Source organism: Thunnus thynnus, chromosome 17 (assembly GCF_963924715.1).
Source record: "Thunnus thynnus chromosome 17, fThuThy2.1, whole genome shotgun sequence".
Taxonomy (NCBI): Eukaryota; Metazoa; Chordata; class Actinopteri; order Scombriformes; family Scombridae; genus Thunnus; species Thunnus thynnus.
In genome coordinates this window covers 27,746,146-27,890,324 of record NC_089533.1, presented here as the reverse complement: position 1 = coordinate 27,890,324, position 144,179 = coordinate 27,746,146, and the positions used below count along the sequence as shown (strand labels likewise).

The window sequence follows — 144,179 nt, the reverse complement described above, 5'->3', positions numbered from 1 at the left end:
ATTTTTTCAAACTTATATAACATGCATTTTGTGATTTACTTTTACACTGATCTTCTGATGTTGGATGTTAAAGATGGTCAAAGTTCCAAAACTTTAGGTGAACAAGTGTAAAATGCTGCCTGTAAGACAAAGCCCAGGGTTTAGCTGCTCTGAAGCTTCTTTTGCAAAGTTACCTTTACTACCTCATCATGATGTTTGCACATGCCCACAAACCGCATTCCGTTCTGTAGCCTTTGTTGCTGAGGTTGTTGCTGAGGTTGTTGCTAAGGTTGTTTCTAAGGTTGTTGCTAAGGTTGTTCGATGTGTTGTTTGCGCTGTTCACTCTAATATTTTGGATCTGATTTCAACGGATGCATCTGAAAAGGTTCCATTCCAAGTAAAAAAGGAGAAAAAGAAATGAAATCCTGCAGCTATTGTTTGTTTACATAGCCTCCAGAGCCGGGGGAAGCTTCTTGAAGCTGGCCAATCAGAACAGAGTGGGCTCATTGGGAGGGGGACCTTAAAGAGACAGGAGCTCAAACTGCCTGAGGGGCTGCATGAAGGCTCAGTATAAGATAAATAAGGAGTTTTTAACTGTAAATCATGCAAAGATATTCCAGTAGAGCCCCAGAATATAAACTAGACCTGGAAATGTGCAGAATATGTATCCTTTAAAATGTATTTTCACCCTATGTATATATGTGTGTGTTTGTGTATAAATTTTATCACTGCTAGCTAGTAATACTAATACAGCTTATTTCAAGTACTTTGTGTGTGAGAGCTTTATTTACATACACTTTACATAACCACACAATAATGTCATCTTCTGTGTATACAGTAAATGTATTACATCAGCCTTTGTTAAACATACACACACGCACACACACACACACACACACACACACACACACACACACACACACACACACACACACACACACGCACACACACACACACATACACACAAAGGCTGAGTAGAGACGCTAAGATGGTCTGCTCAGTGGACAGACTGTTCAAATTGTTTTGTCCACATTGTTTACTCAACTTAGAGGTATATGGGTACAATAAGGACACACCCTCATTAGTGTGTGTGTGTGTGTGTGTGTGTGTGTGTGTGTGTGTGGGTAAGACTTCAACTAACATGCCATTGCAAGATAATGAATGTTTATGATCATGCTGAGTGAATATTCATGAGTATTCAGATGTACAATTAATACATGAGCAAGCAAGAAATTCAAACAGCAGCTGGAAAAATGCCTCATTGAGCAAAACAAAGATACAAACCAAGCAAACACAACACATATCTCACCTCAAACCTAAGATAAAAACAAGATAGCAAAAAACAACAACAACTGGATATTAGCAATTGAAATATACAGGCATTTCAAAGAGACTTTAAACGGAGTTTATGTGGTAGATTAGAGCTAGATCATCAACATTTGCAGTTGACATTTCTGGAATTTAGCTGGAACTTATGTAAGATTGAAAACACGTTGACTTTAATCTTGGGCGATTCAGAGAGTGTGTGAGGGAGGGATGATGGGCTGTGAGGTATGCAGACATAAACACCAGTCGTGCTACATTCCCTGAATAGCAGACATACTCCCTCCACACCTGCTGCTGCTCAGCAACAACAACATACACTCATCTGACGGGTCAGACAGCTCCATCAGCCTGTTGTTCAGACTTACTGCTGGGATGTCTCGGTGTCAAGTGCAAAACTATGGACAAGAAGTGTCAGTGCAGCCTCAGAGAGCCAACTTAAATATTACAAGGTTGGTTTTTACATCAGGTAAACAGTGAACTAACCTGGTTGCTCCATCACCCAACAATCTGAGAGATAAATAGACCTCTTGAAACTACCAAAGATCCTGAATCTGCAACAGTATGGCCTTTTTTCAAGTCAGATTTATTCAAAAAACATATTGTACATCTGACAACTTATCAGAAACAGTGTCAATAGTGTTCTAATTTAAAATGGAATGCAAAAACCAGCCACAGCCCAGTGAGGTATGTGTTCATTCAGGTGATTGACGTATTGATGTTAGTGAATATGTGTCAGTAATATATTGTTCAACCTGCTAGAAACTAAATCTGTGCCAAGTAAATACCTTCTGAGGGTGGCCAGAACATAAGAAGAAAAGTGGGTTGGCTTTGCAAAAATATACTGTACATGTTTTAGTGTGTGTGTGTGTGTGTGTGTGTGTGTGTGTGTGTGTGTGTGTGTGTGTGTGTGTGTGACTTAAGTTCTTTCCAAGGACACACACCAGTTGATTGGGGACGGCTTGTGCAATTGGGGACAAAAGCCGTGTCCCCATTTGGTAAAATGCTGATTTTTGGGTGAGTGGTTATGGTTAGGGTTAGGTTATGGTTAGGGTAAGGGTTAGGTTTAGGTAAGTAGTGGTTAGGGTTAGGGTGTGCCGGGACATTAGACATTTTAGAGGCTTCACTTACCTACCGCAAAGCAGTAACCTGAGCTCTTGCAACAAACATAGCAAACATTTTTAGAATATATTTTTAGCAAATAGTTACATGCTGTGTTTCCATCTGTCCAGCACATCTATGCAGTGTTCCCAGATACCATCAGTAGGTTTTTGTTTTTGTCTCTATACAGGCACAATGGTACCAAACCTGGCAACCTAAACCAGGCTAACACATCCTGACATCTGTACTTACATAACATAGATCTGAGATTGATATGAACTATTCTTTTGTAAAAACGGCAGACAGTGGATGGAGATTATCCAGAATAACAGGGAGTCTGATTCTTGAAACACGTCACTGATGGTTTTTCAAGTGTCATTTTATAAAGTTTTATTGAACCTTTATCTTATCAGGAAAACCTCACTGAGATTGAAAATCTCTTTTGCAAGAGTGTCCTTACCAGCAACATAAAGTTTCAGATAAACAACGTAAAAAGAAGTACAGACAGATCTATCACAACCTCTCATTGGTCAATATAAAATAATAAAATCATGAATAAAATTACAATAAAAGAGAAAATAAAAACACAACCTTAAAACATACTACAATTAGACTAAGAATGTGAATCATTCAAAATCTCTGAGCACACATCCTGACATAGACAGATAGATGAGTTCCTGCAGCAAAGCTTTAAATCCACTCTGACTGTCATTTGAACTCATTTTGCAGAAGATTCCAAATATAGAGAGCAGCAAACCCTCTTCAAACCTCAGATATTGTCAACAAAAAGATGCTCTGTGACTAAAGAGCATAATTGTTTGCAATTATTCTTTTCATAATTGATTCATTCGTTCACCTCCATTGTGTTGCTGTGGAGCCAGAAATCTAAGGTATAGATAGTGTGTCAGGATCACACAAAACCTCCACAAACCACAAAAATATACATGGAGAGGTACCACAAGTAGAAAAAATGTGTTTGTGTTTGTTTGTAACCCTTTAATGAGTTTAAATGATGGCAGTGTAAGTGTTTTGCATTTCTTATTATTAATCTAAATGAAGTAAAATCATGCATCATGTTGGAATTGAGTCTAAGCTGACAGAGTTTAACTACCCTCTGCTTCACCAGCTGCTGACTCACACAGCTTTATACCTGCTTATCCAAAACACTTCAGCTGACACTTACAGTTTTACATTTATCACTGAGCTTATTCATCTGAACGAGACACACTAACACACACGCACAGCACACACACCGAGGTTTTATATGTGTGTTTCATCTCTCCAAGGCTAAAGCCCTTTGTTTTCTTCTGCTCAGTCCATCTGACTCATCTTTTCCCTGAACAACAGACCTGCTGTCTTTACCACCACAGTCCACACACACATGGCACGTGCACACACACACACACACACACGCATGCATGCACACACATGCACTCACGCACATGCACACATACGCAAACACACAACTTCATATAAAGGTACAGATTTAATTCTTAAACAGTTTTTGTCATTACATCATGACTTAGAGGCCTCAACATCTGTTTCCCAGATGAGAAACGTAGACTCTGTGCATGCGTGTGTGTGCGTGAGTGTGTGTGTGACCAGCTTTTTCCAGACAGCTGGTAAACAGAGATGAGGCAGTTCAGTTTTACAAACCGGAACATTTTCAATATGTGTTATGGCTGGGGTCGGCACAAGCCATTCAGTGGTGTAAACCAACATTCAAGGCCTCAAACCACTTCAGTTTTTCAGTTTGCTCCACTGCACACATTGCATTCCTTTATTTTCATATCGTTTTGTTTCATCTTTTACATTTGCCGCTGCACTGTTTACAGAGAAAAAAGGCCTGACTGTTCACTGTCACCATGTCAGTCTGTTGGTTGGTCTGCCACTTTGGTCCAGGCTGAAATATCTCAACTACTGGATGGATTGCCATGAAATCTGGTTCAAACACGTGTGTCCACCTCAGGTTGAAGTGTAATCACTTTGCTGATCCTCTGTCTTTTCATCTAGCCCCAAGATCAGGTCTAAAACATCTTGGCTCCCTGTCTACAAATGTCAAATCCCAGAAACCTGGCTGTAATATTTGACAGTAATCTCTCGTTTGAAAAACAAGTTACATAAGTCAGTCAGTCATGTTTTTATCAACTGAGGAGCATCTCAAAAATCAAGTCCTTACTCTTTCAACCTGATCTTGAGAAGGTCATTCGTGCTTTTACATAATCATGGTTGGATTATTGTAATTCATGTATTCATATATTCAGCATTAAGCCAAAAAATGATCTCACGCCTTCAGCTGGTACAAAACGCTGCTGCACAGCTTTTAACAAATACTAGAAGACAAGATCAAATCACTCCTCTTTTAGCCTCTTTTCACTGGTTACCAGTCAGTTTTAGAATTGATTTTAAGATTTTACTGATTACCTTTAAAGCACTTCATGGCTTAGCACCCAGCTACGTTGCTGATTTATTACTCACTTACAACCCGGAGCACAGCCACTCTCACGGCTAGAGACTGAAGGTGACGAAGGTGCAGTCGGGGCCTCTCAGCTCTGGAACTGCCTGCCTGAAGATGTGAAGCTGCAGAATCAGTGACATCTTTTAAATCACTTCTCAAAACGTATCTTTTTGAAAAGGCCTTCATTTAATTGATACCACACTGTTTAAACATCTTATCTATTTTATTAATGCTGTTGTTTTATTGTTTTTAGTTTTTATTTGGATTATTATTTTTTAAATATTACATGGGGTATTTTATTCTGTTTTATTGTAGTTTAACTGTCTGATTTTACTGCTTAATTGTAGTTGTAATTGTTATTGTAATGTTCTAACCATGTAAAGCACTTTGTAAAGTTTATAAAAAGTAAAGTTTATAATTATCATTTTAAATTAGAATCTGTCCAATACTTTGGTTTATGACCAAATTCCTGCAAAACTAATGACATTCCCATCAGCCTCAGCTGTATTTTGTGTTTCATGCTAACTGGTGAAGGTTAGCATGCTAACAAGCTAAACTAAGATGATGAACATGTTAACATTTTACCTGCTAAATATCAGAATGTTCACCATTGTCACACTACTTTCTCATAACAATCCCATAATGCAATGCTCTTCATTTTATAGACCGGAAAATGACCATTGTGCAACACAAAATGACGATGATCAGAGTGTGTCCAAAATCTGGATTTTCTGCTTACTGCTGAGTAAACTCTTTAGTGTCTGTTGTACAGTGAATGAGTGAATAAGGGAGTGATTTGGCACACAGCACTGGTCTTGTTAAAGGATTGGCTGACCTGGTCAGTAGTTGTTCGAAGTCCTTGTTATGATGTGACAACACATCTGCTTAACCAGCTGTGATCAGCTGCACTGCAGTTGAAAAGGGCTTTTATTCTTGTCTTTATGAGAGGTGATTCATGCTGCATCTTTGCCAGACACGAGCTGTGTCTGGCAAATGTGGACACACTGGCTCTGCTCACTGCTCCTTGTAAGTCTAGACACCTGAGAAAATAGATGACATTTTTTATTTCAATTATTTGCAAAAAGTTGCATTACTGACTTGACTGAGATTCATTCTGGTACTTTCACTGATACTCAGCTTGTAATTCCAACACTGATAAATGCTCCTCAGCCAGCAGCAGCGATGAGGCGGCCGCAAATAGCTTCTCATGGCTCCCTGAAGATTCAGATGAGTTGAGGAGAGGGAAGCTGTTTTCCTGCAGGCAGGCAGCTCCACACATTCAAGCCGACAGCAACTTTCCATACACCAATTAGGTCTCCCTCTCTCCCATCACTCCCTCCATCCTGTCAGTCACTGTACCAATTATAGAATACCAGGAACTGCACATCTCCCTCTTTCCTCCCCATGTATTCTTCTCTCCATCCCACCTTCTCTGTACTGTACATCAGTCTCTCGCCTCTTTCTCTCTCCTCCAAACACTCATGTACTGCAAAAAAACTCAGGAAGACAACAATGAAAACACAATCGGTGAGAAGTGAGAGGATCAGAATTGCAATTACTATGATTATGTATAAGTTATGTCTAAGTTGTTAGTAACTAATAGTAAGTTTCAAACTAGTGATTCACTTAGTTGGTTGCACCATTACAACTTCAGGAATGTTTTAGCTTGTAAAGACCTTTAAATTACTAGTAGCACTTTATTTTACAGGTCCTTTGATTTTATACTAATTTCCTGTTAATTTTCTGAGTAATTTGCAGATATTTAATGGTTTATTTTTGGGACGTTTTACAGAGAGGATGGTGAAATTTGCTACAAATTATAAGAAAAAAATGAAAAAGTGTTAAGTTGGTTTAGTTGGTCATTATAGTTGGGTTCATATATAGAGCAAAAAGTTCTTAATAAATTAGACTCTTTACAAATCTTTAATTGTAATGTCAATATAATGTAAACCCACTTCTATTTATATTCCACTTTTTTGGCTGGACCAGCCACAGACCAGCCCTGGTTGTCTTTAAGTGACTGAGTGAGTGATAAAGTTACACCATCGGTCGGTCCGTCATGTTGGAGTTTCCCCATTGGGAAACTTTCAAAATGAATTGGCACAAGATGATGGAAGCAGAGGACAGCAGCTATGCAGAGTGACTGTGTTTCTGTGTCTCCAGTGTTAAATGCAGTGAAGTCGATTAAACTCCTCTTTAAACAGACGTGTACCATCGTCTCTGTCTCCTCCTCCTCTACCGTCCAGTGTGATTGACTCTCTGGCTCTCTGGTGTTTGGACTTTATAACTGAACTGATACCATGACGCAAGCATTTTATTTCTGTGATGTTTTCACATCACAAACAACTGGGCAGAAATAAGCCTCCTGAATTTGCACCCAAAATGCTGTCAACCATGATCATCGACCAGGAAAGAGGCAGAAAAAAGGCGAATAGAGGGAGAGCGCACAGTTAAAGCATCCCAAATAACAATCACTCCGACAAAACACTCAATGCAGAGTGAAAAACAAGAGACATCTGCAGAGTGAAACACACACACTACCACTGACTATCCCTGTAACACACTGGACACTATTTCACACATTGCCCACACACAGTCATTCCAGTCATATACTCGTTTTTTTTGCACACACATAGTTTTTATCATGTTAATATGCAAGCACATAGTCTACCCTCACTGCACAGAATCATTGTAAATTACTGTCCCTCTCTTTCTTCCACTGTTATGTTTGTGTTTATGTTTATTGTTTGATGTTCATGTTTATTCTGCTAACATCTGGATCAAATTGAATTCCTTTTACTTGCTACTTGGTGAATAAATCTGATTCTGATTCTGGTAACAGTTTGCAATTTAAACTATAATGTTATTTTTGTGAATTCAATGACATAATAATAATTGAACAATGTTTGGAGTGTCAGGTCAGATTTGTACACCATATTTCATACCGCCTCTTTTGCGCTTCACTCTAAACTGCTCATGTATCTGCAAGACATTTTTGTCATTTTTTTCCAGCCAGTTGGAGATTTATGCACATTATTCTCTTGCTTTCTCCTCCTTCTACGTATTTGCATTCTCTCTCCTGACCAACTCATATTAGGGAATAGTAACTCGAGCTCTCATCCTCTCCATCCACCCCTCCCTCCCTGGCTTGTTTTCCATTTTTTCCTAACCCAGCCGGCCTGTTAAATCAATTCTCTGAGAGTGAACACACTTTCCCTCCATCACTGCCTCAGCAGCCAAACCTCATCTTTTTCTCTCTTCCCACGTCTGCGCCACATCTTTTACCATACATAAAAGATTTTGTTAGGTGGATGAACTTTGACAAAGGTTCTGTCTCTATTAACCCTCTCTATTCCTACTGTACATTTGTGGTATTGTACAATGAGTAGATTAGAAAAGTATCTTGGATTCTTTGTTGTTCTGTCCAACTCTGAACCCTTCAAGGCAACCCTCTGTCAATTATCCTGCTTCTATCCTTTAACGTCTGACCATAAACCCAATCCTGATCCACTTCCATACCCTACATTAACACCTTGAAGAGAGGAGGAGGATATGCATTTCTAAATGTAAAAATCATTTGGTATTCTTGCTGCACTGCTGTATCTTCACCCCAAACAGAAGAGGCCGTGCAGTGTCAGTGCAGGGCAGATACAGCTTCTCCTCAGTTGCCTTCTGTTCCAGCCCTGACTGAACCGAACTGACTGCATAACACTCCATCCCTCGCCCCGCTCTCTCCATCCTGGCACTCCGCTCGGCTGTTAGGTAATCATAGCATGCCTGTGTGTTCTCCCCCAGAGGGCAAAGAGATGGGAGGAGGGTAGAGTGATGGAGAGTCCACTTGATCTTTTTAAATAAGTTGATAAAGTACGGATGTGTCTGTCCATTTACATTGAACTTTTATTCTGTGTGACAGAACAACAAATGTCAAATGTAAACGTGATCAGATCCAGCTTTTGGATCTATGGACCAAAGAGCATTCTGATATTTTATGTAAGAAAGAGGCTTTAGACAGGATTGTTATTGTTCTAGTGTGTACTGCCCTAAACTAAGAAGAACTAAGCCATTGATATACTAATATACACAGCCCCGAAGTCCTAATAATAATTAATGCATATATGATTTTTTAATAACCAATCAGGGCTTTAGGGGTTCCATACTAATATGATATGTTGATATAATCTATGCATTTTTATGTTCCAAAAAATGCTCAAAACAGTGTTAAAGAGGGAGCCTGCTGTCAAGGTTCTGTTTTAAAATCATGCAGTATTGTTTTTTCTTCACAATAAACGTTCTCTTTCAGTAAACTAAATCAAGTCAGGGTCTTGTAAACACTGCAATATATATGTATATCCTCCTTCTGTACAAAAATATATTTAAAAGTTTATCTGAAGCTAATATGAAGCTTCAGCATCCAAATAAGTCAAATCAAGTAGATATCTTTCAACGTTACAGTCTTTTTGTTACTATACTTCCACCACAGCTCAACAGGGAAACACTGTCTGAGGAAACACAAAGAGGGAATTTGATGCTAAAAAGACTGTAAATGTGGCGGATATCCACTTGATATGACTAACTCAGACTGCTGAAGACTGTGTGGACACACTGTGGATTTTGGCCTCCATCACTTACATTGAAAGCATTACTGACATTGAAATTTTATTCATGATTTCATTACTTTATATTGACTAATGAGAAGTTGTGATAGATCTGTCTGTTCTTCTTTTTATGTTGTTTGTCTGAAACTTTATGTTGCTGCCTGTCTTGGTCAGAACACTCTCGCAAAAGAGATTTTCAATCTCAGTGAGGTTTTCCTGATAAGATAAAGGTTCAAAAAAACTTTATAAAATGACACTTGAAAAACCATCAGTGACGTGTTTCAAGAATCAGACTCCCTGTTATTCTGGATAATCCCCATCCACTGTCTGCCGTTTTTACAAAAGAATAGTTCATATCAATATCAGATCTATAAGTTAAGTACAAAGTCAGGATGTGTTAGCCTAGCTTAGCATAAAGACTGGAAGCAGGGATCAAGCATCTCTAAAGCTCACTAATTAACATGGTGTATTATTATTATTATTATTATGTACAATCAGATATCCACTTGATATGACTAACTCAGACTGCTGAAGCTTCATAAAAGATTCATATCGATTTTTAAATGCATTGACTGTGTGGACACACTGTGGATTTTGGCCTCCATCACTTACATTGAAGCACATTTGAAGGGGATCGTTTAATAGTCAGTATGAACAGGAGGAATGATTACAGAGAGGAAAACCTCTTTCACTGTTCATATGGACACCTGACTGTTGTTTTAAGACAGGCTTGACTGACTTGTCCTTTAGTGTCTCATTCACTGAAAAATACAGTATCCCCAGGAATGACCTTCATATATGAATGTCAGCATGTCCAGTGCCAACATTCAGTGTTAAAGCAGGATCGAGTTTTTCCTTTTGCAGCAAAACAGACAAGGGCAAGTCGGCGGCATATGACCCAGAACCATTGTGTGTTTCTGTTTATGCATTTATGTCTTAACACCATTTCCCAGGAGAAAGTGGAGAGTTTATCAACTTTCAGTTGGAGCACATTTCTCCAGCAGTTTTGACACAATCACTCCCCAGACCGGCTCTTCCTCTGTCTGTATGGAGCATCCAGTGTTTGACAGGCACCAATAGACAAACCTTTCCTTAACCATAGTGTATTTGTCATAAGCACCATCTTTCTCCAACCTTAACCATACTGAAGTTGCAATGCAACTGATACAGAACAAAATGAGTGAAATCTACATTTCAGTCCAGAGGTAGACAGTGACTGAATATCTTTCACTCACTATCTCTCTTCTCAAAACACCTCAGAGCTATGACCACATCAGTCCAGATGACAACCACTAATTAAATTAATGGAGGTGGTTAGTTAGACATGTAGTGACAGACCAGCTGACTGAGTGTGTGTGTGTGTGTGTGTGTGTGTGTGTGTGTGTGTGTGTGTGTGTGTGTGTTTGTGTTTGTTACCTCATTGAGACCTTTTCAAACACCGACCCTGTCAAGAGCAGTAGCCTTCATGGGGTCCAAAGCCCGGTCCTAATGAGGCAAAACATAATTTCTGAGGTCCTGGCTAAGCTTTGGGTTAGACTGTCCACAATGAATGGAAGTCAATGCAATGTCCTTACAAGGAGAGCTGTGTGTGTGTGTGTGTGGTGGGAGGGCTTGTTTTTGGAGCTCTCAGAAAGAATGAGTCAGCTTATCGACTCTCAAGAGATATTTTGCGTATGAGAGAGAGAGAGAATTTTTTTCCCCAGGAATTTTAAAAATCCCTTTATTAAATTACTAAAGGATACAACAATTCAGCAGAAGTGCATATTAAACCTGACAAATAAACAAAACACAAATCAATAGAAAAACAGTGGTCATGTGTAATTGGTTCCATTTACACAAGTTTGGCTGTTGAATGACAAGAAAAACAAATTCATGCAAAAACACAAAATAGAAATACTAAAGAAAAAACTCTCTCTGACTGAACACAGCACATCCTGCACAACCCAAATGTTCACAAAAAACTTCAGTCTGTAAAACTCAAACTCTACCCTGAACTAAGCTGCCAGAAGCCCAGTCAGCATCAGAACCACATCCTCTGACCCCTCACACGACTTTCTCTTGTTTTCCAAATAGCTAAGTTTGCCGGTTTTAAAATTACATTCATTAGTGTGTGTACAGATTTTTTCTTTGCAGAGTAGTATGGACCACAGATAAAAGACAGAAAGAAAAATGTTCCCCTAAACCCCGAAACCATGACTGTAGTCGGCTGAATAGTCTAACCAATCCGGAACACTGAATTAACAGATGGTATATTGTTTCTGTCTGGCTTCATGTCTGGCCAGGGAGGGTAAGTTTGAAACCGTCATACTGATGTGAAAGGCTGTTTTTTTCCCCAAAATCACCCAACTCTGGTGTCTTTAGAGACAGCAGGATGTCCTCCTCATCTTGCCACTGTCCCACAGCAGGAGAGACAGCCAGGGAAGGAAAGACATACTCATATTCATTGTCTCATTGGTCCTATAAAGTACAGCCTTCAGCAAATGCTCTGAGGGCTTCTGGTAGGGAAGCACAGACTTCCTCCACCAGCCTGAGCAGCAGTCTGTTGGATCTGATGTGAAGCAATTCAGCTAGATGGGTGATGGAGGACTTCATGAGATGATCCAGCTTGACTCAGTCTGGATCTCAGGCTGACATAAGACAGAACCTTAGAGGTGATGAAGCTATTTCCAAACAGGGACTCCTCAAAGAGCCACATCCCTGGTGTCATCACAGCTTCCCGATGGAATGTTAAAACCTGCCACACCTGTAAGACAGACTGGTAAGAAAGTGTCAGACTAGTTACATCCATGGACTGGGGCCGAAGCAGGAACAAGCGTTTAGTGATCACAGCAGAAATACAGGACATATTTTTCTGTTTCTTTAACAACAAAGCCCTGCTTGTCACTATCTCTGTGGTGGAGATGATATTAACATCAAGCCCTGGAGAAAAGAGAATGGCTACACCAGAAGAGAGATGAGTCTATGGCTAACTTTCTCTACTCCTGCTGCCGGGGCCTCCTCTGCTCCTGCTCCTGCCTGAAACAGCTCTTTGTTCCCTGGCCTGACTGTCTGCATGCCCGCTGCATCCCTCTCCTGCCTCAGGCTCAGTCGGCAGGGCCTGGTGACCCAAGTGGAGGCGCCTATCACAGATAGACGCTGTTCAGAGAGACACTGCTCTCTAGTAACTCAACCACAAAATGCTCTACTTTAAGGAAAACAACCACACCTCTGTTCATCCTGGAGGCAAAGGAGAGGTTGGTGTGTTCCACACGGTCTGCCACAGTCAGGAGAACTGCCTCTACCAGGACAGATGGGTCGGGCTGAACCTGAACTCCATGCTTCATAGACAGAGATGATGTCTCAGGGGACGCCATCCCCACCAAGAAACACAGTTCACCGGCTGCCAAACCAATCACCAGACACACACCAAACTACACTAACAACAACCACAAATGACTACAAAACAATCACACAATAAAAATAGTAGGAAAAAAAGAAGAAAAGTATGAGAAAAAATAAGAAACTCTCACCACACTCTCTGCCACCAAAGACCAGCATGCATGGAGAGAGAGAGACATAGAGAGAAAGAGAGAGAGAGTATGCAAAGAGAGACAGAGACAGTGTGTACTGTGAGAGAAGAAAACATGCCTTGTGTGTTAGATAGCACAGAATGTATGTGTGTTTTTGTTCACACAGGGTCACATTAAGATTAGAAGAGGACTAAATGGAGATAATATCCACATAGACTCACTCTGAGTGTAGAAAAGCAAAGATGAAAGTTGACCATAATCAGCAATTACTGTCTGCTGGCAGCAGCCAGTCACAACTTGTAAAATAAAATGCAGATGAAAGTAAGTTTAAACACTCCTTTAAAAATCCAGATATATTTCCACTCATCCTCACCAGCAACACCAACAGCTCTTATGAGCATAATCAAATAAGGCGACCTGTTTGACTCACAAGAATGTCAGTGATGGAAGAAATATTCTAATTCTTTACTTAAGAATAATAAAAATTAAAAAATTAAAAATATTCCATTACAAGTAAAAGTCCTGCATGAAAAATCCTACTTCAGTAAATATAGCATAACATATAACATAAGTATTATGAGCTTGATGTAGTTAAAGTATTGCAGTAAAAGTAGTGGTTTGGTCCCTCTGACTGATATATTATCATATATGACATCATTAGATTATTAATAGTGAAGCATCAGTGTTAGAGCAGCATGTTACTGTTGTAGCTGCTGGATGTGGAGCTACTTTCAACTACTTTATATACAGTTAGCTAGTTCAGTCCAGTGGTTCCCAACCTAGGGGTCGGGCCCCTCCAAAGGGTCACCAGATACATCTGAGAGGTCATGAGATGATTAATGGGAGAGGAAAGAAGAAAAAACAAAGTTCTGATACACAAATATGTTTTCAGTTTTTGGACTTTTCTTCTAATCTTTGATTTCTGGTGAAATATTGGATCATCTGAACATTTATTGAAATGAAAGCATGTGAGAAGTTTAGAGGGAAAAATCACTATTTGGTGGAGCTGTTAACAACTCATAGACATGTGAAATGTGACCCCGACTACACACTGCTTTGTGTAAGACGTCAAAAGCCAAAAAGGTTGGAAACCACTGGTTTTATCTTTAACAATGTGTTGTATTTTAAAAGCTTGTTATATTATCCATTGTGTCAAATCTTCATCTGAAAAGTAACTAAAGCTGTCAAATAAATGTAGTAGAGTAGAAAGTACAATATTTCCCTCTGAAATGTAGTGGAGCGGAAGTATAAAGTAGCATCACATGGAAATACTCAAATAAAGTACAAATACTTCAGAGTTGTACTTAAGTGCAGTACTTGAGTAAATGTACTTAGTTACTTTCCACAACTGAAAAATGTCACCCAGAGTAAAAAGAAGTTTACAATGCAGAGCTTCAGGTCCTGCTGTCAGAAGTCATATTATGACTTGGGTCTCAGGAGTTTTGTTCAGTAAAATTCTAAAAATCATAATATGTATGAAAATCTCAGGTGCAACGTGCTCATGCACTACCTCGACCTCCATCCCCACACTTACTTTCTGCTACTGAACTTTTCGACTGGACATAAACCAAGCAGTACAGATAGTCTGACATTAATGTAAATCCCAGGAATACTGGGTGATTCAGTACAATTCAGAACAAAAGTCCTTTCACACCAAGAGAAACTAAAGGAAATGAGTGAGGAGGAGGAGAATGAGACAAGGGTAGTGCTGTTACAGTCTCCTAGCAGAATTACACCATTATCTCTGAAAGCTCAGCTGAGAGTGCAACACAACTTTTCAAACACATTTATTGGAAACCAATGGAATATAAGTAGAAAAGTATCTATGATAGGCAGGCTTGGACATTTACAGAGAACTGCAATCACAGTTTTTCCTGTAAACTCTGTCACGTCCAAGAACAACTGAACTAATGTGCAACATGATTTAAATGTTGTGATAATGAAATGGCTTACAGAATAAATCACAATCAATTTATCACCTTCTGTGTTACTTACTGTTATGTGAACACTGACATGGTGACTATCACTCGCTCAGTAGAAGATCAGTCAATAAAACACTGATGGGCTGTCGCATTAAAGACAGGTTACAGTGTGTGTTATTAATGAGTCTGCTCAATTGCCATCATGGCCATAAATACTTCTTATCACTCTTGTAATGTATGAATCTGCTATCAGAGACCAAAAGAGCACTGTTCTCCAGTCTTTGTTATGCACTGATGCCTGTGGCATGCTGCTCTATATCCAGACGGGCCTGTTTTCAACACTTACATTCAGCTGGCAGGTGGGTGTGGAACTGCTGGGGCGGATTGGTGGAACACCCTTTCACGTCAGTTCAGCTGCAGGGTTTCTCTCCTCCTGCTGTTGTGACATACTGACTGTGTACAGGCAGAGTGAATGACAATATAGAACAAGATGAACCAGCTGACATTCCAGCTCACTGTTACCTGAGAAACTTGAATGAACTCGACTTTCTATTTCAGGTACATGTGCAGTGATACAGGATGTTTTGAAAAGTGGGTAACTTATTTTCCAAGTTGGGTTCTCAATTGGAAAGTATTTCAGGAATATATAACAAAATGAAACCACAGTGTTGAGATCTCATCCACCTTTGTGTTTATTATTTCTAATCGATCATTCAACCCACTCTGTAGCCTCTTCTCTCCTCTCTAAATTACTGGGGTAACCTTTCAGGCACTGCTAGTGATTTTCACTATTCACACATGCAGCTATATTCAGGAACACCTCCATCTTGTGCCTTTTCACACATGCCGCGGCAATGCTGGAATAGATGGGGCAAGGGACAGTCCAGCAAATGGCGGTAATGCAACACTTCTGGATGCCAACCACCATAAAACTCAACAGAGGAAGAGAGCAAAAACTAGGCAGTCCTGATCAAATATGCATCAATATTATGTTACCACATTACCTATTTCTTGCTTCAAATGTTTCCAGAAACATATTTTAGTGTACAGATGAGCCAAAACCAAGCACCGCCCAACTCATAGTACGTCACCCACACATCAAGTCTTGTGAGTGGTTTGTTCACTCTACGTGAAAGCATCTTTTGTCAGATGGATGTAATCCTTTACGTGCTTGTCCCTGCAATATTATATTATTATATTATTATTATAATATTATATTTCATTCACAACACAGCTGTACCAGCATTTTCCCTGAAATGTTACTAGGTCTTGAGGTGGGAAATTGGCAATACAGAGTGGCCTGAATAGCCATCCCTCCTCCCATTCACACATGACCCCATGCAGGAAATGTTCCTGAACATTTCAGGGATAGACTGCATGTGTGGAGGGAGCTTATATCTCAAGTAAGAGTTAAAGGATAAGTTCACAAAAAACAACAGTCAGGTGTCCATATGTCCAAATGTGTCCATTTTTCTGCAAAAATGCATTTAAAAGTGTATCTGAGGCTCACATGAGGCTTCAGTAGTCATTAGTCATATCAAGTGGATATCTGCCATATTTACAGTCTTTTTAGCATCAGATTCCCTCTTTGTGTTTCCCCGAACAGTGTTCACAGTTTCATATTAGCTTCAGATAAACTTTTAAATACATTTTTGCACAGAGGGGGGACTTATGAAGGGATCTTCTAATGGTGAAGATGTCTTTTTGTGACAAATGTAAGCAAACTGCTTTGTTTTGCCATGATTTTTATTTTAAACTACATTAAAAGCAGCTAGCAGACAGTAGGCTTCTGTTCCTATGTGCAATGTGTGGGTTGTACACTGAGTGAAAGAAGAGGGGCTGCTAACAATCTGGCATTCGCGAGATGCACTGCCACTTAAAAAATCTGACCTGTCATCATCATATGGTGCACTCAAATTTGTCCCAACAGCTTTGCTGACCTGCGTTGTCTGGAAATATGCCAAAAGAAGGCATTCCTGCATGGTGAAAAGATGCAAAGCAACAGCATGAATATCAGCTTTTTACTGAAAAGAATATATATTCGGATGTAACCCCTTTGTAATCCCCAACATTTTCATGAGTAACTGTAATTTAATTATGTATTTATTTTTTCCCAGTAACTGTAACAGATAACAATCACATTTGTTTTGTAATTTAATTACATAACACCATTACATGTAACTAGTTACTCCCCAACACTGCACACTACTGCTCTGTTCATATAAACAGAAAAGTGGCAGAGTTGTTGCATGTGTTTAATCATGTTTAAGTGTATAAAATACACAGGCTAAAGAATGTGTGAATGGCCTTGTCAGATGAGCAGCTATGTATTCTGTGAATTTGTAAGCAGTTCTAACCCTGAAAAGATTGCCTGACGAAGTAGAGAAGAAAGGTTTTCTTCTGATGGTTTAACTCCACAGATTGTGGTAACATTATGTTTTGGATGCACTCACTTCTATTTTGGAAGGCATGTCTCATCTGAAATGGTGCATAAAGCCGGAGCCTCCATTTAACCGGCCAGGCCCGGGTGGACTGCCAGACATAGATACCCATCAAAAACCACACCGCTTTCTACAATTACTGTGCTGCACCGAGAAGGGAAACATGCAGAGGGAGATTAGAAACAGAGAATTAAAAGAGGAGACAGGGAAGCAGCAACTGATCTCTGTATTTGGGTATGAGAGTAATCACATTTAGCATCTGATGTGTCTCTGACTCAAGATCTTTGTCTTAATGTAGGAAAATTGATCAATAGCATGAAATATGCCAATTGATGAAGATGGTTAGAAGGCAGTGCAACTGTTATGTATCTAAACATATATTCTTTGTATGCAAGCTGCTACCTTTAGTAGAAGCAGAAAGGAGAAGTTAGTCACACAGGATGATGAAGAGTGAGTAATAAAAAGTAAAGCAGAGGCAGAGCTGGACATCTGGATGGGTTTGGTCCTAATCCTGTGTGTGGTGAGGCCTGCTGAAAGCTTTACCCGGGTAATTCTAGAGAGAGATGTAGCCTCAACCACAGATAATGGGAGACAGCTTCCCACTGCTGAGTGAACCCTGACTTGTTTGTTGGACTGAAACTGTGTCCACTCCGAGGCCCCTTTCACACATGCACTGCAACCCTGAAATTTTCCGGACATTATCCGGAGGAGGCGTATTTGTGCATTTGTGAATACAAATGTCCAAATCAGTTGGACCAGACATTAAATGGACTTTACTCTCCCAGCTCCCTAGTAAAAACTCTGTGAAATGTCTGATTGAGCCCATGTGTAAATACAGCAGGTCATTTTCCAGAGAATTCATGACAAGCGAGTGGGCGTGTTGATGATGTTTCTATCGTGTGGCTGGTGCTGGATAAACACAGCAGGTCAGCTAAGATGCGTTGTTTAGACTGGGGTCTGAACGCTCTGCTGTGAAGCTAGCGCTAATGGAAGAAAGGACTTCCTGTGATTTCTTATACAACAAAATTTTATTTCTGCTAAAAGCTTAAAAACACCAAATTATAACCGCAGCATACTTTTCACATCATGTCCTGCCTCCTGCACCCCTCGCCTAAACCAAACAGAGTATTTCCAGTAGGTGAGAATGCTTCTGACATGGACAATCTCCTGTCGTGGGCTACATGTGTGTACATGCAGGTACAGAATCTGCAGGGGTAGCACAGCAACATTTCAATCATTCCTGAGCCTTTTTTTTATTCAAGAGAAATAAAATAGAACAATGTAGTGTTTGAACATGCTATCCTACTACTTAGTAGATAAAAATAGCACAACACTGGACACCTTACATGATTGTGAAAGTAGCTACGCTATCCAATTGCTGCTGGGAAATGTAGGTAAACTAGTAATGTGTGTCGCTACATGGACAGCTGCTACTCCCCACCACTGCTTTTTACCTGTGTAAAGAACATGTGTCCACACTTCAGTTAGTTTATTGAAAAAAAAACACACACTAGTACACCTAAAGAGAAGGAATACATTCAATTGAATGATCACAGAGAGGGTTGGAGGCAACAGAAGGTTGTCTTCCTAACTTTACTGCCACACAACCGACTCTGACAGAGCAGGATGTGTCAGTCTCTGTTTTCCTCATCCACACTAAACACGTGGCCACCATTTTTAGACCTACCCATTCTTTAAAAAGCTGGCTTCAGAAAATGTTGGCTTAGTGTGGCTGAATGGCCAACATGGACAGAAAAAGATTTAGCCAATTTAATATGGACATACTCTAAGATGAACTGGTGCAGATTGTTTCCAGACTAACATCTTCAAGTATTTTTGAAGTTTTAAATTCTCCACCCTCATCACATCCAAACACCAAAACAAAAGGAGAGACAGAGTTGATATTTTTAATTGTAGCTGGCTCAGTGTGGACATCAGACATCTGAGAGACAGAGAGTGAGAGAGGAAAATAAAGCAGGGATAGAGACAGATAACCAAGGAAGAAATAAAGTCCTGGATAGACAGATGAAAGGAAAGAGGTGAGAAAAACTGCTTTATTGACAGCAGTGTGGAGGAAAGAGACAGAAAGGTGCCAAGTGGAGGAGACAACAGACGATTAAAGGAAGAGGACCAAAGAGACATAAAAATATCCAGCAGACTGAAGAACACAAGCAGGAGAGCAGACCACCAAAAAAAATTTAAAGATTTCATTACAAGACAGTAATTTAATCAGGGCCAAGTAAATTGAAGTTGACTCTCGCTGGCTAAAGACTTTTCATGTGGAGTGTTTTCCTGTCCATTCTGCTGACTAACTAATCCTGCTACTTACTTATTGCTCTAACAGCTGAGTCGCAGCAGGAGGTAGCCTCCAATCAAGATAATTGGATTGACTGAGTAGTAAGTGGGCACGGGAGGGTTAGACCAGTGATTTAAAGAGCATAGGGGGATGGGACAGACAGGCAGTATGCCACATGACAGCTCCATGCCACGAAATGCCTTCCTAGTAACATGCCTGCTGTGTTCCCACAACCCAGTATCAAAGCAGTTCATGAAATAAATTTAATGTATAGATCCATGTACATAGACACGAATTTTCCATTTTTTTCGTGACACTCAGCACGACTTCCAAACTAATGTATTTCAGTTGAAAGTATGTTTCGTGCCTGCAGCAGGTTTTTTTTCAGTCAGTTCGGACTCAGAACACAGAGCCTGTATTGTTTTTTCCCATTTGGTATTCTTTTTTTTAAACTATAACCATTACTCAACATCTAATCACAAGATTTTATCCTTGTTTTTATTTCTTTATTTTAATTTTATCAGTACAGTCAATGGTCCGTGTCAGTCTGGTGGGCAGACCGGATGACCCGCTGCCGGGAAGCATTTTCCTAACTTTTGATTTCCTGGTGATATCCTCAATATTTATCAACACAAAAACACAAGTGTCCTTGATAACGCAACAATACGACAGGTTAATGTTAAGGCCATCAGTCCTAATTATTTCACTTTCAATTCTGAGGAATCAAGTTTCTTTTGTCAGTTTTTGATAGCGGAAGGCTAAGGAAGAGCATTGTGTTGTGGGTAACTTCGTCCGTTTGACTACTGTTTTGGGTTGTCTGCCGTGGATTGGCTTCATTCCATTTCAAATTGCCATCAGTCAGCTACAACCTGAATTCAAATGTCACTATCTCTCAACCATATGTATGGCCAATGGGAGAATTGTAAGATTAGAAGAGTTCAACAATTCTACATGTCTACTGGAAACTTGCTGAAACAAGAATTAACAAGCACTAGTGCAGTGCCCATTCAAAATGTGCCTGTTATGAACGGGCCTATTTCTCAATACTTAGAGAGAACAGTACCCGTCCCCTAAATGCCTCACATGCAGGCTATCAGTAGATGCTATAATTTACCCATGATCCTTTAATGCCTCACATGCAGAATATCTGGAGACTACAATTTTGAGTTGAGCTAAAGTTGATCGGATGAACTGTAGTGCCCATTCAAAACATGCCTGAGACATCTTGCCCTACGTCTTGAACATACATACAAAGTTCCCATGTGTGAGGAACGGGAATGAATAGAGTTTAACTCTCTGAATTTTTTCAGTTCATTCTCTGTGGTTGTTCTTATCTCTATGGATGTAATCCCATCTCTGACTACGAATGCAGATTGCAATGGCAGAGTGGCACTGTCCGTATTTCCACTTGTTGAATCCATGTGCAGAAGAAAAAGCGGAAGCAATGTTGTTTATGGTATTTTCATACATTTCTGAATGTGCCTGAGACATCAAGCACTAAGTCTTGAAAGTACATGCCAAGTTTCGTTCACAGTGTTAGAGAGTTCAATAGTAGAGTTTAAGTCTCTTTTACAGTCATTAACACTATGGATGTAATCCCACCTCTGACCACAATGTGGGTTGCAATAGCAGAGTGGCGCTGTCCATATTTCCGTTCATGGACTCCAAGGGCAGAAGAAAAAGCAAATCAATATTATTTATGAGGTATTTTTATATATTTCTCAAGGAGCACTCATCCAAACAACTTCACACATTGACACTTCACCTCCTTGTTTCCCCAGCAATCCACCTGCCAGGTATTAAGTATATCAGATGAACAGTTCTCAAGATATGCGAAGGACAAACTCACATACATACAGACAGAGATTCCTTGCTTTACACAGAGAGATAATTAACATGAATTAAGTAAAAATATATCTAATATATATATAATATAAAATATTATCTCATAGATGTATTTATTTGAATTGTGCATGACCTGTGGAACATGTCACAAACATGCTGGAAATGGAGCTTTGATTCTTTCTAACGTCACATTTGTGATTTGAATGTGTCCATCAGATGTCAGATGCATGATAAAAGTTGTCATATTTAGCCTACAAGTGGTCAAATGACTCCTGGAAGAGAGCGAAAGCAGCACCTACAACATATGGCTCTTGGTATAAAGCGGAAGTGGGGATTAGGCTACAGGTTTTAGCATACGGCAAATGGTAGAATTGACTGGTGGGGGTTGGGCAGATACTGAGGGCCTAACCCTCAGTATCTACACCCCTGGGTGGATGGACCATTGATAGAGGTATCAGTGGCTTACATTATTGGCATACCAATGGAGAGTGATATTATAATATCTCTGTGTATTAGTTTACCAAGAGAACTGGTGTCAAGTGAGGAAGGTGACATGCTGATAATGATGATGAAAGTGGATTAAGACTGGACTTCCCAAGGCGAGTTTTAGTCAGTGTATGATTTTGCTAATTTACTGTGTCTCTAGGTGTAAGCTCAACTATGACAAGAAACTAGAGGGATTTGGATTTTAAACAATGGAATATGAGGTGTAAAATGCTGACAGTTGATAAATAAATGCAGGCATATGGGTGGCCTCTTTCTTTGTGTACATATCGGCACCATTAAAGTTTAAGACTGGCGGTGATCTATATTTTTTCTTATTGTCAACAAATGCCATGTAAAGATCAATCCCAATGGTGTGTTAGTCTCTCAAGGCTTTCCAACTCCCCTGTCCTGAAGACCTCACACAATGGAGCTCTATGGCAGGAATAAGATATATCAGGCTTTGATAAACACACAATACTTGTACATAGGTCAATTCATTGTTGGTTTTTGTCTTTACATGGGATTCACTGATAATAAGAAAAATATGAAATATTAACAGACTTATTCTTTAGAGCTTTGTTGTCACCATTCTTGCACAGACACCAGACTTTCTGTCCTGGACTAATTGTGATAGCTGTCAAATGAGGGATAAAGCAACAACGTTGCAGACAGGAAGTTGAGACATTAACATTCACATGCTGATCTAGGATGACTGCTTAGATCACACAATCTGTCAAACTGAGATTGGATCACTAAAATATTTCCCTAACACTTATTTTGAGAGATTTTAGGAATGTGGTCCTTTACTTAACCAAATTTAAGTACTAGGTGCTGCTCTGAAAACTATAAATCTGTTAAATTTGCTACTGCAACTTGACTAGCCACTATGGCAGGTTGAAGGTTTCATGCCCTGCTGATAACGTAAAAATTTTACACCAGTATGGGTGGCCCCAGGTCAGGACAGCATTACAAGAGTAGACTACTGTTAGTCGGAGTATCACAGTAAAGTGAAATAGGGTTAAACAATGGGGGGGTTGGCTACCAGTGTTTGGTATCAGAGAACAGCCCGTACGAGTCATATGGGTGGGGGCTGGGCTGCTGAAGGGGGGCTTTAACATTCCTGTGTGACTGATCTGCACTGCTTGAATTCCAGAGGATCACCATTATAACATTTCACCACTGATAGCAGTGATAAACAACTGATAACTATCACAGAGGAGCACCTTTTGGCAAATAAAGGGGTTGCCAGGTGGTGCAAATGAAGCACATACTGTAGGTATTACTGTTAGATAATGCCATGAAAAATCCATATTTTTAGTTTTCACTGATTTGCCCAAGCATGTAGTAGAAAATGTCTGTCTCTGACTGCAGAACTGCCAACATGTCCAACTTTATCTCTGATCCATTGACATTTTAGGCTAAGTGTTCAGTAGCCTTGGTGTCTTGACCTGATATGGGGTTGCATGATGTGTCTTAAGGGTCACAGTAGGTTTATAAGATGCATATTGTATTATTTGTTGGATACATTTTTACATTAACAAGCCATTACAGCCATGTTAGCGGCTCTGTACGCTAAATGCTAACATCACATTAGCATGTTATCAGTATGCTAGCAGACAGACTGACATTGCCATCCATTAAGTTTGGCTATAAATAAATGCAATTATTTGCTCTTTTAAAGGTTCTTGAAAAAAGAATACAGCGATATACATTACAAAAGTATCAAACTCAAATTTACATGACAACTAAACTCTCAACAATACACATTTAAATTAAATCAACAAACCAGCTCAGACAGTAATTATAGTGTTGCGATGTAACCTGTGAGGTACAGTCCTGACTTACTATGGCATTCTAGTAGTGCAGTATCATACTATTATTGATCTCTATTGTGTGTGTGTGTGTGTGTTTTCGCCTGCCTGTGTGTGTATGTCTGTTTGAAGTCTACCCTGCCCACAGCCCTGCTTTCATTTCTCCTTCAAATATTCATGAAAAGCCAAACCTCTCAGATCTTTGATTCTTGGTATTCTGTGCACCAATAACAAACATTACCATAAACCTCCACACTCAAGTTAGGCACACACACTAGAACAACATGTCTCAATGATTATGCCGACAGATTTGCAGTGCCTTCATTTCCCCATGCACAACACTCAACGTCAGTGAATTGCAAACAAGGATGAAGTGACACACAGAAAGTGTATTAAGGTTGATTACAACTTGGGTTTTGTTTTGTTTTCACCAAGTAATTGCAACACTCTGAGAAAAAAAAAATAGGTTCAGCAGGGCGAGAAACACGAGTTTCAACATTCAGTATTGAGATCATGGATCCCGGAAGGGGGGGGGCTAAAGTGAGACTCAGCAGCCAGATATTTCTCCGCTCTCTGTTTAGGAGTGGCTGAGATTGTCACTACAATGAGAGCAGCTGGTCCACCTTAAGTGAACTGGTCAGGTTAGGCTAACCCACTGTCGCTAACTTCGGGACTAACCCCCTTCACTTTAATCAGCAGGTGCTAAAGAGGACAGCAGAACTTGTCTTGGGTCTTGAGGAGTTGTAGCATTTTTTCACTGACAAATAGCCTAAACTGTACACACACTGCACTGCTATGTTCACAGCTGCTAACTTCATACTCACTGTCACACATGCTCTCTCTCTTTTCTTACCGTCACATCACCTAATGCTGGGCAAACGTGCAGAAATAATATGTTTGTTCTAACCACAGAGAAATGATCAGATTAAGCCTTTATATGGTTGTTAGGCACTAATATTTTCCTATTGAACGGATTATTAAAAGTTTACCCCAGCCCTCTCAACCTGGTTGAAAATTCCTTCCAATCGGGCTGGATTGGGCCAGTCTCCTGGGTGGTTACATGAGGTATTTTTATTCAGATTGGGCTATTATTCTGATTGTTAGAGAAATATTAAGGTACCCCATTCCTGACAGTGAAATCTGATCACTTTTATAACTTTCTGAAACAGTGCAGGTGTGCAGCAGTGGTGTTAACGTAAACTTAAGACAAGGTTTATTGTCAGTTGTTTACTTCTTTTGTGCACAACGGCATTAAAGGATGGGTTCACAAATGACAGTGTGGACACACTGTGGATTTTCACTTACATTGAAAGCACATTTGAAGGGGATCTTTTAAATAGCCAGTATGAACAGGAGGAATGATTACAGCGAGGAAAACCTCTTTCACTGTTCATATGGACACCTGACTGTTGTTTTAAGACACACTTGAAAAATTGCAAACCTTTCCTTTAATCCGTCAAGGGAAGGTTGTTCAAAAATGTGCGAAATTTGTACGATTCATAACATCTAGTCTCTGTATGATGCCTTCAAATGAGGCCATTCAGCACAGGCATTACGACTTTTTCATTTAGACATGTTTGTACAACACAATATATGAACTAGCTCATTTGAACCATATTGAGACCTTTATTGTTAGTGTCTTATGCTATATTTCTTATTTAATGTTTGTGTATAAATTTGCCTCACCTTACTGCTGGGTTGTTAATTTCACTTAGAATTATCCCACAATCACCTCATATTCCACAACCAATGAATCTGGTTGTGGAATATGCAAAAACCAGACTTGTCTCTACCCGCTCCTGACGTCATGAAAACTGAAATATAAGATGCCAGTTGTCTCACACTGGGGAGGTCTCGTCTGCGGGGCACAACCACCTCAAACAGGTCAGTGATATGAGCCTGAGCACTTGATACGATTGTATACCGGGGAGTGAGATGGTAAGAGGGGCCGGCACAGAAAGGAGAAGGGTAATTAAGAGAGGTGTGTGTGGGAGAAAGAATGGGATGACCTACTGATGAAACTGTAGCCTGAGGACACTGACATGAAACCTGTTTGATTCCCACCTGGCAACAAATACAACTACAAAGTATCAGCATGTCTTTACAGCTTCAGTTCCCACAATCATTTTGTCAACACTGTAGACTGAATGTGAAAGCTGGGGGTGGACAAAATAAAGGGCACGCCTCATATTGATACAATAAATACATATGTCAACTTGAAATGAGTGACAGAGAGGTGTTGCTGTATCTCTGTGGTAAAAGGCTGATTGTATTATATATATAATTTGATATGGAAATTTATTTTGGTCTGTCACATAAGCAGTTTGGAATAGGAGAAAAATAGCTAAATATTCATTTGTGGGTATGACTAATTTGTAAAATATTCAAAATATTGATTGCAAATACCTGCTGGACTCTGCACAGACTACTTGTGGATTGAGGATTTTGAAGCCCCAAGCAGACACCTCAGTTCTTATCTAGCAGCTTTACAACTCACTAGACCACAGACTGTATCTCACACAGCTACACGTTTGCCTCCTCTTACAAGAGAACACTGGTGTTATTCTGTATTTTTGAAAAGATTGAGTCATAAGTAAAACATAAAAGGTAGTTCTGTTAAGCTAAATATTCAAGCACTGATTGAATTCAAGCACATCATGTACAATGTACATGATGAGGGGCGCTTGTATCATTTTGTGGCCAATAGCAGACAGTGGCGGGGATAAAATAACACCTTGTAATGCAAACAATGGCCTCAGAGGTGGCTCAACACATACCAGACAAATTCAACAAAAGCCCAACGTTTGAATCTTCACAAATGTGCAGGCAGTTTATTTGCATTATTTTGTTAGCTGTAAACGTGTTGTGTGTAACAACCTGCAGGTATGAATCATGCTCCATCTCTAGTTTCATTTCCAGATGAGCTGAAACTACAACCCTGCTCGCGTGTTCAGAGACGTGTTCTGACTAGTGTTGTCATGATACAAAAATGATGACTTTGATAACATTACCTGCCTAAATATCTCAATACTGATACTGAAATGATACCACAACAAAAACCTAAAACATCAGGAAAAGTAATGGAGTAATATCTTAGACCATGGAACTTAAAAGTCTGTTTTATTATTAATAAAATTGCTGAGCTTCATAGCTATTTATAAATTGATCATTTATAACTGTTGTTGATCTGCATACTTGTGAACACCTGATCTTTAGCAACTTGCAAGTTATGGTTAACGTTACTAGTGTGAATGTTGTGTTTGCATATAGATGTTTGCCACATTGGTAAGTTAGCTAAAAAGCTAAAGCCAAATTAAACAGTTATCATTGCCCTTAATTGCCTCATCAAACTCCAATACTGAAAAAAGTTTGCTTGTCACAAAATAGCTCACACTAGTTTGACTTATATTTGAGGGCATGTGATTATGTTATCTATCACATTTGGTGTTGGCTCTCTTGGTCTGTGTGGGTTTAAAACATCTTTTACAGACGGGCTTGCCCTGACTGTAGGCTATATAAGTGAAATAATGCCAATTTTCGCTCCATGTGTTTATTTTGTCAACAAGCCATGGACGTGGTCGGCCAGAGCACTTGTACTTGCAGCCATTCCTCTCGTTCTGTCACCATGAAAGCTGCAGCGTGCTTATGAGTGAAAAAAAACATGGTCTGCATGCCTACTGCGCCTGCAGGGATTGGAAGCAGAGCGCTGCACACACACATCGATGCAACTCATAGGAAATATAGCTCTTATTAAAACACTGTCATTCTTGAAGTACTGGTACTAATAAAACGGTGTATAGTACTGTTTTTAATGGCTGGATAGTACCATTTTTAACAGTACTATACAACTCATGTTCTCAGCTGTGTAATCAATCACACTTACAGTAATAAACAGGCAGGTTTTCAAAAAAACAAATCCAAAGTTGCTCAATAATTTATTCATTTGTTGACATTTTACAAAACAATATGTACACGATGTAAAAACAATTTCTTGTTTGAACTAACCAGCCAACCAATCCTGAAATACATTGAACTGTGACAACTTTGGTGAAGAGTGAAAAACAATCTTAACTTGCACGGCTGGATACAACAGCCTCAGTCTGTAAACGTCATGTTCGTTCACTTGTGGCACGTCTCAACTGTAGTCCCAATGGCATACCTAACTCAACACTGGGAAACTTCTAACCTAGAATAAGAATATTGATAGTCTTCTTTTGATCAACAAAAGTGTTGTCTTAATATTCCCAAGCAGGAATTTGGGTGAACATCATGCAACGTAAAGATTTATAGTAAAGTGGAACATTTAAAGTTGGTGAAAGGAACAGGAACTATGCTTGAGCTAGGCCTGCCGGGCCTTGGTACAAAATATCCTTCAATGTTGGAGTGAGTGCATCAGTGAGTGTTCATCATATATTGCACAGGTTTTTAATCTGTCTATCCCACTGTCCCCCTGTACTGTCCCACTGGAGCTGTATGTCTCTTTGTTGTGCTCCTTTATGGATGGGAGATGAGGAGAGGGAAGAGTGCTCAGGAGCCAAAACAATCCCAAAGGATGCAGGTCTGTCCGAATGTTCAGAAGATGCAGGAAGCTTTCAACAGTTGGCACAGACTTCAGAGCCAAAGTTAAAACTTGGTTGGAAACGTCCTAACTCGTCTGAAGGCCTGACAGGCTTCCTTCCAAAAGTCAGAAGGGTCAAAAGCATGACCGCTGAGGAGATCCTCAGACTAGTAGTGGTACACAAAGTAACGTCTACCCCCACTACTGCTGCCATCCTCCCCTTCATCTCTTCTTCTTGCTGTGTCGAAGCATCTTCTTCCTCTTCAGGATCATCTCATAGAGTTTCTCCAGGCCGGGCTGCAGGCCCTGGCCATCCAGTGCCGAGCAACTCTGTGTGTGGTGCAGCGTGGATGAGCTGAGCTCATGGAGGGCCAGCACCTTCTCTACCTGAAACACAGGAGCACAAGACAGGAGGTTAGTGACAAATATGGGAAGATATTTTTATTTTTGTACAACCCTGCTGATGGCTGCCAAAATTCAACGGGCCTAATGCAAGAACCACACATACAAACAGATTTGCTTTTAAGAGGCACGTGATTTAAGAAAATCTGTGGCCTTCATCAATTTTCTTGTACTTTTTTTTTCCCTCTTCGGTACTAACAGAATGTACGGGTGGTCCAGACCTGTTGTACAAGTCCTGAACAGATAGTCTCTGCTTTCTTCACAACAGGAAGAGTTTAACGATGATACCAAAATCAACTAAAATAAAATACATATAATAAACTAAATTATAGTATTGGTTTAAGCCATCATGATGTGGGGCACATCTGTGTCTGAGCACAGAGAGCCATGACATCTTAAAAGGTCAGATACACTCCAGAGTAGAAAGGACAGCAGTTCAGATTTGTTTATTATGCTGAACTGTTGGGATGGAGGACGTGTTCATACATGTGCAGTCAGCATGTGTGATGCTCTAATACAGTCACATCTGCACGTTTTCAGAGACGTCTGCATTCAGACACGTGCAGATGACAGTAAAGTATCATCTGATCTTCACCCAGGAGAAATCAAACTCAGTAATGTTCAGGGTCCCGTGCGTGAGAAATGGATGCCAACAGGATACGCAAGTTTTGGTACTAACACTAAAATTGCTTCTTTTCAATATCTTAACTTTTAGAAATATTTTTCTATAAAAGCATGTAATAATTTAACAAAAGAAGCTCTGTCACAAAATATCTTTGCCAAAATAGAATTGTCTGAAATTGGCAAAATTGCATTTTAACCAACTATGTGATCAAAGAATAAGGGGGAGGGGGAAAAGACATTCAATGCCAACTTTATGTATTTAACAGGTTTCAACATTCAAGTGATCGGACATATTTTGGCCAAGAACGTACAGATCAGCAGTGTGTTAGTTTAACTATAATTACCTCTAATGCTGACATGGCTCCATCCAGGTCCTGTTTGTTTGCCAGAACCAGCACAGGTACCCCCTGGTTTTCTGCTGACCGTGTGATCCGGTGGAGCTCGACCTTGGCTTCCTCCATACGCTCCGTCTCGGCTGCGTCCACCACGAACACCAGCCCATCCGTCCTCCTGGTATACGACTTCCAGAGGGGCCTGAGTTTCTCCTGACCACCGACGTCCCACACCTGGAAAGTGGTGGTGTTGGTTTTGGAGTTCCCCATGGGCACTTTAATCCGCTCCATGTTGAAGCCTTTAGTTGGGATGGTCTCAACAAACTCCCGCAGCTTTAGTCTGTAGAGGAGGGAAGTTTTCCCTGCAGAGTCCAAACCAATCACCACGACATGCAGGGACTGGAAGCTTGGGAGAAATGGGGTGTTGGGGGCAATTTCTGTTAACTGGTTCCCCATGTTTGAGTCCTGTTTAGTGGAATAATCCGTCTGAGGATTTATAGGGCTAAATTATTTCCTTTGGCAGGTCTTCTTTTAAACTCCCGCTACTGCTGTTTTCCTGTTGCTGGCAGCGAAAAAAGTACGTGTGGAGGGACAAGGAGGAGTGTGTTTGTCTGGAGAGCAGGTCACACTCCTGGCCTCACTTCAAAGCCTGGTGCAGGAGACCTCCAGCTGCAGTCACTGACGACCTGTAGAGAAAAAAGCAGAGGGGGAGGAAAACATGAGTCAGCTATTTTAACAAGAGCACTGGGCTGTCAGTAATTAGACTGGCCCAGATTTATTAGTGCCGCTCCAATCCACTGTTCCACCATTAAGTGAACAAAATGATAAATCCATCTTAGATTTTCTTACTTTTTAAAATGTTAATGCACTTTATTAGATACAGCTAAAATTGTGCTACTGTATAAAAAGAAGAGGTTAGACATTTAAAAGGCTTTTGTTGTAAACTGCTGGTAAGCTTTTGTCCCGATGCAGACTGCACGGTGAAGGTAGGGGGCATTGTCAGCAACTGTAGTGTTTTCTGTTTCTAGCTTTGTCCTGCACAGAACTGGAAAAACAAGGATCAAAAAGAGCCAGAAATCCTGCAGCGCCTGTGCTGACCCTCGTATTGCTAACATGCTAATTAACGTTAATCCCCGAAACCGCAGAGTCTGTATTAGGTCCTATTTGTAGTGTCCCGCTTTAAAACAGTCACACACAAAAGTTGTTAGGGAATTTGATAATAAAAATATTTTTTTTAAAAAACGTATGCTTTAAATATGTTTGTAATAAACTGCAATATAGCTGCGAAGTTACAATTTAAAAAGCCTATTGACAATTAAGGCTAGTCTGGTATGTCACGAGCGTGTCCGCGCTCCAACAAAGTCAACAGACGGTTGGTTATTTTTGATTTTGCTTTAAGTTTAATAATATATCTCACCTGTCAGCATTTCCGCACTCCTTAAAATAGTCAACATTGTTGCAGTGCAACGAATTTCTGAAAATATCCAAGTTGTACAGTAGAAGTAATCCCGATATATTTGTTTTCCAAGCAGCAGAGCGTCGTGCTGCGAGACTCTCTGGTTATCAGGCGAAGACTGATGCAGAAGAGAAGTAAAGCCGGAGAAAAGCACGCCCAACCCCCCGCTGCTGACGTCACACAGGGAAGGGGGGGATACTGGGAAACATGGCAAACAGAAACGGTCCTTAAATGAAAAGTCCTTTCCAATTACTATCATGTCCCTGTGGGCTCATCATTTTCGTCACACGATGGATCTTTGTGACTCGTGGAATCATTTATATAAACTCTGTTTTGAAGCACAATCAAGATAAAATAATGTTGTGACGTTGTGTGGTAGTAGGCAGTGGTGGAAGTAAGACTATTCACACTCTGAGTAAAACTAGCAATACTACAATGTACAAATACTAAATTTCAAGTAAAAGTGCTGCATTAGAAAATTATCTTAGTGTATACCTTTACTGAGTTTTTATCATTACTGATGCATTTAAGTGTACAGCATTTAGGCTGGTCAACGTGGACTTAATTTTAACTGCTTTATACACTGTTGTGTAGTTAATCTGTAACAATGCATCATATTTTTTAATCTCAGACCTGTCAGTGTTTTATTCTATACATTATTTGATTATTATTATTACTGTGACATTGTATAAGCAGCATTTTACAATCGCAGATGGTAATTTTAACTACTTTATGCTGTTGGACAGTTACGTAGCAATTATCGTATTTCAAAAGCTGATGATCTGTTTTGAATGTAAAATCTTAATCTGCAAAGTACCTGCAAAATATAGCTCTCAAATAAACATAGTATAAATAAAAAGTACAGAACATACCTCTGAAATGTAGTGAAGTAGAAAATAACATTAATGGAAATACCCAAGTCAAGTTAAAGTACCTGAAAATTGTACCGAAATACAGTACATGAGTAAATGTAACATCCTCAGGTTACTGCACCTGATTTGAAAAAGACATAAAACACTGAACTAATACACAGAACTAGATCTACATCAGTGTGACAGATCAGAACACGATCAAGCGGATGGTACAGATGTGCACACAATAACGTAACATAAATTTTGATCATATCAAGATTTTTATCAGATATCTTAGGTGGTAAGAGTAACACAGCCTGTACTCTCTTACCAATGTGTGTGTGTGTGTGTGTAATTTAATTCGGAGCACTCTGACACAAAAGATAGATTTTTTCCAGCATCATCATATGGATTGCAGATCAGAGTCAAAATAGGATTTTCAGTTAATGTCAGTTAAATAGGAATTCATTCAAAACAAATACTCATTTTGGTACCAAAATCCTGCACCCTTTTATTTCACAACCTTAAGAGGAAACTGCAACAGCAGCAGCAGAATAAGTAAAATAAATGATAATGATGCTAAAAGTCAATATTGCTTCTTCACCTCAGAGCAAGTGTTAAAATTAAAAGACATCATAATGACAAACTGAAAAAGTCCCATGTTTTCAGGTCATCATAGGTCAGTACGAGCCATCTATGACATAATGGTTCAGCTGTTGATTTGCATGGTAACAGCCTAACGTAGTTCTTTCCTTGATACCCAGCACTCATTATGATAACGATGTGGGTGTGTGAAAATGTGTTGTGGGGGATGTGTGTGTGTGTATGTGTGTGTGAGACAAGTGATGACCTATTGACTCACTGACTGGAGCCAGGCTGACTGACTGCTCTTCATTTCATGGTGACATCTGACATTTGAGAGGACACAGAAAATAATCACGGCTCACATAATTATACAAACATATATTATTTTTTGGTGCTGTTTAAATCTGCTGTGGAAATTCAAACTAGTATGAGCTACAAAGGTCCTGATTTGAATGGGATGACGCTGCTGTCAGATAATTTGACGTGAAACCGATCAGATTAAATCAGCATCATGGAAGCTTCAGGTAGATGTGCGTGTGCAAAACTTATCAGCTGTGCCAGGTGTGACCAGCAGAAGAAAAGATATGGACACACACACACACACAAACACACAACATCCCTGCTCTTTAAATCTACAGCACTAGTTTGATAAAGTAATCCAAATTCAACTTTATCCATACTTAGAAAATGGACCTTGAGTTAAGATTATAGAGTGAGAAATGTTGCTGCATATCTGTAAACACAGATCATAAATCAAACAAAAATAGAAGTCAGCTGTAGCACCAGATGTAATAAACCATGTAGGTTCAGCATGGAGCCAGGAGATTTTTCAGAACAAGGCCTCAGGCTCTTTAAAACCTGCAGTGCTTTAGACACTCTTCTGTCACCAAGACTGAGACCATCGTCCTTTGTGGGTCCCAGTCCAAAGCTCAAGACACACTGTTGTCTCAGAGAGAAAGGACCTTTAATGTATAACAATCTCCTCTAATTAACTCTGAATAAACCTACTCTCATGGTTCAAATGAAAGGTCACTTAAACACTGAACTAAATGTTCCTGTCTAATGAGGGACCAGCTTTCCCTTCCTCCCTAACCTCATCCAAAAGTGGTGAATTGGCAAAACTGATCCCAGAGCAGTCAGGCATGCAGGTCATCTTTCATCATTGCACAGGGTAGTAGCACACTCTGTTGTCCGCAGAAGGAATGGCAGTGCTGATGGACGCTCAACCACCTGACCAGCCTATATGATTCTTTATTGTTATTATTTTATTATTTATACATTTCTCCACTTTTTGTTCAGATTTGAAAGATTCAAAAGAGATGCTGAGAAGCAGAGCGTGTATAGTCCTATAATAGATCATTGGCTGGAGCATGGCACTAACACTGCAGAGTTCTGTGTAAGATGCAGAGCTGCAGTTTAGTTTAGGATTTCATTAATCCATGTGCTATGTACTTAATATTTCATTAAAGCCTTTTCTATAAACAATGGATTAAATTACTATGTGTACATGTGGTAGAGGTTGATTCTAAAAGTACATGTTTGACCTTAGAGACAGAAATTTAACAAGGGAAAAATTTCAACTCCAGGGAGACATGAGGCACTCAAAGGCGGATTGAAAAGCTGGCTGTCATTAAGCGAGGGAAGACATGATATAGTTTAAATACAGGGCACATAGTTTCAGAAACGATTGTGGGGATATGGGGACAACTGCACACACTTTCAGACAGTCTCCTGGAAGTCATTCATGGTGCTGCACTGGTTTGTACATACGAAAAGTGACAGAAGTAGCTGTGTTTAGAATGAAAAAAGAGAACTTGAAAGAGAAGTTCAAACCCTGCCTACCCTCTCACCGCCACACACCTGACCAATCACTGCGTAAACTGGGCATGATTGATGGATCGTCGTTTTTGGAAAGTTACAGGGGTGAGGGGTTTCGGATGCTGTTTGACCATCCAACAGGCACTTCGGTCGGAGCATACTGACACTTTTCATTTCTGTATGGGTAAGCAAAATAAGAGCAAAGATTCAATCACATAGAGAAACACACACACACACACACACACACAGTGAGGTAGGGCCAATGTTAGTGAGCCACAGGAGGCAGCGAGCAAAGATTTATCCACCCTATCTTTCTGTTTGTCTCTGACAAAAGCAGCCCAGGAGAGCATTATGTTGCCTGGAAACTCCACTTAACAAGGTCAGAGGTAGGAGAGAGGTAAAGAGAGACTGACACTTCAGCCTCCACCAGTCCTCCACAGAGGCTGCTACAGCTTTCCCCTCTCCAGGGCACAAGTCAGGTGAGTAAAAAGTCTTTTTTTGCTTGCTTGTTATTTCTCAGAAATCACTGAGCTGAACTGTGCTGTCTGCGGTAAATTGGACAGACCAATCTGCTTATCCATATTCTATTTCTACAGCAAAGGACTGCATGTTTAATTGCATGCGATGCATCTCACTTACATACATGATACATCACTATACTATACTATATATACTATACTATACACAATGACATACTGTATGTGCATACCAAGAGGAAATGTAGTCCATGCCCTAAGACACAATTCACTTTTTGTATGGATTAAACAATGAGATGTAACATGTTAAAGGATGGGTCCACAGTTTTTCAAGTCTGTCTTAAAACAACAGTCAGGTGCCCAAATGAACATCATTCCTCCTGTTCGTACTGACCATTAGAAGATCCCTTTATAATGCGCTTACAATGTAAGTGATGGAGGACAAAATCCACAGTCCTCCTTCTGTGCAAAAATGTATTTAAAAGTTTATCTGAAGCTAATATGGAGCTTCAGCCATTCAAATGAGTCAAATCAAGTAGATATCTTTCAACGTTACAGTCTTTTTAGTGCCAAAGTCTCTCTTTTTGTTACCATACTTCCACCACAGCTCAACAGGGAAACACTGTCCGAGGAATTTGATGCTAAAAAGACTGTAAATGTGTCAGATATCCACTTGATGTGACTAACTCAGACTGCTGAAGCCTCATATAAGCTTTTAATATTCATTTGGGCACCTGAGTGTTGTTTTAAGACAGACTTGAAAAAATGTAAAACTATCCTTTAATCAGTGAGCTTTAGATGTGCTGGTAGGTGAATTTTGTTACCTTTAAACAGAGTCAGACTTGTTTCCCCCTGTTTCCAGTCTTTATGCTAAACTAAGCTAAACCAAAACCCCCAAATGCTTTCTGCTTCCTGCTACATAACAAGTTTTAGACTATAAGTGTGCCGGTATACTGGTTTTACCATATTGCATGGTGTAACATTACACTAATGGTAAAAACACTGGCAACAATATCCGTTAACATGAACACAGCACCACGCTGCTGTCCTCATTAGCAGTTTTATTTTCTGTAGCCACAGGGAAGCACTCTTCAGTCAGTCAAAAGAAGGCAGAATACTGGGGCGGCACCAACGTTTTTGGAGGATAGCACCTAGCAACAGCAGCTACTTTGCGTATTTTACCAGCATTTGGCTGGAGGCTGGTGCTAATTTTGTGCCCTGACTGTCACAGGATCTGACAACTAATGTACATTCACAAAGAGAGAGAGAGAAATAGAGAGAGAGAGATGGTCATGGTTCGCCACTTCTCAGTCATATACATAATGTTTCAATGTTGCATGTTCATGGTAAAAGTGGTCAATATGTCAAATAATGAGGTAAACGTATGTAGAAGTAATCCCTGTGAGCAAAAAGCACCAGCTTCAGACTGCTCTGACCACTCAGTTTCCAACATTTTTTCTAATTTCAGCCTGAGCCGACGTCGTCTCATGACGGATTTCTTTATATGTCCATCTGCTCCACACACAGCGTCCAAGTTCACTGCTCTGCTTTGCTAACATTATGGCATTTTTCCATTGTTGCCGGGGGTAGTCATGCTGAGCCATGACTAGTAAAGTAAAATAAGTAGTTTACCTGTTGGAGGGGTGCTGGTCGTCTGCAGCTCTTCATCAAACATCATCATCACTGTTGCTGTTTCTGCTTGTACTATTCTTCCCTGCATTATTTCTAACTGATCTGCTGAACAAAGAGCTCCAAATATCTCCATATCTTGTTATTTCAACTGTTTTAGTGTAGCTAACAAAGCTCTGCTAATTCTATGAGGAACATATTTCACTCTCTCATTTAAAGTCATTTAATACATGCTGCCCCTTGGCAGGCTTACGGAAAGTTGGCCAATCAGAACAGAGTGGGCTCATCAGGAAGGGGGCCTTAAAGAGACAGAGGCTAAGACTGCCTGTTAGAGACAGAGGCTGAACTGAGGGGCTGCATAAAGGGCCAGTATAAGATAAATAAGGAGTTATGAACTGTGAATCATGCAAAGCTACTATAGTGGAGTCAGAAATGAAAATACAGAGCTGGAAATTAGTATAATAGGTCCCTTTTAAAGGTATACTCCAACAATTTATTATTACACTTCCATAAAGTTGGGTGACTTGAAAAAGAATGGTCAAAATCGACACAGCACAGGCCAAGATACCCTGAATTTTGGTCCCTGTGTCAAGCTCTAAAAAACAGTGGATCCTACACTTCCCACAAGGCAACACAGAAATATCTTTTCTTAGACCTTCCCTGCCTTGTAATTCCACCTCATTTTTATATATTCTGTATTATCCTTTATGTTACTTACTGTGTGAGAAAACAACAAAATTATTTTAGATCATTCCACACTGCAGACTGACCTGTTAATGTCTCCTCTAGCTGCTGTGCATCAGGATGTCGGCTATGCACTGGGAGGCCAGACGGCGTCAGAGTGTTCTGGACCGCCGGACGGCCAGAGACAAAGATCAGGTAGTCCTTTTCTGTACTGCTTTTATCTGAGAATTATAGTTACTCTGCACAGAAACATTTTACATACAAACATATAGTCCGTTAATAATATATGATGTTCTATCTTAGATAAAACTACCCAACAATTTACAAAGTAGCTAAAATTAGCTTCATCTTGACCAGTTACAACATTAAGATGCTGCTTACACGTTAATGTACCAGTTTTAGTAATCCAATATTATAATATATAATGATACGAGACTGGTTCAGTGTTTTTGTCATTGTCCAACATTGTCCTAACTGTCCAATGATGTCCACTGAATTCCTACAGATTTAGCTTCCATGTTTCCATGTCAAAGCTTTTACATGTTTTGTGTCACTGCTGATGACCTAAAGCCCTAATACCAGATGTGACCATTTTAAACTCTAAATCTAAAAAGAAATTAGCCTGCAAAACTTTCCAATAATACAATATCACCTCAGGCAAATATTTGTATCTATGACTTTTTTTTTTAACAACCAAAGTACAGTACAGTCAAAAGTTTGGACACACTTTCTCATTTGGGAAAGTGTGTCCAAACTTTTGACTGGTACTGTATTTACAGGGTTAATGTATGTAGTTACTGATGTAGAATAAACATTTAAGAAATGACAACAGAACTACGATGGCCAGTTTTTCATCCATATCGACTACACCATGTGTTATGAACTAGCTCTTTTCGAGCATACCCTAGCCCTTAAATAAATGGATAGGGTAGTTACTAGGTATTTATTGACAGCAACAACCTCCAGTCAGTTAAATCAGAATTACTTTGCAGTGCTGTTGCCCTGGTTAAGAGGAACTAACTGGTAAAATTTAGAAGCTGTTAACCTGCTTATGAGAGGCAGGGAGTATGTAATTGACTGAAATATGACCCGGTGGTGACCACTGTCATGAAATGTGACATTACAAAATAAAATGTGACATTATGAATTAAGAAATAGACTTTTGAAATCTAAATGCAATGAAATAAAAGTGATCTCCATTAAAACTCTAAAACTGTAATTTAAAAAAAATTACAATTTAATTATTTTACAAATAATTATTGCATTTATATACTTATATACTACCATGTATTAACTGTGTATGAAAAAATGACCATACTTCTCACTTGATTCATTACCTCAATAAACACTTTCCTAATGAGTTTATGGTCTCAACCGTTTGTTTCATGTCTTCTTCAAATACAGCATGATGTTCACTTTGTAAATTATGGTCCCATTTAAAGTAAAATACACGATAAAGCAGGGTATGCTTTAGGGCGTGGCTACCTTGTGATTGACAAGTCGCTACCACGACAACAATGTTGACTACGTAAGGTAACCATGGCATAACCCCAGATTCACAGAGTATAGGCATAGCTGCTGCTATTTGACAATGTGTTTTCAGTTCATAAAAGTTAATTGAAACATTTTGGTCATCTAAAAAAGTCTTGTTCAGCATTTGGTTGTGATAAAAGACCCTCTATGGAGTCGGCTGTTGAATTTTTCCTGTAAGTACAGTTTGTTTTAATGGTTTTAGGCTGTTTTTCACTAGCGATAATTAGCATTAGCATTAGCATTATCACAGTTAACCAGAGACTGTAAATGTACAGTGCTTACCAAGCTAGCAGCTAGTGCTAGGGTCAGCTCCATCCTTTTGTCCAAATACGGTCACATCTGGCTCCAAAAATCAAACATGGCAACCGTCAAATCCATGATGGCGATGGTCTAATCACTAAACTTGAGGCTTCAGAATGGCAGTCCACAAACCAATGGGTGACGTCACAGTGACTACGTCCATGTTTTTTTTTACTGTCTATAATTTTACACAATTTATTCATATGATTATTTTTTTCATAATTATAGTTAATAATTATTTAATATTGTAGGCTTTAGAGCTCCATATATAGCAACAGTGCAGTGAGGTTAATTTGGGAAAAAAAATGGAACATGCATAGTGGATATAAGTGAATCTTGACATTTTTTCAAAAACAAGATCCATATAGACTGTTTTCCTGATGGTGATCCAACAGTCTGCCTGGTCTACTTTATTATTGAACAACAGTAGGGCTGATTGGAAACTGAGCAGGGACATGCGACACCCCAGGATGGGGTCAAACCTATTTCCTGTGTGAATCTGACAGGTTGTATCCTGTTACATCCAGAGCCAGACATAAAACAAATGATTTTGTCTGTTTTTTGTTTGGATTTTTTCAGTTGGATTTAGTATTTTCCTTGATTTTAGTTAATTAAAAGTCTGTAATTATGTAGAATTGACTAGTTAGTAGAAACATATTCACCCACAGGCAAAATGTCCCATCATCTATAGTTGGGTTTTAAAGGACCAGTGTGTAAGATTTAGTGGCATCCAGTGGTGAGGTTGCAGACTGTAACCCTCTCCCCTCGACCCCCCATTCGTAGTGTGTAGGAGAACCTCAGGTGGCCAACTGGTGCCTTCGTGCCACCACATGCAAGCTGCCACATTAATGTAAAAACACGTTTGGTTTGTCCATTCTGGGCTACAGTAGAAACATGGCATTGCAACATGATGGGCTCCATGGAAGGGGATCTGCTCCCTATATAGATATAAAGGGCTCATTCTAAGCTAACAAAAACACAATGATTCTTATTTTCAGGTGATTATACACTAATGAAAACGTTATTACGAATATAATATTCCTTTTCTGCCAATAGATTCCCTTAAATCCTACACACTGGTCCTTTAAATACACAAATGTCTTGTGGCTATTGTCCTGTTAGCTTCTGAGGTGATGAGAACATAGCAAGGTTATCCAAAGATCATCTGCTCCAGAAGTCCTGCAATCTAAATCTTTACATTGTATTGTATAATACTGCATGTTACCTCAAAAATGACTAAATGAGCTTTTTAAATGAACAATTCAGTCTTTACTTACTGGGAAAGTGCGTACAAAGCCTGCTTAATTCAGATAAGCCCCCCGTTGGATGCTCCAACTTCCTCAAAGTGCTTGATGGATGGTCGACATGCATCGGGACGGTGATGATAGGGGTGAGAAAGTAAGCAGGGAACAGCAGGGAGCATTGAACTTATCTTTCAAGGTCTTTTTTCATTTTTTACACAATACTTATGTCACTTTTTGTGTGTACAAATGAATGCAACACCATTACTGTCTTCCTAAAAATACTCTAAATTTGTAATTTCTTATGTAATGATTCCCCTCCCAAAAACAAATTAGCTAACATGAACACAATGCAAAACTGAATAATCAAGTGAAAACAAAACGCCAATTCAGTCAGACAGTTTTGTTCTTACAAGAAGATCACCTTTCGGATCACCTTAAAATATTTCCAAAAAAACCCCCCAAAAACTGCTCACATCATTATGAAAAGAATTTTGGAATTTTGTTTGCTTTGGAAGTGGTCATGGTAGAGGTGTAATAATGCAATCCAAGGTAGAGATGATTTAGTCTCTATTATCTCATCAGAATGAGGACATTAACCAGTGGGCCTCCCAAAAAGGATGGCATATTCTTTTTACTGTGAGCTTTTCTATTGATTTTGCTGTGTTTGCAGTGTTTATTTCAGTTTACTCCTCTCTTTACAGCTGTTGCAAGGAGGTTCTGAGACCAGCTGCAATGCAACAGAATCTAACACAGCACAAGAGCAAACAGGTATCATTATTTTTAACATGGATACATTCAGAACAAGATTGGATGGTGTACCATCCACCACCATCCATTAAATAATACATTGTACATACTTTTTTTTAGAACAGCTACCTTTGTAAATGAGGCGAGAAGCTGGTTACATATACCCTTTTTCCACTGCAGCAGCTCAACAGAACATGACCTAACATGTATCCATTGTCATGGGTTCTGCTTTTGTGACCACTGTTCTCCACCTGCTTTGGGGACAAGTTCCTGGATCTAAATTTGGACACTGCTCAGGAGTTGATACTAAATGCAAGTTCCAGGTACTTGCAGGGCTTAGCGACAGTGCTGATGGTCACACAGATGTGTGATCACATCACAGCAAGAATGACTACAACACACAGGAACAGGAACTATGAGAGGTACATGAGAAGATTAATAGCTCTCTCATATCTGTACAATAAACATGTACCTGGAGCTAGCTGCCTTTTAGTTTAGCTAAGTGTTATATATTGTAAAACAGTGCATTGTAAAACTGCAAAATATTATTTTTACACTTTTACAATTTTTGTAAAGATTGACAAATGAGATATAACATGTCTAAAGTGAACTCTAGAGGTGTTGGTAGGTGTCTTCATGCTAAGTAAAGCTAAATGGCTGCTGGTGCAGTTACATATTAACTATACAGATGTGGGAGTGGTATCTCAACAATAGTGCTGGGAAAACATTATAAAGCAGAGGCAAGATTATAGAAAACTAAAGGCTAACAATGCACAGAGTGGAGCAAACCAAAAAATCACAGAGATGTCTGATGTGCCAGAAGCTGTTTGAGCCACCAACTAGCAGCGGCCTGGATTCAGTGTAAACGTAAAAGAAAATCATTGACAATAGCAATGCAGTGCTTATGTTACTGTACAGTACAGTAGTTGGTCCTGCGGTTGCCTTTTTAATGACGTATATCTGAAACGTCCCGGTTTGTAAAATACAGTGGAAACACAAGGAGGAATGTTGTATCAAACCTCAAATGGTTCCTTAAAGTCCAGGTTGTGAGAAATTATGCATTAAGCTCTTGCAGTGGAAAAAGGTTTATTGTGTGAGTGCTGTGATAAAGCAGAAGTATTTGTTTCCACAAGAGGTCTAGAGTTTGCTATGTGACAAACATACTGTAAGGAAAATGAATGGAAACCAATGGCTCACTGATAGGTGGAAAAATACATAATGTATTCATGATTTATAGTTAAATAAATCATGAATAAAACTTGCAGGAACACTGTAAACTCATCTGTTGCTATACCTAATTTAAATGATTTATACTTGTTAATTTTCCCACCTCACTTTCAGTTCCCAAACACTCCAACACACTCTCTTAACAAACTGAATCAGACCGGAGGGAGCCAATTTTCTGCCTGAGAAAACAGATGTTTACATTTAACTGCTCATTGAATCATGTACAAACATGACTACTGTACAGCTGTCCACACGCACATGTTTCCCAACCTCTAATCCTGCTGCTCCCACACACACAGACAGAGGACAATGGTGTCATTGTTGGCTCTGTTAAGTGCTTCATGAATATCTCTGTGATCTCTCAAGGTCTTTAACACTTGGAGACACTTGAGTGGCCTCATTAGTGAAGTTGGACACAGGACTCACTATGCTAACACCACATTTGCATACAACCACTGAATGTAAACATAGTGCAGGGAGGGCCGTGTACACACACACACAAACACACATGCACACGCACACACAAGACATAGCCAGAGCTTGCCACCACTTAAAGTGATACAAATGATTAATTCATGACTATACTTAAGTGTTTTTCCACCACTCTGATACACAGTGTGTATGTGGAGTGAAATATTAGCAAATTAAAAATAACAATTGTTCCCAAACTAACAAAAAGTAAAGACAATATAGAAAAGAATGAACTTAAAGGGGCATTCCACCAATTATAATTGTCAAAGTCCATTTACTAGTCACAGGAAGTACTGCTCAACTTGTGAAAACGGTTGTATAAAGCCACAGGTCTCAGGTCTGTGTGAGATTAAAAATGGATCGTTTTGAGGCAGACAGAGTCTGAACTGTGAAGTGCAGGAGAAATGACACATATTGCTGCTTTTCTCCACTGCTGCTTGTTACTTGGTGGAGCATCATACTGCTGCCAGTGTTCTTTCTTTGTTTGGGTCTGTTAGGGTCAACTGCATTTCAGATCAGGTTTAATTGTTCTCTGGTCTATTGAATTGCAGGTTCAGGTAAGTTTTCCATGGGTTTGTTTCAAATGGGGTCCAAATTTTTGGTCTATCTTAACAGTCAGGTGTCCATATGAACAGTGAAAGAGGTTTTCCTTGCTGTAATCATTCCTCCTGGCTTTTAAAAGATCCCCTTCAAATGTGCTTCAATGTAAATGATGGAGGCCAAAATCCACAGTGTGTCCACACAGTCATTTAGTGCAGAAATGCATTTATGTATGCATTTTATATAAATGCTGAAGCTTCATGTTAGCTTCAAATAAACTTTTAAATACATTTTTGCACAGAAGGAGGACTGTGGATTTTGTCCCCCATCACTTCCATTGTAAGTGCATTATGAAGGGATCTTCTAATGGTCAGTATGAACGGGAGGAATGATTACAAGAAAAACCTATTTCAATGTTCATTTGGGCTTCTGGCTGTTGTTCTAAGACAGACTTGAAAAACTGTGAACCTTTAGATCTGCGTTTGGAGATGACAAAATTATAACAGAGGTCCTGCGTTAAAACTCTGAATGTTTTTGATCAGGTGAAATATTATAAACCCACCATCATTTTTCCAGGTTGTACTTAATGTGTTATTCTAACGTGATCTTATAAACACTAATCACACACATATGTACACAAACAGCAGGTAGGTCGTCACGCTCCAGAGTGTTCCCATTAGAAAGAATCCTGCTGAATGATTCATAAAGGGCCACACACACTGCTCCCTCACTGTGTATCTCAGATATCAGTGACCACAGATTTACTGCTTTCCTGGCAGTGGGAACCACCTGGACAGGATTGATGAGAGCAAAGTGAAAGAATATATTCAGATATTAAATCAAATCAAATAAAAGCAACTTTATTGTCTACCTTTGTTGCACCAAAGTAGAAATTCTTCTTCAGCTTGCATGACAATCAACATCAGATATCACATCACACATCACAAAAACAGTAAGTAAGACACATTTTACACTATATTAAAGAAGTAAAGTGCCAGGTACACAAAATTCAAAACAATATTGGGAGGTGTTCATTAATTACTGGTTTAACTGATGTATGTAATGTGGGATGACAGATTTTTTATAGATATTTTTCTTTGCACTGTGTACCGTCCTCCCTGAAGGCAGGAACTGGAAGTGATGATTCAGGGGATGGCATGAATCCTCTGAGATTTTGTCTGTCATTTGTTCAACTGCTTTGTCATAGTGATGAGCTAGCAAGTGTGGTTTACAGCCTGATATTGCACTGCTCAATTTAACTATTCTGGAGAGTTTGGTCTTGTTTTTGACAGTCAGGTATTTGAGCCAGGACACAATGTTGGATGTAAGAACACTTTCTATGAGGGATTGATACACTCTGTTTTGTGAGAGTCTTTGTTGTAAATGTAATCCACATGCTCAGAAAAGGTGAAGGCTTAATCTAAAACAGTACCAAGGTATTTAGAGAAGCTCACTTGCTCCACCTGCTGGCTGTTGACCGTCACAGGCTCAAATAAGGAGTCGGGCAAGGTCTTTCCTTCTTCTGCCCATTCACATCAAGGCTGGTTAAAGAAGTTCAGTAGAGGGCATGTTGTTAATCTGGGTCTAGGGGCTAGAGTTATTGAGTATGAATACATTTGCAGGTTACATCTTCTCTTAAATGTCTCCATGTTTCCCTCACATGTGTCTTTTCCTTGCATCTTATTCCCTCCCAGGATGTCCCATGTCCCAAGACATGAGGACAGAGGAATCCAGGAAACATGTTTTTAGAGAAATGAGATGTCTTTTCCTCTGACCCATCATCTGAGGTGATGTTAGTTTCAGATGATGGCAGTCTTTAGTCTGTAGTCTGATGCATTGGAGTTTGTATTTACACTTAAATGCAGTACTTTCCAAAAAAATAGTAGGTTTGACATTTACTTTTACCAGTGCCATTATTTTTTTTGTCCTCCCATATGCCAAAAGAGAACATGAAATGAGTTTCTGCATGTTCCCCCTCAAATGAACAGCTTGAAACATCCACACCTGCATTAAAAACTTGATTCTGTACTCATACTGTATACAGTACTGTGCAAAGGTTTTAGGCACTTTAGATGTTTAGATTCTTATCCACAATGTAACACCATCAGGGAGGCGTCTCACCAGCCCCAAATTTATTCTGCAGCATGACAACGAGCCCAAACATCCAGCCAGAGTCATAAAGAACTATCTTCAGCAAAAACACACACAAGGAGTCCTGTAACAGATGGTCTGGCTGAATGCATGAGACTGAGAGATTTTAACCGACAGCAACATGTTTTTTAAAATTCATTAATAGGCTTTTTTTTTTGTAAAATATGATTTGCAACCAACACAAAAAATGTCTCTAACACACAATGTAATGTTATGACAAATGTTTTAGCAATACAAGAAAAAAAGATCTTTGCTCACCTGTGAACAGGCAGTAACATGTTAGAAAACAGTAACTATTCACACATCCAGCAGACACAGAGCAACATTATCATTCAGTTAGAGTTGTGTTTGTGTCCAGCTGATGAAAGTAGCTCTGTTTTCACCAGCTCCTGAGAAGAATATCTGTCTCTTCAATGCTCCACCATGTTCACCAGCTAGTGAATAGGTCCGTTTTTACTTGTTTTGCTAAGCATGTGTCATGTTTTTCATGTGTTATTTCTAGCCAGAGGCCAGTGTCCCCACTGTAAAGGTGACCTGAAGACAGCTGTCCATCACAGCGGCAAGATCCCCAACAGATACTCAGTAGGTATCACAGACATCTTGATGAGTTTGGTTTGTCTTCCTCTTTCACTCTCCTCTCCATCACTGACATACTGACTAACGAATCATAGCTTTTGCTGGGATTAGCAGTTTAACCTATTTTAGGAGTGAACAACTTATAGTGAATAAAAAAATAAATCCTGTTTATCTTTCAGTCTTTACAGTACTCCCAGCAGTGGTGAAGAAGAGGAGGAACCCTCTCTCTGATGACCTCACTGGATCACATTCTGAACATGTAATCCAGTGAACATGTGATCAACAGGAGCTCTGGTTGCATTTCATCAAAACTGCTTCAGTGTGACATCATCATGGCTCTATTAGTTAATGGGAATGAATGTGATTTAAAACATGTCTCCTCTCCAAGCACAACTGACCTCAGATCATCTGGAACATGTGTCTTCCTGTCATCATGTCATTATTTCATTTCATGCAGTGATTTTTTGTTCTAATCACATTTAAATCAAGTGGAGACAGTGATCAGTGAGTGTTATTCATGGAGTGATGAACATGCAAGTGCCTTGCAATAAAGAAGCACAACAGAGGATGAAATACTGTTCTTTTTATTTATTTCTTTGTAAACCAACCAACCAACCAACAGTGAAGGTCTAAATGATTCTTCTGCAATATTAAACCATCTACACTCACTGTGTTTAGATTCAGTCACTCACAAATTGACGGTGAAAGTTTAATACAAAACACAATGGTGCCACCTACTGAGTGAGGTTACACCATCACATAAAACAACTGTATTTTAGGGGATCTTCTCATCAGCGTGAACAGACAGAATGAATGAAGCAAACATAACCTGTCTCAATGTTCATATGTGGACCTGACTGTTATTTTAAGATAGACTTGAAAAGTTGTGAACCTGTCCTTTAATGGTCAGTATGAACAGGAGGAATGATTACAGTAAGAATATCATGTCAATATTCATATGTGCACCTGACTGTTGTAGGACAGGCTTGAAAAATTGTGAACCTGTCCTTTAAGTGGATGAATGACACATGCAATGTATCCAAAATTACACCCATATGTGATAGACCGTGTCATTCCAAAACCATGTTCATTGTTGTGCTGCTGTAAAAGGCTCCACTCTTCATGTTAGAACCTGGCTGCAGGGATTTCCTCCCATTTAGACACAGGAGCATCAGTGAGGTCTAACACTGATGTTGGTGATAAGGTCTGACTCACAATCAGAGCTCCAGTTCATCCCAAAGGAGTTCAGTAAGATTGAGGTGGACAGGGGTGGCCACATACTTTTGGCTACATGTATTTCTCCATAGCAAAGCCTGAACCTGCCTGTTCCACAGAGGGATACATGACTGTTAGTGAGCCCACCAATTTGTATAAGTTTATTTTTGTGTATTAGATTATTAGTTGTTTTTCTGCTCAGTTCTATCAGTGAACATAAAAAGATGAATCAGAGCACTTTGATGTAAGGCCAGCTCTGAGCTGTTTCAGCAGATACACATGACAACAGTTTGGCTTGATCATCCAAGTGTCACATGACTGGTCACATTCTTCTTTATATGCTCACTTAACTTGAGGATAATGTTAGCCCTGGTAGATCTGTGACGGTTCAGTGAGACTCCAGACAGGCTACGTTCCAACATTAAAGGGCCAGTCCACTGCTTTTACACATGAAGATCAGTTTACTCATCATGATAATGGCCTCTTTCCAAAGTCTGAAAAATTAATCCTGATGATGTCATCTCACCTTGGGCTCCAGGCTTAAGATTTATATAGAAAGTCTGCTTTACAAACTGGTGTCATTGAAGGCATCACAAAAGACAGTATTGAGTTACATTATTTATGAGCTTGACCCATACTAAGACCTTACAGACAGCAAATGCAACTATGGTGCATAATGTGTAATCTACTGTGCCATACTTTTCCAGCTCATGAAAAAAAAAAAGACAAAATGCAGCACTGGGTAAAATTCGATGCACTTGCATGTACTGAACAGTGACTTTCAGACAGTGGTTCAAATCTACACAAACACAAAAGATCACAACATTTTCACATGACTGATTGGACTTTCAGTAACATCATCTCTGAACTTCAATCAGAGTATAATCAGGTCCTTATTACCAACAGATGATTCAGGTGACATTTCTGCACCAACTTTGATTCTGTCGGTGTATTTTTTACTGTTTTCACGTTGGTGTTGGCTCCTTACCAACATCTACTGAATGTTGAACATTTTTTCTGGGTTTCCTCCAGTGTACAACTTGATGTGTAGAGTTGTTGAACTGTCAGGGTAGAGATGATGAGAGTGATTTCTACCCTTCCCTCCTTCCTTCAGATACGGGGCAGGGTAGGAAGGGGGAGGTAACTTCACTCAATCAGATTAAAGTTCATTCCCTGAATGTCTGCCTCTTCATTCAGCCATCCATCCAGGAGGAGCCTAAATGGAATCCTGATTGGCATCACCAGGAATCACAAGATTTATCCAACATTTTAGCAACACAGTTCATGAAAAAAAAAAAACACATTACAGGCCCAGCTATTCCTCTTCACAAACAGTATCTCTGTTCATCTCTTCCTCTGCCCACCCATCTATCCATCAGGGAGGTGGGGGTTGCACACTGTGTGGTATGGTGCTGTTTGCTCCACAATCGATGTACTCGTATGTCTCCAGGGAGAGTTGCTCGTAGTGGGCCAAGTAGTAAACTGTCATGGCCATCCTGCAGTACAAGATAGACAAAACGGTAGTTATAAAAGTAGACACTGATAAGAAGTTGAAAACATGAGCCTAAGAAGAATGTATGCCTGAGTTTAAAGGAACAGTTTGATTCACTTTCTCACTGGGAGTGAGATGAGAAGATGGATATCAGTCATTGAATATATGTTTTGGACTCTTTGCAGAAATGCTGGGTGGATGAATACACTGTTGTCCATCAAAAAAATAGCTCCTGCACATAACTGCCCCTAAAACCACAACTTGATCCATTTATGTTTCTATTTCAAGATACTTCATATTCTTATCTAAAAACTTTTTTCTGTGAGGTTTGCTCATATGTGTTCCAAGTTGGATTCAATTAACTCTTAACTGCACAAACTTGTTGTAAAATGCTCGTTTCAGCCTGATGAATGTCACCGGTTCATGACGAGGTGTGCATTTGTGAGATTTGATTTGATAATAGCACAGAGACAGCACTGGTGAAAGTTACAAATGACTTCCTAATTGCACTGGACAAAGGACTTATTAGATCTTAGTGCTGCATTCGACACCATTGACCATCACATCCTATTACAGAGACTGGAACATTTAATTGGCATTAACGAAACTGCATTAAGCTGCTTTAAATCCTGTTTATCAGATTGATTTCAGTTGATTTCAGTTTGCACACATGGAGGGTTCATCGTGTGTAGATCTTTAATTCATAAAAATGTTACCAAAGAACAAAAAGAGGAAGAGCAGAGCTTCAAGTCCTGCTGTCAGAAATCAACAGACACATTCATCAGTGTCAGTAGTCGTACTAGAGGAGCTGAAACAATCAGAAAATATGAATCCAGCTGCCGACAACGTGTGATCAGAGATATTAGAGGAGAGAATATTACAGGCTACAGCAGGTGATGTTACACTGTCAGCTGCAACACAAGATGATACTGGACAGAATGCTGCACAAACACCCTGATGATTACAAAAAGTACTGACATAAAATCATCCTATCTAAAAGAACCACTCAGTAAACTGACAGCCATGATGATGATAATATGGTGAACAGATTAATTTTGCTAAGTTTGTTTTACTTTTACATGTTATATTAGTTGATTTTTAAACTCCAAATTCATTCAGATGAGGACATTTTGATTCTTCTTCTTGTCATTTTCCCTTGTGGAGAAGGTTGACTATCTGTTTACAACTCATATAACAGAGAGAGAAAATTACATGAAAACTGGTGAATGCCACACATCTTCATGAATCACTTGTACGTATCTGTTCAGTGTGTGAGTGGTTCTTGCATGAGGTCCAATGTGTTGTAGGTGTTTTTTTTGACTGTCTCCCCTGCTTCCTTTCTGCTAACCACGTCCTGATTCCAGCTCTGTACTCAACACACAGACATCAGACTGATGTCCATCACAATATTTCCTGCACTTTGAGTAACATACGCCAGCTGCTTTAGTAAATTACTGAAACCTTTTAAAAACCCAACTATATATTCATATCTTCAGTAGGAACCAATGAGCTGAGAGACATAGACAAGTGAAGGCAGTCAGACTTAAACACATTTTTTGTTTTTTTCATGGGATTTCTTTGACAATACAGAATAACTCCAGACTTATCATTCAATAATGCATGTAAGAAAGACTTACAAAGATAGTTTGTGTGTGTATACATACATATACACTTCCAACATGTACAGTGAAATGCTGCCATCTCTCTTTACATGAATCAAAGAAGCAGTGAAGTTCAAAGTTGTGAAAGCTACAATGCTTTTCAAACTGTTCTTGAATCTTACATGCAGCAATGCAGTTGATCTTTAAGGCATAATCAAATAACGGCACAGACAGTCACTGAGTTTCTTTCCTGTCCAGCGTGAAGTATGTGAGTGAAGCACTGTGGGATTGTTAAATCTGTTCAGCAAGAGTCATGTGAGCGCTGGCTTCACAGCACAAACTGGGTCAGAAGTCAACACAGATATTGTAAGTGGTTATTCCTCTCTCAGCACTGATAATAGTGACTCCATCTTTAGGATGTTACTGAATCACTAGCAGATGGAAACTTAGGTATATTCATATTTTGTCTCTATGAGTTTGAATTGCACAAAATACAATTTTGAAAATTTTGGAGGTGTGATTTATTCTAGAAGACAAAAATTTTGCATCCTGAACCATATTTGCACTTATGTTTGACCTAATCTATATGCTATCAGTCACATATGACTGCGTATATACTGTCTGTCATCTGCAAAAGCCTCTCAAGCTCTTCAGTCAAAATGGAAAAAAAGAACAAATATAAATTCTAGGAATATCTGAGAACAGGTCAGACCAAGATTTTCAAACAGCCCAACCTCAGCCATGAACATAAACTAGTCAATATAATGAGTGGGTTGCCACACTACTATGGACTCCAAATTTAAAAGCTTTATGAAGCTTTGGCGAAAGTTCAAGAAGGAAGATCTCTTTATTTCACTACGGGTCAATGTCTGATGCTTCACATTGTTGGAGTCTAATCGCCATAAAATCTTTCTGTCACTAACATTAATAAATATTGTTATACACTTCCAACTGATCTCTCCTTACTTAAATAAAGAGAGGAAAATAGTTTACTAAGAGGAAAATAGTTTCAAACTGTTGAGATGTGACATTTGTAAAATTAAACATCACAGAGCACTCGCTCATTTATGATCTTTCTAAGGAATGGTGGTGAACACACATAAAAAAACAGCACATCTTCCAGAGGGACAGCCTAAAAATTCAACTGCACAATGATCTGTGATATGTGTGTGTTTGTTGATGAGGTATCATGTCTGGTTACGAGAGTTGAACTGCTGGGAGTCGACTGAACAGTGTTAAGATTCGACTTTATTCAGTCTGTTCCTGCCTGCAGGGTGGCTAACGCTAACTAGCAGCAGTCTGCAGATATCAAGCTGATGTCTTCTCAAGAAATACAAACAGCAGCAGATCATCAGATGTCTGTGCTCAAACTGACTATTAAACTGGATGTGATCTACTTAGCTAATAATAACATCCTTGCAGATGGTTCAACCTTTTTATTATTTTTGCTCAACTGTCTTGCACATGATATCCTAAAAATATGATTATTTCAATCTTGTATTTTGCAGGGGATTAAAATTGTGAATCCACCCAAAGCTTGAAAAAAAAACTTTGAGATTGAATCATTTTGGCTACATCACCCAGCTCTAATGGAACCGGTTCAAGACATTCTGACACATTACTGAACACATGATGATACTTACTGGAGGTGCAGATACAGAATGTGGACGGGCAATGAAGCTTTCTTACAGTAGTTACTGCAGAGAAAAAGAGTAAAAGATGTAGAAAACAGCTAATGAGGATCAGTTTTAGAAAGTGTGCAGTACAGTATTTACACAACAATGATGACTGATACAAGTTTTGAACTGATTAAGCAGATGTTGAACACACAGACAGACATTACACTTAAACAGAAAAACATTATATGGAAGGAAGACAAAGCTAACTTCACTGCCAGGTTAGCTGGTGTAACAGGTTCTACTAGTGTGTAGAATACATCACCAAAACCTCCAACCTCATTCTGAGCTCTGAGATACACTTCAATGACCATTTTCCAAATGCAAACCATTTTTTTTTAATGTTTGAAAATGTTCTGCATTCCTTTCTCTCAGTCATCATCTGCACATGCTTCTTCAGCTTCTACAGAGTCAAGCTCCATGTGAATGATCCTGCCTTACACTGTGCAAGCACACACACACAATAAAATCACATATGGGGAGGTCTGCAGGAAAGACATAAAAAATCCAAAATGAATGACAGTGGATTGAGTTTTTTCCATTTTAAGTGAAGATAGAAAAAAGCCTAAAGGACAAAGACAGAGCTTTAACACTACTTTCACTTTGATTTAACCACCAACAGGTTTATCACCTTCAGGGGAATTAACCTGGAGTAAAATAGGCAAGTGTTCCTGAGAATGAAAAGGCTTTGTTATTGTGAACTTTTCAGAGTTGTAACATTTTTATTCATTATCGATTTATCTGCTGGAAAATGTTAAAAAAAAATGTGAAAAATGTCCATTACAGTTTCCCAGAATAACCCTGTAACCTTGTTGATAATGATGATGACTTGTCAGGTGTGAATAATAACATTAACAGTCATTTAAGTTATTAATTCCACCTATGATTTTCCTGCTTTGACAAGTCCAACTGTCTCCTGTGAAAAGGGTCTAAGACTATTTTCCTCACCTGCAGACAGAACACCAGGCTAATTTAGGCTAATTTAGGCTAATTTCTTTTCCCGTTTTATTGTATCATATTTGAATAGGAGGCCTCCCCATTTTTTGATATGCTTCTGTTGAATTTGCTGTTAATGCAACCTCAACACATTCTCCATGTTTTGTCCTGATAAATTCAGCACGATGTACATTTCCACAGCACTAACTCCATCAGTGCAACAGTTCGGTCAAGTCATACCCTCACCACTCTGCTGCTCTCATTTTCTCTTCTCTTACACAAATACTGTGTTACTGTCGATGAAACTCTGTGAAACCTTTATTTATTACCTTTATTACCCAACCTTTATTAGCCACCAGTCATTATTTGTTCGTGCTGGCCAAAGCCTGAAGTATAGTGGATGTATTTTTAATCCTCCAGCTTCATACAAACAACACAATTAAGTATGTGAATTATGATGTTCATCTTGCAGCTGCTTGTCTACACACACGTGTTGGTAAACAGCAAGTAGAACCACACCAGTGATTGTGATATACACTGTGACCAAACCAGTTAGTTACAGCACAAATATAATCATTCCTAATGAATGAAACTGTTCCTGCTGGAGGAAGAGTGATGCTGGCAGCTCACCTCAGCTCAGTGTCCGTCAGCTTGACGGGGATCACAAAGGAGTACTGCGAGGAAAGACAGAGGCTAGTTACATCAATATCATATTAACAGTATTATTCTGATGTACATATGGTAAGTACATGCATATTCACATATATTTTATAAATAATCAAACTGTTGCATTGTTATTCATTCATAAAATCAACAGTTTTTGTCTGTTATAAAGCCAAGCTTTAATTACAATCATGAAAAAATATAATCTTTCTTCACTACAATGTATGTGCAGTTTTCTGTGTTGTTGCTTTTAATGTCTTTGTAGACAAAATAATAACTTGTCCAACTTCCACTATGTCAAATATGATAAGAATAAGTCTGGCTTCTGTATTTTTCATACTGTCAACAAAACACCTGAGAAGATCAAAACCAACAATGTGTCTCTCAATACTTTCTCACTTCCCTCTACGCCCCAAGTTCCTACTTCAAAGCGTACAGCAAAAATCTTTCAAAATATAGTTTGTTTAGTTTCTTTTTTTTTTATAAGGTTCAGTAATTTCTGGAGACACTTTCGTTTTTAGCAAACGTTACTAAAACAAGAGGAGATGGTGCGTTTACTAGGGACTATTTTCAGTGACGGGTTACAACACATTTGATATATTAACCTTTAGTGTACATGGGGCACTTGGCTGAGAGCCATGTTCTCTTTTTTAGGAAGACCCTGTTCACACTCACACCTTAGCTAAACATGCAGAGGAGCTGCTGAACAGGAGCCCACATAACTGGCCAGAGCAAAGTATCAGTGCAGACAACAGTCGCAAAAAAAACCCATCTCTGTAAAGGGTAGGTTGTGCTGATTTTTACAGTGTGTGTATGATGTCTGTGTCTACGATTTTGAGATGGGTACAAAATTTGACACAAATTTTGTCCCTCATGCACAAAGGGTTAAACATCTTTGATCATATACATGTTATTGTTTATTGTCCACTGCTGTAATTATTTCCATGTAAGTTTCAGATATAAAGACCCCCTTCAGACATGTTGAAAGATATACAACTAGAAATGTATGCTTCTGCCAACCAATCAAGTTGCAGTTTACATCCATGTCTGTACAGACCGAGCAGGTATCTCCCCGTCTGAAAAGTGGAGCCAATGCAGAAGTGCCTTAAACCTGCATTCTTTCTAATGGCCAGCAGGGGGCGACTCCACTGGCTGCAAAAAGAAGTCCGATTTTATAGAAGTCTATGAGAAAATAACCCTAATTCTCACTTGATTTATTACCTCAGTAAACACTTTCCTAATGAGTTTATGGTCTCAACCACTAGTTTCAAGTCTTCTTCAATACATCATGATGTTCATTTTGTAAATTATGGTCCCATTTAGAGTGAAACAGACGATAAAGCAGGGTATGCTTTAGGGTGTGGCTACCTTGTGATTGACAAGTCGCTGCCATGGCGACAACATTGATTACATAACATCACCATGACGTAACCCCAGATTCACAGAGTATATGTGTAGCTGCTGCTATTTCATAGTGTGTTTTCAGTTCATGAAAGTTAACTATAACATTTTGGTCGCCTAAAAAAAGTCTTGTTCAGTGTTTGGTTGTGAGAAAAGACCCTCTAATGAGTCGGCTGTTCAGTTTTTTCAGTGAGTGCATTTTGTTTTAATGGTTTTAGGCCTGTTTTTCATTAGCGGAAATTAGCATTAGCATTATCACTGTTAACCATAGATTGTAAATACATCGTGCTAACCATCTAGCAACTAGCACTATGGTCAGCTCAACCCTCTCATGCAAATATGGTCACTTCTGGCTCCAAAAATCAAACATGGCAACTGTCAAATCCAACATGGCGATGGTCAAATCGCTAAACTCGAGGCTTCAAAATGGCAGTTCACAAACCAATGGGTGATGTCATGGTGACTACGTCCATATTTTTGGTCTATGGTACATACTCATATAATATTTGTAGTGAAAATTTTGAAGGAATTCAGTAAAATCAGCACAGTTTCAAGGTGAGCACCCAAGATTAGCGTCACCAATTCTGTATCCGACCAAATGTGAAATATGGTCACAATCCCTCCTTCTGTTCCTGAGTTACGAATAGTTCCTGAATTATGTTCCTGAGTGTTGAATAATGGCCAGAAAAGTGTTTTTGCAGAACATTACGATGTCACAGTAAAGTTGACCTTTGACCACCAAAATCTAATCAGTTCATCCTTGAGTCCAAATGGATGTTTGTGCCAGATATAATGAAATTCCCTCCAGGTGTTCCTCAGATATTGCGTTCACAGGGATGGGACAGACGTAGATACATACGCATGGACAACCCAAAAACATAATGCCTCAAAAACGTACAATTACCTCATTAAAAACCTTAAAATTTCATCTATTCCTTCACTCTCACTGAAAAATCCAGAATGGATGAATATGCAAATATTGTTAATGTCAAAAGTTTAACAGCTGGACAAAAGGTGTTTCTTCCTTCGCTGAAAAGTCTATTCTTAGTGTTTGTGCACTGGAGGCTTCAAGTTTCCATATCACATTTGTGCAAGTGGCATACTGGACCACAATTGGCTCCAGACTAGTTGTGATGTCACAAATCGTGCCCATAGGCCACAGAGAAACTTTCCTCTTTCAGCAGATGAATGACAAAACAGCTTTCTAATGTCAAAAAGTAACAAAAAGCAAAACACATTTTTGAATGGAGGGCGACTTTAAGTTTAGAAAATAAGATTCTACATCTGTGAGTGTTTTATTTTAAACATTTACAACTTCAGTGCAGTTCCATATATGTACATACTGTATCCTCTGCAGCTCCATCCACTAAAAAATGTGGTTCGGAGACCTTCCAGTCACAAGCCCACTTGTCTAACCTTTAGATATTGTTGGATTTGGTCTTTTCGTGGAATTACTTGACAACAGAACAAAGTTTGTGTCACAATGGCAACTGTCTTGTGTTTGTTCTCAGTAATGATGTTAATAACTAAAGCCATTCTAAAAGCATGCTTTTTGCTAAGCTATCCTGTGCAGCTGTCCACCATCCTTAGATGATACTGTGTGTTCCTGTGTGGTTGGGATGTCTCACCATTTTGATTGACAGAGGATTGACAAATGTGACGTTCTTGATGGAAACTGCTCCCACCACCGTGTCAAAGTTCAGGGCCTGCACGGTCAGGTTGTAGGCCTGCACCGTCGCAAAGTTGTTGTTGGTGATGTTCAAGACATTCTACAAGAAATCGCAGTTGTGATTGACAGCAAAGTTCAATTGTTATTAAAATGTACATTTCTTTCTTTCATCCATGACACCCTTCACTTTCTCTTCACCCACCGTGATGTTAATTTGGACGCCATCTTTAGTGAAGTAAACGAAGGATGACTTGACTGCCACTGGAGACAGTATGACAGAGCGGGGAAACAGGAAGAACAACACCAGGGAGCTGACCAGGAGGCACACAGTAACAGACACAGCAACGTACAACTTCCTTTGAGAGGAGGAAACACAACAAATTACATGTCAAAAAGCCATCATCAACTCATATGAGTTATATGTGATTCCCGTTATTCTTACGTATGTCTGGGTTTCAGCCTCTGGTCATTGCAGGGGATGACAGCCACCAGCTTGCTCTCCTGACCTGTAACACACATGAAACATGCTTTCATATCAAATATGGCAACATGGGAGTTGATGTGATCTTGTGAGGGGTTCAATTCTCTCATATTTGTGTCTCCTCTGTCAAGTCATGACACCCAAGGAGCAGGGCTGTGGGGATTTTTTAATGCTGGTCCTGATACGACACCAAAACAATACTTTTTGTGGAAGTCTGGCAGTGGTTTGGGGGGCGTTTGGATACTAATGGTAGTCAAAGTGCAGGCATTATAATTCTTAAGTCAAACATGTTCTTTCCCCCCCATGTGGAGGCAGGTGGTACAGGTCTTGTATGACAGGTCTGAACCACTCTTGAATTTCATTTGTACACAGGAAAAATTCTAAATATGAGAAAATTGGTGAATGCCACAATGTCCCACCTAGTGGTTCTTGCATGAGGTCCACTGTTTCTAAATGACCTCAAACATATCTTATACATTTCTGTACAGACATTTCTTGTCAGTAATCTATGCTTGAAACACTTCATTGAAATAATAATACAATAAATGTATTAATAATGTAAATAATCATTACTTGAAGTTCAAGAATAGATACATGTAATTTTTCATTCCAACCATTGTGACTTAATTGTGATGTGTGTGTTCATTACCTCTGGGTATACGTCCAGTACCCTGGCAGGTGGGACAGTGCACCGTCTCTCCTGAGCTGTGCCTCCTGCTGGAGCTCCGCCTCTTGATCTCATCCCTCTCAATGATAGGCCGGTCATCCTCTGCGTGGCCACACCCACTCTCAGTGCCACTGACACAGCTGCTGGGAGCAGTGCCCATAGCTGACAAAACAACAGCTGCCAGTCAGCTGCAAAACTTACAGTATTAGTACCAATGAAATCAAACATTCATAACATACATTCTCCTCTCAAATTATGTTCTACCTATTATTTTTTTCTCATAATACTGTGTACATAATACTGTTTCATTATCATATAATGACTTTCAACATTCTATTTGTTATTAAGATTACTACTTTTTAATAAAATGACATCTTCTAAAATCATGACTATCTTATAATATTACAACTTTTTTGCAAAATGACAATTTACTTCTAATATTGTGACTTTTACTAGTAAAATTGCAACTTTATCTTGAAATATTACAACTTTCTCCATAAAAGTTAACCTTTATTATAATAATATTGTGACTTATTTTCATGAAATTATGATTTTATATGAAATTGAACTTTCACTGCAACAATACTCAATATTACAGTACAATAAAAAAATGATCTTTGTCTCATAAATCATAATCAGTGTTTATCAGTTTTTTTCAAATTTTACAATTTTTTATTTAACTTACGATTTCTTTCTCATAAAAGTTCCAACTTTATCTTGAAATATTACAGCTTTTTCCATAAATTTATGACTTCATTCCAATAATATTATAACTTTTTCTAATACAGTTACAACTTCATTCAAATAATATCATGACCTTTTGTTTTATTTTGAATATAACAACCTTTAAATTATGGCTCTATTCTCAAAATATTTTGGGCTTTTTTGTAAAATTATGACTTTATTCTAATTATGTTATCTTTCCTTAAAATAGTGGTTGTATTTTACATTTTTTTTGTCAAATTAGGACTTTATTCCAACAGCATTATGACTTTTTCTCATAAAATCTTTATCTTGAAATATTACAACTGTTTCGTAAAATTACAACTTTATATTCATAATATTATGGTTTTCTTTTCTTTTATATTTTAGACAGCGGCCCTCACACTCTGTCATACAAATCCACATTGTCACTCATTGGTACCAAACACTGTATTACTGTGTTGAACAATGTGGTGTATGAGCCAGAAGGATGCAAAACTGGAGGCCTACAATAATTATTTTGCTTAATAATTTCTATTCTATATGCAATGCCTTATTAAGGCTGTTTAACAAAATGAACAAACTCAGGAAGTGCATCTGCATGTGGACATGGTGCGTTGACTTACTGAATGAAAGAGGAAGGAGGACACTAGCTTCTAAATACTAACCCTCTCCACTGTGTCTAATAGAAATAGAATACTGTAGAACAGAATCACTATGTATGGCTGTGATGACAGTTGCTGCTGAGACAGAGCAGGTGCACACACGCCTAACACACATCTGCAAAGCAAATACAAAGATAGCTTGCAGATAAGGAAACAATTGTGTGTGCAGTACAGACCAACATGGTTGGCTTTAGTTTCCTAGCTTCACACCTGCATCATAAAATAGTGAGAAGAGAAGTAAGAAAAACTATGCAAACATGGAAAACAACTAAAAAATATGATTAGTGTCTGTACTACTGTGTAATGCTGTAACATGTAATGTATTTTCTTACAAATGATTAACTTAATTAATTGAATTTAGTGGATATTCAAAAAGGCTTTTAAATTTGACTTTTTTTCCCCATGTACTTATGTGTCCTCCAACAATTATAACCTAAAATATAAATAATATATAAAGTTAGTCAACCCACAGAGCAGTGAGTGTGTTGGTGGACTTTTCAGTCTCTTTTAGCTCATTGTTTTGGTTTTATGGCCCACAGCATTTGGGTCTATCCTCCTCCAGCAGCAGCAGCTGGACACAAACTCGATGCCAAATGAATGATAATATTGCTCTGTGTCTGCTGGATGTGATAACTGTTAGATAACATGTTCACCAGAACTTTATAAGATGCTGATATGTGAATGGGCTTAGCACTAAGGCGGGGCATGCTTTGGTTGATGTCAGTTGGACGACATTCATGCAGCTCCTCTGGAAACAATAAATACAAAACAGCAGCAAAGTGTGCTTACATCCTGCGTGAGACTCTGCTGTCTGAAGTACTTTTCATAACTTTGCCATTTTCAAACTGTCACATTTTTCTGCTCACATATGGTGCTGCTCAACATATTATTTACTATGTTGCAGGACATAAAAGAAAGAGTGAGTAGTGCCCCCTTTTATATTTATTTTTACTTTTGTTATTAAGGTGGTTTGGTTGTGGATTTTGTTCATTGTAAAGTAACTGAAAAATAAATAAATAAATGAAAAGTTTTAAAAAGCAAATAAATAAATGAAAGTAATCACAAAGGGAAAACTGTACGCATTGAAGTATGAATAAAAAAGAAAAGTTAGATGCAAAGTGAAAGGCAGTAGAGCTGCAATGATTAGTTGATTAATCGATTAGTTGCCAATTATTAAATTAATCGCCAACTATGATATGATATGATTTTGAGTCATTTTTTTTAAGAAAGAATGTCAAAATTCTCTGATTCCAGCTTCTCAAATGTATGTTACATAATCTACGATTGTAAACTGAAACTGGAGTAAACTACAGAAGAGAAGACATATGAGGACGTCACCTTGTGCTTTGGGAAACGATGATCAACATTTTTCAACATTTTCTGACATTTTATAGGCCAAACAACTAAACGATTAATCCAGATAATAATCGACAGATTCATTGATCATGAAAACAATCATGAGTCGCAGCCCTAAAAGGCAGATATAGTATAAATAAATAAATGAAATAAAGTAAAAACTAAAAGCCTCAAATTTTCTTTCGTGATTCCATTTCAAATCCAGATGAAAGACATTTAACTAGTGTCTAACTTTTGTATGGTGATGTATGTCTGAGTGCAACAGGATAAACAGGCGGGACAGAACGTTGAGAGGATTTTGATTTGAACATGTAAAAGTGGGCGTGTCATAATGAATCTTAGCTCTGTGCCACTAAAAGTTGAAGATTGATTGATTGGTGGATGCCATGAGGCCATGGGCCATGATATTATTGGTTGAAATTGGTTGACTCAAGCCTACATAAGTACACTTCATATTTTATTTTGCAGGAAGAAAACATGATTGATTTTGATATAAGAATACAAAGAAACAGATTTGTTTGTATTTTTGGTATATATTGTTAATAGGTGCACAATATGATTGGAGATGTGATCTAAAAGGGTTTTCATTTCATCTCGAGTTGTTTACCTCTGTGTATACTGAACTTCTTCAACTGAGTCAGATGACTAAATTTAACTCACATAATAAGAGGAAATATGTTGATAGGAGAAGTCACTGAGAAGTGATCTGTGGAATGTGGTTAGGCCTTCAGATAAACCACATGTCCCGATTAATATATGACTGTTGTTGTCGTCACTGCTTTCAAGAGTAAATAAATAAGTGTTTTGGAGACAATTGTTGGTTCCTGGTGGGAAAGGATGAAAAACATGGCCGCCTTCTGTAAAGGGGACTTATAAATGAGTCTATTTGTTTATTAAGAATTCCTGGAACCATACATATGATGCAAGTTTATGTTACACTGTGTGCGCGCAGACACACGCGCGCGCACACACACACAAGGTGGTGCAAGACGTCTGAACTACGCACTTGTCAGGAACATTTTTTCTGACATACATACATGTCACGACGAGAGTAGATTTACGGATACGCTATCAATAACTTATAGATAGATTAAACTTTAACACAGAAAGCAACATTTGAAGTTTTAACAGAAGACCTACTTGCACGACAAGTGTAGGAACTGTTAGGAAAAAACTAAGAAATGTCCTCGTGAATATTGCCATGTCACTGTAGACGGATTTAGATCATTCGTTGTTGACGTTACGGCTAATTTCTCGATAAACGAAACATATGGCAACACGCTCTTTAAAACTGATCGCAACGTTACTTTAATTTCCTCTGTATTCCAGCCTCAGGTGATAGCAGGTGTTTCTCAGATGTTGGATAGTAACACTCGGTGCTGACAGCTTACCTGGCTGATGAGCTTTGGTTTAAGATGTTAACAGCGTCTTCATCTTCAGTCCCGCTGGGAAGCAACGCAGTCCTGTTTGTTACGGTATTTGGCGGCGCGGGGTGAAACGCAGCTCCAAGTCCGACAGTGTCACACTACCATGAACGCAACACTCGACCACTTCCTGTCACACATTTCAAATTAAAGCTCTGATTGACGTCACAGCAGGCTCCATCACAAAGTTTACTTCATATTTACTGACATAATGAGTGAGTTGTGTCTTTTGAGGTGAATATATTGATTTGTTATTTACTTTTTTTTAAAAATACCAAACCTGATTACACAAATATGTGCGGGAGGAGCGAGTAGTGGCTATTTACATGACAGTATTGAAATGGTCATAAGATATCAGACACATTAGTGTGAACATTATTTTTGCTGTTGATACCAAGTAATGAAAATGGGTAGGTTATTTTTAAATATATTGCTTAAAATTAGATTGGAATGGACTGTCCTTGTCCAATCTTACTTTAATATATTATAATTATATTAAGTCTATGGAAATATTTCCTTTTTGTGTTTTTTTCGGTCAAAAGAGGAGCCATTTACGCTAGCTCCTTATTGATTTCTTCCTTTTAATATTTAATCTTCTTGATTAAAATAAAAAATTTGAACATATTGTGAATCACAGACTTTCAATCTGCTCTTATTTTGAATTCAAAACCACCTTACGTCCCGTATTATACTGGCTATTTGTGGAAGCTTACCAAAGCAGTTATTCAGCATTTTCCTACATTTATTTATTTATTTAGTCTTGACTTGACTTCAATCTCACACAAGTGGAGAAATAAGGCAGCAATTGTGTGCAGTGCTGCCAGGGGTGTAGCACAATAAATGGGGTCCTGTGCATATCCATAGTAAGTGGATCTCCTTCCCCTGTATTAACATCCATTTTCATACATGTACGACTAACTGAGTCAACAACAAAACACATTAATCAATAGTGGCTATTGTAGGATCACAAATTAACTGTTTATACCATATTTTAGAAAATATAGAGGTTCAAATATTGTTTTATACACACAAAAAGCCACCAATTTACTTGCCCCACTAATATCATTAACTAATGTTTGTTTTTAGCTGTAACTGGACAAAGTCCAGTCTTTATGAGGGTCCTCTGGTATTGGTGCCGAAAGCAGTTAAGCATACCTCTGCATGGGGGTTACACAGTATCTAATGTGTTAAGGCTTCTTAGGCTATGCTGTAGTTGACGTGCAGTTCCTCACAAATCTGCATTTGGGGGCTACAGGAGCCACAGCGATACCACATGGAGATTGTAAGAACTGTGAGGTCAGTTTGGGCTGCCTGTGTTTTCTACTAAAAGTTTCTGACGCTGGGTGAGATTGTTGAGTGAAGGCAATAAGTAGAAAGTTGAAAAAAGACTCAGTTATTTTCTTTTCATCTCCGGCACACAGACCAGAATAGTCTGTGAAACAAGGCAGACCCTCCCCTCCTCACCCGTTACACAGTTACTGCAGAGAATATGATTAAAGCATGATATGGTCTGATCATGTACAATACATCCATTAAGTGTTGTGGTAGGAAGAAAAACTGTTAGCCCCTTGTGTCAACCTTAAATCTAGCTGTAGTTCTACTTCTCCACGATACCTCTGAGTGCTCTCTCCAATTGTTTTTCTTGTGCACTTTGGTTCTAAGCTTAGATTAATTTTTAAAACATTTTCAGGACTTAACTTTTATTGTTTTTATCAAGTGTCATGTTTCAATTCCATGCATACTATTGCATATCATTTTCATAGGCCTACATTAATTCATTATTATGATTTATTTAATTACAGTTAATTGTTTTCTTTGCTTACCCTGTATTTCATATCCATATAAACTATACATAATGTATCAGTGCTCTTACTTTTGATATCTGTTTTTGTTTTCTGTTTTTTGCACTGTGTATATTTTCGCAAGGTCTGTATGTTATGTGTGTATAGTTGGATCAGAAGCAGATCTAGGGATGGGCCTGGATGTGTATGGCCCACCCAGACAGACAGCTTGTCCAACCTATCAAATTTATGAAAATAATAATAATAATTGCTCTAAATGTTTAATTGTTTTGTCTTGTGAAATTTTAGAATTTAATATATGTAGCCACTAAAAATTAATAATATTCAGAACTTCCTCTCTTGCGTGACTGACGTTATATTGTCAGAAGGCGGTTTCATCTAGCTAGCAGCTAGATGGAACTATGGCTAAACAGCTATGTTTGAACTGCTTTTTAAAAAAACCACACTTCTAGAGGCTGAAGCATGTTTGGACCAGGCCATGCCTAAAGAGGAGTCGCAGCAGGTAGCTGCCCTGCAAGCATTTTTCCGAATATGAACAGTCTGTTAAGGGCAATCATAACCCTCCCTCTAATGTCCTGCAGTGTTGAGAGACTTTTCTCCGCAACAAACCAGATCCAGATGCACCTGAGATCATCAGTGTTGACTGGACACCTGAACAACTTGACGCTTTTGTCTTTTGAAAGAGAACTAACTGACACTTTGGATGAAAATGACATAATCAACCTTTTCGACTTGAAGCCCAGAAGACTCCTCCACCTTATGCAGGCACAGTAGCCACAGGTAAGCCAGTGTTTTGCTTTGTTTTTTTATTTTGGCCTACCCTGGCATGTTATGATTGCAGTTTCTGTGAGGAAATTCTGAATTACATATAACATATTTGTTGTTCAATTTGTGTTTGTAGCCACTCTCTAAATTAGGGTTATGCAGGTTTGGATTTGCTCTTATCATGTTATTTCCTCTTATTTATAGATAGCCTCTTATTTATAGATATATAGCCATAGCCATTCATCTGTGTGAACACATGAGCGCAAGCTAAAGAAATATCAATGGAATGGACAGAAGGCCTGGAACCTGCTGGTGGAAGTCGGCTGCAGGGGCTTCTAAGGACACTTGCTCTGGAGAGGTCTTGGACTGCTTGGGAATGAAGGCCTGGTAAGAAAGCAGCTGGCAGCCAAAATCACCAAGCAGGCAGAGGTGGCATCATGGTGAATCTGGATAAAGTGTAATGAGTGGTGGTAGAACCGACGTGGCGACAGGCTAACAACATCACAGAGCTGAGTGGTGGACACTGGGGGTAGTACCAGGATGGTGGTACCAGGACACTGTTCTACCGTCAAGTCTGTTGGTCTGTTGGTTGGTCGGTCCACCACTTTGGTCAAGATTAAAATATCTCCACAGCTATTACATGGATTGGCACAAAAAATTTACCATGAGTTGACATTTGTAGTTTTGAGAGAAATGTCTCAACAGCTATTGGATAATATGGGCCCCTAGTGAATTTTGACCCCGGAGATTAGAGTTGTCATGTGTATTTAGCCATTCTGTTCCCAGCATCACCTAGTGGCCAGATATTTTTGAGACTGAATGTACCTTTCAGTGATTGATGTGCGTTGGATCATCAACAGAGGTTGTTTACAGGTTTGTGCAAGACTTTTATTAAGTGAATCTGATGAAGCCTGTGGTGAAACCTCTTGTTCTCACAGTCACACTTGATTTGCATGATGAGTTACTTTTTCGTATGTTATGTACTGCATGTAAATGGATGGATTATGAGATTATGAGTTACAGACAAGTAAAAGACCTGCCCTTGTATGCAGCAGCAGCCCCCACCCTACCCTGTTTTTGTTAGTGACATCTTCAGCAGTCTGAGTTAGTCATATCAAGTGGATATCTGCCACATTTAGTCTTTTTAGCATCAAATTCCCTCTTTGTGTTTCCTCGGACAGTGTTTCCCTGTTGAGCTGCGGTGGAAGTATAGTAACAAAAAGTGGAACTTTGGCACTAAAAATACTGTAAGATTGAAAGATATCTACTTGATTTGACTCATTTGGACACTGAAGCTTCATAGTCGCTTCAGATAAACTTTTAAATACATTATTGCACAGAAGAAGGACTGTAGATTTTGGCTCCCATCACCTACATTGTAAATTCATTATGAAGGGATCTTCTAATGGCCAGCATGAACAGGAGGAATGGTTATGGCAAGAAAAATCTGTGTCAATATTCATTTGGGTACCTGACTGTTGTTTTAAGACAGACTTGAAAAATTGTGAACCCATCTTATAAGGGTTTATGGTGTAGCTACTGAGTCTGCGCATGTATGCACAGAAGCTATGCTTTACCTGACATATGCCTCCTCAAAAATCTAACTACTCTTTGGGGCTATGAAGTGGAGATACAGCATGGAGACTGAAAAAACTGTGATTGGCTGCTGCTATTCTTATTCTTAAAACAACCAAAGAAGGTTGAAAAAAGGCTCAGTAATCTGCTGCTTTTCAGTAATCTAGCTCATTTTATAAAGTCATCTCTACTGTAAACCTTTTGCTCACTGTGATCACTGCTATGTATCAATGAATACATGTAAACATGGGTAATATTATTCGTTATAGATGTAACTGTGGTGTGATGTTAGATGTTGTGGTGATATCATGGGGGGAAATCAGATGCTCAACTGTAAATCAAAACTACAGACTCTCCTACTACATTAATTCCTTGCATTAAGCATATTTCCAGCTGTAGTGATCAAAACCAGTAAAAACAGCCCAATACCAAAACTATATAGATTGCATCCCCATACTTTTGGCCATATAGTGACTACACTTCTTGAGTCATGCACAGTGGAGGTGTCAGTTAACACTGTGTCCTGTGAAAAATTTCCTCCTTTTGTAATATACTCAGCCCCTTTTGCGGTCATGTCTTCATGTTACTACAAAAAAAAGAAATTCACCAGAAATCCCTCATGAGTGTAACGACTTTAATTGGAGACAGACTGATTTGTACATCATAACCATGTTCATAAAGTGCAACACAGAAAAAAAGCTCAAACGATCCAGCTTTTCTCTTCCTCCTTAACACTTCACTTTTCATATCTCAATATGAAAATATTTCACCTGACCGTTCCATCATAGAACACATACAAGTTTAGTGAAAGCAAAAGGACAATGCAGTACAGTCTGTGAAACTCAGAGCTTTCGCCTTCATCAAGTGCACATTTCAGCCAGGTTTCATTTGACCACGTAGGAGTTGGGATAAGACATTGGCAGCAGGGCTTCACTGAATACCTACAGGAGATCAAGAACAGTTGATGTCTTTTAGTGGGACTGTGGCAAGATTCAGTTGAATGAATGTGATGCAAAATGTATTAGAAACCCTGGCATACATGATGTGAAGTTCAGGCAAACTGTGGTGGGTACCAGAGTTTCCCCCAGAAACTGTCTTTTTAAAAGTGCTGCATCAAATTTAGACAGAGTGACACTGAAATCCTCCACTGAAAACAAAATAAACACAACACTATCAGCGGGATGGGACACCCTGATGAAAAGGGGAAAAAAACACAAATACTGTATGTTTCACTGACAAGTTTCCCATTTCCTTTATAAATACTTCTCACCAAAACCGGTTTAAATATGTCTGCTGTATCTATTTTTACCAGTTATCTTCATTTTGCAGGCAACACTACATTCACAGCTCTTCAACATCATATTACACTGTAGGTAAACTTGACTATATAACGTAAACAGTGATGTCTTTGTATAAAGTGTACTATTGTATTGTCAGTGACAGCTGCACACTGTTGTGTCTACTTTGAGTCAGAACTTTGGTTTTGTAAAATGAACACTGCTGAGAGGAAAATGTCCCATTAAAATCTTCAACAAATATCCATTATCAAGTAATCTGGGTTTTTAATGTTCGGTTTTTGGCTGAGCTGCAAAGCTGGAAATCACTCAGTGTCAAAGCTAACATCTGATGTCTAACCCCTAAAGGAATAGTTGAGACTGAGAGGATTGATATCTATCTGATTTCTGTGTGGTAATTATGAAGCTAGAGCCAGCAACTGCTTAGCTTATCTTAGCATAAGACCCAGTCTTAACAGGAAACTATTTCTTGACTGGGTGCAGTAGCTTCCTGGAGTTGGTTGCCTAGCAACCTCAGTGAAGACAATCGGCCAAACTGCGTAATTACAAGATAATGTGATGCACACTGGCCCAAAAAGACTTTTTCACATAGACTTACATTGTGAAAGAGACGTCTGTAAATCAGCGGGTACATTTTTTTGAGCATCACAACCCCTACAAAATGACTTGTCTCACTATCAGAATTTGATCCATTTGGTCTGATCACATTTCAAAAGTCTACAAGAGCCACATGATTGAATTGTTTCATCCCCATTCAAGTTAGGGATACTGCGCTTGCTCTGTGGGCCGCACAGATGCGGAAGCAATGCGGAAGTTTTTGAACTTTTTTGGCTTCATGCGCCACTGAGCAACTTTCATAGGAATAAATGGGGCCCCACTTCCGACGCTGTATTAAGTTCTCTTTATACATCCATGCTCATAACCCACATCATGTTGTTTTTACACTTTGGTTTTGTGACCTTTGGACAGAGCCAGCCTGGCTGTTTCCTCGTTTTCTAGTCTTTGTGCTAAGCTAAGCTAACTGGCTGCTGCAGCCTCATATTTACTATACAGGCATGAGAGCAGTTATCAGTCTTTTCATTGAACTCTCTGCAAAAACGAAAATAAACATATTTACCAAAATGTATGGAATTATTCACATAACAAGTGAAAAAGCCTGGTGACATTTTTTCTTCTGTCAACAAATCTCGTGTGTAGACCCAGACCAACATTGATCTACCGTTGATCTACTAACAATATAGTATGTGTATCCAAAGCCTGATATATCTTAATCCTCTGTGCCATAGAGCTCTACTGTTGTCCAAAAACTCATCAAATTAAAAACTCATCAGAGTCACACAGTTATACTGGGTGACATGTTCTTTCATTCATGAATACACACACTATTTATTTTGACTTAATCCCACACACACCACCTTGTAGATGTGTCCTGTGCATATTTGACCCAACAACAAATCTTGAACTGACTGTACTTAACAATAAGTGTATACCATATGTTCTGTAGAGTGATGTTACTTACAATACGACTAGAGACAATCATTATGTGTTATGTGTTAATAGGTGGCTGCCGAGCTCTTAAACTTATGGGCAATAGACTGAACTTTCTACTGAACAGTCATAATTGGTGTTGTAACGTCACAGTGTTGCCAAAACTAATGCGCTAAACAAACTGAACTGACTTTGAACTGAAGTGAAAGAAATTATTTCAATTAGCAGTGATTCTGAATTTCTTCCTCTACTGTCCTGCTGCTGTAAATACTCACTAGAGCACCAAATATGTATTTATCTGCAGGTTAAAATAGTCCCTCAAAGATGTTCTATTAACAAGCACCAGAGCCATAGTCAGTGATGTTGAGAGATGGACTAATATATTGTTGGGTTTTGTTTTTTTGATGTGATTTGTTGACAATAAAAAAAATATGAGTGTGGAGATTCTTTCTTGACATTTTCAGAGCTTTCGACTGTATCCCATGATCTTACTCAGGTGCTCAAGACAGGGGTTATGCTCTCATCTGCATACACGACCAACTGTTACCACATGACCAAAGTTTTGCGCTAATGTCATGTGGTTACACCTGAGCAAGTTCCATTCTTGAAGAAGGGCGAGTGATGTGGTCCAAAGCTCCAAAAAAGCTAGAATATTTTGTCAGCAGAAAAACATTGAAGAATACTAACCATATTTTTTAAACTTTGGTGCAGTGCTTATGTCTATGATTTAATGATGACAGTGATTTTTATCTGACTTTTCAGCTTTGCCAAAAAAACCCCAAACAGAATAAAAACAAAAATTAGCATTTCTGTGCTGATGTTTTTTTGACCACTGATTTACAAATGTATTTTTTTTGCACACAGTTTATCCTAATCCTACAACAAGTGCTGTTTTATTAAAATGATTTCCTAAAACTCCAACTCCAAATAGTTCTCTCATGTGCAAAATAAAAGACTATCTTCAATCAATCTGGTAACATTTCTTACAAAGGAAAACACTAACACACATACAGCAGAGCAAATTCAACCACCACACAATAAGCCTAAAAATACATCAACATCCACAGCTCTATTATTTTACATTTCCAAACAGCCTTCAAGCATTCAAAGATAAAACACCTTAAATAATCTTAAGTCTTAACCATAACTAATGAAGTCAACTGATAGTCATTGCTTCCAACTAGGAGGTTCTGTATATTCATATGTTTGTGAAGGAAAAAAAAATACACATTTCACATTGTTACAAACCGTTAGATTCCAGTTTAAGTTTGGAATGACCTTACTGTTACTATACATACTCTTAATGTGCTCAAAGGAAATAGACAATGTATCCTTTAGGACTGTTTCAGCCCCCACACCCACCACCTTGAAAAAGCACAAACAGATAACATGAATGCAAGATGATATAAATATGAGCCTTGCTGAAGGGATGCAAGTCATGAGGACACATCTGAATCCTGTATGCTGGCTAAAGCAATTGTTCAACATTAAGGAGGAATACACATTTATTTGCCTCTTGCCAAGAGTTAGATGAGAAGATTGATACTCTCCAAGCCAGTGGGAGTGGCATCAATCTTCTATTCTAACTCTCAGCAAGAAAGCAACAAGAGTGTTTCCCGAAACATCGAATTATTGCTTTAAAGTAATTGAACGTAGCTCATCTAACTCAACTAGTCACTTGAAGCAGCCTTTGTATCTCAGGTTGATTTGTAAAGATCTGTGTCAGGTGTGATGTAAAAAGACGAGAAGGAAACTGAACACGACGTTGGAATGGAAAGCCTTAACTTGAAACCTCAGGCCTCAGTATATTTCAGACAAAGTGTTTGTTGGATCATCTAGCAGTGTCTGACACCTTTTATGAACTAGTTCATTTGAAGCATACTGAGACCTTTAATCTAACCAGGAGGTTCAGAGAACACACAGGATCCTTATTGTGAGAGGCCAGCTAACATCTTCAACACAACAAACAGGTTTAGGAAAGATGCTTGAACCTCAAGACAAAAACGTGTGACAGAGGGGAAAGTCAATATTGGGAAAAAGTTAGATTATACGTTGGATGACTGGTCCCTGTGCCTTTTAAGCTTTTATGTGCAAATGCTATCTCCAAGTCCAAAGTGACACAGGGGAATGTTTTTCTGCTTTCAGTAGTCATCTACTCATCTACAGCAGTTTATGCATACAGTACAGCAAAAGGTGTGTGGAATCCTTTTAAATATGCTCCAGTGATATGGACATAAGTTACAAACAAACAAACAAACAAAACTAATCAAACCTGCAGCCAAAGTCAAAGATACTTGAACCTAAACACAGGCACAATCACTTTGTACTGAGCTCTAAGGTCCACGATATACTTGCTTTTACCAACATGAATGTGTAGGCAAGTGCATCTGATGTAAGCTGCATTGTTCATATACTTGCTTTACTAACTTTGATTGAGTAAGGGTGGGTAATAATTGGATGAAATGTATCTGTGAGACTAAAATGGAGGGAACTATTGTAGCCTATTGGCTGTGTGTCACAATCCACTTTTTTTTATAACCCTGCTCTGTCAGGGTAAAATGGTTGTCCAAAACCTTGGAAAGAGACAGAGAGCTATTGTGATCATGATTGTGACTGACTAGCCCAAGCCTGCTCTCTGCTGGCAAGTGTGTTAGCCATTAGCTTGCCAGCTACAGTAGTTTACGAACTATCTCAGTAAGAAGTCACTGCATCACCAATAAGTAACTATCACCGAATTTGTCATGAGGACACACAGACAAACTTTGCTGTGCTGCTTTCCGGTGTGACTGGGAGCTGCAACGATTAGTTGATTAATTGATTAGTTGCCAACTATTAAATAAATCACCAACTGTTTTCATAATTGATTAATCGTCTTGAATTATTTTTTAAGAAAGAAAGTCCAAATTCTCTGATTCCAGCTTCTTAAAGGTAAATATTTTCTGGTTTGTTTAGTCCTCTGAGACAGTAAACTGAATATCTTTGGGTTGTGGACAAAACAAGACATTTGAGGACGTCATCTTGGGCTTTGGGAAACAGTGATCAACATTTTTCACCATTTTCTGATATTTTTTTAGACGCAACAACGAATCAATTAATCAAGAAAATAATCAACAGTTTAATCGATAATGACAATAATTGTTAGTTGCAGCTGATACAGTGATATGTGCCAAATCATCTCTGGCACATTTGGATAATATTCCTTGAGAACCTCTGATGTTGCACATTGTAATAACTTAACATGGCAACATTTGAGACAGTTATTAAGATATATGAGATAATGGCAGAAAAAGCAGCAATGGCAACAAGCTTTATAAATCTCTCATGAAAACATTCCATCATTGCCGCTGTCATTTGTTCAGAGACAGCTTCTGACCTTAAATCACATCCTGTTCACATGCTGAATTGGATCTTGTTAAATTTTGAGGACGTCACAGACAGCACTTGGGAAAAATGCAGGATATGTGGGGCAGCCATCGTGCCCACACAAATATTTTGTTAAAAGCAAGTATATCAGCGCTCTGAGCTGTTTGGTGTATGGCAAAAGTAAACTCTTAAATGAGGATTTTCAATCTGTGACTGACTTGCATGTGTACACATGCTCTGACTAAAATGGTTAGGTACAAAAGTGACTTGTGATGTGGATCTCCTCACAACTGTTCTCAGTGCAGATGTGGATGCTTTCTATTTCATCACTGTCCCAGGTAAAAGGGCAAAGCAGGAAGGTGCTATGTGTAGCATTTCAACACTAACAAATTACTGTTAGTTTTATTTTAATGTTGGTATATTCACCATGGCTGCTTTACAGCACAGAGGTGCAACAGTTCTATTCACTTGTTGCTTTTCAAAATAAATAGAGCAACATCCGCTTGCAGGCAGTGGGGCTCATGGGATATGCGGTCTTTTGGGAAATACTACACATAGCTCCTTTGAGAGTCACATTCTTCATCTCTCTTAAATTCCTTTGCAAAGCACCCGACCTGCCACTATCAAGGCCTATGCTGAATGTAATACTACAGACAGTGGGTACTTAATGGTCTAGTACAGTATCCCAAAGAGTTTGCTGGAATGTCTCCTTATATGGTCATAGAGTAGATTGATCTCCATCCAATTGGACCAATCAGAGCATAGATGGGCAGAAGGAGGAAGGTTAAAAAGGTAGATGAGCAGAAATAAAATGCTCTCTTCCAGTCTTGCCTCCTCTTCTCTCTTCATCCATCAATTTTTCATTTCATCTCCTTCTCTCTTCTTTTTGTTCTTCTTTCTCCACTTCCTCTCTCTCGTCAGTAGCGTGTGGAATACCAATCATTGTCGGTCATCTGAACGAGCTCGTTGACCACGTCCAGCAGGTTGTAGTTGTGTTTCTTTAGCAGCCGCTGGTTGAGCGGACGGTCCCCAAAACCCATCTCTACCAGCACAGCCATCATGGTGTCCTGGGTGGACGCGTCCACTGGTGGCTGCACAACAACAAGACCTGATCAGTCCATGATGCCTGATACAAATTACATGACACCCATGTCCCAGCAATACATCAACTGGCCATGTCAACAACTGACCGTTTGCTAAACCCCTTACCTGAAAAGCGACTGTCCAATCATAGCTTAGCAACTGTAACTACACAGCATGGCAGGCCCCTCATACTTTGTATTTCTCTACATGTTGAGGGGTTGTACATGAGACTATAGTATAAGAGATAAAGCTGTATAAAAAGAGTTTGGAAGATGTTTTTTTACATTCTCCTAAATCAAAAATACAAAAGCAAAAGTGTAATAAATGCATAAAAGTTCATTTTGTACACTTCCAATTACTAAATTCCAATTTAATGCTAAGCTACTGTAAACTAGACCGCTTTAGTCAGTGCACAGCAGGTCAGTTTAACATCCAAAAAAGTAACATTTTTGGACAGACAAGCATGCAGTTCAACATATATGCAGTACAAAGTTTCCAATGATAAATGAATGATTAATATTTATTTACTTAGATTTAATTTAATTTAGCAGTTCTTTCAAGGAATTTCTCTGGAAAACAACCCCGGCTTATAAACTCTACTTTTTTTCCATGTAATTACCAAATTACAGTTAATTCCCATGAACTTTCAAGAATTTATTTGGAAATAATGGTCTTGTAAAATAAAGCATTACTGAATATTTTAGTGAAATTACTCTGGCTGCACACGGATAACCTGAACCTGCAAAACTAATGACATTCCTGTCAGCTTCAGCTACACTTTGTGTTTAGTACTAATTAGCTAATTATGAAATGCTAGCATGCTTACAAGCTAAATTAAATTGGAGAACATTGTAAATATATTACCTGATAAACCTCAGCATGCGATCACATTGACATTAGCACTTAGCTCAAGTACTGCTGTGTCTAAGCACAGCCTTACAGTGCTGCTAGCATGGCTAGCTTAATGTATTGATTGAGTGATTTGCTTCATCATTACACCTTACTGAGGAATCTGATAAAATACTGTATTATTCGTGTTCACTGCCCAGTCACACTGCAGGACAACCCTAACCCTAACCCTAACCCTAACCCTAACAGCCTACATGGCAACTTTCACATTTTAAGACTTGTGATCAAAGTCAAATCCAGGTATTCCAGGCTGGTACTGAGTAAGAATTCAAATTAACTGTTTTACAAATACTGGTGAAGACGATGTGGCAAAACAGATCAGTTTTAGTACTTTAAGAGGACAGTGAACAGTGACAGTGTCTTTACTACATAGATTTGTAATATATGGTATGACAGTTTGCTGACCTGTGTGGGGCCTTGTCCAGTAAACAGGGCTTTGTAGGCAGAAGCAGCTACTGACAGAGCTCCCTTCACCAGACCGCTGGTGATGCCTGGATGCCTAAGGAGAGACAATAAAGAGCTTACGTCCAAAATGGGGCATCTAATATGTGAAAGCCTTGGCTACATCTCAATCTCAGCATTTCCATGGAAATAATGATGTATTACATTTTTTTTTCTAAAGCTGAATGACACAGACAAACTTTGCTCCTCGGGTTTAAAGTTTTTCACTCAATCAAAGGCTCCCAGAAATGCTGCACTGTCTATACCTCACAAGTCTTCGCTCCAGTCAAGATCATATGGTCAGCGCTTGGATGAATAACACATTTACAGATTCAACATTTTCATACAGAAGTTAGTTTCCTTTTATATCGTGTTCAGGTCTGCTCACAGCAAATTTAAACCTTTGAAATTCTGGAAAATCAAGTCATTCCAATGGAATTTTAACTCACAGGGGCAAGGTAATTCTGCACAATTTTTTTGCGTCCAGTTTGGTGAACTTTGACGTGCTAATTAGAATTGTCGACAATAGCAAGCCATCTTGACGGCGAGAACAGTGGAGAGTCGAAAACAGAGGAAGCTATCATAGCGTATTAGTTGTGTGACACCAAGCAGGTAGTCTGAGGAGGTCTGAGAAGTGAATCGTAATGAGTTTATGGCCTCAATTGCTAGTTTCAAGTCTTCTTCAATACAGTATGATGTTCATTTTGTAAGTTATGGTCCCATTTAATTTAAATTTGATGATAAAGTAAGGTATGCTTTAGGGCGTGGCTACGTTGTGATTGACAAGTCGCTACAGCTGTGACAATGTTGGTTAGGTAACATAACCATGGCATAACCTCAGATTCACAGAGTATAGGCATAGCTGTTGCTATTTCATTGTGTTTTCAGCTCATGAAAGTTAATTGTTAACATTTTGGTCTACTAAAAAGTCTTGTTCAGTGTTTGGTTGTACTAAAAGACCGTCTAAGGAGTCAGATATTCAGTTTTTCCAGTAAGAACGTTTTGTTTTAATGGCTTAAAGCCTATTTTTCACTAGTGAAAATTAGCATTAGCATTATCACAGTTAACCATAGACTGTAAATGCACCATGATAACCAAGCTACCAGCTACTGTTAGGGTCAGATGGTCAAAATGCCAAACTCGAGGTTTCAAACTAGGAGTCCACAAACCAGTGAATAATGTTACGGTGGCTACATGCACAATAGAAGTGATGGGGGACAAAATACAGTCCTCCCTCTGTGAAAAAATATATTTAAAAGTTTATCTGAAGCTAATATGAAGCTTCAGCGTCAAAATGAGTCAAATCAAGTAGATATCTTTCAACGTTACAGTCTTTTTGTTACTATACTTCCACCACAGCTCAACAGGGAAACACTGTCTGAGGAAACACAAAGAGGGAATTTGCTGCTAAAAAGACTGTAAATGTGTCAGATATCCACTTGATATGACTAACTCAGACTGCTGAAGCCTCATTTAAGCTTCACATCAACTTTTAAATGTGTTTTTGCACAAAATGACTGTGTCGACACACTGTGGATTTTGGCCTCCATCACTTACATTGAAAGCACAGTTGAAGGGGATCTTTTAATATCCAGTATGAACAGGAAGAATGATTACAGCGAGTAAAACCTCTTTCACTGTTCATATGGACACCTGACTTTTTTTAAGACACACTTGAAAAATTGTGAACCTATCCTTTAAGTTTGAGTGTGTGTGAGACCTGGGGTCCTCAGGGTTGTCTTCCTCTGTGTCTTCAGTAGCTTCAGTAGCATCAGTCTGGGTTTCTTCAGGACCAGAGGCTGTGAGAGAACAACACACCGTATGGCCTTATCAGCATGAAGCTTACAGAGCTGCAAATGTGGCTGTAGTCTTGTTCTTTCCTAAATGGTAGGGATACAGCAATGTGCTTACCACCCTCAGTTTGGTACAGTTCAGAGTCCTCTGCTTCTCCACCTGCAGCAGCAGCAGCAGCAGCAGCGTCGACATCTGTTTCTCCACTGCTCTCTGGACTGTACCACATCAAGAGCAAGACATTTTTCAAGTTTTTACAACCAGTACAACAAACACTAGACCCCTAAAAAAAACCAATAGTCTACTGTGAATTACAATTCCCCACAGCTCTAAGCTGCATCTTTCATCGCATTGTTTTGGTTTTTACAACCCACAACCTTCCTGTTCTGATTGAGTCTAACCGCTGTCATCAACGATCGTCAGCTGTTTTCAGTGAAAAAGCTCTGATAAACACACTGTATTCTGCTTTGTGTTTTCCAGCTTACTGTGTTGCCCTCAACTGTTCAAAATAATCAATTAATACTACTATTACTACTACTTTAAGATAGGGTCTGAAATGACATAATAGTTGTCAGTTCACATGGCAAATTCAGCATAATATGCATTTCCACATCGTAATTCTGTCAGTGCAACAGCATCAGTTCCACAGTTTTAATTCCACTATTTACAATTGCTTTTACTTTTTTTCCCCCTTTCTCCGTCTCTGTCAATTAAACCTTTGTATTTCACATTAAAAGCCTACCAGAATTGGGAGAGATTATGTTATTTGAGCAACTGGAAGGCTTTTAATGTGACACCTCTGAGCAGGAAATGTTAGATTTCACTGACAGTAGCTTAACAACAATTAAAAAAACACTTCAGTGCAACTGGAAATAATCAAGGAATGAAAACAGCACATATCTCAGTTGTCAAAGCAAAGTAAAACTGGAACATATGATACAATTTACTGACTATTTAATAAAACTGGGATAATTAGACATAAATGCATGTGTCTGATATTAGATTGTTTATGCTGCTGTGTTTGTATTGCACCGTTCATACTGACCTTGGTGTGACAATGGCTTTAGGCGGTGCCACCACCTCAGGTGTCAGCGGCTCATCGTCCAGTGTCTGAGACGTACAAAGCATGTCGTTGGCGCTGCTGGTTCCTGACACCCCCGTCCCTGGACCTGCACCGGGTTCATCCGCCTTGCCCAACTCCCCATCTGAGGTGGTACTGCCCAGATGCTCAGAAGATGGGTTTTCTGGGTCTGTGGGGGTCTTGGCAGGGATGTCACCAGGCTGGGACAGAGCAGAGCTGCAAAGAGACAAGGAAAGGGGAATTAATGTGAGGCTAACAACATACACCTTCCAGTGTTCATGGAGGAAGTCTTTACTTAAGTTTTGACATAACTCTAAATCTAAATATAAGAAAGTATATGTATATGTAGCCAATTTTTGCAGGCACAGACTTCCATGATGACACAAACTGTAACTGGACAGTGACAGCCGCTGTTACTGCCAAGCCCACGAGTCTTGTACCTGTACATGGACTCCCCCAGGGGCCGACTGGTGTCAAAGCAGTCAGGAAGGATGATGATGTAATCCTCTGAGGAGGTGGAGGAGGAGCGACTCCTCGCCCCTTCTCTCTTTTCCTCTCGCTCTTTCTCCTTCACCTCCTCTAGCTCCTTCTCGCTCTCCTTCGCCGTGGACTCCACACAGATGTTCTCCATGTGGGGCTCCTCACCTTCACCTGTGTTGGGATCAAGAAAACGGATATGTTTCACTGAGGATACGGGGAATATTTTCAAAGTCCACTGCATTGTTAGCGTCAGGGCTGCAAAATTTTGTAGGCTGGGGTCAGGATGTGGTTAGCCCAGCCGAGGTCAGTAATTAGCTCTTTGTATCTCGTTGGTTTATCCAGACAAAAACAAATGTAAAACTCACAGTTTGTGGTTTTTGGGGGAGTTATGTGCTGGAACAGTTTGGAGTTTATTCATCTGCCCAGCACTACAGTGCAGCATCTCCTGCAGCTGTTGTTCAACAACATATACAAGTTCCAGCATATAACTTCCCTAAAACCACAAACTTTTTACATTTTCTGTTTGTGTAAAGAAACAACAAATAATGTATTAATTAATGGGCTTGAGAGGCATTGCTAAGTGTGTTTTTGACCTTTTGACAGATCCATACTAGCTGTTCCCCCTGCTTCCTGTCTTTATGCTAAGCTAAGCTAATACGTCCTGACTCCTGCTCTGTACTGAACACAGACACAAACAGAACATCTCACTCTTGGACAGGAGGCAAATAAGTGTATCTCCCAAAAAACTTCACTATTTCTTTCAAGTCAGGAAAAATATTAATCCAATCAAGAGGCCACTGAGGGAAACAGAAAACTAAAAAAGTGAAAAATAACATGCTTTTTCATTGTTGATGTGACCTTACATGCATCTTTTAAATTACTACAATATCCATTGTTGTTGTCAGATATCTCAACTATTACAGAAGATGGACTAAGGTAATCTAAATGTACTAAATATGGACAAACATAATTAACTAGAGCCCAAACAGGACCACATTAAGGTTATTTACAGAGGGCAAACACATGTTGAAAAGACACGTGATTGTCAAGCTTTCTTTGAGAAGTTTGAGGTTTATCACTTTCAGCTAGAATCAACAGGGCTATTTATATTGATGCACGAGATGAGTTGGCCAAATACAAAGTCCTTTTCCTTATCTTTAGTCAATATATTTTTGTCCCATTCTATTGATTTTGTTGTCATTACTGTCAAATATCTAAAAGCTAATATGTCAACTGCCATTAATACAACAGTGATGGAAAATCTCACTTCAATTTTACAGCAAATTGTGTGTGAATAATGTTTTGTTAATCAGGTATGTGAAATCAAAGTGTCTTTGTGTATGAATGAGTAAGTCTTATGTCATAACTATGAAGTGCAAAGTCCTAAACTTTGTCTTTTGTGTCATTATGCACTCTTCAGCAAATTTAATGTAATTAGAATTTTTGGTATGAGTATGTATCATAAAAGTATAGTAAATTTACAGATATAATGTATGCTTCTTAAATCATTTGTGTTTATTACTTTTAAACCAGCAGAGACAACATGTCAACACAACACTGGCATATCATCAGTGTTTAAGTTGATGATATGTGTTGAACTTGTTAGCAAACAGTGGCTTATTTCCACATCCAGCAGTTGCGGAGCAACATTATCATTCATTTGGAGTCTCGTTTCTGTCCACCTGGTGAATGTAAGTCCAATATTCAGTCTCTTTTAGCTCTGTTTTTGCTCTCTACCAACTCCTGAGGGAAGTCTCTTTAGCTGCTAAATGCTAACTGTGTCTGTGTGCCGTTTGGTGCTGAGCAAGTAGAGTACAGTGGGTTTTTAGCAAATGGCAACCTCTGGGGCTGAAAAATGAAGCCAATGCGGAAGTGCTGAAAGGGCACGAGGGGTCACTGAATGGTTTGGTGAGTATGAAAATGACGTGAATCATATGCTATGGCCTTCACAGTCACCACATCTCAACCCAATTGAACACTTATGGGAGGTTTTGGACTGACGTGTTAGACAGCGCTCTCCACCACTATCAACATGTCACCATCGTGCCCTTTGGTTTGAACTGGGGCATTGTCATCCTGGAAGAGACCACTCCCTTCAGGATAGAAATGTTTCATCATAGGATAAAGGTGATGACTCAGAACAACTTTGTATTGACTTGCAGTGACTAAAAACCCAAACCATGCCAGCAAAATGCCCTCCACAGCATAACATAGCCACCAGATCCCCTCACTATAGGAGTCAAGCATTCAGGCCTGTACCAGTTTTTCCTTTAATTTGTCACCCATTTGTATGTGTTACCTGCACGTTTTACTTCTGTTGGAGCTTGTTTTGTCATTTTTGGGCTTGTTGAGTGAATCTGTGTACTGAGACACAGGTTATTGATATTCAACGCATTTCTATTTGGTTTCTCATTGGGTTGAACTTTGTTGTATTTTCAGTCAGGGGCTCATCTCGGGCCAGTATAGTTCATGGCTGTGAAATTTCCCTATTACTTGTACACATGTTTTCTGCAACTTTAAATGCTGCTATGATCTGAGGTCAAATCTAATGTCAGCTCAACCACAAAACCACTCTGGTGTTTTCTGCTGTCACCTGTGGCTGTGTGCTCCTGCAGTGTGGAGGCTCTGGGCGGAGCGTGGAGTGGGGTTGGTGCTGAGCTGGGGCCAGGCCCCGGGGTTGGGGCTACAGACAGGGGAGCAGGCAGGGAGGCTTTCAGTGGGGATGGAAGGGAAGCCTTGAGCGTAGCCGGTGGTTTCAGGGGGTTTTTGGAGCTGCCAGGGCTGCTGTCTGGGCTCTCCTCCGCTTTGCTCTTCACACAGGAGCCACCCTGAGCAGCCGGACGCACCACTGAGAGCAAGCAGGATGTCAACTGTTAGGGACTGTTGAATAACTTTTCTTTTCTTTTAATCAGATGCAAAAGGAAAAGAAATATCCACTCTGAAATATTGCTAGAGCTGAACATACAAATCAAGAATAGATGCCAAAGTAGAGTTCTAACATTTTTGTTTACACACAAGGTAGGCCTATATCTACTGATTGTGTCAACACTGGTATGGAACATTCACACCCATCAGGAGAATATTTCATTATTTAATAAAAACACAGGCAAAATAAAGGACACATTTCAAGAGCTATTGTCTAGTTTTTACCAGTCCTGATCCAGGAATAGTATAACATGCATCACAAGTGCTGGAGAGCTATTAGATTGACACAGTCACTCATAAAAACTTATTATGTGAAGAATGTTGAAAATACAAATTCATCAGATGGTAGGAGTCCTTCTTAGAGGCTTTTAAAGGACGGGTTCACAATTTTTCAAGTCTTTCTTGAAAACAACAACAGTCAGGAGCCCAAATAAACATTAAAACAGGTTTTTCTTGCTGTAATCATTCCTCCTGCTCACACTGACTGTTGTTTTAAAACACACTTGAAAAACTGTGAACCTTTCCTTGTAATTTTTTGGAAGAATTATTACTTTACATACTCACAATGCTTTTATTTTACTATGCTATGAGTGTCACTGTCTCTTAAAAATCTAATTCTGGTAATATGTAATGTCTGGAATGGAATTTGAGGTCAACGTAAAAACCAACAGTCTAGTATCAGTAATCCGCTTAAAAGGACAGCTTCTGACCTGCAGACTGACCTTTACCTGTCCCTGGGCGGGACCCTCTCAGAGGGGTGTGGTCAGGGGCCTCCTCCAGTGTCAGTGAGCGAATCACAGTCTCACAAACAAATTGAGTCCCGCTGATGTCATCCTCTCCTTCCTCCTGAGCCGGGACTCCGCCACCTTCAGCTCCAGATCCTGCACCATGTGGGACATCTGAGGACCAGTAACAAAAAGACCAATGTGGAACATACAGAGCAGATCCTACTTAACTGTCAAGCTAAATGTCCACAGAATCAGACTGTGTCGCATTTTGGCTGGGCTGCAAGTCCATCATAGTTCCAGTGTCCAAAGGATCAGATTCTGATCTTCAGCAGACACATTTCTAAAATAGTTTAGACGTGTTTTGCTGACTTTTTTGTGTTTTACATGCATAAATACACATTTGTTGCTCATTTAGATATACCAACGGATGTGACTATATTTACAGTTTGATTACTGCACTACTCCTCGCTGTTCTTTTGGCCCTCTGTCCTCACTAGGCCAGAGTTTTTCACACCCAAAAACAAAGTTTTTGCAAAATGATGTTAGACCTGCTTAGTGAGGGTCAGAGGGCTCAGTGGCATTAAGAAGGCTCCATTTTGCCTCCTGTGATCACTCATTTTAAATGTCAGTATATCTGATCACATAGCACAGCTGTTGTCATTAACCTGCATTTATGTACTTATGTTCTCAGGATTTCACATACTCTAGTAAAACTAGAATAGAAGAATAGAGGAATATTTGTTTTAAAAGTATAGTATGCTCCTTTTGCCACAGCTTGGTCCTAAAATCTACCGTTCCTGAATGCTGAGGCAGAGGCTATCTGTGCCTTTGTCTGCACTAAGGCCAATGTTTTTGTAGATTTGCACATGCATAGTCGGTTCTCACACTGAGCTGAATGATCCACTTGAGGCACAGACAGACTCTGCCTCAGCCCTACAGTCTATGGCACTTCCATGTCACATGACATCCATTCCTTCTCTCTCCGGAAGCATTTCCCAGACTAGTGCATCTGCTGCGTGTTACAGACGTAAGTGTTAATGACCATCTGCTGGGGCAACATGAGTGAGCTAACTGGTTAGCTTGTTACATGTAGCGATGGCTATTAGGTTTTAAAGACCAGTAGCGTCTATTAAAAGGACATGTTGACGCCATGTGGAGCTACAGTTTGACAGAATATCTGAGTATACTCTTTTCAGGTTCATCAAGAACCTTAAAAGAGTATAAAGGAAAGGAAACTCTAGTTACCCATGATGCTATTGATGACTTCTGTCTCCTCCTGGATCAGACCCAAAGAGGGACTACTCTTGTCCTGCAGATGTCCCTCTTGAGGCAGAGGGGACATACAGGGAGTCATGTCTGGGTGGAGAAAAGACAGACAGAGACAGGACATGTACTGTTGATCAGTCAGGTCCCTGCAGAGAGCAACAGGTCTGTCTAGCACTGTAGTGTCAGAGGTCTTTTTTTTCACTGCTAAAACATCAGAGATCTGCATTGTTGATACAAAACTAGCAGTATCAGCCTTTGATTTGAATCTAACTATGTTCCTGAACCAACCACCCAACAACTAGAAACCAACTACAGCTCTTCTTACCAGCAGGGGTGTTATTTGGGACGCTCTCCAACTCTTGGACAATGTTGATGTCCAACAACTCGAAAGACAGAAGATCCTGACAGATAAACAACAGAGAAAAGCAAATGTGGTACATACGTGTTCTATAGTGTTGCAGGTTTGGATCTGTAGCCTCTGTTGTAAATACTGTAGGACTGTGAGTTCTGTGGTACTAAAGGAACAGATACTGCCTTCAGTCTGTTTCCAGCCTCTCCATCATGATGATTTACTACTTTTCTCTGTTTTATTTCATTGTAAACTGAATATATTCTGGTATTAGAATGTTCGTCAGACAAAACAAATAGTTTGGGGATGTCACCTTAGGCTCTGGGAAATTGTGAATTTCACAAATATTGACATTTTATTGACTATATGATTAATCAATTAATCATACACAATAAGAAACAGATTCATTTAGGGATGCACTGATCCAATACTGAGCATATTAAGTGGAGTGGTTATCACCGATCACCGTCTTTAGCTTCAGTCACGTGACATATTCCCAGGTGATATGGAATATGAAGGTGAGGTATAGTTACGGAGTGATACACCTTCATCATCCACATTGTTAGATAAGAAGGAGGACGAGGGAGAAATGGATGAATAACCTCAAACACATTATTTGAAAATGTAAACAGGTTTTTGGCAACTGACATCCAAACACCCACCTTCTACTATGATTATCATTCCGTGATTTTGATGTAAAAGTCCTCCAAAATGATTTTTTTGACATGTATTTGGCATGTAACAAGATATGACTGAACACAGGGACACAGGTTTCAATTTTTTTCTCCACTTTGCCTTCAAATACAGTTTTCTGTTCCTCTCTGCATGTGCTTCACAATAAATGCATTTCAATGTGGCAGTGGTACACCTCTACTGTGAAAGTTAGCTAACATTACCAAAGATTTACTCAATTACATTTTTTCGACCAAAAAACAAAAGATATAGCCCAAGTGGCAGCCACGACTTGAGGTTGAAGCCAATGCAGAATGTACCTCAAAGTGCAATGCCACTGATCGTCGCTTGATGCTTCAACGGATCAATTTCTCTCTAGAAATGCTAATTCATTCATTTTTAACGAGTCCCTCTAACGGGCCCTCTAATAAGTGTGCTGGTGGTCATTTTGGAAATTATTATTCTGTGAATAAGATTTGAAGAAGTTTTATGATCACGATACCTGGCCTGTAAGCACAATTTAGCTGAAGTAGCTAACGTTAGCTTAAGTGTGCACCGGTTGATGTAAAACTAGCATTAGTTTCGGTCTAAGGTAGCAGGGCATATTTCCAGAGTGTGAAAGGGCTATCTTTATATACAGTCTATGATATAGCCCACATATATTCAGCACTTTTTTGGCAGGTTGTTTAAAAACTTTAGATGGACAGAATACATTTTATTACATGTTTAACAAAGCTTGATAAAGAAGAACAGCTCAGGAAACAAGGACTAACGTAACAAATTTTAGCAACTGGAGCTAAAAAAAAAAACCTTAATAAGGAGCTACGTTTAGCAGTTCATTGTGGTTGGGGAAAACAGAAAGAGCCAGGCACAGTTGAAGTGGATTGGTGAAAAGATGTAGATGAATACAGTGGAAACCGCTTATGGTGATCACATCCGTCAGGGTCAAATTGATCACTATAAGTGGATGATTATTATGACTGATTTTTTTCTTTTTCTTTATTTCACCTGCAGATTACCATCTAATTGACATTTGTATATTTATTATGTGAATATAAAGTAATGAAATGGGCAGCTTCACTATTTACTGAATTTTATCGATGTTTCAAAATACGGAACAGCTGTTTCAAATGCTTGTTGTTTCGCTCCTGCATCTCAGCAGCATTTTTGGCAGTTTGTCATAAGCTTAGGAATAAAACGTGGGACTTAATGCAGTCGCTGCGGCTAATGTTAAGCTAGCTGTTTAGCAGTTTGTGACTTTGTTTTAAAAGTGTTGTATGAATAAAGTTTATTATTATTATTATTATTATTGTCATTATTATTATTATTGTGGTGAACAATAAATAAAATTTAAGCCTAAAAAACTTGTTGGTATAAGAACAATTCCACTTGTAGTTAAAAGGTAATCTACAGCCTCACGTTGGCTATTAATCAGTTCCAACACAAAGATTGACAGATTTAACATTTTGGAAAAAAAGAGCACAGTTCAGGTTAGAAATGATGTAGAGGGAGATAAAAATTGGATCAGTGCATCCCTAGACATACTGGTTATCTACAGCGTTAGTGCAAAGTATACAGCAGGCTAATTATTGCAGATTGTTACCTGTGCAGTGAGCAGATCAACAGAGGGGATGTAGTACTCTTCTTGGTCCACTGACATGAGAGGTTGCTCCCTAGAAGCTGCACAGGCTTTTCCATCCTTCGCCACTGGGTTCTTACCCTGCAAACAAAGTCATTTCAGTTTGACACAAAACCATATCGACAGTATGCCTCTATGTGCATGTGTATTTATATGTCTATGTGTAGTTTTGTTTTTTTTGACACTTCATTTATCGACGTATTCCTTCTACCTGCGGTGTAACACAGGGGGACACCAGTATCCCATCAACCATCATAGGTGCCGGGGCCAGAGGGTCAACCACTATGCTGCACCAGACCCTGGGTCCAAACTGCTCCCCAGCATGGGCCAGACGCCAGTGAGAGGTGTAGGAGCCCTCCACAGCAGGAGCACATAGTGCCACGCTCACTATGCCAACCTGGACACACAAAAAGAGATGCTGTTACTGTCAGCTACACTGGTACATGCTGCTGTTCATTTTGAGGATCATCAACATAACAAGACAGCAGTAATATACAGTATAATACAATGCAAATGTCAGAGTAGTAATGTGCTGATCGTAGTGAAAATGAAGACTTCTCTCATGTTGACATCTCACCTGTCCTGGCTGGAGAAAGGGAACAGATACCTCTCTCCAACGGTCCCCAGATCCCACTGCCAGGTTTCCCCACATGAACTTCAGCTGCAGGAAGCAAACAAGGCAAAATATGATGCTCACTTATCAGTTGTGCTTTATTTAACAAGTGTTTACTGTATTTACTCTTACAGTACAAGTATCAGGCAGCGGAATTAACTTTAATTAATTAGAGATGTACAAATCATTAGTTTTATATGAATAAAGGATCAAATGACTTTGTGTAATGTGAAAGGTGTTGCTCATAGTGACAAACACAGAGAAATATCACTGACTCTGCTGTTGCCTTTGGACCATTTTAGCATCTTTTAGCTCACTGCTTTGGTTTTCCAGTGCAGAAATTTACTGATTTGATTCACTGCACCACTCTCATCAATGTTGTTTCCAGCAGCAGCAGCAGTTTTCAGTGAAAAAGCTCTGATAAACCCACTGTACACTACCTGCCCAGCACCACACAGAAGAAAGACACAGCTAGCAATTAGCCTGTGAACATAGTAGGGCATTTAGCGGCTAAAGAGACAAATATTTTTCTCAGGAGCTGGTGGAGACAAAAACAGAGCCAACAAGAGTGTCAACATTTTGTTTACAGCTTGTTACCCTCTAATTGGCCGTTAAATAAAAAATAACTTTAAATTATGAGAACAAACAGGAATAAGAGTCTAGACCAATGCTAGCGGCTCAATCAGGCTGTAGTGGTTCTTTCAGTTAAATGCTAATAGCTGAGTAGGGATTTCTGGCCCAGCTTCACCTACGACCAAGGTGCATCTGAAGATGTCAAAAGTCTAGCAACACTTAATTGTTAGATCAGAGCGTTTCAGCCCTTGGCTAACCCTGATGAAGGCTACAAGCTGAAACACACTCATGCTCCCGAGAGGATAAACCCTTTATATTTAATGACCCCGAGAGAAAAGAGCAGACTGCACTATAATAGAGTTCTTTACCTTAGTATCAGCACTCCAGCCGATTGTTCCAGTGTTCCTCATCTTCCAGTACTTGATGAACTTGGTCCCAGGACGTAATCGGGTTCCATCAGGAAGGTTCTCATCCAGAAATGCAGCTGTCATGGTTGGAACCACCAGGGGACATGGACGCTTTGGACGCCTGGGCAAGAAATAAACTCAGTTTCCTTCAGTTATTTTAAAGATGTTTTTACTAATGCACAGGCCAGTTTAGATCATTTGATGTATCTCCTAGAAGATTTAAATGAATCTACATTTGAAACATGCAACTAAAAGCTCCCTGCATTAAGTAGCTGACTTTCTTCAAGACATAATAAGACTTTCTCTAGTGTGTACTCCACCCTGACTAATTGTTTTTTTGTGTCAGTAACCTACTCTGGGCTGTTGTGCTGGGTGGCTCGAGGCTGCAGAAGGACCGGGGAGGAGCTTCCATCTCGGTGGGAGGAGCTCCACTGTAAGCCCCGCCTCTCCATCCTCAGCTGCTTCCTGATCTCTTTGACCTCAGCTTTCAGCAGGCGTTTCTCTGCTTTCAGCCGCTGCTTCTCCGCCTTCCGGAAACTGCGGTCACCTCGCCTGTAAAACCTGGAAGGGAGCAACCATACGGTACAAAAACAGAGATGAAGGTAACAACATGGAGACACAGATGCAGATTATGTGTTCACCAAACTATAAAATGAATCAGTTTGGTGTTTAAAAACACCAACAGCGTTGAGTCTGTTGGTCAATAAACTATTTAGTGTTGGTTGCCTGCACAACATTTTTCTTGTCATTTTCCAGCTATGAATGTTGTAGCTCCATAGTAGTGGACTACAAACCCTCAGCTAATGTTACAGGACAGTCTATAATTGTCAGAATACCTCAGTTATACTTTTAAACACATGACATGATATTTTAATAACCTTAATCAGGCTTTTTGGACATTCAGAGCTGGGCGGCAGCTTGTACTGTCGGTGAAATTATAACGTAAGGTCAGAAGCTAAATTGGAGACAGAACTGTCAACAGGATCAATTTAGATGATAACTGGTATCTTCAGCTTTAATTGTGACTTACCAGGAGTTTGCTATTGTTAGACAGCAACACAGCAGTCACCATTAAATGTAATTCCACTTTAGAATTTAACATTTTTGATAATGACAAAAGTAATGTAGCTATTATTAAAAGTGAACTACAGAAAATGTGTGTGGTTGTCTAGATAAAGATGAATTTTAAAAGGTCCGTGATCTCAGTAAAATACTGATAAAAATTTGGTCATAGACACAATGGTGAAACAAAAGGGTGTATTTTATTGACCACCCAATTTTTCATCTAGATGATTTAATAATTTGGTCATAATTCTTGAGTGTAATTGTGTCATCAAAAACAAAATAAGTTATATGTTTAATGTGATATACGTAATATTTAATGCTCATTTTAATAAAGTATTATTTTGTAGCACTCAACAGGTGTACAGTTTTCACCGTATTGTTTATTGTCCCCATTGGATGGAGCAGTGAACCCCCAGAAAAGTAGAAATGAGTCCATTACAAACTCAGAGACAAACCGATCATCAATAATGATCAAACTGATCATCTGTGTGCAAGACACAAATAAAGGGCAGAGATATTTTATAATATTTGTGGAAATAAGTGTCAGGAAGCTTTCAAAAGGAGTCTGACAGCATTTGACAGCTTCATCTCCAAACATAACTGGTTACTGGTTATAACTGAGGTCTAGTATGTGAACATGCCGTCCTGTCCATTCAGTCACTTATAGGTGTTTCTGTGGTGCACTGACTGGCAGTAAAAATTAAGTAAAAATATTAAACTCTAAAAATATGAAGAATATAAAAAGCATTTCAAAGTAATTCTAATATTGCAGTGTCCTACCTGCTGTGGTCTGGGGCAGGTGATCCGTGCTCCGGGATGGACAGAGGAGTCCTGGCTCTCACCAGGTTGTGACTGGGATCATGAGAGAAACTGCAGGGCTCACACAGAGTACAGGATGTACACACACTGTAGAGGGACAAAGATGGAGAGCAGAGGGACAGGATAAGAAGACGCGTATAGGGAGGGCAGAAAAAGGCAGAAAATGAAAGGGAGAGAGAAAGAGCGAGAGAGAGGGTAATTCCAACCTCTGAAAGGACACCATGACTAAGAGAGCACATTCACAAACTCCCTCAGAGTCCACAACACTGCCCACTGGGACAAACTGATGACTGTTACTTTGCAATTCAACATGTTTCTATGAAACCGGGACATGTAAAGAGAAAGCAGAGCGGCTGGAGTCAGATGGTCAGGTAAACAGAAACTGACTCCCATCTTTCAGTTTCATACACCAGGAAAAGAAAACATTTGAATGTAGAGTCAGCACTGTTTGCCCTTTCTTTTGTTCCTTTCTTTGCTTTTTTCCTGTCATTCTCTAGATTCACAGAATAAAACATTACTAAAACATAGAGGCCTATGAACAATGACACCCTGTAAAACATCATACAAGTATTACTAGATATTAAGCTGTGTAAACCAGCTATAAAAAGTAACCATCTAAATGGGAAAAAACAACAACTTGTGGTTTTACGTCATCAGGTTTGATCTTACCTGTACAAAGATCAAATCCAAAACTAGTTCTCCCACGCTAAAGTGGGCTCTTGCACTACAGCCAGTGACAATATTTTTGTCAATAGTTTTATAGTTGTTTTAAGAGCAAATCTGAGAGAAAAAGAAAAACAAAGAACATTCTTGAAGGACGTCCAATGAGTCTGGAAAAACATACCAGAATTAGCCTTTGTGTGTAGAATGTAATTCAGGTTATTCTAAAAAGGTGCAAAATATTTATTGATAATGTCATAATAATAACACTAATAATTACTAAATATTAATATTGTCATGGTCACAAAAATGTATTATTACAATACCTAAAACAAACAAACAAACAAAAACCCGACACAAAACTGTGTTTTATACATGCTGACTGCTGAAGGCAAGAAGGTGGAGGTCTGCGTCAGCCTTGGACAGCCCCGCATTAAAACAGTGCAAGGGGCTGTGTTGGTGGGGATGTGTTGTTTTAGTTGAAGCAGTTCTAGTCACTTCTACTTTGCCGCTTTTTTGATTACTGTTAAGCTACTTTCAATGACACTCCACATTTTCTGTAGATGTTTCAAAATAAAAAAATTACCAGCAAAGGGAAAGGTTATATAAGCTTTTAAGCTTTTAATGTGAAACATTTGTGCAGGGAGTGTTGGGTTTCATTGACGGCAGCTTATTCATAGTCATTGAAGAAGTGGAAAAGTTGGAGTGAGAAAAAATACTGTGTTGAACTGAATTTGTGCTAGTATTTGTTCTTGACATGGCAGTTGAGTTGCTACAGTAATTCACTAGTCCAAAGTGACTTAAAATCTGCCAGTTAGCTGCCAACAACACATACCTGCACTGGTAGCCTCCTCCAGTGGTCTGCCCCCGACAGGATGAGCAGGGAGGAGTGGAGGACGATGGTGCTCCAGGCAGGGTGGAGGAGGAAACCTCAGGGACTTGCTGGGCTTCCGCTCCTCCTACTGTTTCCCCTCTGCCTCCCCCTGCTCCTCCTCCTCCACCTCCACCTCCCAAGGGCTTATGGATGCAGCACTGTCCAGAGAATTCCCGGCAGATCTTCTCTACTGCCTCGCGAACGACCTGGTCCTTAAACTGAGGGGATGAAGGGGAAGAGAGGAGAGGAGGAGAGTGTTCACTGACTGTGTTTTTGGGCTTGTAAACATCTGTTCAGTTTGTCCACCAGAAAATCAAACTTGTGTTTTTGATTGTTCTTACCTTCTCCATGTAAGAGGTAAACCAGGCTGGAGGAGTCTTGTCTTCTTCTTTGGTCCCTTTCACTTCTTTCATGATCACCTGTTTAGAACAGAAGAGAATATTCATCAAGAATATCATTAACATCTTTAAAATATATATCATTAATATATTTAATATAATTTCACCAGCTATTATATCCACTAGATGTACACACAAGGATATTGGTGTATATATATAGCCAGTGTGTTTATAATGTGTGATTATCGTCTTTTGAATTATTCCAAAATTCTCATGAAAACTGGTAGTCTATTACACAGGCTCATATTCAACATCAATCTGCCTGTGCACAAACAGGCACATTTACAAAAAGAATATATGCTAAACAACATCCATTTAAAAAGGTCCTAGTGGCCTAAACGTAAGACTTCTTTTCTGGAAAGATGGAGCAAGTGAAAAAGAAGACCAGGGGTTTGTGCATTATCATGATCAGGAGTGGTTCCACAGGTAAGTATTTTGTCATTCATTTTTTAATCAGTCTGATTCTATGTGAAGACTCAAACACACACAGCTAAAAAATTGAAGCCCCTAGTCCTTTCCAAGAACCACTGAAACTAAACTGACAAAATACAGACCTCTGTGCATAAAATGTTGACGTTATAACACTGAGAGAAAAACAACCAATGATCAGACCCTAGTCTTCTCTTTTATATGCTCTTATGTTAGTATGACTGGCTTTGGTTTTCTCTCTTTGTCAGTTCTGTTCTCCTAGAGACAACCTGCGCAAATCAATGCTTTTAAGCAGGAAGACTGGGCTGAGGTGAGCTCAGGCATAAAATATGAATCAATAGGCCTTCATCTTGCTGCAATCTTTTTGCTCCAGAGGTTATTTTTAAAACTAAACAAAAAAACACTAGACCTCTTCTTTGAAAATAAGAGAAGAGAGCTGTCATACATGGTAAAACTTTGACATTAAAATCATTTGTAAATTTGTACAGATAACACACAGATAACAACGGTAGAATATGAAGCACACTGTGCACATGTGCTGGTGTACATGTATCTAACCATTTCCATTCTTCATTATCATTTTTTTTAGTCATTAATTATTGTTTTGTGTCTGAGGCAATTAATGACAAACCTAATGACTCTTTAACAGAGCCCGGCAGGTTATCAGGGCTTAAATTTTGATTATTCAGGCACACAAATAACCCCAAATTTGTCACTGTGGTTGCTCCTCCATAACTGTCCCAACTAACTAAACAACCTGAAACTTCAGCTCCTTGTGCCAATATAATTGCTACTGCTATTCATCTTCAGGGAATTAATTAAATATTTTGTGTGCACAAATTAAGTAATCTGAGGGAGCAAATGAATAATCTGTAAACACAGATTACCTGATACGCTGATGCCCGCAGAACTCCATACTCCTTTGGATCAATGAGTGTAACTGCAACAACACTGGAGTATAGTAGTGATCATTTCCAAAGTGTCAAAATCTTTGACAAACTCTGGAAATGCTTCCTTAGTTGCAGCTAAAATAACTGATAAATGGCCAAAAATTGCACAATGTGTCCAATATGAATTCCTTTGTGAGGGAGGGTCTTACCATGCCCTGTTCTGGCACTGCAGCCTGGACCTTGCGGCTGACCACCTGGGCCAAAGCAGGGCAGTGCTGTGGGGGTCTGAAGCCTCTCTTGGGCTCTGCTCCACTGGCCTTGGTGGTGGAGATCCTTGCTGGCTGGCCCCGAGTCTCATACACATTCATGTGCAGTCGGTTCCCCTGCCTGGCTGCACTCTGGGAAACACAGAAACAGTTTAGTCTCGCTTGATTCCATTTGCTGACTCAATCAGATTTAAAACACATGAGGATGCAAAGGTCACCGCAAAATGCAAGAGGACACTCTTGGTTTGGAGTAAATTTGGGGTAAATTGTGCAACTCTGCACAGCAATTCTGCTGTGTTCTGTTACTAAAAACAAAACTATGCTGCTCTGATTTTATGCCCACGGCCTCTATAGCAGCTAATGAAGATTGTAGTTTTTAGTGCTATTTGACATCGCAAGCTGAGAGAAAATTGCTGTCTGTCAGAAATTAAGGTCCAATATTTGTAACCAATGGCCAAAATACTATACTATACTATATATATTTTTTTTTATTTGAGTAACACTGAGGTTATAGTTTAGAATAGGGTAAGGGTTAGGGTTTGGACTGTTGTAGTTGGAAGGGAGGAAGCTGAGCATGGACCTGATCTACGCTCAAGCCCTCATCCATCGTCATGAGGTCATGACTGATATCTCAGATACAGTCAAAATAGGTTTTCGCAGGTTGGCCGTCTTAGAGACAGACTAAGGAACTCAGATATGAAGAAGGAAGTCAGACTAGAACTTCTTTTCCTTCACATTGAAAGGAGCTAGTTGGGGTGGTTTGAGTATCTGACCAGGGTGCCCACCGGATGCCTCCCTATGGAAGTATTCCAGGCATGTCCAACTGGGAGATCACACTTGAGGGATTACAGTATAAATCCCATGTGGCCTGGGAAAACCTTGGGATCCCCATGGAGGAACTTGAGAGGGTGGCCAGGTGAAGGTTACCTGGGCTACTTGGCTTTAGAGTTCTACGCAGGCCTAACACTGAGATATGAACCCAGCTCATACTCACATCTTTAAACTCCAACCTAACTGACCCTGACTGCCAGATTTGAGACCCAAACACTACCATCATTTGGGGTCAGATGTGTCTGAAGTGGTAGAGCAGGTAGTCCATTAGTCACGGGGGTTCAGTCCCCTTCTCCTCCTGTGCACATGTCCAATGCCATTGAGTGTCCTTTGGTGAATGAGAGGCACATTTGAAGCTCTTTGGTATAAAAGCACAATTCAACCATGTTTTTTTTTACCAAACACTCAAAGTTAGTACAGTATAGTACAGTATTTTTGCTTGATTTAATCCATTACAATGTTTCAACAAGCATCAGCTGCACTCTTTCTCTCTCGCTCTTCCAACTGGGTATTGTCTATCTACTTGCAATACATGACACATGGTTGCTTCCATTTGAAAATAGCCACACCTGAACCTGACCTGAAAACTGATTCTCTGTCAGGACTCATCATAAGCTATAAATGGGTTGATGGATAGTTGCCTTTTGTCTCAAAATTGACTTTTTTATACAGCAAATTGTGATATTTTAAACAGGCAATGTGAGCTGAGCTCAAATGTATGTACATGTATATGCTTACCTTCAGCGCCTCCTCATACTCCACTGGAATGGAAGCAGAAAAATTCATTCAACTTCATTGAATATGGCATTAAAATGCAATCAATTCTAAATTTCATTGATTTTTTTGTGTTTTATGACTGATTATGTTATCTTACCTTGGCTGTTAATGGACACCTGGAAGAAGAAAACAGAAATATGTAAAGTTGTAAAGTTTTACATAAATATGTGACATTTTCAACGTGTTGTCTGATTGTTATTGGTTTGGTGATAGTTTCGTGAAATTAAGGACCACTCCATCAATTTTACACGGTACTTCACTGTACTACCTTGCCAGTGAAAACTGTATTAGTCTTCTATGGCTCTAGAGGAGCTCTGTCAATGATCAACCCTGATGAGGTCATAGTGATGTCATCAGGATTATCCCAGTTTGGGGACAACAAATTCAGAATAGCAGATACAATGCAATACAGAAAGCCTGTGTAACAAATTGAGGGTGTGGAGTTTGAAAGATGTGCATATTTACCAGACAGGGAGGGTTTAAAGAAATATTATACTGTGTTGTATTATGGGAATTATAGGATCTAGCATTTTCAGAGCTGGACTTATACTAGGAACTAAAAGCCAGGGTAACTCAGCCTCTGTTGCTCCAATTTTGAAAATCTCTTTTTAAACATGTCTCTTGCAGGTCCCCTAACATTACAGAAGTGCAACACTAAGCTGCTAGAGCACCCTTGTGAAATTACAGAAAGGCAAATATTGAAAATGGGGAATCAGCAAATAAAGCCAGAGTGATGACAAACTCAAGATCCTCTCACCTCTTCATTCTCCTCGTCGAAATAGGTCAGCTGAAGGCTGCACAGGCCAAACGAACGCTTCACCTGCACACCAAACACACACACACACACACACACAGAAAGGGGACTATGGGTCAGTAACGGCATAAGAGTACATAAATAAAGCAGTGACAATTTCAAACCAAATCAGTATGAACTCAGTGGCTCAGACTGAGGTGTGTGTGGGTGTCTTTGCTTTCCTGATGCTGATGATCGTGTCATTTAGTTGCTAGGGGATTGGGAGAGCACAGTTTGTCTCTCTCCGCATGTGTGCGTGTCCTCAGCATCAAAAAGGTGACCTCTGAGAAGACTGTTTATCCCTGCACTGCCAGAGGAAGCAGTGCTCAGGGAGTGGGCTCCATTCACACTCCTGCTGGCTCTTTACTGGCTGAAAGCTGGACACTGTATCCAGGTAACATTCTTCCCTCTGTGGCTCTCACTTCATTATGCATCAACACGAACCAATAAGGGCTCATGGTGCATCTATGATTCAACAATTCATGCCGAATGAAAAACAGATAATGCCTAAACCTATACAGCACTTGCATCTCTTTCACTGATGAGACAACTCTAAGTGAAGTGCCCGCTGTGACTCAGCAGCACTCAGACAAATGAACTCTTCCAGGCGGCTGTGGCTGGGAGAAGGACCATAAATCCAAAGGTACAGAGCATGAACATATATTTCACCTTCTATCTTGACACTGGCTGTTTCGAATGCCACGGATTGAAAAAATAGAATAAGGCTTTCTGGACTTTTTCCTTACAGTTTTCTGTGGCTCTAGGCTCATTTGAGCTCACTGGTACACAATAGCTCCTTTGTCATGTCCATTGTCATGTGTTCTTCTTTCTCGTTTCCACTTATCTCCACACGCTTTGGGAACGAGTGGAACTAAATTTGGCCACTGCTCAGGAGGTGTAAGTTAGTAAGTACTAAATGTAAGTTCCAGATACTTTCAAGGGTCGACGGCATTGCTGTTGATCATATTTGGTCAAGCAGATTTGATGTGACATCACAACAAGGACGACTATAAAAAACACAAAGTTGGGGGCTTCTGACGTAGTGGATTAGAGCTGCAACTAATGATTATTTTCATTATTGATTAATCTGTTGATTATTTTCTCAAGTAATCGATTAGTTGTTTGGTTCAATAAAATGTCAGAAGATATTGCCGAAGCCCAAGATGACATCCTCAAATGTCTTGTTTTGTCCACAACAGTACACAACTCAAAGATATTCAATTTAGTATCAAAGAAGACTAAAGAAACCTGAAAATATTCACATTTGAGAAGCTGGAATTTGAGAATTTTGCAAATTTTCCTCTTAAATATGATCGATCAAAATAGCAACTAATCAATCAATCGACTAATCGTTGCAGCGCCATAGTGGATACAACTGTGCTCTGGACTTGTGATCCTTAACACCTTGGTATGCTTCAAATAAAGTGCCTGGCATCATCTGACAATTTTTGAAACTTTCTGAATCTGACAATCACATGGACTTTATGCAGCCATTGGTCAGGTGTGTGGAGGTAAGAAAGTTTGAACTTCTCTTTCAAGTGAAAACTAACTGTCATCTGTCAACAGCTTAAAGGTGAAATATATGACATTCAGCCCCACTAGATGTCACACTAGAACAACAGTATGTCATACCAAAACAAATGTGCACAATGTTTACTCAATAAAGTTGAAAAAAACAGAAAGTGGCATCTGAACACACGGCTCAAGAAACTTGGCTCAAACTGTCAAACTAGGCAGTGCTGATCAAATATGGATCAAGATTCTGTTAGTGCATTGCCTATTTCTTGCCTCAAATGTTTTCAGAAACATATTTTCGTGTACTGTTTAGCTCTAATATGAGAAACTTTGTGACCTGCCTGCCATGTTGATGCAATAAGGACAGGGAGGGACTCACATGCACTAAAATGCATGCTCACGTGCACTAACATGCACACACAGCCGGACTGGCTTCCAAAACAAAGAACAGAGAAGCTCAGATAACAACACACACAGAGGGAGTGTGACTTCATTCTCTGCTCAGGACGCCATTACTTCACTGCATCTTTTCATAGCAAATAGTTGTTTGCTGACTTCTAATGGGGCTGAAATGAAACACTATGAATGACATCAAGGAGAGATTGTAAGTGTGCTACGCTATTTCTGTTTGTATGACTCATGGTGTCAAGAATATGTTTGACTATGTATGTGTGTTTCCCCTCCAGGGGCCTGATAAATAATGTATACGCACAAAAAAACTGCATAAACTGGTATCTATAAAAACAGATGACCAGCATAAATGTTTTTCCACTGTGGGTTATATGATGAGGTGGAGATGGAAAAATAAGGTGAAAGAAGAAATCTAAATGATAAAACATTGTTTGTTTAGGTTCATGAGCAACTGCACTGATAATGTGATTTTTTATGCATCTAAACAGCAATCTGTGACAAAAAATGCCAATCAAAGGCATACTTATAAACTTAATATTGATTAATTACTTTTGCGTGATCAATTTTATTTACATAGGAGGCATTTATGTAAGCATTTAATTTCCCTATAATTCCCTATATTCTTTTGATTTTATCCTTGACTGTGACACATCCTGTGAAGTTGTGTTGATATGAGCACTAATAATCATTGACTATATTTCTGATGTATAATAATGATGATGAGATATCACTGCTGATGATGGTTTACAGCTACATGTGATGAATAAATGATAAAAAGCCACAGCCGTGTGTAACGACAGCTGTTCTGGCTGTTGGAAAACCTCAACAATGCAACAGAATCAATGAAACTGCACTTCTTCTTTCCCATTTGTTTCATCATCAGGTGTAAAGACTGGTGGAGCAGGCAGCTTATTGATGCCTTCATCAATTTATGGCTAATTGTGGGAGTGCAACTAAGGCTACTTCCACAGTGAGTGAGATTTATAAAACTGAACAATGCACATGTACACATGGATTTATCAATCTGATGAATAGAATGCTGTAGGGGGATGAGAGCCAGGTAACTGTGACCTGTACCAATGCCAAACATATCAGTCCATCAAACCAAAACAGGAGACATCTGGAATGGCGAAGTGCCACCCACACTGGTGAAATGGCGAAGTGCCACACACACACACACACACACACACACACACACACACACACACACACACACACACACACACACACACACACACACACACACACACACACATTTGGTTTAAGTCCAAGATAAGTGAAATTGAGAAATGTCCCATTCTTCTTTAGAATTTGGGATTGCCAAAAAGTCTGGTAAACAGGATGAGACCTGTCACGCAACACAAACACATACACACACACAGCCTGTCTTCAGTATAAAAAGGCACATCATGTTCTGTAACGTTGGAAGATATCTCTGACTATGTTGTTAGTAGGTTTGCCGTGAATAAAGAGATTCCCCATCTGACACCTGTGGTGATGCATCTGCATCTTTCTGGCTTTGTGTGTACTCACAGTTTCAGTTATGAATCTACAGAGTTCTATGTATCTGACCCCTACTGTCAGGAGTGTATGTCCTCCCTTTTTAACAGCTAGTCCATGTTCACCTGTGACCTCTGGCAGAACAAATGAATGTCTCTGTTGTAGCTCACTGAGACTTCCTGTTGGCAGCTTTGGCCAAGTTACTGTGAACAAACACACAGCCAAGGTAATGTCTCCCTCTCTATCTCACACACACACCTACAAATAGACTAGTCTAGACAACAGGTGAGTCATGCCTTGTCAAATGCATTCAAACCTAGTGAGAGACAGAAAAATTGTGAAAATACACATAACAGCATATTAGCCTTTGTACAATTCCTCTTTGGTTGTAACATTAACATTGCTCAGTTTATTGATCCGTCCAAATTGATTTACACATGAATATTTTTTTCTACCATATGCTACATTCCAATCAGCTCTTAGTGAGACTCAGACAACAGTTGGGTGACAGCTCAACAACAGTCCAGCTGCCTGAAATGTGACTTGTGTTGTCCATGATGACTCATCAGCCACATGGGTTTGAACGGCAGCCACAGAGACAGACTGATTCTGTTTTCCTCATACACACTCTGCCTGGCCTCGTCTGTCCTCACCAAGCACTTTACTGACTGTAACATGATCAGGATTAGGGATATGCATGCATAACAAATCATTTAATAACCTATGACAATTAACTCAGTGACTGACTGTTGGTTTCTCTGCATTATATTGCACATGTGGTGTGTAGACGAATTCATCTGCAAAACAATCTTTTCAATGTTGCTTTTATGTACACAAGAGGTCTCACACATACAAATTGTCCATGGGAATAATATTTTCCTCCCTTGAACCACAAAAATTAGACAAAGTAAAGCCTCATCCTTGTTGTATCCGGGTATCCCTTTACCTGCCTTTATGTCCCAACAGCAGACAGTTATCCAGACTTTGATAATGCAGTGAAATGGTCCACCAACACCGAATGTCAGTTATTTACAGCGGTGCTTGAAAGTTTGTGAACCCTTCAGAATTTGCTCTATTTCTGCAAAAATGTGACCTAAAATGTGACCAGATTTTCACGCAAGTCCTGAAACTAGAAAAAGAGACATCAATTAAACAAATTAGACAAAATCATTAAACTTATTCATTTATTAATTCTTACATGTTTGTATGAGGCAAAAGTATGTGAACTTCTAGGATTATCAATTCATTTGAAGGTGAAATTAGAGTTGGGTGTTTCCATCAATGGGATGACAATCAGGGATGAGTCTGGGAGGCCCTGCCTTACTTAAAGAAGAGAAATCTGGGTCTTCACTATCAAAGTCTGAGTTTCACAACACAGGTTTATGGAAGTGTGTCATGACTCAAACAAATGAGATTTCTCAGGACCTCAGAAGAAGAGTTGTTGATGCTTAGCGGGCTGGAAAGAGTTACAAAACCATTTCAAAAGAGTTTGGACTCCACCAGTCCACTGTCAGGCAGATAATGTACAAATGGAGGACATCCAGCAACAAAGATCACACCAAGAGCAGGTGGGGTAACATCTAGGAAACTAAAGGCCTCTCTTGCAGTAGCTAATGTCAGTGTTCCTAAGTCCATCATCAGGAGAATATTGAACATCAATGGTGTGCATGGCAGAGTTGCAAGGAGAAAGCAACTACTCTGGTCTTGAGAAAACCTATCTCTGGTTTTCTCAAGACCATGCAGATAAGCCAGGAGGCTGCTGGAAAAATGTTCTGTGGACGGATGAGATTAAAACTGAACTTCTTGGCTTGAATGAGAAGTGTTATGTTTGGCGATGAGCAAACACTGCATTCCAGCATAAGAACCTTATCCCATCTGTGAAACATGGTGGTGTATCATGGTTTGGGCATGCTTTGTTGCCTCTGGACCAGGACAGCTTGCAATCATGGAACTATGGAAATATGAATTCCGAGCTGTACCAGCCAACTCTACAGGAAAATGTCAAAGTATCCCTCTGTGAACTGAAGCTCAACAGAAAGTGGGTCATGCAGCATGACAGCAAGCCTAAACATAAGTCGTTCTACCAAAGAATGGTTAAAGCAGAAAAAAGTTAATGTCTTGGAATGGCCGAGTCAAAGTCCTGACTTAAATCCTAAAGAAATGCTGTGGAAGGACCTGAAGTGGGCAGTTCATCCAAAGAAGCCCACCAACATCTCCGAGTTGAGACTGTTCTATAAGGAGTAATGGGCTAAAATTCCTCCAAGCAGATGTACAGGGCTGATACACAGTTACCAGAAATGTTTGGTTGAAGTCATTGCTGCAAAATAGGGGTTACTCCAGTTACTGAAAGCAAGGGTTCACATACTTTTGCCTCGCAATTAATAAATGAATAAGTTTAATGTTTTTGTCTCATTTGTTTAATCAGGTTTCCTTTATGTAGTTTTAGGACTAGGCATGAAAATCTGATCACATTTTAGGTCATATTTATGCAGAAAACAAAATGTATGTTACATCATAATTATCATTAACATCAAAAGTACAAACTAAAATTTAACCTTTTGTTGTGGAAAAAGAAGGTGAAATGGTTTTCCTTTGTCTAAATAAAGCCAAAATATTTTGTTTACTTCTTACTTCTTCCTACTTCCAAATGTACTGATGGTCCTGTTTGAATGCAGAGTTTGGACCAACCTAATACAGTATTCATAGTATTCATGATCCAATGGTCAACAGATTCAACGGCTGCAGAGGGACACCAGTCTTACTCTATTCTGATAACTCTGACTGAGAAAGGTCTCTTCACGCATAGTCTCTTTATATAGTATCTTCCAGTGATGAATTTTACAAGCTGGTCAGACACTGAAATGTCCCAGTCAAGATGATCAGTGACTGTGATACATACTATGATGGTCCTCAATCAGGGTTACAAGTAACCAAAACATTTTGATGACACTGTTGGATGAGGAAGCAGCAGCTTCAGGTCTCTGTCAGTGTCATACAGGATGTGTTCAGGCACAGTGCTGCTGTGTGGTAAACCTCAGTAAATAAACCCTGTTTGCCCAAATTAAATAAGAAAACTCAAGTTAAAAGCAAAACATGACTTCCTGAACAGCAGTGAGCGCTCTGTCCAGACTCAGCAACCAAGACTGAACATTGTTGCGTTTTTTTCCCTCACTGCACTGCTCGTTGTGAATCTGCAAAATACAGCTCGAGGTGATTAGAATGTAAACATAAATATTTCTATGGTTTTTAAAAGCCATAATATTTGAATGTGTGTGCAAATACTTTTTCTTTTGCTTACCCTATACCTGCCTAAAACTAGCCACAGATACATATCAGTATACATCATGCAGAGTAAGGATGCAAACAATTATACAATTATATTACATGGTATATGCGGTGTTTGCCGCACCTAAGAGACTTCTGTTGCTTGACTCTAGTCTTTTAGGCAGTTCCTTCTCTGAGGCAAGAAGGTCTGGGGAGAAGTGCTGTCTTACAAACTTGGGGGACAAATGTCCCTTTCTTGCTGTAACTCCATAACCAGCAATTAATTACATAACTACAAATGTGAATTGAACACAGCAAGGCACTTATTAAACTTTATCAAACAGCCAGAGAGAGAAGTATCTCTAGAAAGAAACAGACGTGAAGTTAGCTTATGTTACCACGGAAATGTGTCTTATTAAGAGATAGAAGAAATATTCAAATTCTGAAAGCAGCAATACTGCATATAAAATACTCTATTTCAAGTCACTTAAGACAGGCTTGTTCCAAACATGATAACAGCAAGCTGCATGCTCTTGCACTTAGTAAGCTTGCAGCATACAGAGAAAGACATGCGCCAAATAGCCACAGGACTGTGCTAAACCAAATACATGGAGATGCTGGTAACATTGCATCTGTTGAGAGAAACCGTCAACATGTTAAAGTGGTATCAGATATTGTCATGATGTGTGCCAAACAGGGCATTCATGTCACGGGGCACACAGAAACAGACTCAGAGGAGGCTCTAAATAGAGGAAACATTTTGGAAATACTGATGAATGATTTCGAAGTATGACCCAGAAGTTGAAAACAGGCTTCAGCAGCTTCCACATAATGCTACACCGATGAGCCCCACCAATCCAAACACGAGCTAACGGCCGTGTCTTCGTTTCATTCATGGTGGGGTGATTAAGGAGACGGCTGTTGGATTTGCTGACACGGCTGATATGTCTGCAGACAGGATATCAAGGAAGATCCTGGAAGTACTGGAACCACTGGAGCTGGATTCATCTCTTTGTGTGACATTTTGTTTTGATGGTACATCATGTTGGGAAACAGAGGGAGGGGGTGTTCTTCCCACAAACAAGCAAACCTTCCCACAAGCTGTTTATGTACACTGCAACTCCCAGCAATGGAACTCAGTGTTATGCACTGCTGCTAAAGTGTCAGGAAATATCTGCACCTTTTTTGAAGGTAACTGAGCTAGAGAGAGCTACTGATGTATGATGGAGCTCCAAGTCAGGATCTGTAAGTAAAACACTGCGGCTACTTAACGTCATACTCAGAGAGTCTGGCTGACTTTTCAGGAGAAAGTAGGTGGACAATGTTAGAAGCAGAGTTATTGTTAGAGCAAAAAAAGTTGATCTGTTTGCTTGTGACATTTGGCAAACTATTTGACACCAGTGACTTTGCAATAAAAGGACTACAGAGGTTTACTTTATGTGTCTCAGACGGCATTGATCTGATACAGATTCTATAAAAACAGCTTTACCAAGTTCAGAGAGAATACAGATTGTGATTTTGACAAAGTGCACAAATTAACTGAAGAGTTGATGAGCAAGAATGATATCAGTGTTTGGGATGTCACCTCCTCATGACAGAGAGACTGCCAGCGAGACTGAGTGACACTGTGGTGACCACCTCTTTGGGGGAATGTGGAATGTGGAACACTGTTCTGGACAGACAGATAGCAGAGCTGAACTACAGGTTTCAGGAAGACATATATGGAATCATGCGAGCCGCGGCCTCCTTACTGCCTGGATCCATGACATTTGGTGAGCTGCTGAGGAGCCTGAGTGAACAATTTGGCAGATCCATCACAGAAACTGAATAGTTTTCAGTTTTCATACAACAGATAAGATACAAAATGGATGCAGACAAAACTATCCATCTCAAACGGAAGTGTCTGACAACTATCCAGCAGAGATTTTGTCAGCGCACTGCTAAGGGTTATTATAACCCTGTCAATGACATCATGTACAGTGGAGAGACTTTTCTCGACAACAAATCAGATAAAAACAAGACTGAGGGCTTCAATGTCAACACCTCGCTTGAACAACTTCACCCTTTTGTCTTTTGAACGGGAACTGTCAGACTCATTGGACTACAATGAAATCATATCTATCTTGAACAGTAAGCCCCGACGTCTACACCTCGTCCTGTAGGCATAATTATGGAGTAATACAACCCCAGCGAGACATCAAACGTAAACCTAAAACTGTTCATTTTTTTTGCCATAGTCAATTTGTCTGGCTGTTGCCATCGTAGCCCATTGTGTGTTTCTGCATCATACAAAAATAGTGATGACATGGAATAACTGGCAAAGTTGGCTGTGAATGTTGTTGAAGTTGTGTTTATGGCTGTGCATTACAGGTTTATTATATAACATGGCTTGGGTTGATGCTTAATACTCTATACAGTCGGTGTGTGTGAAGCTGTTTTCATTGTCCCTACATCTGTTATGGGATGCTTGTTCAGATTATGAATATAGTGTCTTGCTGTAGTAACTAAACAGAGTGGATCGGTTAGATCTTTTGGGATGTTGAGGGATGTCAGTATGATGACACGGCATGGCAGAACACTTTCGCGCTTGTAATGTACTGTAAATGCCATTGAGCTGTTTATGTAACGAACTGTGTGTCCCATCCCACTTTTATTCAGGTCCAGCTGCAATTTCATTTCTGGCTATGCCACTGGTTGTGATGTGAAGTAGGAATATAAAGATTTTGTCCTCCATCATTCACACTGGAACTGCATTATGAAGGAACCTATGAATGGTCAATATGAACAGGAGGAATGATTACAGCAAGACAGACAAAAATTGTTAACTTATCCTTTAAACGTGTCAACAATGAAATAGTTTAAAGCTCCAACGTGACCAACCTCCACATCAAAATCTTGCTTACGTGTTAATACTTCAATACTGTTGTCAAAGTAAAATTCTGAATGAGGACTTTAACATGTAATGGAGTATTTTCACAGTGTGGTGTTGTGGCACAGTACACCCACCTAACACCATGACTCTGTTGTTGTACTGATAGAATTACAGCTGTGGAAATATACATACTCATGAATTTGCTAGGCAACAGGTAAACATGGAGGATGTGATGGATAGGACATGAGCAAATATACTTATAAAAACTTAAGAATAAAGGCCTATCTCTAAATATAAGCCTGTTTTAAATAAATATAGCGGCAGTGATAGCAGCCTGTATACTGTTTGTAATCACCTAGTATAGCACTATAAGGCTGTAACATCATTCTTGTTGACCAGTGTTTCTGCACTGTATTTTCTCTAAATGTAGGCTATTATGGGATTAGGCCTACAACAGTTCTGTGTCATATTGTCACTAAAACTATATATTCTCCACTTACATGACTGTAATTACTCAATATTTGGAAAACTCGTGCTGGTCATTCTCTCCGGTGATACTGTAATGTTATTAACAGCTTATATAGAATAATATTCTTTATATTTCCATGAGGTGTGACCAGATGCATACATTTCAGACTGATCAGACCACTTATGTTGAGCTGGTAAACAGGGTTTCCATGACGACAGATCACTATAATAATCTTGTAAGGACGTCTCTGCTGTGCTGTCAGTCTGCTGGGAGGTTTCACAGCTTTCATGTTTTCAGCTCACAGGACAGAAGCTGCATGATGCTGATATTGAAGTAATTCAATGGCAGCTCTATAATAGCCTATCTAGAGCTGACAGGCTATCTCCTTAAGGGGATAAACACAACACTCCGATGTGTCACAACAAAGTCATCGATCACGCTCGGTACTGACTGTGAGTGTATGGGAGCAGGACAGAGCAGCAGCGGGCTGACTGTGTGCGGTGATCGGGCCCGGCGGTCCCCTCTGCTTACCATGGCCTCCATCGACTCCCAGCTCTTGGTCTCGGATCCCGACAGGAGGAAATTCTTGGAATTTCCCCTGAAATTCACCTTCAGATTGATGTAGAAGTCCATGGCGTCGCCTGTCTGCGCGTTAACGCATATTACTCACGACGGACACGGAGCGTTTTCCCGGGCCAGCAACGGCTATTTGGGTTAATCTCGCCAATTCGGTCCACTGTGACTTATCCGAGGAGGGGGGGGATGAGGCGTATTTTGTGTTTACATCAGCGTCCTGGGCACGCCCACCTGCACCATGTGTCCGGAACAGCAAACGTCACTTCCGCTCTCCATTGCTGCAGAGAATCAGGCGGCTGAGTGAGGCGCGGAGACTCACCGCTGGAGGACGGCAGAGCATCACCTCTGATCGAAGCTGTACTGCTTGTGATCAAGTTCATGCTGCCATTGGTCCAATCTGTCTTTCGACAAAACCAATAGTAACAGAAGCATGAAATCATTGTTTCAGAAGGATACTGTCTCCTCCTCAGGGGCTGTGGAGAACTTATTGTCAGTGAAGGGAAGAAGTAGCTATTCTCATCTTTTACTGAATGCATTCATGTCGCTCCATTAGCTACAAATCAGAGTCCTGCTTTTAAAATCCCACTTGCATAAAAGTACAAATTATTATCAGCAAATGTATGGAAAATAAAAAAAAATGTTTGTGGATTTAGCTGATTGTGCTAAACTCAATGGCATAACGACGTGAGAAATATAAGAAAAAAGCATACTATCACATTAGTAAAAGTCCTGGTTTTAAATCCCATATTAGTAAAGGTACAAAATTATTAGTAAAAGTATGAAACGTATAAGTAATTTTTCTGCAGAAAAAAAATCTGCAGTTTAACTACTTTATATACAGTTTGTTATTTTAGTCCAATGATTTCCAGCTATAGGGGTAGGGCCTCTCTGAAGGGTCAAAAGATAACTCTGAGTGGCTGTGAGATAATTCATGGGAGAGGAAAGAAGAAAAAATGTTCTGCCTTACAAATTTGTATTTTATTCATTTATTCATTTTTGGACATTTCTCTTATATTTGCTTTTTAGTGAAACACTGGACATTTTGAACTCTTTTAGCCTCAAACAGTTATTAAAATGAAACCATCTGAGGAGTTTAGACAGAAAACGTCATTAGATTTGCAGTCATAAACCAAACTACTGGAAAAATTAAAATTTGACCTGATAAAGGCAATAGATGAAAAGTCAGAGAATTTAAACTAAATTTATTTCAATCCATCCTGAGGGGAACATGAATGTCTGTACCAGGTGGCATGGCAGTCTATCCAGTAGGTGTTGAGACATTTCACTCAAAACCACAAATGTTAACCTCATGGTGTCACTAGAGGAAGAGTCAAGGGAACACCAAAGCCATTGAGGTGCATCATCTGAGGACCATGAATGTCTGTACAAAATTTTATAGCAATCCATCCATCAAAATTGTATCAGTGGAGAAATACACAAAAGACACATTTTTTATCAGCCTCTGAAAACTTCTTTTTAAATTGTAATTATGTCTCTATAACATGAAATATTCATTACAACATATGCAACAATCAATGTTAAAGCTTGGATAAAAGCATCCTTCTGTATCATTTATAGTTAAACTCTACATGTAATCTGCTTCATCTGGCAACATCAGCAAACAACCCTGCCACTCTCATCAGATTTTGATTCAAATAATGCTAAATGATTGGTTCACAAAAGTACCAGTACATACATCATCTTTTTCTAACTGAGACCCGCCCACTTCAAATCAGTGAGAAGCGCAGACAAAAACACAGATACAGAAAACCATGTCATGTGAAATAACCAAAACTGTTCAACAGATCATTTGGTGTTCATGTAGGATCCTGTCATTTATAGTAAGAAGCTGATTGAGAAAGTATGTCTTCAGGATCTTTAATCTGTTCAAATTTAACGACTGAGCTCTCCACTGATTCTGGCACATGATGTTTACATGAGAGCCCTGGCTCGCAGTTGGTGTTCCAGTCCATCCCAAAGGCGTTGGATAGGGTTGAGGTCAGGTCAAGTTCTTCCATGCCAAACTGGGTAAAGCATTTCCTTCTGGAGCTGGCCTTCTGTATGGAGGCATTGTCATGTTGAAAAAGGAAATGGCAAAACCCAAACTGTTGCCACAAATTTAGAAGTACACTGTTGTCTAAAATATCACTGTATGCTGTAGCATTTAGATTTGCATTAGTTGGATATAAAGACCAAACCGTGAAATACCAAAAGGACATTCAAGTATTGTCCACATACTTTTGGCCATATAGAGAAGATTTAAAGTCACAGCTTCACCAGTATATGACATGATGCACAAAGGTTCACCAGTGCATGTATTGTGCAGCCATCTGCCTCATACCAGCTTCTTCCCCTTGTAGCCCAGTGCTGCAGCCACATAGTAGGGCACAATAGCCACAGTAGCCAGAGGCACAGTGGCACTTTTACAGAATGACAGTAGATAGAACAGAGCCCCATTGTGGACAGGTGGCTTAAAAGCAGAGTCAAATAACTGCAGCAGCACCAGCGTTGCACTTAAAGAGATAAACCTGTAGATGGTGCCGTCAGTTCCCCTGCTGACCACCACTCTGTTGGCGTGCGCATGCAGGGGAGAGTGGAGCCCCAGACCCAGCCCCAGCAGAGTTCCAGTGTTTCTGAACAAGCTGGCGAGTGGGTTGGTGTCCACGCTGACCCACTCTGCCCGGTGGCACCACAGCCGTGCTTTCTCCACACTCCAGAGGAGATCAACACCTACCAGCCAGAGGCACAGGTAGAGGAGGAGAGCCAGGGAGAGGAGGAGCAGGGAGATGAGGAGGTAGGAATGCAGACGGGCCTCATAGATCTGCTTGATTCGGCTGAGGGATTCTGCCAACAGGATACCTGAGAGAAAAAAATTTGTTTTTTTTTTTAAGTAATTTGATTTCAAATATTTCTTTTATTATAGTATTATTAGTACTAGTACTATTAGTACTATGCTGTGATGTGCAAACCACTTTTCCCCTCTTAAAAGTCTTGTTACTTGTTGTCAAGTAACCTTGTACAACCTGGCAAGTATGTATTATAGTCATACCCATAATGCAAAGTTGAATTTAAAAACAAAACTGAGACGAGTGGCAGGTTGGTATATGGAAGCCCATTTCTGCCAGAAAAAAAAAAAAAAAAAGTAAAAAAAAAGTAGTGTTTAATCTCATGGAAAGTCAAAATTATGAAATAATGAAATCCTAAGTCAGTGTTATAAATAGTAAGTCTAAATTTTGACTTTAAAAGTCAATATTATGACATAAGAAAATATTTTGACTTACTAAGTAAAAATGGTGAGGTTAACCAAGACAGCTTTACCAAGAGATTGTGAGTAAAAGTTTTGTCTCATAATTTTGACTTTATGCCGCATTATCCATTATTATCTCATAACTATGACTTTTTAAATTTAATAGTCATATATTGCTGAAATAACAAATGATTATGACTTAGCATTTCAGGATTAAGACTTAATATCACATAATTGTATCTCACTATATTGCAATTATGACATAATAACTTAGCATCTGATAATTATGACTTACAAAGTAAAACATTTAACTTGACTTAAAATTTGTATTTTTTTATTTGCATTCTTTCAAACATTTATGTACAGAAATGTACATAAACAGCATTAGGTTGCATTGTCATATTACGTTTAAAGTAAATATATGCTGCTATCTAAGAAAAAAGAAACAAACAAAAAAAAAAACAACCACTAAGTAGGACGTGGGAATTTTTCCAGCCTCTGATATTCTTTCTGGTGGCAAACAGAGCAATGAATCCACAGAAAATTAAAAGCAATGACAGTTTTCATTTATCAGCTGTAGTTTGTAGATGTACTACATCCAGATAATGGATATCCGAGTTAAACAACAGCATTATGTGTGCTGTCCATACCTATGATAACTCCCATGATGACCTGATGTGGGAAGTGAGCAGCGATGAAGACTCTAGAGATGCACACACACACCTGCACACACCAGAACAGCGTCCATAGTGAGACGCACACACACCTGGAGGAAAGATACATACGTTACCATTCTGACTGAAGCAAAGCACAAAGGTAATACACACTGAATAAAGGAGAGGTTGATCTTACCATTTCTTTATTTGGTTTCCATCTTTCTTCAGCACTGTCGTGAGGAATGATGACATCATGGTGTAGTACACTGCAGCAGCGCCCATGGCATGACCTGATGGACTTCCTGTAAGGGGAGGAAATGGACTCTTTAAGAGATTGACTTGAGTAGATACTGAATTTCAATTTCAGTCAAAATCGCTTTAAATATGTTACTGCTAAGGTATGTGCCTACCTGGCCCAGTCTCACATGTCATAGGGAACTGCTCTATCACTGGCTGGGAGGAGTTGCCATAGAAACGTGTTTCCTGAACCCACCAATAGGGACGCTCTCCAAACAAAAGCCTGAGCAAAAATGGTGTCAAACTTTATAAATAAAATGGGATTTAAAACGGATCTGCACCATCATCATCATCATCATCATCATCATCATCATCATTATTGTCCCAGTCACATGACTCACCATTTCAGCATCAGGTTGACCCAGTCTCCCACTACTGCCACCCACACCAGTTTGACTGCTTCGGCCTGCCGTACATGGAACCATATGGGGAACAGCAGGAAGAAGGTGTTGTGTAGGTCCGTTGCCATGGAGACTAACAGGAAGTAGCTCTGGCTATGGCTGTATTGGGTCTGCAGGTAGTATGTACTGCTCACACCAGAACTGTGGAGCAAGTCCATTACCACTGCAAGAGGGTGGGAAAAGAGACAAAGTGTAATAGCATCTACCTACATATGTTAGTGTGTGTGTGTGTGTTCACTTTACCCAAGACACAGAAACAGGACGCAGATTTAATTAGTATTAGTAATAGTAAATCTGTGTATTTGTCCCGAAGTTATATGTGCTGCAGTTTAGTACGGGTTCAGCTACAGTGAAGCATACTATGTTGGACCTGACTGTGGTGTCAAAACGGGTCATACTGTACCTTGTAATTTTACAATAGGTACCTGCTATTTTTTTTTTTAACATCAGAATGAGGAATGGAATCAGACACTCCACTTGTGTTTTGGATCCCATCCCTTCCAATCTTGTTCATCTCCTCACTCATCACAGAAATCATTAACTCCTCCTTCAGTTCTGGTTCAGTCCCCCATCCTCAAAAAACCTGGACTCAACCCTTACATCATGAGCAATTCCTAGTCCATCTTCAATCTCCCATTTCTTCAAAAATACTGGAATGTTTTGTCGCCTCCCAACTAAAAGTCCACCTCATCTCCAATGACCAGTTCGAACCATTTCAATCCAGTTTCCACTCACAGCACAGCACTGAAACAGCCCTCCTCAAAGCCACCAACTACCTCCTCCTCTCCTCAGACTCTGGTCACCTCAGCATTCTCATGCTCCTCAACCTCACTGCAGCTTTCAACACCATCAACCACACCATTCTTCTCTCCCACCTTGAATCGTCCCTCAACATCACCAGTAATGCCCTCTCCTGGTTAAAAACATTTCTCACAAACAGACAACCGTTCATCAACATCAACATCTGCACCTCCTCCACCGCTCCTCTCACCAACTGCCTCACTGAAATAAATCATGGTATTGGGGTTTCAAATCAGGCTATATTAAAGATGTTCACATCAAACGCTGAGACCAGAGAGATGAGCAGACAACCAACGGGAGTTTATTTCATTACACACGAACATACAGAACTCAGAAAATCATCAATGCAGCCCCCCTTCAACTTCACACCCACACCTATTTATACCAAAAGCAGATGTGACATCCTGTCTATGTTTTTGGCACTTTCGTAAGAAAAATGATCACTTGGACTTTGACCAATGGGTGTAGATGTCTCTGCACCATTTGGACATTTCTGCATGTGGTGTACTTTGCTCCCCCTTTCCTATTATTTCCAGGTGTCTCCCGTTTATCTGGTGGCCTAATGCTTTTTGGATGGGTCAATGAAGGTCAACGTAGGTCAAGCCGATCTGGTAAAAGTTTTGCTTCCCAGAGATTGTAACCAGAACTTTTGAAAACAACTCCTTTAAAGGAGATTGTTTTTGCCTATCCATTGGTGTTGTGCAACCCTAAGTGTTTTGTGTATTACTTTCCCACATGTTCATCATATTTTGGCTTCTACAATGATTGCAATCCAACTTACTCAAACTAAACTGTGATAAATCAGACATGATCATCATCGGCCCAAAACTAATCACAACTTCTGCCTCACCATTGATAACTTTGCTCTGTGTCCCTCCCCACACACCTCATTTTCAACAGCAACAAATCACAAACAAATCACCAGAACTACCTTTTTCCACGTAAAAAAGATTGTCTCCACCTATCAGTCTCCTTCACTGCTGCTGAAACTGCACTGATCCATGCTTTCATTACATCCAAAATTGACTACTGTAACAGCATTCTTTATGGCATATCATCCAAAATCCTAAATAAACTCCAGTACGTCCGGAACTCTGCTGCTTGCCTGCTCACCCATTCCTGTTCCCTGTCCACAATGGATCTAATTCAAAGTCCTTCTCCAGAATCACAAAGCCCTCCATAACCAGGTCCCCTCCCACCTCACTGAACTGCTCCCCCACCACACTCCTTCCTCTGATGCTAACCTCCTGTCTCCACCACTCAGGACCAACCCTGGACCTGGGGTAACCCAGGAGCCCTCTCCATAGCTGCCCCCTCCTTCTGGAACTCTCTCTCCAAACACATCCGAGACTGCACAGATATGTCTATGTTCAAATCACTAAACAAAACTCACCTTTTCAGAACTGCTTTTAATGAGTAATTAATGTTGCGTGTCATGTGTTTTTAGTGTGTTGTGTTCTATGATCATTTTAACTTATGTAAAGTGTCTTTGTGTACCCTGAAAAGCGCTCTATAAATAAAATGGATTTTTATTATTATTATTACCAACAGTATAAATGATTTTTTAATGCCCCACATTGTTATCCCCTTATTCCCTAATGTCACATCTTGTATCAACATGTATGTATTGGTACATACTGTATCGTACTGTACACTGCTAGTACAAAATATTACACTGTAAGGAATGATAGTTTACAATATATCCATTATTACATGATTGACAGTGGAGGTTTTTTTTGTGTATCTGTAATTTAGACATTGATTTGACTGTAATTATACCTATGTACCTTTGGGGTTTTTTGGTAGCCTGGTCAGCAGTGGTTATAAATGTGCACAAATTTTCAAGCACAGTAAGGAATTGATAAATCAGCTTCTATGCACAGAAATTGCAGCAGAATTGATAAATGAGGCCCTGGGTCTGCGAGTTTAAGTTAAAATTCAGAAACAATGACCTCTAGTAGTAGTATAGTAGTATTCAAATTATTTCTAGGGCACAACAGTTGTGTTTAGACTAAACCACTTTTGCAGTTTAAAATGCAGCTTCTGAGGACCCAGCAAAAGGTGTTGAAGGACATAGTTTAACACATACAACACAGGTTTAAACCTATCTTAAACCTTAAACCACATCTAAGCTGATGACAGAGCACCTGTCCTGGTGAGGAAATAAATGAACAAATATAAGTAGACAGAATCATACTTACAGAATTTTGTAACAAGTTCCCAGTTAGTATATCTTCTTCTTGTCTGAAAAATCCAGTTTGGGCTGGATATGGGCTGCACAAACAACAAATCAGTGTTCTAGTGTTGCTATAAACAGCAGCCCTATCACTACAGCCAGTGATGTGTGTGTATGAGTGAGTCCTTCATTTAAGTGGTCTCAAAGGTGTCTGCCGAGATGCGCAGTGACACAGCCTGTGCCTGAGTGTTGGGTAAAGCATAAATGTTTGTGGTGTAATGCAGTGTTTACAAAAATCAAAACTGGATCAGTATGTGCTTGGTAAAAGCACAGAGCTAGATGTTTGTGTGTGATGGATGAATGGGTCATGAGTGTGTGTGTGTGTGTGTGTGTGTGTGTGCCCGCTAGTCACACATATGGGTCACCTGGTCCTCAGGCATGGACTTTGGACTGGAGTGAGAGAGGATCACTAGAAGGGAGGAGGGGAGCGAAGAGGTTTGATCTGATGACACGGGTAAATATGCCATTGTGGTTTTAGCACCTGATAAACCAGGGTGGTCAAAAACAGCAGCTCTGTTGTGTAAAGTAACTAAGTATATACTGTATTTAAAGCCCCTATTTGTAATTATTGTATATTCTTTCAAGTTAATTCTGTTGGCATAAATTTTGTTATTAGAAAAATAAAACAATCTTGTTGAAGTTTGGTGCAGACTACCCTATTCATCCTTAAACCATCTATTTATGGTTAACCATGAGGCCTGTGGAGGAACAGGAATGCAATACAGTAAAAACAATTGGCTAAAAGAGGCTAAAGGGTTCTATAGAGTTGAGTAGAGCTGCATGGTTAGGTGATGATGCTCAGTGGGTTCATTACTACAAATAATCCCTTTTACATTACATTTGATCCATTGTTAATCTTTTTTTTAATTAAAATAATGATTAAATGTATTAATTTATTTAAATTATTTAATTCTTTCATTTATTCTGTCTAAGTATAAATTACAATGTAAATGTGTCATTTTTCAAATAAGATATAAAATATTGTCAGTAAATGCAAACAAGAGAAAGTGTCAGACAACAGGAAAGAGAAGGGGTTAACAGTGGAAAGTAGGGTACTCCTTGAAAAATAGTTTTCATGTTGATCAGCACTGTGTTCTACCTGTGCGACACCGTTCCACTTCCCATCCACAAGTTTCCACTGTGATACAGGATCAGGTCATGTCGTGATTTACCATGCGGCTGAGGAGGAACGCATGTACGCATGCATGTCCACGTGTAACGTGTAAACACATCTGCCAGTCTGCAAACACATGCATGGATACACACAGACCAAGCATCCTCTGCACATCCCCTCTCCACTCCCCAGCAGTCGTTCTTTCCATTTCAAAATCTTATCTTTCTTTTCTTTCTAGGGCTTAAATTGTAGTCTCTCCCTTCCTTCTTTCTGCCACTTATAATCTAACTCGTCCTTTTTCCTCTGTCAAAACCAAGGGTCAGTTAATAAAAAAAAGAAAGAAAGAAACACAATAGAAATATACTGTATCTCTGGATAATTTCAGTTTTCAATTAAAAAAAACAACAATTTTCTCATTGAAGGCATATTAATGATGTTTGACTTGCTTGTACATACAAAAAATGACAGAAGTAGATGGGTGTAATATAATTCAAGCTAACAGAATACAGTCATGCTAGTAGTTTTGTAAATCTATACTTGGCAAAGCTATTGTAAATGCTAACCCTATAATATTACAAGTCATCTTGAGGGGTAGACAACAACAGTTCAAGACATTCAGTCGTCTGCTCTGGTTGCCATAAATGTCTGTACAAAATTTCATGGCAATCCATGTCATACTTGTTAAGATATTTCACAGGACAATTGAAACTTGTAATTCAATAAACTTATCTGCTGGTGGCGCCAGAGAAAATGTCAGTGGATCACGTGAACCAGTGAGATTAATCCCCTGGGCACCATGGATATCTGCACCAAATTTCATGGCAATCAATCCAATAATTGTGAACATGTCACTAAAAACCAAAATGTCAACCTAATGGTGGCATTTAAGGAAAAGTCAGGGCATTACAAGTTAGTTGAATTAATCATAAACATTGCCCTCCCAAGAGCCATGCTGCTAGCATGGCAAAAAGAGAGCTTGAGAGACATGTTTAAACCCTACCTACTTTCTCACTGGCACACACCTGGCCAAATATTGCATGAAGTGGGTATGTTAGTCAGAATGTTGGTTTCAGAAAGTAAGACGCAGCCCAATGTTGGAAAGGTGTGGGGGGAGGGTATTCGACAATCTGACTTTGTCTTTGACCCCTTTATGACAATATCCCCCTAGGGTATTGTGGTGGAAAACTGTTCTTCCATGGATAGGCCAGTAATTGTGCAAAGAAAACATTTACATCTATAGCAGATAGTTTCTATGGGAATACAGAAGGGGAGAATCAACACTGTCATATTTTAATCTCCTGGGTGTGATGAGCAAAGGTGTATTATGAGAAATGTGGAAGAGGCTAAGTACAACTGATACACGTTAGAGAAGTGTGAGACACCTTTGTTTTCTGTAGCTGAATCACACTTGGATTATTACCAAAGTGTCAAGGTCAAACAAGGAGGAGTCTAGAAAATAAGCTCCACATTGGGAGGGGTTATGAGAGGTATATAATTTAATGTTTTATGGTTTTTCATTAGGTTCTTTATCCCGGGATCAAGGCCTCGGTTTGCTTTGTTTTGCTCTTTATGCAGAGTAAACCTATTCACATTGAACTCTACCAGCTTCCAGTGTATTTCTTTTAGTCTTTCTCTCATAAGTTTTGAGTTTAATACTAAGTTGTGGCTGACCTGAAGATTTATTGGCCCATCTGAAGATTTCCCACAAGATATGGTGAGCCATGCCAAGAGAGTGTCGGAGGCTTTTTAGGAGGAGTATTAGATATCTAACAGGAACCAAACGCAGAGTCCGGAATGCAGATATGATGAAAAACTCTCCTTTATTGTGGATGGTCATGAACAGAGCTGAACAGAGCTGAACAGAGCTGAACAGAGCTGAACAGAGCTGAACAGAGCTGAACAGAGCTGAACAGAGCTGAACAGAGCTGAACAGAGCTGAACAGAGCTGAACAGAGCTGAACAGAGCTGAACAGAGCTGAACAGAGCTGAACAGAGCTGAACAGAGCTGAACAGAGCTGAACAGAGCTGAACAGAGCTGAACAGAGCTGAACAGAGCTGAACAGAGCTAGCAGATGGAACAAAACAAATGATCCAAAGACTCAACTCAAAACCAGACCTTAAATACAAACTAAACTAATCAGGGAATGGGGAAACAGGTGACGAGACACAAGGGCAGGCTGAGAGTGATTGGCTGAGGAAACACAGGAAGCAGGGCAGGGCTGACGAGACTGATACAGGGCAGGTGTGGGGAAGACACAGAGCAGAGCAGGGCTAACGAGGGTGAAGTAGGGCAGGTGAGGAGGAGTACATGAACACACAAGGGAAACACAGTAACAAAACCAAAACCCAGAAAACACAATACTCTAAATACAACCCACACCAACCTGTCCAAGAACCATCATGAACCTAAACTAAAGTATACAACACACCAGACTAACAAAAGGCAGTCCAAACCCACCACCCAAATATAACAAGAAAACCCATATGACCCGAAGGACTAAACAGAAGTGCAAACCAGGAGACCCCAAAGAACACAAGAACATAAAAATACCAAAAAACACACCAAGTCCAGGCAGGGTGTGACACCCACAAGCAGCCAATAAGTGTCACCTACAGCAGTCCAACCACCACCATTGTATGCTAGCTGACAGCAAGCACCACAAACAATGCATGCAACTACAGACACAGTAACAGGAACTTCTAACAGTAACAGACTTCTTCAACATCTTATGCAGCACTACTAAATGAAGCCAGAGAAGCGGAAAGTCAGGCTGCAAGAAGATGCAATACAGGACCAACACATACATCTGACCTAACACACACATCTACCCCCAAAGTAAAAGAGATGAAAGGAAAAAAAGTAGGATGAGAAAGAGAAACATCTCATAGAGTTGGAGGATAGTAACAGTGTGGACAGTAAAACAAGCAGTGGCAATGATACTGACAACACTGATGATACAGAAGAAACAAATGCTGACTTTGATGAGAGACTGGTGACAATCATGATGAAAATAGAAACCAAGAAAAGAGCTTAAAAGAGCAGACAATGAAACAGAGAAAGAAATAAAAAGGAATTGGCTGAAGCTCAAAGAATGTTAAAAGAAACAGAGGAACGATTGAGAGAGTCTGAAAGACTCAAATCCACATGTGTCATTGATAATGGAAGACGGATATGAGTCACAGGACTTAGGTCCCATAATCAAAAGAGCACTACAAGTTTAGCAATTGTTTCCACTTGGCAACCCAAACATTCACATATCAACAGATAATCAGTTCCTCAGAATCTCACACAAAACAGGGGAGCAAGGTGTAGCTGGTGGTCTACTACTAAGTGACAGACCTATCATGCAAATGTCAGTGTTACATGATAAAGACAGCAGTTGTTGCAGCAGATACCAGATTGTCTTTGGTCAAAACATAAAAGAGATCAAGGGTTATTGAAGTCAGCACAACCAGTGGAAATCAAATTGAAACCAGGGGCTAAGCTACCATATAAAAGACATTACCCTCCTACACTACAGGCAATGGTAGAGATAAAAACCTACAATAGGTTTGTTGCAGTCTGGAGTGTTGGTAAAAACCCAAAGCCTATGCAATTCTCCAATCTTTTCAATAAAGAAACCCCACTCAAATGATTACAGGTTGGTGCATGATCTACACTGTGGTAGATGTAGAAACCCCAGTGATACCTGATCCACATATTCTGCTATCAAACATCCCATCAGACACTAAATGGTACAATGTGATTGATTTATGTTCAGTATTTTTTTAGTTTGCCTTTACATCCAGATTTTCAATACCTGTTTGCATTCACATACAAAGGAGAGCAGTATACCTACACTAGGATGCCACAGGGTTGTTGTGAGAGTTCATTTCCCATTTTTAACAGAATTTGTTCCAAGATTTGCAGCATCTAATCACTGAAAGAACACTGATACAATGTGTGTTTGCTAATCTGTAGCTCATCAAGTGAAAAGTGTGAAAGACATTCAATAGCAGTGCTAAAAGCATTAGCAGAAGGAGGTCACAAAGTAAGTAACAATAAAGTAGAATATCTTGGCAGAAGACTAATAAGTGAAAATAGATATATTGCTCCCTAACAAATTGAAGTAATAATTAAAGCACCCAAACCACAAACAGTGACCCAAATGCTTTCCTTTTTGGGCATTGCAGGGTATAGCAGACAGTAGAACTGTGACTATGTATTGAAAACAGTACCCCTCAGGGCAATGATTAAAGCAACAGGGCAAATAAATAAAGTAAATTTTGTCATCAGATGGTGTACGCGTAGGCTCCATGCCGACATCTGCGTACCTGCAATTTGTTGTGTACGCATGGACCTGTCCGCACCAGTCCGCGCAGTCACGATGCTGTCTTCCGCTCTGGAGTATAAATTAAGTTTTAGGTGTATAAGCACCAATAAGCACCACTACACTGAAGGGAGTGAGTGTGGTGAACAGGTGGAAGTCATTGTCCATGTGAAAAGAGCTACTTCTTTTGAACTGAAGGAGCCAACTCTCCGTCATTTTCGAATTATTTTGAGTTAAGTTTGTCCACATCTTTTATGTATGAACATGAACCGCTAACCATGGACTGTGAGTCCTGACGAGGCTGGACATCTGGTTGGTGAAAGAACTGGTCCGATGAACTACTAAGAGGGAAGGAGACTGAGAGCTTGCAGAAGTAAGCCCATTTCCTTACAAGTCCAGCTGCCAACGCCACTCTTATGCTCACATTCAGCCGGTGGCCAATGCGTTCCCCTAGACTAATTAAATTGTCAGTGCTCAGGCTGCTTGTGTCGTGACACTGAAATCCTTTTCTCACAGCTGTACCCAAACTTATCTCTTCTCTTTCCCTCTATTGTTGCGTTATTTCAGCTTCCTATTTTCCCACTTGCATCCATATACCCATCAACTCAGTGTTTTGATACATTAAGTCCACTGACACCCTTCCCTCCCTTCTCTCTTAAGGCCTCCATTACTTCTCTTCTACAGACATACAACACAGTATGTACAGTAGCTAATGGATCATGAACCATATGGCTACCTGCACACTGGTTGACTTGATTGAGAAATTAGGTCACACATGCATGTGCCTAAACTTCACAACACACTCTTATAGCCAGGGTTACTGCCTTTGTTTACTGCTATGATCTTAGCTAGTCAGGATATCGAAAGGAGCTGATAAATCATTGCTGTCTGCCAAAGTGTCTTTTTAGAACCTAACACTGGGTGTCACCAGAGTAACACATTATTAAAATCTATACAAAAGAAAGCTGAAAGCTGCATTAGTCAATACTTTCATATCAACAGTGTTGGGCCTTGGCTACAAGTTTGGCTATCAGTAATAATTAATGATTATCAAGATGATTATTTATTATTGAAATCAATAAAATTATTAATAAGAATTAATAACGGGGCACCTCCCTGGAGTCAGGGAAAAGGATAGCCAATTCAGTCTCAAAGTGTACTAATCTATCAATTTGGAACTTTGCCTAACAATTAACTTAATAACTATAAACAAAATTACCATATCAATAACTAGTCAAGGTTGAAGGATTTTGGAGTTCTTTGCAGAGCAGAGGTTGGCAAAATTGGTTGGCTTATTCTTGTGCAACATTAAAACAGACAACAGGTAGGCCTATATCCAAAAGCATTTATTTAACAAAAAGGTAAATGAGCAAAACGCACAATATTAATCTAGCTAAGTGTACTTATATACAAGTATGTGTGTGTGTGTGTGTGTGTGTGTGGAAGACAATGGCAAGATGGCTGAAGCCACCTGGTGACTGAACACATGGCATGCAGACAATATGGTCAACAGAGGGGACTACAAAGACAAAAGGCCAGACCGTGTGGTGTCTTGAACTCCATGTGCTGCCTGAACCAAAGTTTGCAAAACTGGGTTTTAAACCTCTTAACTGTGTGGTTCTTTGTTTAAGGCCAGTTGGTGTAGGATCAAGGTGCCGGGTTAGGAAGAGGTTAGTTGCATGCAAGGCCTAGTTACTGGATGTAACGTGTTAAGTATGCTGACATTAACCTAGCAGTGTGGCTATGCTATAACCTGACTATGAACAACAAGGACATCACAACAATAGTTCAATGAATAACCTTAACCAAATACATGCACAGTACATTGATTAAGTTAAACATTCATGCTTAGCCGTGCTATGCTTCACTATGTTGCTAGACTATGCCCAGTTGTTACCAGTCCATGGAGAGAAAGAGATGCTTTATGGCATTCTGATTCTTAGCTGGTGAATCCGTGGAAGAGACAGGCTGAGAAGGGTTTGACTCCAAAGCTGAAAGATGCAGGCGTTGCATCAGAGACAGCACTCCAGTCGTGCAGGTCTGTCGGCCCAGGTCACTCCTTTTAAATCAGCCAGCAGACTTGTGGGGTAGCTGCTGGCACTAGATACCTTTAGTTTCTGAGTCTCAGGCAGGCTCTCACGTCTTCTGCCGTAATGAGTTCTGTGTGTGTGTCTGCTGTGAGCAGGCCACACAGGAGAGCAGAGAGCTGCTCCAACAGAGATCTGTGAGGAGAAAGAGGAGCTGAGAGCTGCTCCTTCAGCAGCTGGAGGTGAAAGAGAGAGAGAGGAGGGTGTTCTCTAGTTTTGTTAACCTGGATCCATGGGTGGAGCTTCACACTTTAAGTGTGAACACCCAGCACTCAGGTTTCTTGGAGTCTTGAAACATGTGGAAAACTGTGGTCCACATGTAGTCTCAAAGACAGTGTGAAAGGTTGCAACAAACCCACAGGGAATGATCACCAACTCTGCAGTTTCCCTCAGCTGTGTCTTTTATCTAAATGTTTTGGTTTTATGCAATGCCGATTTTTGTATGTCTGCAAAATGCAGGATTGAAACATATTTTTTTGACAGTTATACAAGAATGTTAAAAGACCTGTACCACCTGCAAGGCTGTCTTTACACATAAAATACATCTAACACAGCTATGGACTGTCAGTACCAAACACCTCAACATTTGCCCATCAACTTTAATAATCAGTTTCAACACAGATAGAGCAGAAAGGTCCGCTCACTAACTGATCTGCTGCTATTTGTGTTTCTAGACAAGACATCAACCTGATATCTGCAGACTACTAGCTAGCAACAACTAGAGACAGACTAGTAGAGATTAGTGGAATGCTGCCCGAATCACATCAACTAGATGCGAAATAGAAATAAGTAAAATAGGCAAAATACAGAAAGTTGATTTGTGATTTTAGAGAGCTCCATGTGTTTGCATCTCTGCTTACTGAAGATATGCAAATTGTGGCATTTGCGCTTTCTGCAATTTTTATTATGGACCAATAACTGTGCTGAAATGTGAAGAAAAATCTGAACCATTAACTGCAGCAGCTGGAACATTAAAATATCAGTTTTTGTAAACCAAAAATATTCAGGGCTATCTCACCTTCATGTAGTTTTTCCAAGTTTGTTTTTGAGTGTGGCCAAAATGTGCTTATTGCTGCGTCTTAGGGAAACACAATCACTACAACTGGCAACTACTGTAGTTACACTGTTTCCGTCCATTTGTCAGATTTTTTGGTATTTTGCCTTTATTTGAAAGTCAGTGTGGTGAGACAGGTGCCAGGGAAAGAGAGAGGGGGATGTGGCATGCAACGGGGGTCCCTCGGCCATGAATCGAACCGTGGAAGTTGCTGTATCAATAAGTGTATTTGGCGTGTGGGAGATTTGGCGGAGTTCTATAACATAAGATGTCTAACAAGGATATCAACTTCTCCGGGGTCTATCCATCCAAACATAAGTAACATCACTCTGTGTGTCTGTCAGTGATTTCACACAAGGAATATATATTAGTTCACATAAAGCCCATAATATTTAAAACATTATATATTTCTTTAGTTGGTGTAATAACAGTATTTTGTAACTTTCATCAAACTCAATGCGTGTCAGAGGAGATGGTTATCACTTTGAACTTTTTTACATGTTTGGTTATGGTATAATAAGAAGAGAAGAAAAAATAATTAAACCTAAAAAATAAATTTGGTTGATTTTGCAGTCAAAACATGTCTGTTTGTTATTTTGCTATCCTGTCCTGCTTCAGGACAACAACAACAAAATCCAGCTACAGGGAATTATCCTTTAATAAGATTTAGTGGGTTTGATGAGTTAAAGGAAAATTACTAGCATTATCTTGCTAACCATAACCCACAGAAATTATTTTTGTTCTAGTTCATTTGAAAGGACACAATGTCTTGAATTCCAATGCTTAATGTATTTGACAACAAACAGAGAGAAGTGTATGATATTCACGGATTACCCTGTGCCAGCAGGCAGAGCTTCCTCCGGCAGGTGATGGCGCCCTCCTGCGTGTACTGACCAAACACAGTCTCTGGCAGGAAGAGCAGCATGCCACAGCACAGTGAAGAAACAGTAAGGCAACAGGAAGACACCTGCACACAGAGAAATACACCTTTAACCTGCAAGGAAAACTGTCATGCTGCCCAACAGAAGAGGATTCTTTTTACAGTCACAATTAAAAAAAAAAAAAAAGACTTTCTGGCATGCAAGAACTTTGTAATAATTAACAGTTAATATAAAAGTAATAAAAGTTAGTTGAATATATGTAACAAAATATTAAGGGATGTCTTTTTTAGCGGGTATTCAAAATTTAACAGTTGGTGTGTAGCAAATATGATATTTAACATATTCAATAGCTTACTTTAGCATGCTAATATTCGGTGATTAGGTGGAAGAATTCAGATCATTTACTTCAGTAAAAGTACCAATACAGCAATGTAAAAATACTCCTGCATGAAAAGTCTTTCTTAAGTAAAAGTACATAAGTATTATTAGCTTGATGTAGTTAAAGTATTGCAGTAAAAGTAGTGGTTTGGTTCCTCTGACTGATATGTCTTTAAATTGCATCACATCTGCATAATTCTTCTTTTCTTATGTAGTCATGTGTATGACATTCAAGAATAAAATGCATACGTATATCATGCAATATGTTTCAGTGAAAGATTACAAACAAACACGTTTCTTTATGGCATACATGTGTGTGTATGTGTGTGGTGATGGAGCTCCTGAGGCTACAGAGTAGTACTGACACAGTGAATGGACTCTTTGTGAATGTTTTGATCACTAGTATTTCTTCCTTTGAAAGGATTATTTGATTTATCCTACAGTATATATCATATTGTATCAGAAGTATACATACATGTTGTATGGACCTAGTTTTGGGAAATACACTTGTTCACTTTCTTGCTGACAGTTAGATCAGAAGATCGATTCAGCTCTCGTGTGTGTAAGGTAAATACAGACGGGTGACAAATTAAAGGAAAAACTGGTCCACGTCTGAATGCTTGACTCCTACAGTGAGGGGATCAGGTGGCTCTGTTATGCTGTGGGGGGCATTTTGCTGGCATGGTTTGGGTCCACTTGTCTCCTTAGAGGAAAGGGTCACTGCAAATCAATGCAAAGTTGTTCTGGGTCATCACCTTTATCCTATGATGAAACATTTCTATACTGATGGGAGTGGTCTCTTCCAAGATGTCAATGCCCCAATTCACAGGGAACGAGGGGTCACTGAATGGTTTGATCAGTATGAAAATGATGTGAATCATGTGCTATGGCCTTCACAGTCAGCAGATCTCAACCAAGTTAAACACCTATGGGAGATTTTGGACTGATTTGTTAGACAGCGCTCTACACCACCATCATCAAAACACCAAATGAGGGAATATTTTTTAAAGAATGGTGTTCATCCCTCCAGGCAAGTTCAGAGACTTGTAGAATCAATGCCAAAAAGCATTGAAGCTGTTCTGGTGGCATGTGGTGGCCAAACACCTTACTAAGGCACTTTATATTGTTTTTCCTTTAATTTGTCACCCATCTATATGTTGCTGGGTCCAGTAGCCGGTTAGCATAGCTTAGCACAAAGACTGGAAACATGGGTAAACAGTTAGCCTGGCTCTGTCCAAACACAAAATCCAACTACCAACACTTCTAAAGCTTGCTGATTAACATGTAATATATATTGTTTTTTTTTAATCTGCACACAGTTTTACAGGGGTTATGTGCTCCACTATTTCCTGGGCCGGAGCAGTAACTTCCTGTCTCAACTGGTTTGCCTGTCAACTGGTCCCAGCCAAATAACCTGTCACAAAACTCCCCATCAAACAGTTTTGGTTTCAGTCAAAACTGCCCATTGGTTATTTAAGTGTCCTTAACCAAGTGGTTCCCAGCCTCTACACAGCAAATAAATATAAAATATATAAATATGCAACTGGGGCTTTGCACAAAAAGTTTTTATTATAAAATTTACCAATAATACCAGATGACTTGAAGACTAATACTCTCTAAGAGATCCCTTAATTTTGTTGAAATTAACAAAAGAAAACTTGATTTTCTATCCTATCCTGTCCCATGTAGTAGAGTATATATGATCATAAATATGATGCATCCCGTTTCTCCTAAAACCATTCTGCTCATCCTAACACCTAATAAGATCCTAGGTAATTTATAAACTGTACTGAGTAATCTAATACCTCTGTACTTCAATGTAACTCTACTGTAAACCTTTGCAGAATAACAAGTACACATATGAATGAACTGCTCATGTCAACACTTTATTTGATTTATTTCACTTCACCGACTGGTACATGAGCTTGGCAAGGAGTAGTGCTTAACTTGCATTAAATAACAGGCTGAGATATTGATTTGATTAAATACTACAGTAGTTTATTGTGACGGGAAACTAAAGTCCTGGTCCAGAGTCAAGATTGTTGTCTTCTGCATATATGGCAGAACACACCCATATGGCCCCACAAACAAAAGTCTTCATGTCACCATTCGATCCCTTTTATACAACAGTATAAGGGGTCATGGCTTTTGTGCATGTTCTTGTTGTTCCCTGCCTACTTGTTGCCTGCTCTCTGCTAGCTCCATTCAACCCCTTTTCTGCTCTCTATTTTGAAAATAAAACAGTGTTAGGTGTCATGCTTTTGTGCAGCTACATGTTGTTCCTGCCTCTTAGTTGTCATACAAAAGTAATCTTAGCACCAGTGGATCCCTTTTTAAATCTTAAAACAAACAAACCAAAAAAAACAGTGTTAGGTGTCATGCCTTTTGTACACACTCTTGTTGTTCCTTGCCTCCTTGTTGTCTGCTCTCTGCTAGCTCCATTCAACTCCTTTTTTCTCTCTATTTTGAAAAAAAAAAAACAGTGTTAGTTGTCATGTTTTTGTGCATGTCCTTGTTGCCTCTTTGCTGTCTGCCCTGTTGACGCCCACCCCCCTTTATTTTAATACAACATTGTTCAAGTTAAGTCAGTTTTATTTGTATAGCTCAAAATTACAAATCACTTTAGCCTCAAAGGGCTTTTTGTTCTGTACAGCAATACTTCATCCTCTATCTTTAGTGTTAATAAGGAAACTGTCCCCCGAAAAGACCTTTAACAGCAAAAAATTGAAGAAACCTCAGGAAGAGTAAGAGGGGATGGATCCTCTAATGGGTTGAGACTTGACTTGATTTTCTGAACAGAAGTTAAAATTGGTGTAATAATAATACTGAAACTACAACCAAGAAGATTTTTTGCACACTTTTTGCAAGCCAGAAGCAACACCTTCATTCAGATGAGTCACTAGTCAGCCAGTCAGACAGCCAGTCTAAGCTGAAGTGATGGAAAATGTGATATACATCCTGGTAATGGAGAGTGTGATGGCCAGTGGAAGTAGAGGGAACAGCTGACATAGCTTCTTGCTTTTGGAAGTGTTCTGAGAACAGCCCTGTGTCAGTTCTACAGACATATATTGAATGCTGCCCAGAGACATAGAAGAGAGCTTAGGGACATTTAAGTAACTTGCTTCCTGTATGTCATTATTAATTCACTAAATCCATTTCCATCACACTTTGTCACATTTTGCTTTTATCAATACATCAACTTTTCCACCTAATCCAAGCATAAAAACATTTTTATTTATATTTTTTTCAAATTTCCATGCATGTTTTTTTATGTGCACATTTTTTTAAAAAATTGTATAAAAAAGGGTGAATGGAATTCCACTTATTATATCAGGGAACTCAATTTTGCAGCAGCAGCAGCATTGTGCATTGTACATGACAGAATACCACCAGCCCTTTTCTGTCTGAAGGTTTTCATCTGATGTAGAATCTCAAAATTCGTTCACAATTTCAAATCTGAAACATGATGGGAATGTTTTCTCAGCAAACATCCCGCTTATCAGACTCAACTGCTCTTGGCAGGGCTCTGCCTCTTAAATTGGCCTGTGATGGCAGGTGACCTGAGAACAACCCTCTCTGGTTGGCTGTTGTATATATTTAAAAGAATGCTGAGAGGAAGAAGAGGACTGCTAGCTCCCTGTCCAACACACACACACATGCACACACACATTTAGGAATGTTTATGGACTGCAGGATGGATAACGGTGCTGCTTCTCACGACGTTAACATACACACTTGCATGGATCTCTGGCTTCTGCACACACAGTTCAAATTAACACACATTCAAGCATGCACTCATTCACACAAACACATGTCTGTTCCCACTTAAGTATTATAAATGGCTGTTTAGATTGACCCTGTGGTCTCCATACATTCCAAGTTTTTTTCTGGAGAGACTCCCAGGCTCAGTTGCAGCTTCAGCTGGTCAACTCATCAGAAATCTCTCTGCTCTCTGCTGGGAATAATGCAGTATGTATTGTTTGATGTCTGGTCCTCTCACACCTTCATTTATACTTACATAGTTTGGTTTATAGTCAACACAGTCCCAACTCAGGCGGTAGCAGGAGTTGGACCTTCTTCACAAATACTGCAGCCATCAGTCAGTGGATAGGATGCTGAAGGTCCAAGGTGGTGCCTTGTGAGCTTTCTCACACTTTACAGGCACTCAGGCCAGGTTAACTTATAAACTATATCATTTTTGTGGCAATTATGCTACCTTAAAATTTTAATAAGAAAACTGATCTTATAAAAACACAGCGTTTATCAGAGTTGAATACCTGGAATTAAGTATTTCCCTGGAATTCTCACTTTTCCAGAAAGGAATACCTGCAGGATTATGATCATTACTCTTTTGCATGTGTGTGCACCTGTAAGTTAATGTAAGTTAATTAAACCTTGTTAAGTTAATGTACTGAACACTATTATATGAAATTAAACAAACAAACCCATATCGAGCAAAAAAATAAAACTGGATCCACTTTTCAGCTGCAGCCATGTCTTCCAGTTACCTTTCATGTTAAAAGGGCAGCGTACAGTCCAGCTGTGTGTTGTTAAAGGCTTTCAGAAGTAGTGTGAATGAGGTGGAACACAAAACTTGTAAAAAGAAAACATGTTAGCAGTTCAACAGGTGGTTTGATCTGGTCTCTTCCAGGATGACAATGCCCACATCCATTGGGCACGAGGGGTCACTGAATGGTTTGATGAGTATGAAAATGATGTGAATCATATGCTATGGCCTTCACAGTCACCAGATCTCAACCCAATTGAACACCTATGGGAGATTTTGGACTGACGTGTTTGACAGCGCTCTCCATCACCATCATCAAAACGCCAAATGAGGGAATATCTTTTTGAAGAATGGTGTTCATCCCTCCAGAAGAATTCCAGAGACTTGTAGAATCAATGCCAAGAAGCATTGAAGCTGTTCTGGTGGCACATGGTGGCCAAAAACCTATATATATATATACACATACACATACACATACACATACATATATATATATATATATATATATATGTGTGTGTGTGTGTGTGTGTATATTTATTCCACATAATCTTAATTAATATGACAAAGTAGAATCACTGGGAAAAATATTTAAAACATTTTTTTTTTTAAATTAATTATCTGCTTATCTATTTCTGTGTTTAAAATCAAACTTCATTCACGGTGAGGAATCCCAGTTTTCCTGGGAAGTAATTATTTTAAAATCACATGAAAACCTTCAACTCTATCGTGTTTATTATAAAACTTATTCATTTAACAATACGAATAGCATAACCACAGTGTCTATTGTTGATTCTCTCATACATGTATGTGGAGGCCAGTCACTGGTGGTAATGAATATACAGTAAACTTTCATTCATATCTTAACTGACCTTTTTTCAGTAAATGATACCAAATCCATATCAGCATAGCTATTACAAACACCACATAATATCCATAAGATATGGATTGGATTTTCTGTCCCAGACTCCATTTGAGGTCAGTGTCTGCTTATAAGCAGTAGCAACATAAACCCCCTGAGCAGCTGATAGGACTAATAGTACAAGTAGTTACAGGGGATGCTGAGGAGTGACTGGAGCCTGTATGGTGGGGCTATCAACAGGTGTAGCTGTAAAGGTTCGGTTCACCAAATGACAAAAAACCAAACATATTTTCATACTTATCTTACTGAAGTTTTCTGATATCTGAGATTTCTGCCTCAACTCATACAGTAGAGGTGAACGGAATTTAAATTGTGGTGTTCACAGCATTGAAAAATTACATCACAAAAGAGATCACAAAGCAATATCTAGGCCCTGAAATGATAGTAAGTTCCCATTACGAGCAAGGACCACATCATCAACTTGGATCAATAATGGTTCACTGAATGCGAAAAGTGTTGGTGACTGGTGGATGAGAATGGTGGAGCAGGATGACAGCTTATATGGGGAAGGCTTCAAATAGTACTGTATTTACCATTGCTCCCAGGCTCAGCAGATCCCAGGGGACCCCATGGGAGATTTGAGAGAGAAAGAGGAGGAAAGGTGGGGCAGGAAAAAGAAGCTAGAGTAGGCTTAAAGTAGGCTTTTATAGAGGCATGTATGACAGGAGGAGGATGTTTGGGGTGTGGTCCTGCTCCTGAACTACCACTGTATTATCTACATTTTCTCCTTCATCATGCTCCCCTTTGGAAGCCCTCCTAACTTGAATTGCCACGGACTTTCCAGCATCAGAGCACTCTTGTTTCTTTATTGTTCCCAAATGAATCAGATTCATTCAACATTTCTGTTGCCCATTTTTGCCTCCGGTCATGTGCCCCCCTCTGCAGTGACCCTGGGGGCCACTCCACAGTTTGAGAGCTATGAAACAGGAGGACACACATTTTGTGATTAACAAAGCAAGCTAGTTTTTGTGGTAACGCTTTACTTCAAGTCTCTTGTTAGCGTTAACTGGTGGTGGCATTCTGAACTGACCCTCTCTCCTAGAAAGGACGTTCATTGACCGGGTTGTCTGACGTCAAAGCTTGAGGCTTTTGCACAGCACATGTATTGCAAAATTTCCTGCTAGTAGTATAAAGCAATGTAGTTTGTTGATTTCTTGTTTACAAAAAATAAAGATTATAGTGTATACTGTATAAGACTAATATGTGGGTTGGAATTGGAACACAGCATTGTATTTATATGTAAAATGGCAGAGTATGGAATAACCTTGGCCATATGTTGAATTGTATTATTATTATATGTATTGAGTTCACAGGCCAGTGCTTCATATGCATATGACTGCTGCCAAATCTCCTGTTCCTGTGTCTCCACCAAACAAGATGGGCAAGTCAATTGTACTTCAGTCAAGAAAAATCTGCCTCAAAAGGGTACTTTTTTCTCCATCGGGTAATACCAGTGACTGACCACTGACTGAAGTCTAGCTCTTTTCCTGTACTTGAAAATGATGACTAATGCTGCCTGAAAAATCTCCACACACAGTTCATTCTTGAGAATGCTGATTTATCTTCTTCACCCTCCCTCTGACTAAATAAGACAAATATATAGAAAAAATGAGAATAAGCTATGTTTGCTGCAACTTAAAACTTGCAGCACTCAACTTAAAAACAACCATTTTGAAGGGCTACTTCACTAAAATCTATATGTTGACAGGTGAAGACAAACATAATATTGGGAAGACAAATATATACAATAAAGTATGAAAAATGATGGTATGGATAATAAATCAACAACAGTAATTCACATGTGGACATGTTCCCACACAACAGTTAACAATGTTGTGTGATGTGTGTGTTTGTAGAAGCATTCCATTGGTTGAGACATACCTTTATATATTTACTTAATTAATTGTTTTTCAAATGGATAATATTTACTTTTTGTGTCTTCCCTTCTTTCCATGACGGAAAGAACTGGGAGAGAACAAATCTGTCTAACAAGCTGAATCTGCGTGCTTCATTCTCCCACACTCCTCCACTCAGTCCTTTTATAGAGCAGGCAGCGGCACCTGGTCTTTCTCCACAAGACTTTTGTCATTTTAACACCCCCCCCCCCCCCCCCTCCCCCCGTAGAAATACCAGGAAGAGATGAGAAGATTAGAAACCTCTATCTGCACTTTACACTGTTTCATTGAGACAGCAACGGTGCTGCTCTCCCACAGCAGATAGTACTGTAGTATATAGTATGACTTTTAGCTTTTAGCAATTCACCAGTATGTGTAGAATTTGTATGTGATTATATCAACTTTCAAGTTATTCTGATATTGTGATTAAATGGAAACTTATACCCTTTTGTTATTGTCTTAAGATTATGTTAAACTGCCTTTAGACTTTTGCTCTCTGCTTCCCATGTGAAACATTTCCCAACAGATATCATCAAAGGTGAGCTGTGGGACTCGGTCACTGTGACTTTACTGCTCATTTGCACGGAGGAAAAGTTCTTAGGGAGGAAAGCCAGATAAGGATTCAGCTTTCAACTCATAATTCTCTGAAGACTGAGAGGAACTCTGTAGAGGGATGGTGAATTAAGTAAAAGAAACCTATTAGGGTGATGAATATGGGATGATTGTGACACATGTGGCTGTATGTACAAATACTGACAGTGAACATCATATAGTATCTCTTCAGCCTAGTAAACTGGGAGATCAACATTTGCAAATGTGAATTCTGTTTATTGTAATAAAACTCTGAAACTTGCTCTCTGTGAATTTATCTTTAAATTTCCACGACATGTGGCAAAAGCATTTGTTTGCAGAAAAAAATGAGATGATTAAAAACTTGAAGATTGCTGCAGCCTATATGTTTCTTTCAGCCCATTCATCTTGCAATCATACATTTTCAAATTCTGTGTATGGACTTAAATAGGCATAATCTGCTAAAACTACTGCACATAATTACTATAGAGGTTGTATGGTAGACAAAAATACAGGTGTGGATATGCATGCTGTGAAAAAAGAAATTTGCTAAACTGAGCACATGGTTAAAGGATAGGTTCACAATTTTTCAAGTGTGTCTTAAAACAACAGTCAGGTGTCCATATGAACAGTGAAAGAGGTTCTCCTCGCTGTAAGATTCTCTTCAAATGTGCTTCAACGTAAGTGATGGGGCCAAAATCCACAGTGTGTCCACATAGTCATTTTGTGCAAAAATGCATTTAAAGTTGATGTGAAGCTTTTTTAGCATCAAATTCCCTCCCTTCCTCAGACAGTGTTTCCCTGTTGAGCTGTGGTGGAAGTATAGTAACAAAAACTTTGCCACTAAAAAGACTGTAACGTTGAAAGATATCTACTTGATTTGACTCATTTGGAAGCTTCTTATAATACATTTTTGCACAGAGGGAGGACTGACACTTACATTGTCAGTGCATTAAGAAGGAATGTTCTAGTGGTCAGTATGAACAGGAGGAATGATTATAGCAAAAAAAAAAAAACATGTTTCAGTGTTCATTTGGGCTCCTGACTGTTGTTTTAAGACAGACTTGACAAATTGTGAAATACATAGTAAGTATATAATAAAATATGAAGCTAAAGCTGAATCGAGCCACTCTTTAAAAGAAGGCCTTTTAGAGCTCTTCCTGTATTTGAGGACTAATTGAGCATTGAAACAATTCCCATGCATACAATTTTAAATTCTACATTATTCAACCCTTCTGCCTGTGATCTGTTACATAACAGGCCTAGTCTTGGAGTTCTTGGTGTTGGATTCCCAAGACTATCCTCCATACACTCTGGGACCCTGCCCCACAGTGACTGTATGACAGGACAGAGCCCTCTGCCCCTCTGCGCCTCCAGCACATCTTATCCTGGCTCAGCCCCATCTGGTGTAATGTGATATGTATGTAGTAAACTCTGAACAAAACTTTAAATAGGATACCTCTTCCCCTAGCTTCTGTTATATTCCTCCCATTATTTGTTACAGTATGTGACCATGTCTCCTTATCTATTTCACATTACAAGTCATTTTGCCATACAATTCTCAAACCGTCACATATAATACTATTCACTTTGCATAACATTTTATAACATACTGAAACTGTTTGCTTGATGTTGGGGCGGGAAAAAAAAGCTCCTCAATCACATTTTCTCCTTTGTGCATCTCAACGCCATACACTTTGGTTACACAGCTTTTGATTTGCATGTATCTCCAGTCTTACAAGACAGTAACAGTCTTACAATTCAAATTATACTGAGCACACATCTGAAAGATATATGAAAATACATGAAAGATATAATTCATCCTTGCAAAGATCTCCTGAACCTCCTCTTTTACCCATTTTTCAATAAATAGACTTCTTTCCCACACAAATCTCAGGATTATTCCATACAGACACATATCTCTGCATTTACTAACTATACACTAAGCTTCATTTGTACAACTACTACAAGAGTGACACAAGCTGTGTGCAACCAGACCCTCTACTGACCAGAAGACATTTATCAGACATACGTTAAACTTACTTGATATCAAGGGCAGATAATACTGAGAAATAAATAGAATATTATGTTTCTCAAATATACCTCAAGTTTGAGAATTGTGGGAAAGTTTTCTTTTCTTGATCTTTATATTTCTCAAAATGGTCATTCAGGAGAAACCTATGAGCACTGCATATCCTAAATAAGATCTCCCTAATTTCTTTTGCCTGTCCAGTTCCAGCCATAATTTCTCTTAAATTGATCTTTGCTGTTGCTTCATATTTCTCCTGCGGGTTGGGTGAGGAGAAAGAGTTTGGCATTCAGTGCACTCAAAATAAGAATATGACTTACTTCTCAAAAGACACAGAAAATATAGTTGTGAGCAGCACAGTTTTCCTCTGGGTTGGCATTGATATGGTTAATTTAATAGTTGATAGCCTACATATCTTAATACCTGTAACTTTACAGGTGACACTAGCAGGGAAGCTCTAGGTATGGCAGTGTCAGTCAGCCAGTTGATCCACCACTTTAGTGTACCAAAGTCTGTAGTCTCATGTTATAGTGTGTGAGTTTCCATGACCTTTGTTATAGGAATAAGGTGCAGGAATAAGTGGTGATGGTCTAACTTTTCAGGTTACAATTTCACAATTCATTTCAAATGACCAAATACCTGCAAAACTAATGACATTCCCATCAGTCTCAGCTGTACTTTCTTTTTAATGCTAATCAGCAGTGGAAAGTAACTAAGTACATTTACTCAAGTACTGTACTTAAGTATAATTTTGAGGTACTTGTACTTTACTTATTTCCATTTGATGCTACCTTATACTTCCACTCCACTACATTTCAGAGGGAAATATTGTACTTTCTACTCCACTACATTTATTTGACAGCTTTAGTTACTTTTCAGATGAAGATTTGAGACAATGGATAATATAACAAGCTTTTAAAATACAACACATTGTTAAAGATGAAACCAGTGGTTTCCAACCTTTTTGGCTTTTGACGTCTTACAAAAAGCAGTGTGTAGTCGGGGTCACATTTCACATGTCTATGAGTTGTTAACAGCTCCACCAAATAGTGATTTTTCCCTCTAAACTTCTCACATGCTTTCATTTCAATAAATGTTCAAATGATCCAATATTTCACCAGAAATCAAAGATTAGAGAAAAAGTCCAAAAACTGAGAACAGATTTGTGTATCAGAACTTTGTTTTTTCTTCTTTCCTCTCCCATTAATCATCTCATGACCCCTCAGATTTATCTGGTGACCCTTTGGAGGGGCCAGACCCCTAACTGTATATAAAGTAGTTGAAAGTAGCTCCACCTCCAGCAGCTACAACAGTAACATGCTGCTCTAACACTGATGCTTCAGTATTAATAGTCTAATGATGGCATATATAATAATATTTGTGTGTGAGAATTTATGGTCAAAGTAAATTACTGCTCATTGCACGTGAAAATATCATCAAATTGCTACCTTCTCTTCATCCTAACTGGCCTTAGTCTGTGCTAAACCCATGACTCTCCTCTTGCATCAACATGTTGGAGGTAAGTCTGAAAAATCCTGCGGCTTTCAAACACATCGGAATGTCAGACAGAATATCAGCTGTGAGCTTAATCGGAGAAAAACATTTCCCACCACGCTACCAAGAAACTTGGCAGGTCATGAGTAGGCCAATAAGAACGGACTTCCTCTTCTATGTGACCTCACAGGACCTGGAAGACAACAACAACAGGAGACCCGTCTCTTTTGGGTCCTGCAGTCTGCAGGTCTAAATTCACTAATTGGGGAGGGACAATTTACAGGACAGGTCTAATTAGGATTCACTGATTACACCTATTATGCTGTAAGGAAGTGAAATCTAGTTCCATATTTAACAATGTAACCCTATCAGTCCCTGCAGAATCCTGCTGTTCTGTTCACTATTCAGAGGAGAAGGCTTTTTCTTATCATAAACAAATCTCATGTGCAGAGCCAAACCAAAAATGAACTGTGAGCCTCCATTGTTGTCCAAAGATTATTACAAACACATCAGTGAGCCAGACCGCTGCACCGGGTGACATGGTCCTTCTATTCATTATGAAGAGTTTAGGCTCATTAGTTTGTTTAGAGATTTATTGACAGTAAGAAAAGGATAGAAAATCGCCACCCTTATCCTTAAAATGAAGCTTACATGTGAACTGATCGATGCATTTCACAGTCAATCAACGTGTCAGTTGTCCGGGTCATACCAGCAAATAAGTGATCATTCCTGGGTGAAACCTGTCCTTGTGTGCTGTTATGGTGATCCAAGTAATGTGCACATAGCTCTCCTGCAGTGCAGTGGGAGAAGAGGCTGTAAAGGAGTCACTATGGCTATCGTAAATACCAGGACATCCACTGATATTTAGCACACAAATGACAGAGGCGATGCTACATTTCTTTCAAAGCTTTCAGTTTTAGTTTAAAACTGAATTTAGTGAGCACACAGTCATTATATCCCTAGAATATCACCATCCTGTTTCTACCTGTGTGCCATTACCCATAACATGAGGTCCAACTGTAGTTTTGAATAATAATAGGCCTATAATAATAAATTTCTTCATGAGCTCTTTTTGAACACCAGAGAAGAAAAATCAAGGATCAGCAATGCGCTGAAAAGGTTTTATTGTTATATCAAGAAACTGAGGAAGATGTTCTTGCTACAACCAAAACGTTCTTACTCCTGGTGTATCCGGTCAGTTATTTTCTGACACCTGCAACTGATGATGGTTTTAAAGTAAAACCAAAAGCTGGAAAAAAACACCACCACGACTCAGTCCCATTGTAGATAGTTGTAAATGTAAAGATACATGCTAAACTCAAACTTTTCTTCTTTAAAATGTCATGTATGGGGTTAGAACTTGAAAAAAAAGTGATAAACAAACTGAAAAGTCTGCACACCATGACTTACAGTATGAAGAAAATACCATTTAATGCATGGACATTTGGGGTCAAGCCCTTCCTATGATTATTTTCTGCATAAGTCATGATGTGCAGACTTTTCAGATTGTCTATTAACAGCATGATATTTGCTGTTTACGATGCTTTTGTAAGTAATTGATGTTCTAGGTGTTGAACTGTGACCACTATGAAGTCAGAAAGGTCAGAGACCAGGATGACACTTGGATGAAGCTTATCTCATTCTGTAAAAACCACCCAAAGGAAGAACACAGTAAACTACTGAGGAAATAAAATACTGTCCGTGACCTGCTGGTAATCCCTCAACAAAGAACTCCAACTGGCAGTCCAACTAGAGATAAAAAATCTGAATTAATGAATAACCCCTTGAACAAAGTACAGATTAAAGAATGTGATCATTAGCCGGAGATTCAAAGAGGCAGTTGTGGAAAACTGGTTTTACAGCCTCATTGTTTGGTGTCCAGTGGACCCCACTTTATGTGTTTTCCTTCAAATATGTTTTGTTTTCCTCTGACCTTATTAAAGAAATATTAAATTGATTATCATACAGAGTGACGTTATTGGTACTTATGTTTGGGGTCATAACTGATGTCTCTGAGAGCCCAAAAAGAAGTAATGCATCACTTTCATGGGCAAACCTCTGAAAAATGTCATCCTTTCAAAATCATGTTTCTAAGCAAGTGTCATACAATTAAGAAAAAGTCTTAACATAGCAAGCTGATAAAACAATGTTAAGTATGTGTTTTGAGCTATTAATAGGACCCAGGGTCTCCAGGACCCCAAACAGAAGAATGAACACAAAAATTGTGAATGAAAATTGAATGAATCTGTAACCACAGACACAGATATCCATACAAAGCTACATTTCCTCTGCACATGTTCAAAAATACTAAAACATTAAGTCAAAAGAAAGACTTGTAATGGTTTTTTGAGAGCAGACTTTATGGCCCTAACAGAGAATGAGAGAATGAGCTTATTTTACTATTGAGAGAAGACAGAAGCACAGCAGGGTGAGTTTTTACCTCCTGCCACACAACAAAGACTCCCAACCTCCACCTAACTCCACCTACCTACACAGAGGCACTAAATACCACTGAGGATACCGAGGTCATGTCCTCTGTAGTATTTCTTTGCCATTAGGTGGGTTAATGAACAAGAGAAATTTAAATCCTGTCCATATATTATACATGGAATAGGAGTCTGTGCACTTCAACAGACAGGACAACTGAGGCAGGATCTGAAAAGATGAGATGTGGAGCTTTTAATAAGGTGCAGCAACTAACATTTAGACATAATGCATATTTTCTTCTGTGGTGGAAAGTAACTAAATATATTTATTCAAGTACTGTACTTAAGTATAATTTTGAGGTACTTGTACTTTACTTATTTCCATGTGATGCTACTTTATACTTCCACTCCACTACATTTCAGAGGGAAATATTGTACTTTCTACTCCACTACATTTATTTGACAGCTTTAGTTACTTTGCAGAAGAAGATTTGACACATTGGATAATATAACAAGCTTTTAAAATACAACACATTAAAGATGAAACCAGTGGTTTCCAACCTTTTTGGCTTTTGACGCTTTATAAAAAGCAGTGTGTAGTCGGGGTCACATTTCACATGTCTATGAGTTGTTAACAGCTCCAACAAATAGTGATTTTTCCCTCTAAACTTCTCACATGCTTTCATTTCAATAAATGTTCAAATGATCCAATATTTCAGCAAAAATCAAAGATTAGAGAAAAAGTTTGAAAACAGATTTGTGTATCAGAACTTTGTTTTTTTCTTCTTTCATCTCCCATTAATCATCTCACGACCCCTTAGATTTATCTGCTGACCCTTTGCAGGGGCCCGGTTCCGATGGGAACCACTGGACTATGATGTTTTATAGACACGCTTTATGTCGAAACGTTGGTTGGTGCACCTTATTAAAAGCTCTGATTACTGCTGTGGGCTCCACATCACATCTTACCAGATCCAACACATATTACACATGTTAGATTTTTGAGGCAAATATCTAAATATGATGCTTTTTAAAATAACAGTTCATTTTGTTGATTATTTTCAGATTGTGTTGCAATCATCTTTTTTTCTTTTCCTTTATCATATATTTTTATATATGCTTAAGAAACACAAATGTTACATTGCTGTCATGGCAGTACAACAAATTGAAAAATACATATGGAAGAAAAAGAAGGTGGGGTAGTCATACTTTTGGTCTTGAAAAATAGGAAATGTGTGCCTATTTTATTTTTTTCGTGGTTATAGCATTATGTCTACATGTATGGAATGTGTGTGTGTTTCAACTTGTATTTCAAATGACTGAGAGGTTTGGGGTTTTTTGTTGAATGTGCAAGAATGTTCACATAACCTTCTTTTGTTATTGCTCTTGAAAGCATCTATGATGATTATTAGACAAATAAATACTGTAGCGCGTAAAATAGTCAGTGTGCGTAAAACAGTCCCGCCGGCATGTGTGATTGCAGAGAGGCTGGAGTAGTTTCATAACTGGCCATTCAAAGGAGGAGGGAGGGGCAGAGGGGTATAGGATCCATGTAGAGATGGGTGGGAAACAGAAGATTTGAGGGTCGCGCCTCCCATTCCTTTCCTCTCTTCCTCCAAGTCAGTGCGTAATGAAACGAAGATGAACTCTCTTGTGAAATGGACGCTCATCCTCTTTGTCCTCTTCTCCATCATTCTCAACATCGTCCTGATCTGCATCCACACCAACAGGGCGCCCAAATGTTCTGCTCACCGTGTCCAACCACTGCGGGGCAAACACGACGAGCGCAGCGGCGTGTTCGCTGACCTCACCCGGGAGGAGTACTTGCAGGTCCAGGAGTACATGCTCAAGCAGACAGACTTGGACATATCCACCAATCAGATCACCAAACCGTCGGAAAATTTCTTGTTTTTAATAGACCTCTCTCTGCCTAAAAAGGCGGACGCGCTGGCTTATTTGGACGGGAAAAGCTCCAAGCCGGTGCGAGAGGCCACGGTGGTTGTCTTCCACGGCGCCAAGGGCCACATCATTGAGTATGTGGTGGGTCCTCTCCCCAAGCCGACATACCACAAAGATGTCACCAAGGAGAGGTACAAGACGGAGCTCCCTATCAATGCACGCACGGTCACCATCGGGGAGTACGCCTTGCTTTTCAAGTTTTTTGAGGAGAAAGTCTTCTCCGAGCTAGGGAAGCTCCTGAAAGAAAGCTTCGACTTGAGTATCGACAAGAGTCTGAACGCGTTTGAGCAGATGCCCCGCGGAGTCCGATCTGGGGACAGGAAGACCTGGGTATCTTTCCTCAGGGATATGAGTGGCATGTACATCCACCCGGTGGGCTTTGAAGTACTGGTCAACCATGGGAGCGTTAACGCATCCGACTGGAGAGTGGAGAGGCTGCTTTATAACGGCCAATACTTCGACACAGTAGAAGAACTTCGACAGAAATATGATGCTGGGTCTGTTAAGAAAATACCTTACAAGGAGCCGGCTGACCATGGTTCACTCAAACCCAGACACGAGTCTCTGCAGCTCGGCCCGCAGCAGTTTTACGCAGAGGGCCAGCGCTACAGCGTCAGCAACAACCACGTCCTGTACCTGGACTGGAGCTTCGCCTTCGGGTTGAGCTCTCTCACGGGCATGCGGGTGTTTGATGTGCGCTTCAAGGGCGAGAGGATAGTCTACGAGCTGAGCGTGCAGGAGGCCATGTCAGTGTACGGTTCAGTGACGCCTGGGATGATGCTCACCAAGTTTCTGGACTCGAGCATCGGGATAGGACGTTTCGCACACGAACTGGTCCGTGGCGTGGATTGCCCCTACGAAGCCACCTACGTGGACACATACCGCTACATAGATGCCCCTATCCCGATCAGGTTTAAGAATTCGATCTGCATCTTTGAGCACAACATGGGTCAGCCCCTGCGGAGGCACTTCTCTGACTTCTTCCACAACAGTTATGGAGGAATGGTGAACAGCGCCCTGGTGTTCAGGACCATCACAGCTATAGGTAACTATGACTACATGTGGGATTTCATCTTCTATCAGAGCGGATCAGTGGAGGCCAAGGTGCACGCCACTGGATATATCTCCTCTTCTTACATGATGAAGGGTAGTCTCAAGTACGGACACCAGGTGGCAGAAAATGTCCTGGGGAACATCCACACCCACTTCATCAACTTCAAAGTGGACCTGGACGTGTTGGGTGAGTACAGTACATAACCTGACTGCTGCTGGATGGAGGGCAATACAGACCTGCATTATATTGTGAAAACAAAAACTCAAATAAAGAAAATTCTGATTACATTTATATGTTCATGTATAGAAATTCATTGACGCGCCTGTCAGTGCATTTCAACGAAATGTTAGAAATAATGTGGTTATGGGCGGTATGGAAATTTGACCAGACACCAAGAATAAAGTCTCTAAATGTTTTAATTAATTTGATATTTTTATTTTATTTACTCAGTTCGCTTATTCTTATAGGTCCTTTAGTTTTATGCATTTTTTCTGGAATTTTCTGAGTAATTTGCAGGTATTTAATGATAATTTTCGTAGGACATTTTACAGAGAGGGTGGTGCAATTTGGTACAAATTATAAGAAAAAAAAACATTAAAAAAAAGAGGTAAGCTGGTTTAGTTGGTGAGTACCAATTCATTATATGTGGGTCATAAAGTTAGTTTGCACAATTCTTAATAAATTATATTCTAACAATTCTTTAACTGACATAAAATACTTTGTTTTTAGTGAGTAGTTTTGTGTAGAAAATTCCTGTATACTACCAAATTATACAACCCTTTCAAAGAAATGTCCCAAGCATTAACAGTTACACATTATTGGAAAAACCTAATATGCTAATAAATAATTTGACACACAAAACGTACTAAAAATTAAGTATTGTCTGTCAGTAAAACAATTGCCAAGAGTATAATTATTTAAGAAATTTGTCAAATTAACAGCTACATATGAACCCAAATATAATGAGTGGGTACTTACCATACCAACCCAACCGACTTAACACTTCCTATTTTTTCTTATAATTTGTACCAAATTGCACCACCCTCTCTGTAAAATGTTCTAATATCTTCTAACTCAGAAAATCTCAGAAAATTTCAAGGAAATTAGTATAAAATTAAGGGACCTGTAAAATAAAGAGTTACCATTCAGTTCAATTACACTGTCTGTAAATTCATGTCCCAATAAGAAGATCTAGATGGACTTTTTGGCCTTAACTTTGGAATCCTTAAGATTTCAATCCTGGGTAATTTGGCGACACTCATGGTTAGTTATGGCAACAGCAAGTGTCATTTAATATGACAGCAAACGCTGGTTGAGCAGCTACTCTGTTGGAAATACAGAACAGCAGCTGGTGTATCTATTTACAGTAACCAAACCAACTCACAATGTTTTAATAAAGAAATCATAATAATAACAAAATCAATCTGATTTTATGCTGTACACAGCACAAGTAGTTAGCAATAGCAGAACACAGTAAAATTGGATACCTTACTGAGGAGTTGGAGGTGTGCAGCTCTTACTGGAACCACTGAGTGCACATGTGAGCGAACTGAAAGTCACCGTCCATAGTTAGTGTCAGAAGATGAACAAGCTACATGTGCGCCCGACACTCGTGGCACTAATGAGCACTAACACACTGAAGTTGCACAGGGAGCAGCACCTCTTAGCTTTGGGTCCTTACCACGCATGGTAATAGCGCAGGCCTGTGGGTTGCTGTTAGTGGGCTGCCACAGCGATAGCCACTGTGTCCCCAGGCTGCGATGAGTTGATGTGGGTGGGGCCCAGCACAGCTGTGCAGCGTTGCTGACCTGTGGTGAAAAATGTATCAGCCTCCTTGGCCAGGGCACGGCAATCTGCAGCTTACTGTGTTAGCTACAGCTGCCCGTACCTGCGTTGGCAGATGTTGCAGGAACAGTTTAATGAAAAGGAAGCACGGCCTGTGATTTCCCAGGAGAGCTAGCATGCTGTCCATCAGTGCTGAAGGCATCGTCATGTTTGTAAAACAACAGAAAGTCTTGGGAAACGCCCAAAAACAAAACACGGTCACCAATGTAGGAGTTGATGGGAACAAAGGAGCCATGAGACTTGTTTCCAGTGAAGAGCACAAAGTGTGTCATTTATTTTCCTTAACACTTAATACTGGGTTAGCATTAGCAGTAAACAGTCAAATTTCAAACTGTAACACTGCATTATCATGTGCGTGTGAAGGCAAATCCAGAGGGGGAATGGCAGAATCTGCCACTAGCAATAAAATCTACTATTGTAGGAGTTGATGGGAACAAAGGAGCCATGAGACTTGTTTTCACTATAAAACATAAAGCGTATTATCATTTATACACCAAACTGACACCAACAGACGCATAAACATTGCGTCACAGCAACTCACGTCACACCTGCAACCAACTCTAAAAGAGCACTCGCCCCTATAACACACTAGAACATTACTGTGGTGAATTTTGTCCTTATTTTAACATAATATAACAACACTGTAGTGGATTATGTCCATGTCTCTATGTGGTGTTCACCACACTATATAGAAAATTAATTACAGAATTACATTACATTCGTTGGCTATTGCTTATATATAAATAGTATCAAAGACAGGGTTTGCATTAACGAAAATCTTAACAATTATAACTTTAAAGTCACCAAATTTAAACATATAAAGTCTAAAATATCTACCAAGTGTTTCACTGTAAATTTTTTAAAAATGACATTGTAAGCTCTCTCAGAGTGCAAAAAACCCCACATTTACAGGAAAAATACCAACAATTTCACCTCAGTGGCCTAATGGAAGCTATGGCCCTGTTTCTGATTATGGAGGTCAAACAAGTATTTAAGAAATCAACTCTTAGAGAAACATGTTTTATTTAGGCAACAATTTTGTAACATGTTCAATAATGATAATTTTTAATACACACACAATTCTAGGCATCTGCTATGGGACATGTGCCAGTCTAAAATTACTTTTCAGCCTATTTTTTCTCACATCTCTGGCTGCTGCTTGCTGTGTCCCATTCAGTGCATGCATGGAGTTTTGAGGTACATGTATTTTACTTGTCTGTCATTGTATGCTACCTTGTATTTCTACTTCACTACATTTTGGTGGAAAATACTGTACTTTTTACTTAGCTACATTTATCTCTCAGCTATAGTTACTACTTAAGATAAAGACTGTGTATAGAAAACACATGATCAGCTCATAAAACATGATGCATTGCTATTGATTAAACTAGCCAACAGTATATAGTAGTTATTAGTAGTAGTAGTAGTTATTGTAGTAACTACATTATTAAAATTCTACTTACACATTAATGCATTAGTAATAATAATAATAACAACAATATAAGGAATGTATAATAGTATAACATGCTAACAGGAGCCATTCTGCATAATTAGTACCTTAACTTTTAATACTATAATACATTTAACATAAACCTAAATAAAGTCTGCTGTATACACTTATTTCTTGGGAGCTGAAAAGCAACAGAGTACATCACAAGGGGCCCAACAGCAAAGTTTTGCCCCACGTCCCTGTAAAAGGTTAATCCGACCATGGCAACATGGTATGGTAGTTTTACAGCAAAGCACAGATAGTGTAGAATATAAAGTGAGTCTTATGGTTAGTAAAAAATAGCTTAACTTTAGCTTTAACTCAGCCAAGGAAGATTCAGAGATCCCTGCTCACCTATAAGAGGCACCCAAAGTACCGCCCATTTTTTTTTTTTTTTTTTTACCACACAGCTGAGTGTATTCATTTGATTTCTCATGCAGGTCTAAAGCCCTGTGGCTGCTGTAGTCTAAAAACCAGATACTCCTTAGCCTGTTATCAGTAGCTGATGAGATAACTAAGACCCCAAATATTTGTGGAAAAAGGGAAGTGATGCCTTTGATGTCCAGGCTTTGAAGAGGAAAGATGAACAATCATCCATCACAAAGCATGGCTGTGTGTCCATTGTGGTTTGATTTGAAATTACTGAGAGAACAGATATGCAGAAATATGTAAACCAATGTCTAATTGTCAGACTACACAGTCTGAACCAAAACAGTAAAGTTGCAGCCATAAAACCAAGATAATTAAGTCTCTAAAAAGCTCTGTAGAGCTGAGGGGAACTGCAGACTTGGTGATAATTCTCTGTGGGTTTGTCACATTACATGTAGTCATGTGGCCCATTGAAAACGTACACATATTGAATAGTGCAGCTTTAAATTTATGTAAAAATGGAAAGTAACTGACACGAAATTGCCTAGTATTGGTCTCTTTTGGCTTGTTGGCTTAGAAACATAAAAAC

The 144,179-nt window shown here is 39.4% G+C and overlaps 5 protein-coding genes across 12 annotated transcripts in view; 1 reads left to right on the top strand and 4 right to left on the bottom strand.

Moving 5' to 3' along the window:
- Positions 1 to 27,688: 27,688 nt before the first annotated feature.
- LOC137168671 (ADP-ribosylation factor-like protein 4D) lies at positions 27,689 to 31,257 on the bottom strand. The gene is made up of 3 exons (XM_067571417.1): positions 31,100 to 31,257; positions 29,695 to 30,368; positions 27,689 to 28,711 (listed from the first exon to the last, which is right to left on the bottom strand). Exons 2-3 carry the CDS (start codon positions 30,136 to 30,138, stop codon positions 28,547 to 28,549), a joined length of 609 nt encoding a protein of 202 aa, XP_067427518.1. The 5' UTR covers positions 30,139 to 30,368; positions 31,100 to 31,257; the 3' UTR covers positions 27,689 to 28,546.
- A 16,533-nt stretch (positions 31,258 to 47,790) lies between these two features.
- Positions 47,791 to 62,045, bottom strand: LOC137168669 (transmembrane protein 106B-like). Of its 2 annotated transcripts, none has more exons than XM_067571415.1 (8): positions 61,886 to 62,045; positions 57,754 to 57,933; positions 57,066 to 57,129; positions 56,826 to 56,979; positions 56,583 to 56,723; positions 53,521 to 53,564; positions 51,922 to 51,975; positions 47,791 to 48,681 (listed from the first exon to the last, which is right to left on the bottom strand). In XM_067571415.1, the coding sequence occupies exons 2-8, from the start codon at positions 57,929 to 57,931 to the stop codon at positions 48,561 to 48,563; spliced, it is 756 nt and encodes a 251-aa protein (XP_067427516.1). In that variant the 5' UTR covers positions 57,932 to 57,933; positions 61,886 to 62,045; the 3' UTR covers positions 47,791 to 48,560. The 2 variants fall into 2 exon arrangements, with proteins under 2 accessions (XP_067427516.1, XP_067427517.1); XM_067571416.1 differs by having other exon boundaries at positions 57,754 to 57,959; positions 61,886 to 62,023.
- Positions 62,046 to 66,680: 4,635 nt separating this feature from the next.
- On the bottom strand, positions 66,681 to 105,785 carry nbr1b (NBR1 autophagy cargo receptor b). 7 transcript variants are annotated; one of them, XR_010932093.1, is made up of 24 exons: positions 105,528 to 105,785; positions 94,930 to 94,992; positions 94,270 to 94,288; positions 94,134 to 94,156; positions 92,508 to 92,696; positions 90,923 to 91,000; positions 90,543 to 90,799; positions 89,009 to 89,134; positions 87,518 to 87,724; positions 87,125 to 87,284; positions 86,148 to 86,231; positions 85,782 to 85,967; positions 85,535 to 85,651; positions 83,236 to 83,311; positions 82,890 to 83,000; positions 81,627 to 81,815; positions 80,585 to 80,839; positions 77,952 to 78,162; positions 77,476 to 77,727; positions 76,551 to 76,648; positions 76,360 to 76,438; positions 74,604 to 74,697; positions 72,276 to 73,297; positions 66,681 to 72,211 (listed from the first exon to the last, which is right to left on the bottom strand). XR_010932093.1 is itself a non-coding variant. In XM_067615598.1 (23 exons), exons 1-23 carry the CDS (start codon positions 105,627 to 105,629, stop codon positions 73,124 to 73,126), a joined length of 3,150 nt encoding a protein of 1,049 aa, XP_067471699.1. In that variant the 5' UTR covers positions 105,630 to 105,785; the 3' UTR covers positions 66,681 to 73,123. The 7 variants fall into 7 exon arrangements, 6 of the variants coding, with proteins under 6 accessions (XP_067471699.1, XP_067471702.1, XP_067471700.1 ...); XM_067615598.1 differs by having other exon boundaries at positions 66,681 to 73,297; XM_067615601.1 differs by having other exon boundaries at positions 66,681 to 73,297; positions 74,604 to 74,689.
- Positions 105,786 to 106,757: 972 nt separating this feature from the next.
- LOC137168025 (glucose-6-phosphatase catalytic subunit 1-like) lies at positions 106,758 to 113,547 on the bottom strand. The gene is made up of 6 exons (XM_067570442.1): positions 113,176 to 113,547; positions 110,114 to 110,336; positions 109,886 to 109,995; positions 109,672 to 109,777; positions 109,470 to 109,585; positions 106,758 to 108,431 (listed from the first exon to the last, which is right to left on the bottom strand). Exons 2-6 carry the CDS (start codon positions 110,329 to 110,331, stop codon positions 107,908 to 107,910), a joined length of 1,074 nt encoding a protein of 357 aa, XP_067426543.1. The 5' UTR covers positions 110,332 to 110,336; positions 113,176 to 113,547; the 3' UTR covers positions 106,758 to 107,907.
- A 24,889-nt stretch (positions 113,548 to 138,436) lies between these two features.
- Positions 138,437 to 144,179, top strand: part of aoc2 (amine oxidase copper containing 2) — a 13,345-nt gene continuing 7,602 nt past the window's right edge. Inside the window, exon 1 of the mRNA XM_067616098.1 lies at positions 138,437 to 140,073. Within this exon, the coding sequence (XP_067472199.1) occupies positions 138,516 to 140,073 (1,558 nt within the window). The 5' untranslated portion in view covers positions 138,437 to 138,515. The remainder of the gene's footprint in view (positions 140,074 to 144,179) is intronic.

Excerpts from the sequence above, each read along its gene's own strand:
- LOC137168671 (XM_067571417.1), bottom strand. The coding sequence starts at position 30,138 with ATGGGGAACCAGTTAACAGAAATTGCCCCCAACACCCCATTTCTCCCA. Across the intron at positions 28,712-29,694 it reads GAGCCATGTCAGCATTAGAG|GTAGAGAAGGTGCTGGCCCT; the intron begins GTAATTATAGTT and ends CCTGTGTTTCAG.
- LOC137168669 (XM_067571415.1), bottom strand. The coding sequence starts at position 57,931 with ATGGGCACTGCTCCCAGCAGCTGTGTCAGTGGCACTGAGAGTGGGTGT. Across the intron at positions 56,724-56,825 it reads GCGTCCAAATTAACATCACG|AATGTCTTGAACATCACCAA; the intron begins GTGGGTGAAGAG and ends GATTTCTTGTAG. Across the intron at positions 51,976-53,520 it reads CTGACGGACACTGAGCTGAG|TAACTACTGTAAGAAAGCTT; the intron begins GTGAGCTGCCAG and ends TTTTCTCTGCAG.
- nbr1b (XM_067615598.1), bottom strand. The coding sequence starts at position 105,629 with ATGGACTTCTACATCAATCTGAAGGTGAATTTCAGGGGAAATTCCAAG. Across the intron at positions 92,697-94,133 it reads AGTATGAGGAGGCGCTGAAG|AGTGCAGCCAGGCAGGGGAA; the intron begins GTAAGCATATAC and ends TGTGTTTCCCAG. Across the intron at positions 80,840-81,626 it reads AGGTAAAGGTCAGTCTGCAG|TGGTGCGTCCGGCTGCTCAG; the intron begins GTCAGAAGCTGT and ends GCTTGCTCTCAG.
- LOC137168025 (XM_067570442.1), bottom strand. The coding sequence starts at position 110,331 with ATGGACTTGCTCCACAGTTCTGGTGTGAGCAGTACATACTACCTGCAG. Across the intron at positions 109,586-109,671 it reads GGAAACCAAATAAAGAAATG|GTGTGTGTGCGTCTCACTAT; the intron begins GTAAGATCAACC and ends TCTTTCCTCCAG. Across the intron at positions 108,432-109,469 it reads CATCATGGGAGTTATCATAG|GTATCCTGTTGGCAGAATCC; the intron begins GTATGGACAGCA and ends TTTTTCTCTCAG.